General features: G+C 39.9%; 1 protein-coding gene across 2 annotated transcripts; it reads left to right on the forward strand.

Moving 5' to 3' along the window:
• Window positions 1-49,503: 49,503 nt before the first annotated feature.
• On the forward strand, window positions 49,504-118,464 carry znrf2b (zinc and ring finger 2b). 2 transcript variants are annotated; one of them, XR_005992162.1, is made up of 6 exons: window positions 49,504-50,790; window positions 93,607-93,702; window positions 110,228-110,333; window positions 115,794-115,866; window positions 116,229-116,267; window positions 117,068-118,464. XR_005992162.1 is itself a non-coding variant. In XM_041792427.1 (5 exons), the coding sequence occupies exons 1-4, from the start codon at window positions 50,391-50,393 to the stop codon at window positions 115,849-115,851; spliced, it is 660 nt and encodes a 219-aa protein (XP_041648361.1). In that variant the 5' UTR covers window positions 49,504-50,390; the 3' UTR covers window positions 115,852-115,866; window positions 117,068-118,464. The 2 variants fall into 2 exon arrangements, 1 of the variants encoding a protein (XP_041648361.1); XM_041792427.1 differs by lacking the exon at window positions 116,229-116,267.
• Window positions 118,465-121,896: the final 3,432 nt, after the last annotated feature.

Here is a 121,896-nt window from a genome sequence, read left to right on the forward strand (position 1 = left end):
TAGGCATATCAAATTGTGAAATGTGGCTTAAAAAGTGGTAAGAGGGGTTAATAGTGGCGATAATGTGCCAACAATAGGCAGAGAGTTGCAAGATTTGTTTTAGAAGTGGCAAAAAGAGGCAGAAAGAAACTGGTGCAAGGGTTTAAAACTGACAAAAAAAGGGTTTTAAGTTGCAAAAGTAAGTTAAAATTGGATGGAAACTGGTTAAGATAAGGCAAAACTGGTGTAAAGTGGCAACAGTTTACTTCAAAATGTTCTTAGTTTTTTAAGGCATCTGGAGACCCCCTCTCAGTGTCTCGCAACCCCAAATGGGGTCCCGACCCCAACGTTGAGAACCACTGGTCTCTATTATGTTGTATCAGATAGAGTTTGAAGCCTCAGCACATGAAGCTGAAGCCGTTCATAGACAAGACAAGGAAGCAGAAATGCGATCTGGTGACTCTCCCACCCAGTAATCTAAGATGTCCGCCTCCCTCTGGGCGGTTCTCAGACAAAGACACACTTTCAGCTTTGGTTTTTGTGTAACTCTGAACCTGCAGCCATGCAACACAAACCAGCTTTGGTTTGCACTGAGAGCAGAAAGTTGAGTTTTTCTTTATCTGCCTGGGGTAAACAAAGAATGGTCGCTCCATGTCACAAATATACGCAGAATGAATCTCAGTCGACCGCTCTGTAAGTTGTGGGAAATCTGATATTGTCTTCATCCATTTGAATACACTGCAATTATTCCTTGTGTTTGTGCAGAGCAGTTCTCACAAGCCCTAACACAATGAAATGTAATCTGCAGGAACACGGAGACATATGTAGGGCTCCATTTAAGAATCCCAAATTGGTCTTTTGTGGTTTAGAGATGTCTCAAATGGTCCTCAGACCTTCCAGCTCACGTTGCCCACATGGACAGACTTTCAGAGTCAGCAGTAAACTGAGCAGGGTGTTCTCTGATGGAGCCTACTTTTCTTGTTTTCTTGCTGCAGGGAAACAAAGTTATTCATATAATTAGTTTAAAAAATCGACCGTATTAACGTGATCTTGTTTAGGATTTAGATTTCCAATGATATTCACGGTCTATTAACAGGAAATCAGATGGAAGTGAAAGCAGGCAGCCTTCAACAGGCTTGCCTATTATAAAAATCAGACTAGATGGCCCCAACACAGTTCTAAAACCAGACTAAGGTCTTCAGGTCCATCGTCATTTCTTTACATGGTATCTGTGTTTTCCATATTTTATTAAATCACTTCCAGATAAGTGACAGGTTGTACATCAGGGGTCCTCAAATGGCGGCCCGCGGGCCACTTCTGGCCCGCCAGCAGGTGTCATCTGGCCTGCCAGACATTTGGGAAAAAAGATTGAAATTTTAAAAATATATTATTTTTTAAAATTTTTTACCCTCTTAGGTGTTTAAAATACACTCATTTATCATGATCTTTCTATAGTTATAGCAAGGAAAGGTTGTAATACTATGCAATCATCACCTCAACTCTGCAACCATGCTGCCCAAAAAGAGGCTGATACAGACTGCATGAATTTTTAGACTGGAGGAGAAGTATTTATTGTCTAATTTAATATTGAATGTTTTGTTGAAGATGAAGAATTTAACCACCGTGCACAGCTGCACAGACTCTCACTGAGTCCAGCCCTTTCCGAACCTCTGATAGGTTTTCTACATCTCAGGCCTTAACAAATGTCAGAGGTTTTTGCCTTGTAAAACCAAACTTCTATCCCTGTGGGGAATTAAGACAGCTGCTCTCAGGATAGCAAACACTTTCCCTGCATAATTGTCCATCGGCTCCAAACGCAGACATCTTATCTCGCTTTGGCAATTTAGTTCAACGTCAGCCTGATTTAATCCCTCATTATAAAGAATCTGTAATTTCAAACTAATACTAACTACATTTATTTACATCCAGTTTAATTTTATGTCAACAAGACATGCAATTATGGTCTTGATCATTAATGTTCAAACAGGACATAGTTTATAAATCCTACATGTATTTGACTCCAGGTCTCATCAAAAAAATGGTAAAAATGACCCTCATAATGATAAAACAAATTGTTTATAACTGAAATTGTATGCCTAACCTGGACACAGGCTATCCTATGATGACAGATCGGCATTTTTGGTCTCATGCAGCCTCAAAGACATAATTACGCACAGAGATGCGCCACTTCATGACGCGCAGGGATGTCAGGGGGACTCGGAGAGAACGGACATGCAGAAGAACGACTGTTGTGGCTCAGACGTGAACTTATAAGTCAAGTTTTACTCAGTAGGTGAGGTGAGGACTCTCTTTCTGGACTCTGCACTCATCCTAGGTCGGGTGAAATAATCACTCAGTAGGTGAGGGTTTATAGCTCTCTGAGCAGTAATAGCGCAGCAGTCAGGGAAACATCTCAGCAGGATCCTACTCTCACTCTCTTTGTAGCATCCCTCCTGACTGAATGATGGTTGACTCTCATACTGATGGTTTTCGTGGTTTATTTTAACTTGACAAAGTCAACAAATTGTAGTTGCAGAAGTCCCAAAAGCATAAAAAATTCACCGTAAGAGCTTAATGCCTGCACAGAGGGTGCCAGGTTTTCACTTTCTACCATAGCTCTCTTTATTTACGTTGCTCCGCTAACTTTTCTCCCCGTACTTCTTGTGTTACTTCAATCACTTCCTTTCTGGCGCTTTCAAAGTAAAAGTCTGCTACTGTTAAACAGGAAGTAAAGTTACCTCAGCTTAAATCAATACAAAACTTACAAAATAAACCATTACAAAAGGCTATATCTGTAGAAATGCTTAAGGCTCAACATTTACACTAAATTTGGTTACTTACACTGTTTCTGGGCTATGCACTGATCCCAGGTTGGCTGAAATATTCTCAGGGTCTGATCGGATATTGTGGACAACAGGATGCCATTTTAAAGCCATAAACAGTCATGCTGAATTAATGTTTCTAATGAATATTCCAGTCTCATAAATTTAGCATCAGTGGGTCTTAAAAAAGTTAAAAATGCGAAAAAATGCCACCTGATACAAGGACAGCATGACTGACCTGTTTAGATTACTTGCAAATAAATCCTCTGTCTGAAGTGTAGCTAATTAAGCCATACTCTGTGTGAGAGAAAAAAAAAAAAATTATATATATATATATATATATATATATATATATATAGTGAGCACCAGTGAGCAGTGTTTTATTTTGGCAGCATCTCTTGGTTGGGAACAACAAGGCCTAAAATGCCTCTAAAACTATTCACCACCCTGGATATTTGACCTTTAAATGGATTTTATAAATTAACCGCAGTCAATGTAATTTGGCTTTTATGACCAAAAAACTCTTTAATGTCAAAGTGAAAACAAATTTCTACAAAGTAATGTCAATTAAATAAATATGATTTAGTTTGGTCCCTGGTTCTTCCAGTCTCGTACTCTTCCATTTTGATCCATTCATCAAGATCCATTTTGGTCTCATCAGACTAAAGAACTTTCTTCCTCTTGACCATGGAGTCTCCCACATGCCTTTAGGTGAACCCTAGTCCAGATTGAATCTGAGTTTTCTTTAACAGTGTCTTTCTCTTTGCCACTCTCCCAAGCTGTTGTTGTCTGCAGAGTCTCTCCCATCTCAGCTGCTGAAGCTTGGAACTCCTTCAGAGTAGTCCTAGGTGTCGTGGTGGACCGCCTGATCTAGTTGGGGGGATACCTGGAGAGGCAGGGCATGTGCCTGATGCAGGCCTAGATGGTGGTCATCAGGAGGCCAGAGCAGTGCAGGACCAAGGTTAACTTGGCTTTTAAATCTTCCAAGAAGAGGAAAGAAGAAGCAGCAGCCACAGATAGCACTCAAGTGTTCCAGTGGGTTTTTCTTATTCTTATTCATATGCCATACAGCATTGGATCCCAACCTGGGGTCTGGGACCCTGCCAAAGATCTTAAGGGGGTGCGAGGCCTCGTCTGCTCTGAGGCTACCAAAATTAGGTTTGCAAATATTGACTTAACCATGATAAAGCAGTTATTTTTGATAATAAAAGCATGCATATGCTGTTCTTAGGGGTTTATGAGTGAAACAGTTCAAATCAATTTTAGTTTTTGATGCCAATGTGTCACTTTTTCCTCTCTCTAGGGTCCTGAGGGGGGGCTCCACTTTTCTTAGGTGCATGTAGGACAGCCTCCAAGGAAAAATGGTTGGGAAACACCGCCATACAGGTATTGAGTCCATCAGGCTACAGTGGAGGGTTTTTGAAAATCATTTTTTAGACACCAACAGCAACTCTCTACTAACTTCTACATCTACCATGTAACTCCTAGTATAAAATAGGTCTGTTTTGCACAGATGCAGCAGTTTTTGGGGGCAGGAGACATTCAGATTTGACTTTACAGCTGTTCTTGCTGATAAATTCTCCGTGTTTGAGCACGGTGCATATTGTGGTTCATTGTTTAGTGAATGCCAGATAAAAATCGATTAATCTGCTAAATTACCTGTTGGGTGCAATGGTTGGTTATCACTTTGGAAGCAGATGTATGTTCGAGTCCAAGACAAGTTTCCCTAAGAGGAAAATAAGGTGTGTCATATCTTGTTGTATCATATACTATTGTATCATATTTGCATGCTTGCATGATCTTTACGTGCACACATAAACTAGACACCAGATTATTAAGGAGAAAGCACATCTCCAGTTGTAGTCTCTGTTGTAATTTACAGCTTGTTGTTATTGGGCTCAGTGCATCCTGAAGACCTCCTAAGAAGGAGAAAATCCCGTCCAGAAACAGATGGGCCCTGGTCCTTTGTCTCTCATATAAACAATAAAGCACACACCCATCATCTTAAATGCAGCTTTAATTCCTTAAAGATCATGAACTCATGGTTTCCCTCCCCACAGGCCGACCACAGCCGGACCTTCGTCTCCCGGCTAATCGTAAACATGTGTGACAGTGAGAGGCTGAACCCCGGCACGAGAATCAGTATTATCTGTTCCTCATCTATCTGCTATAGCTCTACACAGCAATGGAGACCAAATACCCTACTGTTTATTTTATTCACGTTTCTATCGGGGACAGGCTGGAGGAGGAATTTAGTGATGGTTAATTCTCAGACACACATTGTTTTAATGGATGTCGTGTTGACTGACATAAATCTGGACAATAAATATTTTGGGCTTATCACTTACTCATACTTTTCTTCACTGTTTTGTGTTTAAAGGATAAAGTTCAAGACCAGTGGTTGACAACATGCTGTGTTTAGTTCAAGGCTACAAATAAAGAAATAATAAATCAAAGACAAACACTCAAAAATAATACCATGCATTGCTCTCAATGGGTTTGCTTTAGCATCCAGGGTGCCTCAAGACTTGTTCACTCTCAATACAATCTTTAACTGTTCATTGAAGTCATATTTTCCCACCGAGAAAGGTAGTATCTCAGGGTCTTTATCCCCAGTGAGGCTAGAACGGACCGTGAGATTGTTGGTGGGTTGTTAGTGAACGGTGTATCTGCAGTCTCGTAGGCATCAGTCACAGGACTGTAGAACTAGGACCCTGCTTGTGTGCGTGCATGTTGTTTATGAGCATTTTTTAAATACAGATTGCTAGCTGTTGCTATGGCTATCATTCACAACAGAACAAAGTTGGAAAAAACTGGCTTATCATGCATAAAAGAGTTCTACAAAATGAAAGGAAAACACTTATAACTTCACAAAAAATTATTCAACTTAACTTAAAATTCCTGCCAATCAAAATCTTGTCAACTCAAGCAACTTGTTTAATTGGACGTACTGATGGGGTTTAGTGCAGCAGCCGTAGTGCTCCAGACCAAAAGAATGAGATACAGTCAGTCATCAGGAGGGTCAGGGGACTCAACCTTACCTTCAATTTCCACATACAACAGCTGAGCTACGATCTTCAGTGAAAAACATTCAGAAAATTAAACACTGGCTGAATATGCTGATCTTGTCTCACTAAATGTCCATGTGTGATTTGTTTTCCTCTCCACTCATGGCGGAGTGCATGCCCTGCTGTTCTCTCTGTCTCTCCCGTGGGTGCAGGCTGGATAGCAGGATACATTAATGAATTATTTACTAAATATTCTTGTAATGTTCTTATTTTAAATAATTAAACCACAGCGTGTGATAACAAGGATCTATATTCAGGAATTATCAGTCTATTATTATCCGATTGATAATTATCAGATATAAAACATGATATAAGTCATGCATTCATAAATCCCGCAGAGAGGAGAGAGGCAGCCAGGTAGCCTAAAGATCATGGCAGTTATTGATTTTAGTTATTTGTTGGATAATTCATAATTCCTTTGGGATTCAGGGAGAAAAGAGCTGCAAATTCTCTGTTTCTATGATTTGGTTTATTCATGAGTTACATTAACAAGGTGGGAGGAACAGATCAGTAATAATAAATGTTTCTATGTAGAGAATTAAGATTCATAGAAAAACTAGAAATAGTTACGGGTTTTTTTGTTTAATTTAGGATTAAAATGATAAAAGAATATTATAAATAAATAATATAATAAATGGTAGACTAAAACAGTAGGCTAGGTAAAGGGTGTGACATTTTTGCAGAGATGGTCATGTCACCTGGTTCGCTTTTGAAGATTTTTTTTAGATAAAAATTAGGGCTGTTAACATTAACGCATTAACGCTTGTGATTAAACAACGCATTAGAAAATAACAATTTAAAGGCAATTTAAAAATCTGACTGGGGGGAGGGGGGGTTAGAGCCTACATGGGGCGAAAGGCGGGTACATCCTGGACTTGTCTCTAGTCAATCACAGGGCTGATATATAGAGACAGACAACCAAGGCGCGCTCACACTCAAACCTACGGGCAATTTAGTGTCACCTATTAACCTAATGAGCATGTCTTCAGTGGTGGGTGAGAACAAGGAACCTTCTTGCTGTGAGGCAACAGCACTAACCCCTGCTCTACCATGCAGCCCAAAATTTCAGTCATTTGTTTTAAAATTATACAGATATTTAGAGCCTAAACCAAGTATGGGGTGGAATAATCATTCATTAATCATAACTGAGGTAAAATGCCATATTTGCCCAGCCCTATTCAGCCTAAAGTTACAGCATTTTCCATCCATTTTCTTTACTGATGGAGGGCTGGAGCCTATCCCAGCTGTCATTGGGCGAGAGGTGGGGTACGCCCTGGACTGGTTGCCAGTCAGGCACACTCACAGTCACATCTATGGGCAATTTAGAGTCACTAATTAACCTAACGAGCATGTTTTTGGTGGTGGGAGGAAGCCGAAGTACCTGGAGACAGCCCGTACATGCACGGGGAGAACATGCAAACTCCACACAGAAAGACCCTAACCGGGAAGTGAACCAGGGACCTTCTTGCTGTGAAGCAACAGTGCTAACCCCTGCGCTGCCGTGCAGCCCAGTTACAGCATTATCATGATGATAAAGAAGCAGAAAACACTGTAATGTACAGTACTGTGTTCTTGTAAAGACAGCTGGATTACACAGTAACTTAAAGAATAAATTATGATGAGTGTGTAAGTTGTCATTGTGGAAATGGCGCATCATCTCCCCTCAGTTGCAGGAATGTGACACCGGTAATCTTTCTGCACATTATTCAAAATTTTAAATTTGATTTTAAAATGATCATTTCATACCTTAATTTACTTTAACATCCCTGATATGAAGCCTAATTATGATCACATTCTTGAACACATTTTAAATATTTTGTCTCCCAGAGAGCAGAAGAACAGGCACAGAGAATAAACTGCAGAATTGTTAAGCAGCTTCTCTCACTCTGATGCTGTTGAGCCTCTGGCCATCAAAATAGTGAACATTAATTGTGCCATGAGCTTGCTCTTGCCTCGCTCCCAGTTTCATTAAAACTAAGCCGTGAGTCTGAATACCACTCCATTTATTTTCTCTCCTGTCTTTTGTTCCAGTATTCCCTTTCTAGGTCAGTTTGATGTTGCCTTGGGGTGATGGTGTGTAAATAGGAGCGCTTGTCTGTTTTGATATTGACCTGCAGCCCTGTGGGAGCGTCTCTCTCTGTTCTTCTCGGAGATCCCAGGTGACTCAATCATCTCTCTGCTCCGCAGAGCTGCAGGGCCTCTCCTTGTTGTTCGGATGGAGACGGAGGAGATGCTGCATGTGACTCGGCCCAGAAGAGTTGATTCTGACTTACCCCACAGCATCGCTGGATGTTGAAAGAGACCACCCCGCTGCTCGGAGTCTTCTCATGTAGCCACACCTCCATCTCCAACAACCATGAGAGCTTTTGTTGGCATAATTGGGCTGCCTGATGGAGTCTTACATCAAAATTAGACTGAGTCAATACATGGCCTTCGGCAGAGCAATGCTGCATGATCTAACTGTTGTATTTAAAGACAGATGTAGCTTTGTGAGCTGAGGGTTGAATTTTAATCTTTAAGAGGTGAAAGGTTCATATCTGCAAGGTTTAATGATGGGAGGGAAGTTGATAGCCTCGTCAGCAAAAAGTCTCAGAATAAAAAAGCTTCAGGAGGGTCAGAGTCAGCTGCAACACGATTATTTTTCTCTAGAGGAAAAAAGGAACCATTAGCATCAAACTGATAAAAATCTGCACTTTATGACTTAATGAGCTCAAATGGACATCTGCTTTGAAAAATCTTTTCTGAAGAGGTTTGGCTTATTTGAGAAACCTACCAACTTTTCCATTCAGAGACCACTCCCATCCTCTCCTGCACCTGCGCTGCCTCGGCTCTGAGACCTCCAGCTTTAGTAACGGCAAAGTAAGTAGCGTTAGTAAGCAGCAACCTCCGGTCCTGAAAAATGAAGCCAATGCGGAAGTGCTATACCGCGAGTGTCCACTTGAGGCTGGCTGCAGGAACACCTGATCCCACCTGCACACATGTTAAACAGCCGGTTTTGCCACTAGAAATAAACTGGTTTACAGCCTGGTTCAAAACACCAAACATGTCTCATTAGCTAGTGTCTTATTGTGCTCCCACTGTACGAGGGATGAATTTTTTTGTACCACGATCGTTTGGATTATATTTAGGATGAAAGCTGATTTGTGCGTCTCGTTTGATTGACAGATAGCTCGGCAGGCAGAGGCTCCGTTTCTGTCAACCAGAATGCTAGCTAGCAGGCTGACAGGAAGTCACACTTAGTGGGAGGGCCATTAGGTTGATCCAAAGTTCGGTTGAGACCGCGATTTTATTATGGAAGCCTCCACGGATTGGCTCAAGAGCCGTTTGAGTCCACCTATTGTAAGCAGACGGCTGACGTCACACAGAGTTTGTCCAGTTCTTTCTACAGTCTATGGTGGAAATGCTAACTATTATGGTGTTTAGCGTATGGAACCATACCAAACTGTACTCAATCAAACCAGATCCCCTGATGGACTTTTGTCTCACAACTAGTGAAATAGGGATCACCAGTGAATGTTTTTCAAGTCACTGCTAATCAGTATTCATGGCAACCATTACACCATGAGGGCATAAGAACACTCTAAGCAACTCAGAAAGGAAAGGCTATTGAGAAGTGTAAGTCAGGGGATGAATACAAAGTAAATCTGAGGCTCTGAACATCCCCCAGAGTTCAGTTACATCTATGAAAGAGAAATGGACTGAATATGGCACGTGTAAATCTGCCTAGATCAGGCTGTCCTCACAGACTGAGTGAGAGTGCAATAAGGAGACTAGTGAGAGAGGCCACCACGACACCTAGGACTACTCTGAAGGAGTTCCAAGCTTCAGCAGCTGAGATGGGAGAGACTCTGCAGACAACAACTGTTGGCCGGGTTCTTCACCAGACAAAGCTTTATGGGAGAGTGGCAAAGAGAAAGACACTGTTGAAGAAAACTCAGATCAAATCTGGACTGGAGTTCAGATATTAGGTGGCTTTCACTCTAGGGGGCCCGCTCCCAGATCAGAGTGCACCTGAGCCCGAAGTCCGGTTCATTTTGGTTAGTGGGAATGAGGGACAGAGCATCGAATCAGCTTTATGACGTCATCATAAGAGCTTAACTTTCCACAGTGCGGTAATTTGTTCACATTTTTCCTTAATAAAGGGCGGAAATCATCAGAATCCAGTCAATAAACAATCTGTTGTAACTCACCTTACAGATGAACACAAGTTGAGAGGAGGCGCAAAGGCAATAAAGTCTCCTGTCACCTCAAAAACTGCTGTTTCTGCGCAGCGAAAGCCCATTTAATCCTCTGAGCTGCACATAGATGTGCAGATACGAAGACTGATGTTGCATCTTAAGAAGTGATTTTAAATCATCCATGGCTGCAGAATTGAGTTTTTGCAGGGTTTAAACAAAAAAAAATCTTAGCTCATGTCCAGCCTGAGTGGTTACCATGGTACCTTCTTCTTCTTTCTCCTCCTTGGCGGGGTTGTAAACCAGCTACGTGCACATGGCCACCGGCTGTTCCAGACGGAGTACATACGCAAGTGGGCCCAGGCATGGATCAATGTTGCTAGTGTGAAAGCAAGCCAGCACGGGAAAGGGGATGGGGGAGGAATCGTGCCGCTGCGCAGTTCGAAACAACTGGGTCTAATGTGAAAACGCCCGTAGAGTTAAAGACAACAAGGTGAATGTTCTGGAGTGGCCGAGTCAGAACCCAGACCTCAATCCAACAGAGAATTTGTGGCTGGACTTGTGAGGGGTTGCTCATACCTGATCCCTGTGCAACCTGACAGAGCTTGAGAACTTTTGCAAAGAAGAATGGAGTAAAATTGCAGAATCCAGATGTGTGAGGTATCCCTCCTACTGCTCAATTGGTTGACCCAAAACTGACATAACACTAGCAGATCCATACATCTGCATCTTCTTTTGCTGCATTTGTAAATACATGTTCAAGTTGTGTAACACACTTTGAAAGAAGCCCCTCTGTTGATATCACTGTGATGCTTTTGTTCCAAATACAGAACCATGTATCAAGCAGGCATCTTTTACTCATCCTTAGAAGTTTGATAGGTGCTCTTCTCATTTGTTATGGGTCAGTGTAACTTGTCTGGACTCCACTGCTCATCTCGATCAATATACCAGCTGAGCTACTGAGCAAACACAAAGCTCCTGAAAATAGTTAAACCACTAATGCTGCTATTTGCAGTGCCATTACTGCCCAGTGCTGTCAGTTAGCCTCTTCCAGGTCTCTAACCTGCCCTTTTAGTCAGCAAATGAAAAGCTTATTTACATTCCTCCATCCTGCATGAGGAGCTGCAGAGGCAGACAGTGGAGAGGATCCTAGCTGTCTCTGTCCCTGTCCTCATTAGTGCAGAGCTGGTCTGTTTCCTCTCCCTCTCTCTCTCTCACACACACACACACACACAGCTATCTGCAGCTCTAAACAGGCTGACAGTTTGAAGATAGGCCCACTGTGCCGAGCAGAGCAGAGCAGAGGGCTGTGAGATGAGAAAGCCCCAGAGTAAAGGAGAATGCAGGCGAACGCTTGTAATTGGGCCCTGAGTATCAGCTGCCAAATATCTCCTGTTAGTTCTCGGTGCTTTTTTCCCCTCTATTACTATGCTAATGCTATGCCATCCATGCATGCAAATGAGACAGGGCGCACTTGGCAGAGATCCTGCCCTCAGCTGGTCTCTGTCGCAGGGAAAGCAGCGCTCACTTTTCTCCCCCTGACACAAAAACACACAAACAAACAGACGTTACCTTTAGCAGGTGTTCTCGCTGTAGCGCTCACATGTTAAACTGTCACTCATGCATGATTTTCAGCCTCAAACCAAACATGTTGGTGCTGTGTTGTGTTACAGCCTTGTTGTGTTCAACAGGCACACTACTAAGTGCCTGTTTACACATTAAAAAACATATTTGTATAAGTATCAGGCTCTTTGAATATTTTTAGAACATTGATGCAATCTACTATCAGTCTTTTATCATGCTCTGCAGCGACAGAGCAGCTCTTAATCTCGCTATATTCCTGTTTTTCTTGGATTGTTTTGTAGCCGCCAACTGTCATCTGATATTTTACAGCTTTTACTGACTGTGGGAGACCGAAACATCAGTTTTAGACTTTGTTAGGCTTTTTCTTTTCAAAGTTTATCATGCCACTGGTAAAAATCAAAGTCTGCCAGAATTACTTTGACATGTTTAAGTTTTGTACCGTTACAAACAACTTTTCCATTATCAGTTTAGTTTCACAACAAACATGAACTGCTTTCACCATGCCTCAGACCGGCTACACTCAAGTCTATTTTCTAATCTTTGCTGATATTGAAATTCAGAATGAACCACAGACAACAGGGCAGTTTTACCAACCTCAAAATTCTTAGTTTGAGTGCGCCCTTAACATGCACGGACTCCGCGGAGGTCCGCGTGGACTCAAAGCAGACATCCGCAAGGCCCGTGTGCACAAAGCTCAAATTTTATGACTGCGCGGACTCTGCTCCACGTACTGGTGTCACACAAATCACTGCTCAGCATGTATTTTTCACATTGACCCACATTAAATGTGACACCAAACTGCATTTTGTTCCTCTGTGTACTGTTGACGGGTGAGCGGTGATTCCCAGAATGGAGAAGGAGTGTGGCTAGGCGCCTAACTACATCATCAAACTTTTCACGTGTCATTTGGAAGTACTGAAAATGTTTTTCCACGTCAATACTTTGCATGTCCTTCACCAAGATGGCATACTCCCCTTCCTTGTCTCTTGAGGCATTTAATGGCCGTACATACCACCGTCTCTTAATTTTATTGCTTTGCAAAGCCAGCAGGCTTCGTCAGTGTAGGACACCATGACAGAAAAATGTAAACAACGTGCAAGGATTGTGGGAAATGTAGGATTTCATGGAAATTTCACATGAAACTACTACACGGCAGTGCGCTCGACTATGGAACCTTTGATGACTGCGGACATTCTGTGCTGAGTCCGCTCCGCTCAGTACGCTCAAGTATGTTCGGGCCTTGACTTGGTGCCAGTGTTTGCATTCCCGTATATCATTGCAGTAAGCGTGAACTCCTCAGCAATGGGCATGTGATTCTCAGGATGCTTTTCTGAGCACAACACCTGCACCAGGTTACGCAAATATATTGCAATTAAATTGACTGCGTACAGCTGTTTTTTCATATTCTCTGATCTCAACATAAATAGCAAAAGTCAAAAAGACGGATCATTTCCTGTTTAATTGATTTCATTTCAGAAATGAAAGTTAGAAAACTGAACAGTTGTTTCATTATTCGATTTGGTTTCTAAAACAGAAAAGTGAACCATAAGCCATTTTTCATTTTTTTGTTAATCAATTATCAATCAAATATTAAAGAGGGGGTATTATACTTTTCTGATTTTTAAAACAGAAATATAAAGTCACAATGTTGGGTGTCCATACTTCACGTGTGCAAATTTTCAAACTGCAAGATAAACGTATGAGGCAGTAATCTTGGAATTAGAGTGTAAACTGATGAAAATGGTTCATTGGGAATCTCTCCGAGATCTTCCCGAGACGAGATTTTGATGGAGCGAACTGATGAGGTCATCGCAATAGGATGTCCTGACTGGTTTGTCCGTGCTGCCAGCAAAGTGGAACAGACTGCCCCCACAAGATAAACAGAGATGAATAAATACATAGCTCAAAATGTGGTGAGGGATAAGTCCACCATTATCAAAGCCATTTGGTAACACAGTAATTAAACACTTACCAAACAGATACGTCCTGCTCTGTCCTTCGCTGCTGCTGGTTTTCTTCCCCCTCTCTCTCCAAACTATCGGGATCAGACTTTGGGTCTAACATGTACGGATGTATATCAAAATTCGCCATACTTTACTCAGTCGGACCGGTTCAGTCAAAGTTTACAAGTACATAAACGTAGCCATATAGGAGGGGGCGGGCACAAAACATTGAGTCCTGCCCGTGGCCAGCCTCCCGAAAATCGGCCAATCAGAGGAAAGCAGGTCCATGGAGGGGGTGTTAAAGAGACAGCAGCGAAGTGTTTCAGGCAGAGGTTAAAAGGGATTTTCAAGACGCCAGTGTGAGAAACATGAGGAGCTTTTTGCGCTGTAAACCATGTTAAGCCACTATGTGGATATCAGAGAGATGGTGTAAAGCCTTGAAAAAAGGCATAATACCCCCACTTTAAATAAATGAATGAAAATGGTTAAAATAAATAAAGACAAAGTATATTTTAAGTTGAGTTACTAAAAAAAAAGGCTGATGATAACACTGAAGCAGAGACAGTGAGGAAGAGAAAGAAGCAGAATGGATGAGCTGCAGTGTGAAAGGGAAAGTGAGGGGTGCAGGAGTGATGGGGGTCAAGGGGGCAAGATCAGCTGGTTTATACTAGTTTTATTTGAAAACAGATAGCTAATACAGTGGGGTTAATGTTATGTGGAAATTAAAAACATTATTTTTATTACTGCAACAAGAAATGTGATCATTAAAAGCATTTTTGTTTCTTTTTCAGATAAAAGTTAGCTCTGCTGAAAGATACAGGTGTTAGCCTTGATGACTCAATTACAACAAAGAACGATGCCTTTCATATGCATCTAACTCAGGCTAAATTGCAAAAGCTTTATGTTAATTGTTATTGTAATAATATTTCTTTTAGTTATTTTAAGATCATTTTTAATGTTGATACAATCATAGTCAAAGGTTGGTGTTGGGGGGCCTCATATCAAAATCTGCTTAGGGCCTCACTTTGGCCAGGGGCGGCCCTGCATCCAACCCTCACCCTGTCCTAAAGGTGTGGAGGTGTAACCTGACACACCAGATGGATTTCTTTCACTTGTCGGTCTTAAAAAACTTCCATAGACAGCGTTTGGGAAACGGCAGTGCCTTTGAAAAAACACTTGGAGGGTGATTGGATGAATGTTCTGTCTGTCACATCTTTACAGGCCAATCAGAGCAACAAAACACGTGACGTAGCCGCTACTGAGGAGTAAAATCCATAGAGAACTGTGATTGTAGACTTTTGTGGTTTTTGAAAAGAAAACAACTCACTGCTGTTCTTTGATCTTCTTTAAATGAAGAAATGTTGTCAAGTTCTGATAAAACTTGCGTTTTAGCAGCATCCACGCTAAGCTCTTCCGCCATAATTGCACCAGTCTCTTCTGCTGTTTTCTTGCGTCATGACTCTGCCGTGCCCAAAAGTATTGCCCCTCGTCGCTGATTGGTCCTGTCACCTTCTAACCAGGTCCAAACAGTTCACACGGGAGCTTTGCAAAATGGATTCCTCAATGTGAGAAACACGGAAACGGGCAAATCCATCTGCTTTGCAAGGTTAGTGGAGAAGTGTTTTTGGCCCAAACATGCCTTAAAGTTCTGCATATCACTGTACATGTGATCTTTCTCACTGACATGCAAACAAAAGGGGATTGAACACAAGGGTTTATTGTTTTTTTATGCAAAGAAACTGCCGAGTTGTATTCATGTGGCCATATTGTGCATGTAGAACCATCTTCAGTTGTTAACCCTAAAGCGGTCCATTGTTCATACGGTCACCAGGGTGTAGAGCAACAAAGGATCCGTGCTGCTCTTCCTTATGTTTCACACAAACATAAAGGCTCTTTAACAGCAGGGTGTAGCGTCCGATCATGTCTCTGGTGTTACGTTCTCTGTGAACCTCCTGAGGATGAACCCTCCGTCTTTGTCTCAGTGTGTTTTTACATACAGGTGGTGAAGCTGAGCTGGGATACCTCTCCTCTGCAGAGGTTGGGCCAGCTGCTGTCTCTGACTCTCTTGTCTTAAGTAAATTATGACATGAAGTGTTGACAGAGCAAACAAAGGTAAAGAGACATTCCCATGGTGTAGGATGCCGAGCCTCCAGGCTGAACACGCTACATGCTGTGTGTTCCCATACTGACAAGCCACAGCTAATTGCAAGTTAGCCGGGTTAGGATTACATAATGAAAGTAAAGGCTGTTTACTTTGGCTCACTGTGAGAGTTCATCTTACCTCTAATTTGTTCTCATAAATACATGCTGTAATGTAGCAGTGTAATAAGTTTAATTATGTATTTATAGGCAAACAAATTGTTATGGATGCTTATCATGCAAATATTATAACTATCACAACTTTTGTGGGAGGGAGTGTGTACACAAACAATATCTAGATGTGTTCACACTGACTGTTTAGACCAGGAACAGGCTCATGGGAGGGAAGAAGGAATAGCCAGAGCTCCCCCTGCTGGCTGGATGCAGTACAGGTCATAAACTCCACCTACTCAATGGAAACAGATGGGACATGGGTCAAACTATAAAGTTTGGATACACTTTAAATTATTTTTTCTCTAACTCATCCTGTCTGTCAGGTATTATAATTCTGATTTATATCTACATACTCAATTTTGGAGGTAGTTTGGTTGTATTGTTTTGTTTTACGCTAAAACAACAGGTTGCAAGGAGTCAGATTTTTTAACAAAGAGAAAATACAACGTAAGCAAAGATCTAGACAGGACAGGACAACATTGGTAAGTGCCACTAACTGCTTCAAGTCTAATTGGACGCCCGTGCTGCGAGGTGCAAGGTGAGTTTTCAATGACGTGTAATGCTGTTTGCATGTGTACAAAAGGCCAAAACACACAGATAAGCCTCAATCATACCTGCCCATGTGTGGATTCTGCAACTCTGCTACACAGCACTGAACATTTTAAAAGTGATCCCAGTTATTTTAAAAGAGATGTAAATGATGATTGTAGGAAAAGCATCTGCAACTACAGTGCAAAGTAAAACAAAGTATTTAGTAGATGCACCTTGCACATTTGGATTCTGCAATTTTACTCCATTCTTCTTTGCAGAAGTTCTCAAGTTCTGTCAGGTTACACAGGCATCAGGCGTGAACATCCCTTTTCAAGTCCAGCCACAAATTCTCTGTTGGATTGAGATCTTGGCTTTGACTCGGACAATCCAGAACATTCTCCTTGTTGTCTTTGAACCAGTTCTGTGTAGCTTTTGCAGTAAGCTTCAGGTCAGAATCTTGCTGGAAAATAAATCTTTGCCCAAGCCGTAGTTCTCTGTTGAACTGAATAAGATTGTACTCCAGGATTTTCTGATAGTTTGCTGCATTCATTTTACCTTTATAAGCCTTCCAGGGCCGGCTGCTGAGAAGCATCCCCACAGCATGACGCTGCCACCACCATGTTCCACAGTGGGGATGGTGTGTTTGTGGAGATGTGCAGTGTTTGGCGTCTTGTCTGATGGTCAAAAAGCTTCATTCTGGTCTCATCAGACCAAAGAACTTTCTTTCCTCTTACCATGGAGTCTCCCACATGCCTTTTGGTGAACTCTAGTCCAGATTGAATCTGAGTTTTCTTCAACAGTGTCTTTCTCTTTGCCACTCTCCCATAAAGCTTTGTCTGTTGAAGAACCCGGCCAACAGTTGTCTGCAGAGTCTCTCCCATCTCAGCTGCTGAAGCTTGGAACTCCTTCAGAGTAGTCATAGGTGTCTTGGTGGCCTCTCTCACTAGTCTCCTTCTTGCGTGCTCTCTCAGTTTGTGAGGACGGTCTGATCTAGGCATTTTTTGACGATGAATTTAACTGAACCTCAGAGGATGTTCAGCTCCTTGGAAATGTTATTGTCTCCATCCCCTGACTTACACTTTTTAATAACCTTTTCTCTGAGTAGCTTGGAGTGTTCTTTTGTCTTCATGGTGTAATGGTAGCCAGGAATACTTCTAACCGGGGACTTGAGACACATTCACTGCACTCAGATGATCCCCATTTCACTAATTGTGAGACTACTAGCACTAATTGTCTCTGCTGAATTAGGTTAGTCATTTTAATATAATATTCATGTAGTCACTGATTTTACATTACATATTTTTATTTCATCTACAGTGCCTTGTAGAAATCTGTTTTGCAAAGAGGGATTTTTTTATTGGTTAAAATAAGAAAATAATATTTTTTTTGACCATGATTGATCTATAAAATTTTACAACATCCAAGGGGGTGAATACAGATTAATTATAAGAAACAAACATTTCTGACTGATCTCTAAGGTGTTTTTTTTTTATCATCTTGTAATTCAGGAACTACAAAATAAAAGCAATGACACCGTGCTTATAGCTGGTATTCACATCACATCTATGTCCAATTTATTTGATTTATTTCCAAAGATTTTTGACAGTTTTCTCCTCCTCATCAGAACAGAAAACAGTTGTCTGCTGTGATTTCTGTAATATGAATCCACTGAGGCTCTCTGACCTTCAGAGAGATTCTGGTGCAATAGTGCAGCAACGGATGAAGACGTGAAAAGAAGATAAAAGTATGAGAAAGAAAGACATACTGCTCTTTCTTATCATTTGTGTGAAGTGGTGAAAAGCTCTGCATAAATGTCATTTCTGGTTTACTAAAGACACAGCTCTCATCTTCATGTCGTGAACCTCGTTCTGTGTTAGTATTGCAAACATGGGCAACCAGGAAACAGTGTGTGAGGTAGCCTGGCGAGAAACCCCACATGCACGGGGAAAACATGCAACTCCACATAGAACGGCCCTGTCTGATGGGGATTAGCCACTGCACCACCATGCAGCTCCACACTGTATCTAAAGCATTCAAACCACACTGATGAGAGGAAGAGGAGTGGGAGACAGCGTGCTTTTGTTCCCTCTTCATCCTGGCATCATAATGATGTGTTGCTTTTAGCCCCCTGCTGCTATACTGGGGAAGCCAAAAGGCAAATAAACAATCAGTCAGTGTAACAAACTTGAATCCAAGCAGGAGTTTTTGTTGAATATTTAACCAAACATGTCAAACTATGCTTTTTAAGTCCACATAAAGAAACAAGCCTGACCTGTTCGATGTGATCATTCATTTAGATAGGACTCTCACTTTAAGACTCTCAACAAATACAATTTGGTTGCTCCACGTGGCTCATTTTTGGTTAAAAGAAGAAATCCAGGCTTTTTTCTGCTTCTTATATCTCAGGGTTGTTCATCTTGAAATATCAGTTGAATGCCCAAGAGTTCCTGGTTGCAGACGAGGACTTCAACTACATACAGAGAGGCAAACGAGCGCTGTCGTACCTCATCCTCTCATACAGGAAGTCACTTGAACATCTTCTTTGTTGATTGCTTCGTGTGTCGCTGCTATATTGATGGAGGCAGGCCTGTCACATTAGAAAATATTATTAGACAGTTTTTGGAATAATAAGCCAAATTTTAATGAATCGATTTATGATCCATTTTCACATAACACAGAGCACAGACATGATATGTGATGCCAGATTGACTGGCTGGCCATACGTCAGCGCCGCGGCCATATCGCTAGAGGCAGGCCCACTGTGTAAGGCAGGTTGTTCCCAACCTTTGTTCCCTTTGTTCCTTAGCCCCCCCCCCCCAATTCCTAACTTTGATTTTTAATCCCATATTTCAACCTTTTAAACTCACTATTTTGGATTTTATCTCATATTTTCAATTTAAACACATGGTTTTGGATTTTATCTCATACTTTGACCTTTAAACTCATGATTTTTACTTTCTATCTCATATATTTGCCTTTTGAAAAAATTATTTTGATCCCTGTTTTGTGTTTTGAACTAACATTTTACGTTTTATCTCAGATTTTGAGCCTTTAAACTTATCATTTTGACTCTAAAAAATAACTCAAATTCATTTTTCATCAGTTTTTCCCCCTTAGTTAGTTACCTGTGAAAATAACATTTACAGTTTATGGTTAAAATTTAAATAACAAAAATGTTTTTGTTGTTGGGCCCTCAGGTTAGACGTAAATTCAGATGCCGGCCCTCGCTGTGATTGAGTGTGACTACCTTGGTGTAAGACAATACACGTAGATGAGTTTATGTGAATTTCTGGGAATAAAAAGCAGCAATGACCACATTAAATTGGTTTTTATGAATTGTTTAACACTCAGTGATCCATAGTCATGTAAGAACCAGTGCTGAAACACGAAAGAAGCATCCTCTTTCTTTTATTTTCCCAGTAAAATGAATTGAGAATGTACTCCATGATTAAAATATATTATGTATACTTAATACAACATCACTGCAGCCCACCACTGATCTAGGCTGTATGGCAGAGTGGTCAGACAGAAGCCTCTCAGTGCAAAACTTGTGAAACCCCACTTGGAGTTTATTAAACACTCCATGTGAAAGCCAAGTGGGTGAGGGATTTGTGTTTAATATGTACAATAAGTTTCAGGTCTATTAGCGGGTGTGGCCAAGGTTTGGAATTATTATTTACAGTCTTCATTTAAAGAACTATGTTAATCAAATATAATTTCCTGTATAGATTTTATCAAACTTTTAACAAGAAAAAAAACCCATCTAGCCATGTCTTAAACCCATTTTTGTGACAATAATGTAAGATAATTGCACTGAGGAAAAACTTATTTAACCTACAGGCCATGAATGAAAGTCCAGATATACAGCACCTTTAGCCTGGAATACAAGCAGGGTTGGAGGGTGGTTGCTCATTAGGGACCTGGGGCTGGATCCAAGTACACCTGACCCTAAAGTCCGACTAATTTGAGTGTGAATGCAAGCATTCGAGGCACCATCTTCAGAAACTGTTGTATCTGCGCAGCATGAAGTCAGTTCATCCTCTGAACTGTGTGGTGCCTGTAAAGGCAGTAAGAGGGTTGTTGCAGGGGTCTCAAATATAATAAAATCCTCTTTTATGGTAGGATGGACTCTTTTGTCTGCAAGGAGCATCAGCAAATGTCTGCAGAAGTGGCTGCCTCAGCCGCTTCTTTCTTCTACTTTGGTGGAATTAGTCTTCATTATTATTGTTTGTCAGGATTTACCCTGAACCTGCAGCGGTTATTTTGATTATTCACAGCAATGGTAAAACCACTTGCTCCTGAGATCTGTACTGCACTGAAGCTCTCCAATTCAAAGTTCAAAACAAAATTTTAAAAGAAGAGGAGAGAATCTGCAAAAAGGTCCAACAGAGAAGAAAACGCCCCTTTCATATGGGCGTCTAAGGACCGGGAGTGTCACATGATCTTTTATAATAGATCAAGTATCCCTTCTTTAACCCTATGTGTAAATGTTATATGATGACTCTTTAAATGTTATACACTGTTTCAGCCTTTAGGTCTGGCAGCCTTTAAAAACTGAGGCTCCTATATTAGCTGGAGATAAAGACTGGACTCTTTTACTACTGGACTTTATCTCTGTGTAACTTTGAATGTCTCAAACCAGCAGGGCTACAGAGAGTTCAGCAGACACTTTGTCCTGAGCTCTGGAGAAATTAAATTAAGTTATATAACACAATCTGAGCAGAGACAAAACATCAGTGACTGTGTACAGCCGTCCTACTCTGACGTTTATGACATTTAAACAGTTTTACATTTATTTGATTATCCTGTTTGTTTTCTCTATTTTTGGTTCATGTCTGAACTGTAGTTTTTTAACAGCTTCTTTTTTTACTGACATTGCTGTTACTCCTTCAAGAAGGAGAAGTGCACTGTGTTGGATTAACTGTAAAAGAAGAATATCACTCATGAAAAATATTTAAAGGATACTTAAGCTTTACTGTATTTTTCCATACATTTCAGGCCTGTAAATTCCATTCCAACTCTTTAAAAATCATGAAATACAGGCCATGTTTACATAACTGCAATTTTGTCAAAAACCGGCGACTTTTTGGTCTTTGAAAGTTCTTGAAATGGATTCCAGAGACTCTCTGGTTTATGCATCATGGTTCATATCCATGTGTGAGCAGTTGAACTAAACAAACAACGGCTGACTCATGACTTCTGTTTTTGCTGCTCACTCCCAGTTGACATTGTCCTCAAATTTCCTTGGATCATCCTTCCACACAAACATTTTTGTGTTAGCTAATTTTGGCAGACCACTGAGGGCAGCCCTACACATGGCAACATCTGTGTCTGAGTTTGTCTGTCGGTAAGTAACTGAGTGAGTGACACTTTTGTATGAGCCATATACTACAGAGTTGCGTTTGCTTGGACTGAATGCTGTCACTAATGGCTGCCTCCACTGTGTTAGCAAGGCTCCAGTTAACATCATTTATGTATGGCTCATACATACAGAGTTGCGCTATGGGCGGGGTTTACTCATGCTGAAAGTCCTCTAATGGCTGCCTCCACTGCTCTAAATACTCAGATATAGCTTTAGCCTCTGTTTCACCTGAACTGGACCACATTGCTGTATGACAAAGAATAAAACAACCCTATAAGCTTTTCATGTTGGGAAAGATGTTTTTACCTCTCCTCGGAGTGTGATTGGATGAACGTTCTGTCTGTCACATCTCTACAGGCCAATCAGAGCAACAAAACACGTGACGTAGCTGCTATGGAGCTGCACGTGCACAGCTACCGAGGAATAACACGAAACATGGCGACTATAGACATGTAAGTACTCGACTTTTGTTGTTTTTGAAAAGAAAACAACTCACTGCTGTTCTTTGTTCTTCTTTTAATGAAGAAATGTCGTAAAGCTCTGATAAAACTGGCGCTTTAGCAGCATCCACGCTAAGCTCTTCTGCCATAATTGCACCGGCCTCTTGCTGCTGTTTGTTTACGTCACGACTTTTGCTGGGCCAGAAAGTACTGCCTCTCGTCGCTGATTGGTCCTCTCACTTTCTAACCGGGCCCAAACAGTTCAGACGGGAGCTTTGCAAGATGGATACGTCAGTGAAAAACAAGGAAACGGGCGTATCCATCTGCTTTGCAAGGTTAATAACACAAGGTAAGTCCCTGACATTTTAGGATTTTATTGAAAATCGGTACATATTTATAATTTTTTTATGGGACTATTTTCAAACCAGAACACCCACGAAGTCTTCTGAGAGATATCAGGGACAATCGGAGCGATGATGTGGCATGCAAATCGACACAGACATACAGACATACAGACACACACATACAAGCTGCCAATTATAAAGGTATGATGTGTGGTTTACTCTGTGTTATCATACCTTGATTAAAAAAATCAGACAAACACCAGTCTGATGAGAAGGGGGAGGAAATCCTACAAAGAGAAGCCCCCTAAAATAATGAGGCATATGCACTGCACATGATCTGCAGAAAGGACACAGCGAATCTAACTGCAGCATTTTGGTGGTTCTGCCCATCTAGAACAGCGGTTGTTATTAAGATTGTTTTTTTGTGGGAAAGCTGAACTTTTTTGAAAATGAACATAAAAAGCGCTTCTGTTTTGTGGCCACACATTTATCCAAATTTAGGCAGAATAATGACATGGTTTATTTTAGAATTATTAACTATTTCTGCTGCTGCTTTCTGAAAACTGTAAGTCCTTATCTGACTTTGGAAACGTGGCAGAGAGGAAGCAGAAATGGGAGAAAATCCATGCATGTTTTATCCGAGTCGTACAAAGGATGTTTCCACGCACAATAAGAGCAGTGAATGTGGCGGGTTGGGGGTGCTGCTCTGATATCTGGCTCATTTGAAGTGTTGATAGGCGAGCAGCCACAAAAAGCCGAGTTAATAAGCAATTTAGAGCTTTAAACCCGGGCCGTGATGAAAGTTTAATGATATCAACACAAATTTGCTGTCACATAATCTCCCCTTTTAATCATTTCCCACTGTCAGCACAGAGCTAACAGAAAAACAGGCCTAATCCACCTGATTGACACCGAGCACTAAATACGCTGGGAGAGGGACGGCAGAATATGTCAGGCAATTAATTAAGTGCTTTTTTCTCCTTTTCATGTTTTTGTCTGGAATGCAGATTGGCTCAGGCAGCGTCTGGATGCACGGAGGCCGCGTTGGAGCATTACCGAGGTCAGTCGATGGTCACTTGTGTAATCGGATAATATGTGGCCGTAAACTGGAGCTACACATGATCAGAATTCACATTAACCCTGGAGGAAAGAGTTCATGTTTCTGCATGAATCTGGAGAGGGATAATTTATAGTCTTTATAGGATTTTAATCCTAGCACAACTCAATTATAAATCATAACTTTGCTTCATCTGATTCATTTTAAAGACCATGTTTATGGATGCAGCCAATCCCTCAGAAGATTGGGTCAATTTGGGAGCATTGTGGGTAAAGTTGCAGGGTGACTTAAGGACCAACTTTTTTTTTTTTTTTTTTTTCACCATGTGGATCAGGGCCGTTTCTAGCCATTTTGGTGCCCTAGGCGAACTTACAATTTGCTGCCCTGCCGCCAAGTGTGTGGTTACAGCTGCATATTTCTTTTAAAAAGCAGCAATATTAATAGTAAGGTTTTTATTCATTATGTAGCGTGTGCTTTTAGCTTTTCAAACTTAAAAAAAAAAACGTCTGATTTGTTTTGTTGTTTTTTTTCAGTTTGGCAACAATAATGAAATTTTCATGTTCTGATCAGCAGGGTCAATCTGTTTATCAAAATACAAGATTGTTCTTTTTACATTCATCAGTCAGAGATAACGTACTTTTACCAAAGTTAAAGACTTAATGTTTTGAGAAAACATTAGGGGTATAGACCCCACAATCCACCCCATGGCTCCACCTCTGACTGATTAACTTATCCACCACACAAGATTTACATATCATAATGCCAAAACAGTGTAAGAAACATAGGGTTATTAACACACTGTGACATAATTAATTACAGACATATTTCAAGAGCACCTGCAGCAGTTTTTAAAGATAATTATTCTGTTAGCTCTACTAAAAGAAAAAAGTGAGCACTGGGATCAGGTCTGAATTTAATTTTTGCTTGCACTGAAACTGTTTAAGTTTGTAAACAGGGCACAGTCTAATTCCTTTGAATGCACACAGAAGCTTTAACGCTCCTCAAAGCGCTGCAGACATTCATTATAAGCGTCTCCACTGCTCTGATGCACCTCATGATGCACAGGAAGAGATTGGCACAGAGATACTGAGCCAACATGCTGTTATTTAAGTGGAAATCCCTTCTATTTATAAAAACTCATCTCCCCATAAAGTGTTTAATTTATAGACAAGGACAGGGACAGAGAGGGGCAAACAGAGTAAAAACAGACTCCCTGTAGAAGCTGACTGACATACGCTGAGCTTTTTGGCACTCGCGAACAATGATCAGGAAAATAATTCCACCTACAGCTTAAAAAACAAACAATGTGTACATAAAGTCTGCAAATATAACCCTGACATTACTCTTATTAATATAACCAGGGTTAAATTAGTCCAGGCTGTCAGCTGATGTTTTTGGAGCGTTATGGCTGATGAGGATGTGAGTGTTTTCTTTCATACTCCATTCAGTGAGAAAACTTAGACGAGAACAGTGAAAAACAAGGGCAGTGCTTAAGTGAACGCAATATTATAATTTCTTAACCTGAACACAGCTTCTATCATTCCGTGTTTTACGTGGAGGGTCAGACCGTAGGAGGAATTGGACGCGCATGTTGCAGGTACAGGTAGGAGGGAGAGATGACACTGCACAGGCAGGGGTTAATGATCAGGAAATCAGGGGAAATGGCAGGTAGGGTGTTAGCTGTCCGACACAGGACTCTATCTCAACATCCTGTCCATTAAGCGCTGTGTGAACGAGGAAAAAGAAAGCTTTTTTTTCTCTAAACGTCTTGCTGGGCTCCCAGTGTGCGTGTGCCGGGGGTGCGCATGGAGAGAAAGAGAGAGCAGCAAGATGAGCCTGGACTGTTTCACGAACAAGGGGCGCAGAGGTTAGAGGAGTGGAGTTGATGCTCTGTTACATTGGTGGAACTATTAAAAAAGTTCAGGGCTCGTGACAGCGCCCCCCCTCAGCGTGGCGCCCTAGGCAACCACCTATATTGCCTATGCCCAGAAACAGCCCTGGGAACCACAGTTTGAATTGTTTGATGACAACTTTTCCATGGAAGACAGTCTCAACAACAAAACTCTTATATTTGAATGTATGTAAATATCTCCATGTTGCCATGGTGACAAGAGTTCTAAACCATGAGTTCTAGAGTCTAGTCTGTTCTCCACTGTGACATCGAATTCTAAGACTCTATAAATTCTGTTCTCTGAGTCTACTCTCAACTTTGTCGAGTTACATTTGAACCGTTTGGAAGTTTTCTTGTTAGTGTATCGTGCGATCTTTTTCTGTGTTTGGCATACAGAAACTGCTTTATGATGGAGTTCAGTGAAGGAATTTACAAGCCTGTGCGAGTGTTGTTCGACACACCCATCTTCGAACGTGCCATGCAAACTTGCTGGCACATTCAATCCTTCAAAGTGAAGGTTGCAGTTGTGACTGAACTGTTGCAGCTTCAACTGACGAACAAACTCTCGTCAAAGATCACGGTGGAGGATATGACTAACTTTTTGGTGGAGGAGAGCAAAAGGACCTTACGAGTACAGCTGTGGGAGTTTGAGCTGGAGGACTACGAGGACGAGGACGTGAAGGCTCTACTCAAGCTCGTGTGGGAAGTAAACACCAGGATGCTTAACAGGGACGTGGAGTTTCAGGCAAAACGTCTGCTTGACTCTCCAAACAATATCCCTCCCTTCTTCAAGCACCCAAAAGTCCTCAGCCAGGCTCATGACTATGCTAGAGTCCTGGTGGAGCAACTAGAGCAACCTCCCATCTCCAAGAAGCTAAGTCCCCAAGAGGTGGTTCTGGATTTCGTCCCAAAAGTACTGCAGGCCTTTTGGGTTCCTAAAAGAACAACTTCAAGAGACATGCCCTCAGAACAGCTCTCTGAGGTGGCTGTCAGCGTGAGCAAAGCAGTTATGGATGGAGTATCGTCCTCTCTGTCTACCTCACTCCATCAGGTCTTCTTCCCCCGCAAAGTGAGGGACCTCATGGTCCGCTCCATGGAGGAAAAAGTGAGACAGAGGTACTCTCCTGATACTCTGCGGAGGATGCTCAACACCTTTGAAGCAGAGCTGTTAAAAACCATCACCAAGACTGCTGTGTTTTACGTCTGTTTCCTGTTTCAGCGTCAGACTCGATCAGGTATCAACGCTGACAAACCCTCAGGGCTCACTGCTGAGACTCTGAATATGAGCCAGCAAACAAAAAACCACACTCCGCATGTAGTCCCACCAGCCCCTGTTGAGAAGACCACACCTCTGAACAAGGCTGAACTTCCTGCCACCATCAGCATGGATGAACAAACAAAGTTTTCCATCAGTCAGGCTAGACCAGAGGAGCCTTTAACTGGTCCAGGACCATACTCTGCTCTGACGCAGACACCACTTGCTGATTATACCCCGCCAGCTGAACCTTCAGTCTTGGTTTCAGTCCTGGGAGGTGGGGTCGTGGATGAGCAGATCAACCAAGACTCAGAGGAAAATGTAGACCCTTCTCCACCACTTCCTCCAGCGAATGCTGATGAAGCTGCTTCTGTCAGTCCGGTTCATGAGGAGGAGTCTTTATCAAGCCAAGACCCAGACCCTGCTGCTGTGATGCTGTCACCTCTTCTTCATGTGACCCCACCAGCTGAACCCTCTGCCACAGTTTCAGTCCTGGAGGGTGAGGGGAAAAGCAGATCACCATCAGGTCAGGTCTCCACTGATGGGGCACAGGATGAGGTCCCAGAGACTGGATTCCGGAGGTTCTTAAGGTGGCTTAGAAACACCTTCCTCTGCTGCCTCCGGCCTGAGGAGGAAGACTGAGAATCCTTCAGTCTGATTATTCCTGTAAATAAATTGTAAATAAATGTTCATGACAAAATAATGAATTCATGATTCCACTGAAGTCCGTTTCTATCAGCCTGTCTCATCTGAGTTATTTCGTGTTATTGTGGATCGTTGATCTCCAGCTGAGGAAGAACAGTGAAATCAGATGGTGAAACTGATAAACTTTGATAAATGTGTTTTTTAATCAGTTTCAGATCTCATTGGCTTTTAATGCCACTTTTTAAATGAAGAATAGTTGTTGACAATATCAGCCTAGAATCTGCAAACATGAGCATCACCAGCTCTGTTACAAAGTAAAGTTATTTTATTATTATTTTAACCATGTCCTCATCATATCTTCTTAACATCGAGGAGTCAAGTAAAATAAAGATATGGAGAAGCATGAGGAGTTCCTGGTTGCTTTCTACAATAATGAATCAGCACAGATCCATATCATACAGGAACAGAGAGGTTAACCAAGGCCTCCACCTGATCACACTTTTCTAGACAGCAGATTGTCCTGTTGGTGGAATTGAAAACTTCCTTAAATGATTGGATTGGATTAGATTTTTTTTTAACTGTTCCAATTATGTTGTGTCTGATATTTTGATGTGACTAATGATGCAGATACAAATTATTCACAGCACTGGTTTTTATCCACACTAGTAGCTTTTATCTTACAAGTTTCAGTGATGGACTTCTACTGTGCAGAGTGAGGCTGGAAGGCGTTAGCACTTTTTAATGTCTTTTCTTTTTCTCTTACTTTGCAACATTCATCCATGAAAATGAAATGTTTACTGTTTTAGTACCTGTACCTAATGGAGTCCAGTTTCCAATAAAAAGACTCTGTATCATGACTCTGTGTTATGCATGCAGCATCCCAGTCATCAAAGTTGTCATATTCATCAAATAAATTTAATGAAATAATGTAATCGCTCATTGTTGTTTTAAATTTGCTATTTTGTATCCTCAGAGAACTTAAGCTATAATTCTTAAAATATGACTGCATCAGGTTGCTATGGTTACTCCTATCATCTAACAGCTGCCGAGCATGAATTTGGAACAGTGTAAAGATTTAGAACTACTTGAAAAGTTCCTTAAGTGTCCATATATCAGAAGTTAATGTACACCAATAGGACTTCCAGAGCCAATCAGAATTGAGTATTCAACTAGACCATGGTAAAAATATGGATATCTCAGAGGCATAATTCAACACATCCCATCTTTAGGTACTGTTAAGTGAAAAAATGATCATCTTACCACCATATGAGCTCTCACATGCGCATACTCACTGGTGATCTTAGATTGTGTTCTTTGCCAAGAATAAATCCCAGATAAGGAAACTGGTAAATGTCAGAACCTTCTGGAAAAACTGTGTGAGTGGGTTTAAATCACATTTCTTCCTAAGAATGGTTGGTAAATGAGGCCCCTGGCATCCATGACTAAAGTCTCACCTTTCTAACAGACACAGATTCACCCACTGGTCTGACTTCAAAATGGGTCCTATTTAACAATGCATCCCTGAAGTCACAAAGTCTTCCCAAGGATAAGGGCCATGGTTATGGACACAAAAGAGATCGACTGTAACAGAATTGTTTATCAGATAACAACATGCCAAAAACACCTTTATTTTTTTTAAACAACTCCTGTGCACATAGATTAGCAAAACAATGAAAACTGCTTTAATATAAATCCCACATATGGGCATCTCTTACTTCAGCAGAGAGGTGAGGTTTATAGATACATCAACAGCTAACACAAAAATGTTTGTACACATGGAAATGACACATGGCTGCTACTCAGTGATTCTCAACGTGGGGGTCAGCACCCCCTTTGGGGGTTGCAAGACACTGAGAGGTCGACTCCAGATGCTCTGAAAAAACTAAGAATATTTTTTGTGATTACACATTTGCCACTTTACACCAATTTTGCCAAATTTTACCCTGCTGTGTGAACGAGGAAAAAGAATTTGTTTTCTCTAAACGTCTTGCTGGGCTCCCAGTGTGCGTGTACCAGGGGCGCGTTTGGAGAGCGAGACAGAGAGCGGCGAGGTGAACCTGGACTGTTTCACGAACGAGGGGCACAGAGGTTAGAGGAGTGGAGTTGATGCTCTGTTACATTGGTGGAACTATTAAAAATGTTCAGGACTCATGACGGTGCCCCCCTCAGCGTGGTGCCCTAGGCAACCACCCATATCGCCGATGCCCAGAAACAGCCCTGATGTAGATTAAAAGTTCAAGTCAGTCACATAGAAGATGCTTAACATAGCAGTCAACATACTCTATGAAAGGGGTTCTCAACCTTTTCAGCCCTTGACCTCAAAAATAAAGGTGCCGGAGGCCGGGGACCCCCACTGCACCTGAAGGTGGTTGAACACAACTTGATTATTTAAAGATAAGCTGGTATAACCATGTTTTGTCTCTTTACCTGAATAATAACCACTCTTATCAAAGCAACAAATAGCGTTTTTATTCATTTGGGCCTTAGTTTATAGCCCTCCTAAAAATGTAAATCTCTTTTCTTAAACACAGATGTAAAATGGGTTAAATATGGCTGAAATGGAGTAAAAATTGTAAAAACTTGCAGAGAAATGGTGGTAAAATAAGATTTTAAAAGTAGCAGAAATGGGTAAAAAGTGGCAAAAATTAGATACAACTGGCAAAAATTGGTTTGTATTACAAATAGCCTACTGGCAAAACAAAAAGGAAAAGGTAGTAAAACAGCAGCAATAATGGCTTTAAAGTGGCTTAAAAGGGGGTAAAATTGGATTGAAAACTGGGGGAAATGGTTTAAACTGGCAAAAACGTGCATTAACAAATTGGCAAATGTGAATAAAATGAGCAAAAATAGGTGTAAAAACTGGTGAAAAAATGGTTATTAATGGCAAAAATGTGTCAACAGAGGCAGCAATAGGCAGTTTATGGAAATTCTTAGTTAAGAAGTGGCAAAAGTTGGCAGAAAAGTGGTGGACAGGGTTTAAATGTGAAAAAATGGGTTAAGTATTGCTGAAATGGTCAAAAGTGGCAAAAAAAAAAGTCAGAAAAAAGTGGTGAAATAAGATTTTAAAGGTAACAAGTGGCAAAATAAATACTCAAAATTTAAAATTTAAGTCATATTTTAGCTTTTAAACACAATTTCAAATTTGAGCCCATATTTTGACGTCTCAAATTTATGAGTTCAATTTTCTCCTCATATATTTGCTCTTTAAAAACATTAATTTTTTGTTTTTAATATTGTGTTTTGATCTTTTGAACAATAAGTTGGCATTTTTATCTCTGATTTGATCCTTTAAATTTATCATTTTTATTTTTTCAAATTACCAAATGATTTATCATCAGTTTTTTGTTTTGTTTTTTTCATATTTAAAGACTGGTGAAAATGAGGTTGACAGTTATGGTTAAATGTTGATCCTTTCAGGCCCTTAGGTTAGACCTAAATCCAGAATCCGGCCCCTGCTGTGATTGAGTTGGACACCACTGCTCTATGGAGACTGAAGAATAATTAGATACCCTGGACTACACCTCTGAGTCTGCTTTAGTTTTTACAAACCTGTGACATCATCTACCTGCACTACACTACAGTACTTTTATCCTTCATCAGGGGTGTCCAAACTTTTTCCACTGAGGGCCACATACAGAAATATATGAGAATGTTGGGGCCACCTTCATATTTCTCGCCTTCAGACTATTTAAGTAAAACCAATCCAGTGTAATTTCATACATGCTGAGTGATTGAATACATCTAGATGGCTTATTAATGGTTGACAAGGTCATTTTCAGGATTTAAGGGAGCCAGTAAGATTTCAGGGGGCCCTATTTGGCCCTGGTTACCGCTGGCTCTGCCTCTGAAATGCCATTGGGACTGCTGCGTGCAGCAATGATCTATAAGGACATTACTAACCAATATATCTTTGAGTCAAAATGTTTGTTTACAGAATCAACATGGTGGCACTGCTCAGGGCTGAAACTATGCTTAGCATAAGCTTCATCATCTCATGTGGGCCATATTTCATTTTATTTCTAGGATTTGCTGTGGGCCAATCACAAAATGGACTGCAGACCACATTTGGCCCCTGGTCCATAGTTTGGGCACCCCTGTCCTACATTATAACGAGTTATTTTTTTAAGAAAATACCCTCAGTATTTTTCTGGATGAAATGTTTTAATACAGACACGATTTTACGCCCATAGAGTTGTGTGTAATCAAATATGGTGGTTCCTTTTTTCATACTAAAATTACAGCAATTATTTAAAATCCGACTTAAACAAAAACTATCATGACATTTAGCAGCAAGAGTTACAGGAGAGAGAGCTGTAGCGTGGGTCTGTATACAACAGGAGCTGGTGGCGCGGTTATCTCGGCTGTAGCATTGGTATATCAGCAGTTCAATCAGAACTAGACCACATATTTTATTAAAACAAGAGCAAAGAGCCACACTTTAAGCTGCTCTCGGCAGAGAAGAGGTTTTCACTCTTCTCTTGACCGGCTGCAGCGTTTAATCCACGTTATTGTCCTAACTATGATGGCATTTACATGTTTTGTCGCTCTGATTGGCCCGTGACAGACAGAACATTCTTCAAACCAGCTTCTGAGAATTTTTGCCTTCCCAAATGCCTCAATTGCGAGCTTTCACCCGATGACTCTGAAATGACCATGCAATGGATATTTTAAAAAAACAGTCCATCTGGCGTGTAAATTGATGTGATTTGAAAGGCATTTTTCCACATCTGGAGGAAACAGGAAGTTTGAGAAACTCTGGGCCATTGCTGATTGGTCAGATGCTGGGATGTCCCTTTCTCTGATGTTGATTGATCTCCACTGATTGGCTGAGAAAAATCATTCTGATTCTACTAAATCACAGAGAGTTGGGAAAAGGCCACAGAGAAATTCGACAGATGGTATCTTGCTCGTTCAAGGGATAAACCCTTATTTTATTTCTAATTCTACTGTAGGTCATCTGACAGAGACAGAGCTGACCCCCAACTGAACTGCAATCACACATGCAGAAAAACAGTCTTCTTTAAATGTTTTAGAAGAACTCACCTGCACTCACTGTGACATATTCACTTATGCTTATACTGTCAGAAAAACCTGAGCTGATTTTTATTAATGCAACACTGCCACCCAGTGGTGTACAGGAGTCTAACATGCACATTTACTCTGCTTCTGAGACAGTACTTTTCATTATGTGTCCTTGGGGGACTGTTGCTACCCTTCTGCATGGAGTATCGCTCCGTTTCATTTGAGCGGTGCTCTCTGTGAGATTATTGATGGAACGGTTTGATGGATGTTTGTCTCAGCTGTTTGTTTTCTGTCTCAGACTTCACCCTCAGGCTCCATGAAGAGGAGACAGCTGGCTGGAGTCAAGAGGAGCAGAGGGCTGAAGCACAGAGGGAAAATATGTGCAGACTTCTAAATATAACAAAGCTTTGAATGCTTTGTGTTTATCACTCTGCATACTTCTGCTTAAGTAAGACCACTTAGTCTCAACAGTCTATTACTTCAGACTGTAGGCTGACCCTCATGGGCGTCTTAGTGAGGGGTAAAAGTGGGACCATCTACTCAGGGTCTGTAGGAGCTCCTCTTATCTTCTTTTAAAAAATTTATTCAGATACACACCACCAAAGACGTGCTCCTTTGGTTAACTGGTGACTCTAAATTGCCCGTAGGTGTGAATGTGAGTGTGCCTGACTGTCTGTCTCTATATGCCAGCCCTGTGATTGATTGGTGAAGCTTTTGATAGGTAAATTGGCAACATTTTATTTAATTGGAGGGAAACCTGTGGATGAATTTAAAGGCATACCTCAAACACACTGCTTCCTTATGTGACATCATGGGAAATTCCAAAGAAATCAGCCGAGACATTAGGAAGAGAATTGAGGACCTTCACAAGTCTGGTTCATCCTTGGGTACAGATTATAAACACCATGGGAATGTCCAGCCATCATACAGGAAAGCGAGGGGTTCTGTGTCTCAGAGATGGAGGTGCTTTGCTGGGGAATGAGTGTATCAACTCTAGAACAAAAGCCAGAGAGCTTGTGAAGATGCTGCTGAAACTGGTGAAAGAGGTTCATTATCCACAGTGAAACCAGTCCTGGACCCACATGGGCTGAAAGGCCATTCAGCAAGGAAGAAGACGTTACTCCAAAAGCAGCCAGATTACAGTTTGTAAATGCACACAGGGACAAAGAGCTTCATTTCTGTAGACATGTGGTGTGGTCTGATGAAACTAAAATTCAACTGTTGGGCCATCATGACCATCGTTACATTTGGAGGAAAAGGGGGAAGCTTGCAAGCCTGAGAACAAACACCATCCCAACAATGAGATGTGGGGGTGGCAGCATCATGTTGTGGGGGTGTTTTGCTGCAGGAGGGACTGGTGCACTTCACAAGTATAGATGGCATCATAAGGAAAGAACATTATGTAGAAATATTGAAGCGACATTTCAAGACATCAGTCAGGAAGTTAAAGCTTGGGCGACAATGACCCTAAGCATACCACCAAATTAGTTTCAAAGTGGCTTAAGGATGACAAAATCAGTGAGTGGCGAGCTCAACTTAACAAAAATGTAGGATTATTGGTGCTGGCTCAAAAAACACTGATAAGCAGTATTTTTTCAGGTTCAAACTTTTGACCCTGTTCTGGCGTAGGGGGCGTGGTCTCGACTGAGAAAGGTGTAGAACTGTGAGCATAGCATAGCAAAGAAGGCTCAGCGCCTCCCCCAATTATGTTGACTTCAGGAAACGTGGGTGCTTTAAGATATATGACTCAACACTTCCTGTACACTGTAACACTGAAAATGATTGTAGATGTGAACCTCATATCAGTGCATTCAGAAAGTATTCAGACCACCTTCACTATTTTAAAATTTTGTTATGTTGCATCCTGATGCTACAGTTGAAAAATGGCTATCCCTCTAGAACTCTGTCCCATCTCCACACAGGATCTCTGGAACTCAGTCAAAGTGACTCTCTTACTCCTGATTGCTCAGTTTTGCTAGGAGACCAGCTCTTTGGAGAGTCTTGGTTGAGCCAAACTTCTTCCATTTGAGAATATGGAGGCTGCTGTGCTCCTGGGAACCTTCAGTGCAGCAGAAAATGTTTTGTAGCCTTCCCCAGATCTGTGCCTGTCAACAACTCCGTCTTTGAGCTCAGAGACAGAAACCTTTGACCCCATGGCTTGGTTTTGGCTCTGATATGCATTTTCAGCTGAGACCCTCTGTAGCAGGGGTGTCAAACTCAATCAGGGGCCGGATTCTGAACTTGGGTCTAACCTGAGGGCCTAACAGGGTCGATATTTAACCATAAATGTCAATTTTATTTTCACCAGAAATGAATTAGGGTGGAAAAAACTTGGCACGAATGGTAAATAATTTTGTGATTGAAAGGTGAAAATTATAAGTTAAAATCTCAAAATCTGAGATAAAAAGTCAAACTTGTAAGTTTAAGAGGTAAAAACATGATATTTTAAGTCAAAATAATATTTTTAAAAGGCAAAATATGAGATAAAATACTGAAACCATGAATTTTAAAAGTCAAAAACTGAGATAAAATTCGAAATTGTGATTTTGAACAGCCAAAATATGATGTAAACATCGAAATCATGAGTTTAGAATGTCAAAATATGAATTAAGATTAAAACATTGTGAGTTTTTAAGGTTAAAAAGATTAGACAGAAGTTAAAGTTATGAGTTGAAAAAAGGTCAAAATCCTGAGTTTGAACAGTCAAAATATGAGATAAAAGTCAAAATCATGAGTTTTAACTCTCAAAATATGAGATAAAATCAAAATCATGAGTTTTAACTCTCAAAATATGAGATAAAAGTCAAAATCATGAATTTTAACTGTCAAAATATGAGATAAAAGTCAAAATCATGATATTCAAATATCAAAATATGAGATAAAAGTCAAGGTGTGATCAGGACAAATGTGAAGAAAGTAAGAAAATCCTGGTCGAAAAAAAAACTTTTTGCGTAAAATCCTTGTATTTTTACTGCAAACTATGGTGTTTTATATAAAGCAGAATAAAGAAACTGAGCTTATATTACAGACTGTATGTATTTAGGTCTGTTTAATCCCATTATAGTGTTTTAAATAGTTGCTGTGACCTAAATACCTGCACTTTGATTGCAAATGAGCTTTGCACTGTCTAAATTATTGCTTGTTTTAACTTGATGTTGTAATCTGTCAGTTAAATGTGTGTTATTTATCATGATGTGTGCTTCTGATCTCTGACCAGCTCATTCTTGGTAAAGAGATCTTGATCTCATAAGGTTATCATGTGGTTAAATAAAGGTTAAATACATTTGCAGTGTAGAAACTGTAGTTACCTCTGTCAGCCAGCAGATGGAGTCAGTGTTCTATTTTTACCTCAAAGAATTTTGGGAGGACCTTTCCCTTCAAAAATCTAAATTTCCTGCCTAAATTTCACCATTCATGGGGATATAATGTAAAAAACATTCAGGAGAAACAGAAAGAAAAAATAAGAATGCATACATATATGATGAATTTGTGGATCTTGACCTCATGATAGAAACCAAACCAAAGCCGAGGCAGCGATGATCATAATTCTGATGTCTGAATGATGAAACGTGGGGCTGTGTCTCAGCCTGTGCAGGCCGTCCATGATGTAACCTGAAGTCTTCCTCAGAGTGAAGCTGTGATCTATGGCTAATGAGGAGTATGAGGGAGTCAATGCTGGATTTATGGACTACACCTTGAAGTATCACGGCTCAGAGTGGTCAAAGAGAGAGGATCAGCGTGGATCCACAAAGACCTGACTCCACATCCCCACACATGATGAAATGTTGTAGTTTTTTTCTCTACCTGGTGCTTTGATGCCGTACTCCTCATTCCCATGTTCATACTATAAAGAGAAACAGAGACTGAATAAGAGCAAACTCAGTATTTCTGTGCATTATGAGGCAGTGTGCTCAGGGCAGCATGGAGCAATGTCTGAAATGTGTAAATCCAAGAACTGTCAGCTTAATCCCACTCACCCCTTGACCTTTGACTTTGCCCTACCCTTATATTTTTCACATTCATGTCTAGGATTCTGGTTCTGGTTGGAATGGAGCAGTAAGGTGAACTTTTAGCACTACATGGCCCTTCAGAGTCAGATTTTCTAGAGCAGGGGTGTCAAACTCGAGGCCAGGGGGCCAAATCTGGCCTGTGGTACAGTTATACCCGGCCCACCAGATCATATGATATTTTTATTATAACTGGCCCACCAGTATGAGGTCTGCAGATTTCCTCCAGTATAATAATGTAAAGTTAACCTTGATGATTTATAAAATCCTTGTTGAGTCACAAAAATGAGAAGAAAGTAAATGACCTGATAAAAAAAAAGTCAGGAAGGGAGGAGGAATTTGTGTTTTCTTGATATTTTCAATTTTGTAGCTCACACTAAAAGTTATGGATGTGACTGTTTATTTCATTTTTTAACCTTTACATCTCATAACTTTGACTTTTTCTCTCATATTTTTACCTCTTAGATTCATAATTTTACATTTTAAATCCTATTTTGACCTTTTAAAGTCATGATTTTGACTTTTGTCTCATGTTTTGACCCTTTTCAACTCCTAATTTTGACTATTATCTAATTTTTTTAACTCTAAAACTTTAATGTTGTTTCATATTTTGACTTTTAAAAATCATGAATTTGAAATTTAATCTCATGTTTTGACATTTTAAACTCATGATTTCGATGTTTAGCTCACATTTTGAATTTCTCAATTTTGCTGACCATTTCAACTCCTAACTTTGACTTTTAGCTCATTTTTTTACCTTTTAAATTAATGATTTTGACTCTTATCTCATTTTTTGACTGTTAAAACTCATGATTTTGACTTTTATCTCATGTTTTGACATTTAAATATCATGATTTTGACTTTTATCTCATTTTCTTACATTTTAAATTCATGATTTTGACTTTTATCTCATATTTTGACTGTTAAAAATCATTATTTTGACTCTTATCTTATGTTTTGACTGTAAAAAATTATGATTTTGTTAAAACTCATGATTTTGACTCTTATCTCATATTTCGAATGCTAAAAATCATGATTTTGACTTTCATTTCATATTTTGATTGTTTAAACTCATGACTTTGACTTTTATCCCATATCTTTACTGTTAAAACTCATGATTTTGACTTTTATCTCATTATATTTAACTCTATTTAACTTCCAGTTAAGTAGAAGAACACGGGAAAACAGGTTTCCTCACTGGCGGTCACTTAAACAGGGGTCTGAAAATGAATCACTTTGTGAATACATGTTCTTAAAACAATCAGAAATGCACAGTATTTCTATTCTCATTCGAAGGTTTTCCAGACATTTAAGTTGTTTTCTCCAGATCTGAGTGATTTACTTCATTATCTTTGGGTAATAACATTGATTTCCAAAGAATAAAACTTCATTTTGGCTGCTTTCTTCAGACCTCGAGAAATGAAGCAATTATCAAGAGAAAAATGTTGTTATCCTGAGATAATGACGTACATTTGTCAAGATCTCAATCTGAAACTGACAGTATTTGTTAACACAAATAAACAGAAGACAACAAACTGTGTGGATGTCATATAATTAAACACCAGTTTTACATTTGTTACACTAAAAGTTGAAAGATAAAAAGCTATCAGATTAGTCAGAAGTGGGGCCAATGAAGGCAGTTTTGTTTTAATGGCTACACTTTCTTGCACTTTATTTCTGCTTAAGGCTTCTGCTAATAATTTGACTCATTAGTACAAATACACAACTGAATTTTATTAAGTACCTCTAATAAAATGCTGTTTGGCTGCAGAGTGTTAGTTTGTATATTGACTGTTTAAATGCAATAGCGGTAACTTCCCCCGCTGGAGAGGAGTCCTGCCATCCAGCATGTAAATAACACTGACAGTTCATTCAAACAAAGCCATTAGGGCTAATGTAATTGTGGTTTTGCAGTGTGGCCGTGTGTCTCCCCCTTCATTATGTAGCCAGTGATGGATGTTGCGGTCATCGATCGACAGATAACCCGGGCTATTTCCAGACAGAGGAGATTAGAAGGATTACAGCAGTCGAGGGTGAGAAAACCACTCACCTTCCACACAGACGCTCTGTGAGCTCGGCTGTCTGCACAATGTGCCTGCTGTCGCTGACACAAAGCCATCCTGCTCTTGAAAGAAACACTCAAGTCTTCTGTGAACTTACCTCAATAAAAGGAGAGCTTTAAAAGCTCAGGTGAACTGTTATTTTCTTTCAGTATTTCCCTGTTTCAGAGGGAGTAAACAGGACTTTGGTCCTGTTGTGTTTCCTGTAAATATAACCACCTCTATCTGAGCCGTGTCCTTACTACTTACCAAAAGGAGCATCACAGCAGGTGCTCACATCTGGGAACTATTTTCAGAGTTATATGTCTGAGTGCTCTGTCTGAGTTTCACTACCAGTCAGGTTTCCACTCTTTCAGTTTTCATGTGCAGCATTTACAAATGTTCAACTAAGGTAAAAGTATGCTCTGTTGCAGGAGTGTCCAAACTTTTTCCACTGAGGGCCACATACAGAAATATATAAGGACATTAGGGCCACTTTAACATCCACAGGACGAGGTATGACATTAATTAAGTCAGAAGCAGAAAAAAGGAGGAGCTGGGGTGGAGGAGGGTTTGTCAGAGCAGCATGCAGAGAGTAGCATGACCAAGAGCAGTTTAGATAAGGCAGCACAACTGGCCAGTAGTGTGCTTAGAGCAAATCAGCTGGTCATTAACTGACAAGATCTTGCATTAGATCAGCTGACAGGGGCAGAGCTTGACTCTGTGGCCTGCCTGAACTAAAGCTAAACGCCTGATATAATAGCTGATAAGGAAAATAGACAATCATTTCCAGGTTTCTGGGGCTACCAATCAGAATTCAGGGGGTGCTGTTTTGCCCTACCTGCCACTGGCTCATTATTGGGACTGAGCTTCTATTTGCTGCCTAAACTCATCAAGGAGTTAAAAAACAAGATATTACTGTTTTGACAGCCAATATTTTTACCACCTCTCCCAGCTGAGATGTTTGTTTACAGAACTAGCATGCTAGCAGTGTCTTGTGCTGAAACTTTGAAGCACAGCAGAGTCAAGCACAAGCTTCATGTTCACTTGAGGCCGTATCTCATTTTATTTCTAGAATTTGCTGCGGACCAATCAAAATTGGACCATGGGCTGCATTTGGCCCCCGGGCCATAGTTTGGACATCCCTGCTCTATTGACATGCATATGTAGTAATTCATTTTGTCCCTAATTCTGCACTCAACGTTTGCAGATACAGACAAAACATAAAACCCCAATTCCAGAAAAGTCAGGGCGCTGTGTAAAATGTAAATAGAAACAGAATGCAGTGATTTACGAATCTCATAAACCCATATTTTATTCACAATAGAAGATAACCAACATATCAGATATTTTACCATTTCAGTAAAAATATTGGCTCATTTTGAATTTGATGGCAGCAACACATCTCAAAAAAGAAGGGTCGGGGCAGCCAAAGGCTGGAAGAGTATAAGGTATGATAAAGGTATAATGAAGAACAGTGGAGAGAGTATTTGGAAACAGGTTAGTAACATGGCTGGATATACTGGGAGCATTTTAGAGACAAACTGGTTCTAAAACTTGCAGGAAAATGTTTCTGCGTGTAAATTTGCAAAAACTTTGAATACCCCTTAATGACTTCACTTGCAATCTGTAGCCGCAATTTGCTCTCATCAATTAACAAATGAACTCAAAATCAAACCGACCACTGCGGCCCGGGGATAGTAGAATTTACACAGGATCAAAAATGTCAATGATGCAAAAAGTGTAGCTTGTTAGGTGTTAACTCACAAAGATTTCTCACAAACAATTTGCCTTCTCCTGGGCGCTCCTAGCTCATGCCTTCCTGGTAAAAAACATTCACCTTCCCCGGTGCCTGCCCATCCTATCCTACCTGAGCCATAATATAGATGTCACCTTGTGCCAAACTACCAAATATATCAAAACAAAAGCCCCAATCAATACTTCAATACTCTTTACAACAACATCAGCGATATCAACATGAATCCTTAAGTTCTTCCCAAGCAAATAATAAATAAATGTAAAATTATCAAACAAAACTAAATAATGTGAACAGCCCCAACACCATCATTTCTCATCATTTGCTACAACATGTATTTCATGTTAATTGTGTAAATAAGGCTCATAAGGTGATCTTTAAAAGTTTCCACTGTGATTTTGTAGAACATCAGCGCCCTCTGCAGGATTCTCTGCAGACTTCAGCTGTGCAGCCTGCGTACTGTTGTCTACCTGAGCTGTTCTGTCTGTCTGTTAGGTTGATTTGTGTTAAACACTGTTAAAATATTTCATTTTAGCTTTAATTTTCTTGGTAAAAGTCATATTTATCAACTCTTTTTATGACTATCTCCAAAACTAATGTCAGACATTTCTGTGATGACTCTGATTTGTTGTTATTGAGTGCTTTAGGCTCACTGCTATGTTCTGCTAGCTAAAACCGCAGCTCCACTGTTGATCTCTGCAGTGTGGCTTGTTTAACTGAAGTTTACTCATTTAGTTGTTGTGTTTTAGTATTATGGGGGCTCTAAGAGCGGCTGTGAGATCTGGTATGTTTCTGCTGTTATCAGTATAAACAGTACGCTGGTGCCAAAAGTGAAAGCTTATACCAGGTTCATCACACAATGCTGGAGCTGTGCTTCCCTAAGTGTAGAATTAAAATCAGCATTTTAATGAGCATATATAACCTGATTACATGTTTACGTATTTTTTCAACAGCCTCGAAACTAACAAAACAGTCCAGAGATTTACATCACTATTAGATTTAACTAATGTTAGAACCGGTGTCATGGTTCAACTGGTGTTAGATTAACTTGTGACACCTCATTAGATGTTCTGCTGAGCCGCTCACCTCCTTAATTAGAATCTATGGAGCCACAATTTATGTTTAACAATATGAATGTAAGAAAAGAAAATTCAGGTGATTGCAGATTTCTGATCGAATAAAAATAAACGGTAAAATTGATGTCTCTGAAAAACACGTGTTTGCATTGAACTTCTCTGTTAATGACAGTGTTACTCAACCCTGCTCAACCAAAGAGCCAAATTATTGAAAAATACTTTTGCAAGAGCCACAATCTAAGCAGTGAAAAGTGGCGAAAACGGCTTGAAGTAGTAATAAAAATAAGTTAAAGGTGGCAAAAATGATCAAAAAGCTGCAAAAATGGATGAAAAGTGGTGAAAGTGGGGGGAAAAAGGGGGAAAGGAGTCAGAAAGCTGCAGAAGTTTGGTGAGAAATTACCAAAAAATGAGTTACAGCTGGCAAAAAATTGTCCAAAGGTGGTAAAGACATGGCAAAAAAAGGGGCAAACAATAGGAAACAAGTGGTATTTAATGGCAAAAGGATGCTTAAATGGGCAAAATGGAATAAAGCGGCTAAAAGAAGAGGCAAAAATGGGCAAAAAAATTGGAAACTAGTGGTATGTAATGACAAAAGGAGGTTTTAATGGGCAAAAAGTGGCAAAAAACAAGTGAAAAAGGGCAAAAATGGGATAAAAGTGGCAAATAGTGGGGAAAAAAGTGGCAAAAGAAGTTTCAAAAATAGGGAAAAATGGGAAAAAAAGGAGTATTTAATGACAAATGGAAGCTTAAATGGGCGAAAAGTGGAAAAAAATGGTGAAAGGGGACAAACCTGGAAAAAAAATTGACAAAAATTGGAAAAAAGTGGTGAAAAGAAGTGGCAAAAAGTAGGAAAAAATGTTATTTAATGACAAAAGTTAGCTTAAATGGGTGAAATGTGGCAAAAAAATTGTAAAAAGCAGCAAAAAAAATGCTATTTTTTTAAGGTTTTCTTGGGGAATAATACGTTAAATTAAGACATTAAAGAGAAAAACATTGAGTATCACTGATTTATAATGTTAATATATGGAGGTAAATATTCAGAGTCTCAGGTTATGGTTGTGCAACAGTTTTGGTAGCCCTCAGGAGATTTTCAGATTTGGACCATGGTGTACTAAAGTTTGGGATCAACCACTGTGGGGGCAAGACCAACTTGTTTTGGCTTATTTTACAAGTTACAATGCTTGTTCATTCATTGAGTTGCTTTATTCCTTAAAGAGAGATAATCTCTCCTGCTTAAAGTTTAAATTAATATTGAAAATAAAAATCTACTTTGACATCAGATGTCATCATATCTTTGTTCTCAGTTCCCTTTTATTTCTTTTTTTTTCAATTCCTGTTCATAGAACGTTCCCACATCCCTGCCCAGGTGTTCATACTTAAAATCAGTGTTTATAATTCTCTTATTTCCTCTAGTTAATGTTGTTAATGTAAGTGTGGAATTTCTGGTGGCTAAAATCTATCACCCTCAATGTTGACTTAAAAAATAAACTCTTAGCAGAGTTACAATATTTCCTAAAATGCTGTAAGAAAAAATAAGAAGTAAACAGATGATGAAAATGTAGACTATATTTCACATTTGTGGCATGAGGTTCTTTACTTCCGTGACCATAAAAGCGTCTCCTCAGAGGACGACAACTTTAGTGACTTACCTTTAACATCAGGTTCAGATTTGTGTAAATGTGAAAATGAATTGAGGAATCCTAAACTTTTTTGGGGGGTCTGAACATATTTCAAACAAATAGATGACAACAACACCAAGAACATAAACTTCCAGCTCAAAAGTACAGAAATAATGTTGCTGTTTGTGCTGTAAGAACTGCTGATTGGATCTTTATTAAGGGAGAATAAAAGTCTGTGGACAAACACCAGCATCTATAACCGGCTTATTCGGTGTCTTATCTCTGTTATAAGAGCCTCTAAACTGACCTTAATCAACCTGAGTTTAAACGATATGAAGAAAAGTAAACAAGCTGTAACACATTTATGTCATCTGATGTTTCAGTGTCTCCTAAAAGCGGCTCAGTGACTCGGTCCGCCGTCTCACATAAACTTCTGCATGTTTGTTTAGTCGGCAGAAAAACAAGAGAAGAAGAAGAAGAAGTTCATGGGAAGAATAGGAAAGAAGCGTGAGACTCTTCGGTTGTTGTTGACGTCTCTGCGCTGCTGCTGACGTCACGCGACGTGGAGGCCAAAGTCTTATCAAGTTTCCATAAATAAACACCACGCGACCAAAATAAATCCCACTGGGTTTCAAAATAAGAGCGCTACTTCCGTTCTGAACTGTATGTAAATAAACCATATCTTTCTATTCTATTAAAATTGCTTTAACATAAAGTTTTATCCTAATTTGACAGTTGTTGATAATGTTTTAATATTTGATTTTCTAATTTTGTCTAATTTCAATGTTTTAATTATTGACTAAAATTTATTTCATTTCCAAATATTTCCTTCATTTCTTTATTATTTTAGTATTTTTTTTTTTCATCGGTTGATTTTTTTTTTTTTTGTTTCATGTCTGTCATTTTTTGTGAAGCACTTTGGGCTGCATGCTCTAATTCTTGAAAAGTCGGATATACTATAGATACAGTATTAGTATAGTATATATTGATATAGCCTATCAAGCCCTCCATTGATCATTTGTCATTTAAAAATAGTTGCAATATCTTGCGGTGCAAATTTGATGTAGATTTTAAAAGTTCATGCTACAAGACATAGACCATGTCTTTATTAAAGATATCATTTCACAGTTTAGATAAACAGAATAATATATTAGCTACACTTATCTGTAGAGAAAAGTGTGCTGTATGTTGCTTTTTACACTGAATAAAGCTTTTAAAGCAAATGTACATTAAATATTGGTGTCTGTAACTGTGACAAATCTGCAGATTTGTTTCATTTCCACTCATCTCTTGTAAGGGCAAATATTTGAATATTTTAGATATTTAATATTTAATATTTTAAGCTGTATTTTAGGCTTTTTGTGCTTTTATTTGCTAGAGGAGGACAGTGGATAGAGAGGAAAACAGGGATGAGAGGGTTGGGGAGAAACATGAGGGTAAGAGAACACGCACTCATATACACAGCTGTATTTTGTGGTCATTTTAAAGACGTGTGCTTCAAACATAACAAAATGTATTTTTTTTAAGTCCAAGATTTTTAAGTTTTATTGTTGTTTACACAGTTATTGAGGACAAAACCCAGTAAAATATTTATGCACCTGATGGTTTTATACACAACACAATAAACACAATAACAACAAAGTAAACAATACATTAAACATGTCGCAGTACTGAGAGTGAATAAGTGAATGGGTTGGTTTTGGGAGCCTTAGGCTGGATTCTTGTTGTATTAGAAGTGCTGCATGGCAGCAGTTTGCACATTTTGTAGAGGCACTGAGTATTAAAGGGGACACATTGTGCAAAAATCACTTTTTCAGGCTTTTCTAACAGAAATACGTGCCACTGGTCTGTCTAAACTCTCACATTCACGGCACAACCAGGGGCTTGTGGCAACCCTACTGCCTACCCTGGGCCATGCTTACTCACCACACTAACTGTGCCCTAAAGGTGTGGACCTTGCTATTTTTTTCGACTGATTGTTTTGTTTCTGGTAATGTACGAGGACATCCAGAGCACAACAGGGTTGTGTCAATCCTCCTTCCTGCTTAATGGTGCCCTCAGGCAGCTTATCTGCCACATCAACAAAGAACAGAGAATATGCTTAAATCCCACAATTACAGAGCCCAGACAGAACATGCATCTATGTGTTTTATTTTATTTCATTTCCCTGTGATAGCATGCAAATGTTCAGGGTTTTCTGTGAGTTTAACTTGTTATCATGAGAAAATCAGCAGTGTAAATACTGAAAAATCATTGAAAATTTGCTTGTTATCACAGCAAATAAGTGTAAGGTAAGATGTATGGATGTTCTCCTGCTTAGGGCTTCTATATATCAAAGACATTTTGACACTCTGCAGCTCTATGAATACATGTTTCATAGAAGATTTTCCAGATAATCCTAAAGATGGTGGCTGAGTATAATCTGAGTGGTCAGAGAACCAGGGATGTGTTGTTGGAGCTTTGGAGACTCCCAGGATCACCTGAGAGCTTCTCCATGGGATACAGTACCAAGGCGGTTTACTCCGAGGTTTTATATCCCATAGCAACCCCGGGCTCTTCCTGCTGCCATCCTGAGAGTCAGAACTCTGGTTGAACTCGCTGTAAAGTCCTTGCAATGTTACGGTAACTTTAATTAATCCTGTTTCCAGACTCTGGTTTTCCCACTGATATATTCCCTGCCTCAGGTCTTAATCTGACATGCGTAGACATTTTCACATGGAATAAGATATGTTTCACATCCATCTGGGCAACACACGATAGATACGGTGTTTGAGGAGCTAAAACATCTTTTTCACTATGAAAAGCTTCCAGTGTTGTCCTTTGCTCTTCTGTCCAATCCTAACAGAAAAGACACAAGAGATGCCACTGCAGTGTTCCAATAAACTAAGCCTTTACAAACTATTGCAAAGCTGCATATTCCTTTAACAGCAGAACTAAATAGCATATTCTGACTTTTCTCCCAGGCTTTGCAGATAAAATCTGCCACAAAAGAAGTTCCTTTTTAAAAACACAATTCAAGTTTTTCACAATTTTACAACCAGAAAAAGAAAAAAACATTAATGGGAGACACTTTCCTACAAAGTGCATCCTTCAAAATGTAACTAATGGGACATTAAAACAGAAAATGACACTCAGATAAGCAAGATTGGAGTTAACAGTATCAAAACCTGGACCAAACCAGACTCCTTGGTGGAAACACAGCTTAAGTTATGCAGCGGTAACACACAGTTTGTGTGCAGACATCAATTAAAAGCGTGCATGTAATTTACCCGTCCCACAACACATCTCTAAAAATAATTTCTGCTTCAAGCACTTGATATACACTCACCGGCCACTTTATTAGGTACGCCTGTTCAATTGCTTGTAAACACAAATTACATGGCAGCGTACACATGGTCAGAATGACTTGCTGAAGTCCAAACTAAGCATCAGAAAACGAGGAAGAAAACGGATTCAAGTCACTTTGAATGTGGCATGGTTGGTGGTGCCAAACAGGCTGGAGTATTTCAAAAACTGCTGATCTACTGGGATTTTCCCACAAAACCATCACTAGGTTTTACAGAGAATAGCCCAAAAAGGGGAGGAATCCAGTGAGTGGCAGTTTTGCAAAATAAAAAATGCCTTGTTGATGTCAGAGAGGAATGGGCATACTGGTTTGAGATGACAGAAAGGCAACGGTAACTCAGATAACAACTGGTTACAACAAAGGTATGCAGAATACCATCTCTGACTGCACAACATGTGAACTTTGAAGCAGATGGACTACAGCAGCAGAAAACCAACACCGGGTGCTACTCCTGTCAGCTAAGAACAGGAAACTGAGGCTACAGTTCACACTGGCTCACCAACACTGAACAACAGAAGACTGGAAAAGCGTTGACTGATCTGATGAGTCTTGATTTCAGCTCTGACATTCAGATAGTAGGGTCAGAATTTGATGTAAACAACATGAATCATGGATCCATCCTGCCTTGTATCAACAGTTCAGGCTGGTGGTGGTGTAATGGTGTGGGGGAGATTTTCTTGGCACGCTCTGGGGCCCTTAGTTTCAATTTAGCATTATTTAAATACCACAGCCTACCTGAGTATTGTTGCTGACCATGTCCATCCTTTGATGACCACTGTGTTCCCATCTTCTGATGGCTACTTCCAGCAGAAAAATGCACCAAGTCACAAAGCTCAAATCATCTCAAACTGGTTTCTTGAGCATGACAGTGAGTTCACAGATGACCTCCACAGTCACCAGATCTCAATTTAATAGAGCATCTTTGGGATGTGGGCTGCCTGGTGGCTCAGGGGTTAGCACTGTTGCCTCACAGCAAGAAGGTCGCGGGTTCGCTTCGTCAGGGCCTTTCTGTGTGGAGTTTGCATGCGTGGGTTCTCTCTGGGTACTCTGGCTTCCTCCTGCCACCAAAGACAAGCTCATGGTTAACTGGTGACTCTAAATTGGCCGTAGGTGTGAATGTGAGCGTGCCTGGTCATTTGTCTCTACATGTCAGCCCTGCGACCAGTCCAGGGTGTACCGCGCCTCTTGCCCCCTGTGACCCCCAACAGGATTAGCGGTATAGAAAATGGATGGATGAATCTTTGGGATGTGGTGGGACAGGAGTTCCAATCTGCAGCATCTGCATGATGCTATCATGTCAATATGGACCAAAATCTCTGAGGAGTGTTTGCCACAGAGAATTAAGACAGTTTTGAGGACGAAACTGCCTTAACTATCAACCTGGTCCTAGCAGGGTGTACCTAATAAAGTGGCTGGTAAGTTTAAGGTTTTCTTCCTGGTACAGCGCTGACTTCAAGGCATCACCCACTGTAGGGGCTTGGTTATCTTTCAGACCAGCTTTGTTTAGTCATCTTTTGTATTTCAGTGCTTAAAAAAATAGTACAATATTGACTTTTCTAAAACCTTTTTGAGTTTTGGTAAAACGTTTCAGATACTTCAAAAAATAACAAAAGTAACAATTAACTAATAAAAACTTCACCTAATCTAGCAAAGCAGCGTTAATTATATTTGGAGCAGTGACAATTTCGTCAACTAAAACTATGACTAAAAGATTATTAAACTATCATTTTCCAAGAGGAGGACGAGACTAAGACTAGAAAAAGTGATAAAACTGATGAAAAAGGAGCAAAGTTGATTTTTGTCAAGAAATCTGAAACCAGACTTAAAATATCAAGAGAGGGACCCAACTGCAGTCAAGATGGCCGACATGGGCGTCGCTTTACATCCAATCCATGCCGGAAGTCCCGAGCGGAAGTTTCTTCTTCGTGTTGGACTCAGCTACCAGTGTTTGTCAGTCTTTTTCGCGCCTAAGCCTAACCCCTGGTGCTGGATCTCAAATATATCTCCTTCCCCACTGCCTTACCCTGAACCTAACCACTCTGGTTTGAATGCCTAAGCCTAACCTTAGACGTACGGACTTCCGGTTGAGACTTCCGGTATGGTTGGATGTATGTCGGCCATCTCGTCTTTGGCAAGGTATTCTTGAATATCAATGGGTGCACATTTAAGGCATGCATGTATTTTCACCAGTGTATTTTAAATTAATTAAAGTATTAAAAATGCATTAATATGAGTGTTTTACATTTTGAGTAATTTTACTATTTGGCTGATTAAATTAGTTTAAGGGAAATAAATGACTTGACTTCAAGTAAAGGCTGAAGTGGGACTTTTTCTGGACTAAATCTGGAATAAAGCGTTTTTGTTGTAAGATGATTAAATTAGACTAAAACTATAAAGGTTAAAAATAATCAAGATTTGACAAATGCTGGAAAAAAGAGATTTCTATCAAAATTAACACTAATTTTTAAATATACTAGATATATACAGTGCTTTGAAAATTTATTAAACCACCACCCAAAGTAAAGTTTACACCACAGCTGCATCATGAAGTGCTTTAATGCGGACTCCTTTATCTTCAGTGAGCTTTCCAGGTTTTACCATTTTGAACCGGAATGAGGAATTTCAAACTGAAATCACCTTTTATACCCAAATTTGAGCCGGCTCACTGGGCTTCTCTGAGAAGTCAGAAATGAATCAAGCATAACATTCAACCACTAAAACTCATTTTTCTCTTCAGGAATGCAAGTAAATAACTATAATTTGACACATTAATCAAGAAATAATAATGTGCTTTGCTATTTTTTTTTTAGTTTTTTTGTAAATCAGTAAATTTGAAAATTCATGGACAACATTAATAATTATATTTTAGCATGAAAAATATTATTTGAGTTAAAGAGCTTTTACATATTGGTGTATTAACCATTGCAGAAACATGGAAATTTATTTTGGTAATCACAATGCTGTTAATTTGGGGCAGCTGTGGCATAAACCTTACTTTGGGAGGTGGTCTAATAAATTTAAGCACTGTGTGTACTAGACTAAATTTAGGTTTAGACTAAACCTAAATCAAAAACGCAAAAATCCCAAACTTTTAAAATCTTTGAGACGTTTCGTTAAAAGCGTCAACAGCTTTATTTTGAAACTCCCGAGCGGAAACACTCGTTAGCTCCGTTAGCTTGTTAGCTAGCCTGTGCGGTCTCCTTGTTGCCTCTGATTAAACGGTTTTGTACTGGGCTTTCTCCTCCATCACTTCCTTCTGTTGGGTAACGTGTAGTGAGGCAGGGAGGCGTGAGGAGCCGGGCTCTTCACTCCTTCGCGCCGCTCTGAGGACATGGAGGAGCGGACACTGAGGAGGGCAGACACCGAGGGACAGCGGCTCTACAGCGGCCAGGACGGGGACGTTACCTGCAGCACGAACACAACTCCAACTGACGGGATAACATGGTGACTGCTGCTAAACTTTTACTCTCATCTTCAGCTCCTGTCGCGGATGGCTGCTTTAACTTTTCACTGATTGGCGTTTTGGTCATGTGGATGTTATCGTAGTTAGTTGTGCTTTCTTTTCTTCACTGTGGGTCCAGAGGAGCTCTGCCTCAGGCGTAAATCTGGCGCACTGTCCCGCATAGATCGCCTCTTTAATATTTCAGAGCAGTCAGTGGAGGTTAACATAGGGCTGCTCAATAATGGCATAAATCGTAATCACGATTATTTTGATTTATGTCTAGATGACGGTTATTATACCTACCACTCTGTGCGTAAATGTCAGCTCATTAAATTAACTCGTGAAGGGCAGACATGAACACATTTATATTTTGTTCCAGGTAAGACTCTTACAAACCTAGAGTAGTTTCCATATGGCTAAGATTGGAATCCATTGGCTGCCTTTCTGTCATCTTCTGCAGCTCTCTTGCTTTTTAAATCAACCATAGTACACTCTGTGGCTTTCTCTGCTCCTCACTCAAATTAAAGAGAGAGCTGTCAGTGGAAGGAGGAACCGCACAGAGACGGCATGCTCCACAGTGACAGTAGAAACTCCTTTATGTTGTTTTCATGATTGTGGGAAGCTAAATCATCATTGAATTTGACTCTTGATTAGTCGTCCAGCACTAGGTTAACATGGGGGCAAAGCAGAGCAGCCCTACCGCTAACCCAGCTGCTAACGGACGGACCAGAGCCTACTCCGGCTCGGACTTGCCCTCCAGCACAGCCAGCAGTAACGGCAGTAACGTTAGCAGGACTACCGCTGGGGGGATGAGGTACCATGCTACCTCTGGGGCCAGCACCAGCCAGCACCTTGGAGCCAGAGCCAGGTCTGTTGGAGGCTCAGGAGGCTCTGGGACCAGACCTCAGTCAGGGATTAATATCCCAAACAGCAGTGGAGCCTACAGCTCTCCGGAGTCTGGAGGCAGCAGTCCGGAAGAGGGAGAGGACAGAGAACACCCAGGTGGAGGGAATGAAGGTCCCCGGCTGATGATAGGATCATTACCAGCACATCTTTCACCTCACCTGTTTGGAGGTAAGAGGACGGAGCGGCTGTGTGGTCTCAGATCACTGACTCCATGACCTGTAGTTACACTGACACTTGTTTGTTTATAGCAGGGATGGTCCAGGGTCATAGGGGCACGTGTTAACAAAATGTCATGAGCTGAAACCAGAAGAGAAGGTCACTAGTTTGAACTTTCTGGATCAACAGTAAACAGTTAAATAAATAATTTTATCCAATAAATATCTCATATCAGCCTGTAGTGAAGAAAGCCTCAAGCTGAAATCAGCACCCAGGTTTTCAGTCACATGTAAGCTGTTAGTCAATTGTTGTAATAATAGAGCCCCAAGAAAGGAAAGTAAGCAAAGCAAAGTCAAATGTTTACACAATTTTTCGATTTAATAATTGGTCGTCAGCAGAAATCTGTTGACAACAACTCTGATCATCATTTATTTATTTCATGTCTGTAACTCTGGTCATTGTGCTGCTGCCCTTCTTGTCCAGGACACTCTTGTAAATGAGATTTTTGATCTCAGTGAGGTTTTCCTGTGAGTTATGTTTCATAATTTCAACCCTGTAAATGCCAATTTCTTTACATAAGGCCCCATTTTCTGACACAAAAAGAATTATTTTCTATCTGAAAAATGCAAAGCAGATTTTTTTTGTGCAGGGATTATCAGTCTTGGATATGTCAATGATAAGCAGCAACACTGATTTTGACGTACTATTAAGTTTTGTGTAATAAAAAAAAAAAAATAGATAAAAATCACACTCTCCCTCTTAAAGCCCTTTTAGGACATTGGATATATTTAGAAATATTAAACATGAATTATTTTTTTTAAATTTTTGGTCCTTAACTCCATTCCTCATCATGTATATCAAATGGGAATTCATTTTCATAATTTTGGTTTTTCACCAGACTCTGGTGTCCATAGAAAATGCCTAAAATAGATATCTATATCTGATATATCCTATCAGTTCAAACAAGGTTATTATCTCCCACAATGCCTCTCTGCAAATATTGAAAATGGCAAAATTTGGCTGCATTTTTTTGGTGTGCAAATGTTTTTACCTCTGAAGGACTGAATTAAAGAGGAATTAACTCACTGAGTGCCAACCCTTTTATAAAATGGAAAGTGGCTTGTGTTAGTGTTTTTGGCCATTTTGAGTCATCTTTCAAGACCCACAGAATATTTTGTACTATGACTCTGAAAACACTGAATAGCTCAAATGAAAGAAGAAACTCTATTTCATCATGGAAAAAAACGTTTGTTTGCACCTTGTTCAGTTCTTGATTTATCTGAATTTGAATAGAGGCTAGTTTCACCAAAAGACCACTTGTTTTCTAGAAAGCTGAGAAAAATGCATTTTTGTGAAAGAGAGTCTGTCAAGCAAAACAGTGATTTGAATGTTATAATTTTGCCTTCAATGACATAAAAGACATCTGAAAATTGTATTACAAATTTTATTTATTGTAAAATAAATAACAATGCTTCCAGTCACTGTCGTGCCATTCACACTCTGGAACTGGACGACCTCCACGTGACCCTCTCCACCTCTGATCTCTGTGGCTTTGATCTACGGTCTCTTCCGACTGTAGTTTTCCGACTATGAATCCCAGAAGCCCCAAAATTACTCACAGGAAGCATGAGAGCGCCCCCTTGTGGCAGCCGCCGAAAAACACTTTGATGTATATGTACGTCAATGGCACTCAAGCGTTGATTTTTAAATGATGTCTATATACGTCAGTGGCACTCAGTGAGTCAACAGGATTTCTTATTTCTGTATTGCATTGGCAGTAGAATGAAAACAACTGGTTTTAATGGTAGTCAATGAGGCCTAAAAGGGCTTTAGGAGAGGGAGGGTGAGTTTTTTGTCCACACAGTGTAAAATTCTATCAACATAATGTGGATAATGAAATTTCAAAAATTCATTAAAAATGAACATCTTTGTCAAATATCATCATCTTAGCATGATAACTGCCAAAGTAAGGTCAAAAAAATACAATCAAAAAGCCCTAAAAGGGCTCTAGGAGGGCCTAAAGGGTTAATAAAAGCATCAGTACTGCATGGCTTCAGTCAGGTTAGCTGGCTAAACAACTCTGAATGCTTGAATGCTTTGGGTTGTGTAGGCTACTGGAAGACATTTCTTCAGGCGCTTGAGAAATTATTTAGCAACCTTTCAAAAAATATTTTTTGACTTTCAAAAACACGTGATTCACTTCTCCATACATAACTGAAAGTATATGAGGGTATCTGTACTTTAAGGCAGAGGTTCCCACTAGGGCTGAGCGATATGGGAAAATAATCGGATTGCATTTTTTTCCCCAGGATTACGATTTAATATGCAGTTCCTCGCCTTGTGTATTTTTCACCAAACACAAGTAATAAATAATTCTAGATGATAACAAATCCAGTATTAGACAGATCAAACAGAAACTGTTCTCTCTTGTATGTTTGTATGAAATCGCTGATACTTGAATCAATATGAGTTACAGATTTTCATATATCTGCTTTAATCACAGATAATAAATTTACTGTTTTGTTACATTTACAACCCCCAAAGATTTTTTATGACAACATAACAAAGCCCTGCCAATTAAGTGTGGTGTTGACATCAGAATGAAAGTCCAAAACAAATCACAACTAAAGCAGTGGTTCTCAAACTGGAGTCCGGGGACCCCTGGGGGTCCATGAGATACAAGTTGGGGTGTCTGAGAAATAATTTAAGTCAAATATCAATATTGTGGATGCTCAGCATCCCCACTAATTATTAACGTAAAGTCATGTCATTAGAAAGCAAATAAATACATATAGAGAGCACAGCACCATAAAACAACCATACTAAAGCAACGACTCCCCCATATGTCAGCTTTGGGCCGATAAAAACTCAGATATGATTGTGACATAAATCTATCACTCATCATGCATCAGTCACTTTGCTCAGGATGCATTTGGTGTGCAGGTAAATATTTAAGCAGCTCACTTCATCAAGTGATGTTAGGCCCAAACCAGCTAAACTGAGAAAATATGATGACAGCTACACTATATTGCCAAAAGTATTCACTCACCCATCCAAATAATTGAAATCAGGTGTTCCAATCACTTCCATGGCCACAGGTGTATAAAATCAAGCACCTAGGCATGCAGAGTGTTTCTACAAACATTTGTGAAAGAATGGATGGATGAATTCCAGCGTGGTACTGTGATAGGATGCCACCTGTGCAACAAGTCCAATGGTGAGATTTTCTCACCCCTAAATATTCCACAGTCAACTGTCAGTGGTATTATAACAAAGTGGAAGTGATTGGGAACGACAGCAACTCAGCCATGAAGTGGTAGGCCACGTAAATGACCAAGCGGGGTCAGCGGATGCTGAGGCACATAGTGCACTGAGGTCGCCAACTTTCTGCAGAGTCAACAGCTGCAGACCTTTATGTGGCCTTCAGATCAGCTCAAGAACAGTGCGTAGAGAGCTTCATGGAATGGGTTTCCATGGCCGAGCAGCTGCATCCAAGCCATACATCACCAAGTGCAATGCAAAGCGTCGGATGCAGTGGTGTAAAGCACGCCGCCACTGAACTCTAGAGCAGTGGAGATGTGTTCTCTGGAGTGACAAATCGCACTTCTCCATCTCGCATTCTGATGGACGAATCTGGGTTTGGAGGTTGCCAGGAGAACGGTACTTGTCTGACTGCATTGTGTAAAGTGTAAAGTTTGGTGGAGGGAGGATTATGGTGTGGGCTTGTTTTTCAGGAGCTGGGCTTGGCCCCTTAGTTCCAGTGAAAGGAACTCTGAATGCTTCAGCATACCAAGAGATTTTGGACAATTCCATGCTCCCAACTTTGTGGGAACAGTTTGGGGATGGCCCCTTCCTGACCCCAACATGACTGTGCACCAGTGCACAAAGCAAGGTCCATAAAGACATGGATGAGAGAGTTTGGTGTGGATGAACTTGACTGGCCTGCACAGAGTCCTGACCTCAACCCGATAGAACACCTTTGGGATGAATTAGAGCAGAGACTGAGAGCGAGGCCTTCTCGTCCAACATCAGTTTGTGATGTAAGCCTTGTGGAAAGCCTTCCCAGAAGAGCTGAAGCTGTTATCGCTGCAAAGGGTAGACCGACGTCATATAAAACCCTATGGATTAGGAATGGGATGTCATTTAAATTCATATGTGAGTCAAGGCAGGTGAGCATATACATTTGGCAATATAGTGTATTTCGAGTCTGGTTTTATTGAGAACAGCAACGGAGGACCAAAATGTGTTGTGTGCTTTCATGTGTTAACAAATAAAGGCATGAAGCCTGCCAAGCTAAAGCGTCATCTGATAACAAAGCATGCAGTTTAAGGACAAAAAAAAAAGATTTTTTCTGATGAAAGGGTGAGGAATAAATCCACCAGAAAACACGATGGTGAACCAGACCACAACCTCAGAAAAGCACAGAGGGATTCTTATTTAGCTGCTCAAAGGATCGCAAAAAGTGAGAAGCCACACTCAATTATACAAGAGCTTGTATTTAGGTTAAAGAGTTTAAAATACAGCATCTAGAAGTAAAAATGGCAGTTAACATGTTTAATCACCATGAGGGTTATCTGGGGGTCCTTCAAAAATGTTCTGCCATGTAAGGGGTCCCTAGCCCTGAAAAGTTTGAGAATCCCTGAACTTAAGTACTGATTGCACGAAGATTTACCCCTTCTTTAGGTCTAACAATCCAACTATGGCAAGATTTTCTGTTTTATTTGGCATAAAAACAGCTCAGAATTTGCATGTCTTTAGTCACTGTTTAACAGCTGACTGCCTAAGAAAATATCTCTGATTTGATTCTGCGATTAAATAAACTCTTCCCTAACATAAAATTGATTTGACACAACAGATAGACTACTGATATCTGTTCGTACCGCATTATTTGATAATAGCTGATGTTTGCCCGTAGCACAGATACTGCTGTTTTAAAGGTGCATCAGGAATCCCAAGTCTCCATTGATAAAATCTCAATAGAAAGAAATTTGAGAATTTCAACACAAAAAGGGTAATTTTCTATCATTATTTTAGTGAACAGGTGCCTATAGGATTTTGGCCTTCTGAGTTCTGACTTATACTTATGCATCAAGCCTTGGCACATAGCCGGACATGACCTCCTCGAAAAGACGCTACATGTTGAAATGACAGACCGCAAGCCTTGTTATTGGGCTGCTGGGTTGCATCAGGTCACTGCCAGTCTCTAAGTAATGTCCACAGGCATGTCTTGTGTACTCCAGTGTGAAAGAAATGGCTGCAGACAAAAAACAATTCATCAAACATACTTGCCAGCAACCAAAAATACTCAAAGGGCATTTCAGCATCCACCTCTCAGTGGTGGAAAAAAAAAACTCCCCCATCCTCTGCCAGCGGATTTTTCTGCCGGTTATTCCATCTCCTCTTAAGTTTCCCCTCTTTGCAATGCAGTTTTATTAGCTGCTGCCAAATGTTTATCAGCTCCAACATGATAGTGTTGGTTTTAGTTGCCATGGTTTCCTGTATATGTTGTAGAACTGCAGTAAAAATCATGCTGCCGACTTGTGTTTTAGCCAAGTATTGCAGAGCTAGACGGACATCTGAGTGTGCAGGTATGTAGCTTTCATGATGGCATAGGCCACCACACCTTAGCCATGGCATAGACTTTATACGGAGTATTAACCACACTGTAGAGCAGAGAAAGCCTGGTTGTCTTTGGCGCCCCCTAGGGAAGCACAGATCATAGGTTGGGATCCGACTTTTTACATTATGTAAAAAAAAAAAAAAAAAGTCCTTGATTAAAATAATATTAACAAGTCTTATAATCTTATACAGCCACTAATGCATGGTTTTAAGCCAAGATACTAATAATTACATTGAACTGTTGTGTTATTTGTAGAAAATTATCTTTTGTATTTAGAAACAATAAAAACAAGGCACCTGATAAAACTGTAATGGCAGCTTTTGGTTGAATTTTCTTTTTTCTTTCTTTTTTCTTTAAATAACTTTTTGGACTATTAAATGTAAAAGTAATAGAATTTTTATCCTTTAACATTTGTGGTCTCAAGAAAGTACAACCCCAATACCAAAAAAGTTGGGTTGCTGTCTAAAATGTAAACAAAAACAAAATGCAAATATTTTCAATGTTGTCAAACATCATAAACATGTGTTTCATTAACAATAGAGCCTAAATGACATATTAGATTTTAAACGGAGACATTTGAGCTTTTTTTTAAATATTTAATACATTTCAATATTTAATACATTTCAATACATGGTTTTCAATTTCAGAAAAGAGTGACAAAAAATACTGAACTCTCTCATGATATTCTAATTTTTTGAGATGCACTAATATATGTGTATATATATATATATATTCGCTCATTTTGAATTTGATGTCAGTTTTGCGAGAGGAATGTTGTCTCATTCTTGGCTGATGTAGGGTTCTAGCTGCTCAACAGTCCTGGGTCTTCTGTACTGGATTTGTAACTTGGATTTGTGGATGGCACAGTCAACTGACAGACGATGAGGTGTTCCTGAGCCCATGTAGTGATCTCCATTGCAGAATCATGCTCTGTTTTTAATGCAGTGCCGCCTCAGGACCTCATCCCTTGTGTGCAGAAAATTCTCTACACTCTCTGAGTCTTAGATGATATCATGGGCTGCAGATGGTGGATATTCGTCTTTGCAATTTTATGCTGGGGAGAATTTTTCTGAAATCTTCCCATGATTTTTAGATGCAGTCTTTGGCAGAGTGGTGGACCTGTGCCCATCTCTGCCTCTCTAAAGTTCTCCTAGTCATGTAACTGACTTGTGTCCAATTAACTTGATTTCATAGCAAAATGCTCCTCCAGGTGTTTCTCATTAGTACCACATACTTTTCCAGCCTTTTGTTGACCTGTCCTGACTCTTCTGAGATGTGTTGCTGCCATCGTATTCAAATGAGCTCATATTTTTTAATGAAATGATAAAATGTCCTTTTACACAGCACTCCAACTTACGTTAAAATATTGAGCATATTGACAACCTTACTATCTGCATGAATTGTGCAAAATCTGTATGTTATTACTATGAACTCAGACTGCTGTCGGCTGCTATCTAAAGCAAATATTGACTATGGTGAACAGTTTTGATGACTTATACTAGTGCAGACCAATGGTTGCTCAGTTAGGATGCTTTGCAATGGTTCAATCTGTCTGCAGACTGCAGACTGTTGAGACCACTGTAACTACACGCTGGTACAAATATCTCACACATCTCTCTAACCTTGTGCATTTTATGTTTATAAAAAAAGGTTTTATACCACCAAAAATACAGATATATTTGTGTTGAACCTGTGATTGGCCTGCTTCCACAGTGTAATTAAACTGGGGTCCACTAATCAGGAAGCACAGTTGTGTTGATTTAGGTCCACAGACAGTGAAGGAGAGGCTGCCGGCAGAGTGATTGGCTCCTGCTGGCTTTAATAGCATTCATGTGTGAGGGTGATGACTCACATGTGTGAGCTGGAGCAAACAGTGTTAAGATAAACAGTGTGAAGCTGCCTGTGCATGTCGTTGATTTCATTGATTAAACACGTCTGTATCTGAGTAAGTGAATGTTAAGTGATCAGATGAGTCACTGCAGCTAAGATTGATCAATATTTTAATGATCAGCTGCTCTGATGTCACTATAAACAGCATTCACAGCTCCTCTCTGTCTCAAGCTTAGCTCATACAGTTAAAAGACAGGATGGTTTTTAAGGCGTCCCATCATTTATGGACAATACTGCAGGTGCTTTTCTGTCTGCTTGTTTGTTTTGTTAAACCGCTCAAATTGTGGAAAGCTTTTATCTGCAGAGGGAAGACAAAGCTCTATAGATTTTGAAAGCCTGTGCAGGAGACAATAGGCTTGTTTGAGATGAATTTTCATTGCCTGGAGAGCGTTTGAGAGCAGGTGGCTGCTGCAGGAGAAGTGACAAAAAGCTGCAGACAGTTTGGACAGTTTCCAGCAGATTAAAAAAACAGGAAGTTCTATTAACATTTACCAGATCATGAGCTGATAGAAGGTTATTTTTTCAAAATAATCTCTTTATTGTTTGCCAGAGTACCTGCATTTTTGCAACTAACTTTTCTCCTGACTTTTGGTTTTATTTATTTACTGTCTGTGGGTTCACATAACATTTTTAATCAATTATTTCTTTGAAATGGTGAGTTATCTTTGTGTGTCGTCTGAGTTAATATTCCAGTCTAACTGATATTTATTGTGCCATGTGAGGCGGCTTCAGCTGACAGGGGTGTGATCAAAAAGCCATTCAACTGCATGCAGCATGCAAATATATCTGCTGTATTTTGAGTTGATGCTAAATACTTTATTTCTAGATACCCTAACTGAAAGTAATTATGATGGAGCTGCTGTGAGTGTGAGATTAGTCCTGCTAAAGTAGAGACTTATCCAGAGTAAAGAAGAAGGCAGGGGTAAACAGAAGACAGACAGATCCCTACAATATGAGAAAAAAACAACCTGTATGCCTTGAGTTTTTCTAAAGTAGAGAAGTATATAGTATGTATATAGTATGCATAGGCAGGCCTGGGCGATATGGCCTAAAATCATACCACATTTTTTTTCTTGCCATTGACGGTAACTGTGAAAAGAATGCTACGCAGGATAGTTGGAATGGTGGATGAACATCCTCAGTCAACTTCCACACAAATTCAGGCTGTCCTGCAGACTCAGGGTGCAAAAGTGTCGGCTCAGACCATACGTTGTAATCTGAATGAGATGAAGCACTATGGTGGGAGACCGAGGAGAACCCCACTGCTGACAAAAAGACATAAAAAGCCAGACTGGAGTTTGTAAAAATGTACCTGAGTAGGCCTCAATCCTTCTGGGAGAACATTTTGTGGACAGATGAGACTGAGGTAGAGCTTTATGGACAAGCACGTCATTCTATTGTTTACAGAAAACAGAATGAGGCCTACAAAGAAAAGAACACAGTACCTACAGTCAAACATGGTGGAGGTTCAAGGATGTTTTGGGGTTGTTTTGTTGCCTCTGGCTCTGGGTGCCTTGACTGTGTGCAAGGAATCATGAAATCTGGAGACTGTCAAAAGATTTTGGGCCGCAATGTAGGGCCTAGTGTCGGAAAGCTGGGTCTGTGTCAGAAGTCATGGTTGTTCCAGCAGGACAATGACCCCAAACATACCTCAAAAAGCACCACAAAATGGTTGGAGACAAAGCGCTGGAGAGTTCTGAAGTGGCCAGCAATGAGTCTGGATCTAAATCCCATTGAACACCTATGGAGAGATCTCAAAACTGCTGTTACAAGAAGCACCCTTCAAATCTGAGAGACCTGGAGCAGTTTGCAAAAGAAGAGTGGTCCAAAAATCCATTTGAGAGGTGTAAGAAGCTTGTTGATAGTTATAGGAGTATTGGTTTCAGTTATTTTTTTCCAAGGGTGTGCAACCAAATATTAAGTTGAAGGTGCCAATAATTTTGTCTGGCCCATTTTTTGAGTTTTGTGTAAAATTATGTCAATTTTGTCTTTTTTCTTCAGATTTTTTTGTGTTGTTCCAATGCACATAAAGGAAATGAACGTGTGTATACCAAAAAAATTTGTGATTGCAACAATTTCTGGGAGAAATGGTGTATTTTCTGGAAAAATTCCAGGGGTGCCAATATTTTTGTCCATGACTATATATCGTGGTATTACAAAATTAAAAAGAGATTATGCTTTTAAATCCAAATTCAAGTGTTATTAACTCAATTCATGTCTAAGCATAGGAGCACAGAAAAAATGCTTTTTTAAGTCTCTCCAGGTTTACTTCTGTCTGACTGCACTCAGTTCACATTTCATCTCTTTCCTGATGATGCGTGTTATGCTGCTAATGACTTGAGCACGTTTCTTGGTGAAGGCGTTTGTAACAAAAGCGTTTCAGGAAATTAAGAGCTGCAGACTTTTATTGTGAAGTGCTGCTTGATGGACATGGTGTGTTTAGCATTGATTTAGCTAAGCTTTGGCTGCCGAGTTTTTACATCGAGTTTACAACAGCTTTTCAGACCTCATCCTGAATCTTTGACTCACCATGGACTTAGGAAAGGAAGTCACAAGTTAAAAACATACCTTTTAATGCTTGTTTAAGCCATTGTAAGATGAAAAGCTGCAGCGCTGGGCTCTACACAAACCGAGGCCAGCCAAAGCAGCGCCTAGCTTGAGTTAAAGCCCCAAGCAGGCGGTTGCGGTAGAGCTTAGAACTTTGAGAGGAAAGAGCATGCATTTTGTCTGTTAACTGTGCTTAATTACAGTGGCAAGAGTGTGTGATGTTCAGTTTGTTACCTGACCATGTAATGCTGGCGCTTAACGTGCTAGTGACTGGACTCAGCCGTCACAAATCACTTGCTTGGCCAGCTGTGGGAGCGGATATGCCTCGAGCATGCATCACAGCACAACGTAGGCATTTAAACCAGTGATGACGGTGTTAGAAAAAAAAAAAATCCATTCCATGGCAGAAATTTTTACTGGTGACAGTATTATTACTGGTTTACCACCCACCACTAATGGGCACTGTAGTTTTGCTCGAACTTGCATTGTGCTGTCTGGCACACTGGGTTGGTTCCTCAAGCTTAGTGCTGCTCAGTTCTTCCCAGAGCAGAGAGATCACAAGAACAGTGAAGAGATAAGAGTTCATGCAGGAATTTCAGGATCCTGCAATAACAGCTGAGTCCAAAGTGAGAGTAGTATGTAAACAGATCTCTTTGCCTTTTTTAAGGGTTGATTTGCATTCACTTCTGTATTATTCCATGAACTTTAGGCTTCTACCATGGATGAGTACATTGGAATGTCTATGTTTTCTTTAAAGAACGTGTAGCATCATTAACAGGGGTGTAACGGTACAGAAAATTTCGGTTTGGTACGTACCTCGGTTTTGAAGTCATGGTTCGGTACATTTTTGGTACGGTAATTAAAGCAAATAAAAAACAGAATTTATTATTGTTTTTTTTTAATTGTATTAAAATAAATAGGCTGAATGAATTACATTTAAATCATCAATAATGATGCAACTTTCTTCCACAATATAATCAATTAATACAAATATTTATAAATGAATATGATTTTGAATTTAGGGTTTAAGCATCAATGTTGATTTTTTTCCTTCTCTTTTGGGTCCTGGGGGGGCACCGCTTTTCTTAGATACATTTAGGGGGAGTGGCAAGGAAAAATGGCTCAGAAACACTGCTCTAGAGTGCATGGACAGAGTATGTGGAATATAAGGGTAAAAGTTAGTTTGTCTTTATAACGCTACATGTCCTGTTACAAACTTTTGAAACGGTTTTAAAAGTGTCCCGGTGATCCAGAACTTATGGACTTAATTGACTGCAAGCTACTAGCTAACTTCTTGCTACCAGTTGGGCTTTCCTCACAAACCACGTCATCACTGTGTACACACACAAGAATGGTTTAATGCATCTGAACAAGGACTATTTAGACTGATGATCATCCGCAGGCATTACAGTCCTATTAGTGATATTATATGTCATTATTTAATGGAACAGCAGTGGGTTATTCATGCTGGTGTTGATGCAGGTGAGTGTATTTTCTAAAGCAAACACACATGAATGGGCAGAGCACACACACACATGCAGAGGGTTGTGTACACAGGTTGTTAATGTGAGGGTGAGTCAGCAGTCAGGTGCCTAATAATTAACTTAGCTCATCAAGTTTCCTTCCCCTATAAGGCTGCACAGAGGGATCAATAGCACATGCACACGTATGTCTGCGTCTGAGAGCAGGTGGTGAGGTGTTTATTTAAAGACAGATTGAGCAGCCTGATGAAGAGCAGCTTTACCATGAAACATTCACAACATTCAACCTGACAAATAACAGAACGGGCAGTTTATTTCTTTCTCACTGCTGAACGCTTATGGAGCATGAATGCCTGAGATAAATACAGAATTAAGGGCAATCTGCAGCTAATCGATCCTACAGAACAATCTGATGAACGGCCAAACAAAGGCTTTATTCACTGTGTGTGTTTGAGGGAGACAGATAAGGCAGCACTATAAATCAAAACGTTATCGCGATCACATTACGGTCAAGTGAAAATATCCAATTCACAGAGCCTGCAGTCTTGGTAGAAGTTATGTGAAACAAAAGAACATGATAAAAAGTTCTGTAGAGCTGCAGAGATGCCCTGACCTTAAAGTTGATCTACAAACAAACAAGGCTGTTACACATTTTAATAACCGTAAATTGCACTAAACAGTGGATGTACAGTAGGGACTGGTTTTGAAGGAAAAGCAAAAGCATTAGTACAGTGGTGCCAACAGGCCAGCAGCAACTATTCAGTTATTAACAAAATAAACAAACATAATAAAAGTGACACAAATCTTCCCTGGAATCTAAATCCAGTTATATATTTAGTCTAAAATTAGGATTTTATCCATAAAGATCCATGGGCAGGTGTTAAATAATTTCAAATTTGCTGTTTCTCCTCAATAGTCCACTGTATTTGCTGTAAAGATGTAATTATTCCCAGGCGTTATTAGCATAGTTTTATAGCTTGACATCTCAGTTGGCCAGTTGTAGCCTTCCTTATTCTGCTCAGAGCAAGGGTGTCCAAACTTTTTACCACATACAGAAATATATAAGAACGGTGGGGCCACTTTCATATTCCTTGCTTTGAGGGTGTTTAAGTAAGACCAATCCAGTGTAAGTTGATACATGTTTAGTGGTTGAATACACCTAAATGGCTTGTTAATGGCTGACAAGGCAAATAGTTATTTTCAGGATTTGGGGCAGCTAATCAGATTTCAGGGGGCCTTGTTTGGCCCTGGCTACCCCTCCCCCCCACCTAAAATGCTACTAGGACTGCTATTTGCTGCAATGATCTATCAGGACTTTAACAATCAATATATCTTCTCATCAAAATGTTTGTTTACAGAATCAACACAGTAGCACTGCTCAGTCCTGACACTAACAAGTACAACATAGTTGAGCACAAGCTTCATCATCTCATGTGGGCCATATTTCATTTTATTTCTAGAATTTGCTGCAAAATGGACTGCGGGCAGCATTTGGCCCCCTTGCCATAGTTTGGACACCCTTGGCCTAGAGCAGTGGTTCCCAACCTGGGGTCCAGGACCTCAGATCTCAGGGAGGGCGCAAGGCTTTGTCTGCTCCGAGGTGGTCAAAATTAGATTTGCAAACGTTAAGTTAAATGATGAAAAAGCACTTAATAAACAGTTAACGCAATAGTCTTTTGGTAAGAAAAACCTGTGAAGAGCCACTTCCTCAGGGTTTTATCAATGGAATAATTAAAGGGATGTTGATTTTTGGCAACATATGACGCTAAAAGTTTTTTGTAAAAGGTCTTGGGGGGGCTCGCTTTGACTTTGAAACAAGTAGCGAGGGCTCCAAGGGAAAATAGTTGGAAACCACTGGTCTAGAGCCTACAATAGCCAGTTGGGGCCTGGGTTGTAGGGAAGAGCCCGCCTCTGTTGTGATGTCACAAGCCCCAGCAGTATAATGACTAGCATGCTGCCAGTATGGGCTCAGTGCACCGTCTTAGCAAATGTTTGGTGCATGTCTGATCCCACTCCCTCTCCCCACGCTTCCTGTCTCTGTCACCTGTCCTGTCAATTGAAGGCGAAAAAATCCTCAAAAAAACAAACAAAAAAAACGTATGCTGTGAGTGACATAAAATAGTCAAATGTGTTTATGTCTCTAGTTATGTAAATATGAGTGCAGGATGGTATGTAAATGTTATATTCATTTTTCTATTTCTTCACTGTAAAACTTGTTAGTTTAATTATTTTCAAGCTCAATTTTTATGCAGTTGCAAAAATGCACAAAGAGATATAAGGATGCATGTATGTTGAAGCATTCAGGAATAGTAGCTCTTTAATTGTAGGTGTATGGCCATGGCTAACATGGTTACTGAATATCCTTTTAGGAGTCTCAAGTTTAAAAACGCCTGGACTTTTCCTCATAAAACAAGTATAAAATACTCTTTTCTGTTCTTTTCTTAACAGCTTTGAATCTCTACTAAGTAAGGCTTCATACTTTGGTCTTGTTAATTTTTTCAGCTAATACCTCCCAGCTGCAGTCATCTACAGACCCCTGATTCACTGTAGAAATTCAGAAAAACACTGTTTTTTTGTTGTAATACTCGATACCAGTAGCACCTACAGTGAGTCTGACAGTTTGGGAAAAGACTTCAAAAGACACCTTGCATGTGCTCTTACACCAGATGGTTCAAACACAGCATTGAACTTATTTTGGGTATGCCTGGGTAGGCGTTTTTGACTAATTTAACTGGATTTCTGCCTTAAATCTTCATGTTTTCTAAACTATCATGGTGTAACTGCACTGATATCTAAAACAGGTCAATTGTAAATGGCTTACGTCTTAAAGAAAATAATCCTTCTTTTCATTTACACCCAAGTATGGATGCAAGGCATTAGCATGAATATTGTTGTCTGCAGATAATGGATCTCTGTTGGCTTATTTTAAAATCTGTGCTGTTTTTTGGGCATATATGTCAGTTGTTTGAATCAGTAGCCTACCATAAGGCATCAGTTTTACACTTTAGAGTGTGTTTTGTGTTATTTCAAGCCCTTTGTAAGGATAGTCTCAGTGAACCTCACTGCAATCCTGTTTAATCAGGAGAGTTAATTTTACTCTTAAAGAGTTAGCTCCATAAAAATATGTATCAAACTTTTATTTAGTGCTTGTCTCATGTCTCTTTTCACTCTCCAACCCCACAGACAGCTTAGTGGGCAATTTAACACCTTGTGATAGCACACATTTTCCTTTTACCACGGTTCCATCTGACTAGTTTCATTTATAGGGAAGTTTTTTCAAGTTCAGTGTAATTTGAAAAGAAAGGCTGCTGTCAATCCAAGACAAACTTGGTCGACTGAAATTACACCCACACACCAACCAATCAATAGGTTGTTGGGTTAAAAAACAAGAACGGTGTCTTGGATCAATCAGTGACTGTGTCCTCAGTGAACCCTCCTGGTAGTCAAGTTTACTTAGAAATTAACATAGTGGCTTTTTGAAACCTAACATTTTATTTTTATCCCATTATGTTACACTGAAATTATTGACTTTGAGATGGCCAGCCTGCCTATAGTCATGATTTCTGTGATCACAGCACAATGGTATACAAAATTAACAAGATAATTTTCTTATACTGCAATGAAAATCAACAGGACCCACTTCTTTCAGGCCACACTAATTACTGAATTTGAATACAGTCCAGACACAATGCAATATGTTTTTACCAAGGTGAACAGAAAATAAGTCAGCAGGTCGGTATGTAGATGAAGACTTTCTGGCAGCTATTTTTAATTTTAGTCTTAGTTTTAGTCTTCAAATGAAACACATTTTAGTTTTAGTCATCAAATTTTAGTCATTTCTGTCATTTTAGTTGACAAAAACTCAAAAACACTGTAGTCTAGTTTTAGTCCAAGCACTTATTCTTTTGCCTAAATCTGGTACCAGAAATATCACGGATTTTGAACGTCAGATAAAAACTACATCACATTTTAGTCTAGTTTTAGTCATCTTGATGAAAAATAAACTTAGTTTTTGTCAGTTTTAGTCATCACAGATCTATTTTTGTTAGTCTTAGTCTAGTTTTCGTCATGAAAAAGAAGGCTGTGAACAAACATTTTTAGTCAACATATTTTCTGACCGCTGAATAGAACAGGCAGTAGCAATAGAGGCTGTGACAGAGGGCAGCAGGGAGACACAGTGCCACCCTAATACAAACAACATTTTGGTTCTTTTAGTATAGGTCTCTATCAAATTGTTCATAGAAAGGATGCACACAGTTAGCTTGCTAAACAGTTAAAGTCAGATATCAAATTAGCCAGCAGAAAATTTACAAGTTTGTTAAATGATTAAACTTTAATTCTTTAAACACAGGCCTGACATTCTGGTCAGAATGCTCTTTTAAAACTGGAAGAGCTAGATGCTATCTTTAGCCACACTCTACTCTGCACATTAGCCTCACATTATGTACTCCACTGACCATGTGATGACTTCAACTATTTTGTGAGCATTTTGTCCACTTTAGACTGTATTCTTCAACGCTATTTAAATTAGGGCTGGGCAAATAATGGCAAATTAGATTAAATTGCAATATGGCCCACTGCAATTTTCAAATCGCAACCTGTAAGATTTTGCTCAGATGAAAAGTGATTTACCAACTAGCTGGAGAGTGTCAGCCCTGTCAAAAAGTAAAAACATTACAAAACCAGTTTATAAAAACGTCTTTTTAGCTTAACTTTACCTGACCTTCTAGCACAAAGAAAGTAAATTAAAATTAAACTGCTGGAAAGTGTAAATGCTGTCACTTTAATAAGGGATCAGTGGATGTCAGTGAGTCATTTTGTACATGCACTCCTGCATATTTCTTCATTATTAACAGTGAAAAGCAGTGTATTCAACAAATTAAGCACTTTTAAACTACCTCCTAGCTGTAAGGCAGGGTTTTGGACCTCTGTGGATTAGCAGTGCAGCTCCAATTTAAATAATCAACCTGAAAGTCAGTATCATAAAACATATCTCTGACGTCAGTGATTCTTTAATCAATACACTGGAAAGAGTTGATTCACTGAAATTCAGTAATTGTTTGGCAGTCCGACTCCTAACTCAGTAAAATTTCATTACTGGGTAGTTTTTGAACTATAGCTTGGTGACTCATGGGTATTTGACCACTCTATACTCCTTAAAGACATAGCAGGTGGACTTTGATTCTCTTAACACAGGTCACCTGATTTTAATGGCACATAATAAACAATAAGGTAGATGTTGGCTTTCCAAATAGAGCTGAAGGGGTACATAAAGAGTCATTTTGTAGGAGACAAAGGTTGGGCTGCTTTCTATAAAGACAGAGCTACAATGGGAAAAGACAATGGCTGTTAACATTTATCTACATATAGGCAGTCCACTGCACCATCTATTTGTCACTCAGGATCTCTGTTAACTTCAGCCTGTAATCTTTGGATCTAACCTATCCCAATACTCAAAAATCTCAGGAAAAGTTCTGTACTGGGCTAACCATGGTCTCCACTTCCTTCTCCGCTGGTTTGTGCACACAGGAAGATAATGTCATGGTCCAAAGTCTAAAGCCATTATGTTCTGAGTAGTCTGGAAATTTCCATCCCTGCAGACTGCATGCTGTAAGCTCATGATGGAAAAGCTTTCCTGTTGTCAGTGTGAGTGGCTGAATGGATATCGTTTCCCCTCCTGGTGTGTGATAACAGCTCAGCAGTAAATGGATGCAGTTCTAAATTGAAGAAAACTTTTTATTTCATGGATGTTCTGGGACTAAACTGAGCCTCGACGGACAAATTGGATTTGAGGACCTCATTTGATGCATCCTGTTTACCTGCAAAAAGTAATTATAGCTGGGTCAAAAGTTTAATAAATCAGTTTTAAAAGTTGGATTCTCCAAAGCCTGCTCTTTAATTGTCTCTAAAATAACACGGCTCTGCAACACAAACAACACCAGAGCTAATTCTCCTTCGTAATGTGCATTTTAATCACAAAAAACAGTTTCCAGCCCATAGAAAGACTTCAGAGAAGTACATTCTTCACTAAAACAGTGTATAGAAGCCCAATATCAGTCAGTCACTTCTTATGATGAATACTTGATGATTAGATCAGCTTTCAGACTCTCTGAGATGTGGTACATCCATGGTGATACAGATCATGATTCATGTTTATTTTGGTTAAATAACATGTCCTTCACTGAATGCACTACAGAAGCTGTCCTTTATTATAGAGGAAGTTTTAATCTTAATAATCCTATGACTCCAAATAATTAGATTCCAGGTCCTCAGAGATCCTTCAGGTAAACAAAAATATTCCCAGAGTTATCAACAAAGGCAAACACATTTGTCTTATTATTAATTTAAACTTGAAGAGGCCCTCTTGTGTTTTCTATGCTTGTAAAAAAATTATCTATCTATTGTACTTGACTGTAGGGGTATAATGGCCCACAATTTCCACATAGGACGACTGCCTAGCGCACTGAAGCACTGCAGTCTTGCTCTGACCAAAGGAAAGCGACAGGTCGGGAGAACCGCAAGTTCATGCAGAAATAGTATGTCAACAGCAGACTATTTTACTATAAGTCCATGATATTATTGCTTCCGCCATTGGTTAAAAGGTTAATGTTTGCTTAAAGGATCTGTGGTTTTCTGTAAAATTCCTTTGCTAAATATCCCCAAAATTTAACTTTTCCTCATCAACGGCACCGTTGTAGCTCTGTGATCCACTGAACTCTTGGTGACCCTTCGCTCTCGCTGCAGGATGAGACGTAATAGTGGTGATTTATGACCAGGAGCCCGTGCATTGTGTTGTATTTTGAGAGAACTGGATATTTTACTCTTGTGACTTCCTTTTTTTGTGTTTTCTGATCAATATTGACGCGGTTTGGCAACGGCCGGCACTAAAAATAGACCTGCAGTGTATCTCGAACGAAGCGGTGCAAAGTGGCGCTCCAGGGACGCGTGGCTGCCAGTCTGGAGCGCCGGCTGTAGAAATGCTCTGATAGACTGGAGCTGTGGTTTCCAAAGTGGGAGTCAGAACCCCCAGGGATGTCGTGAGACAGTGAAGGGGGGGTTGCGTCCTACAAACCACCTAAAAGGCAAGTTTTGTACATGATGCTTTGTGCAACATCATTCGCTTTAATAGCCCTCAAGGGAAGGTGGGGGTCCCTGATCACTGTTATTTTGGGGGTCACAGGCTAAAAAGTTTGGGAACCCCTGGAATAGAGAATGAGCAATTTGCTCTGCAGTAAGATTTGCTGGCGGATTGTGGCTCGGCTATATGTAGAAATTGGAGGTATCTCGAACGAAGTGTAGCGGAGTGGCACTCCAGGCACGCACCGCTGCCAGTCTGGAGCGCCGGCTGTGGAAATGCTCTGATAGACTAGAGAGGGAGAGATGTGCTCCACAGTAGGGTTCGCTGGCACAGTTACTGTATGTGGAAGTGTAGCTGATCTGGTCCAAATCGTGGACCAGTTTGTCACATTAACTGTAGGCTAAAAATGGATCTTTGAAAATGAAATGTCAACGAGACCTATGTTTTTCCCTTTCACAGGATGCTATGGGTCCAAAATGTTGGAAGCAGTCTGTTGGACGTTAAAAATCCTTCATATTTCTCTGCTGTACCTCTGATATTTCTGTATGAGAAAGTAGAGCTGTATGAGCTGCAAGAGAGGAGACAGAGCAGAAGCATTGTGCATGTGTGTCAGTAAAGCAGGGCAACAGAGGACACAAGCGGACAGATAACAAGAATTAAAGAGCTAATGGGAGCCTGACCAGCAGAGAAAGACCTAGGTCTGTGTTGAATCATAATATTTGTAAAGTCTGTTCTCTACTTTTCCTCAGCATCACAGTTTTTTTTTAGGAAAACAACTTAACGGTCTCTCTGGGCCTTTCTTGAATATTCTCTCAAACAGATTTGCAACACTATGAGCTCATGCAGACTATGCACCCAGTACTGTTTGTGCACAGGTGTGGAGTATTTGGTCAAATTAGAGGTGTCTACAAACCTGCAGTGGCACCTGCAGAGCCACTCTAGTGATGGGAATTCTGGCTCTTTTCAGTGATCCGTACATTTGGCTCGGTTCAGCAAAAACAGACGGCGCTTTCTTTAATATAATAATAACATCAAAATAACAAAAATTAAAACTTTTATAGTAAAACTATGACAACAAACACTGAAACAATTAATCATAACTAAAATAATGAACATAATGAGCTTCACAAAGCATAGTGATTGCTAAATCTTCATTTTCTTGTTTTCATGATTGTGGGAACGTTAAATTCTGTTTGAAAGTGAAATTTGTTGAATTTCCCAGCAGTCTTAATCACTCACACAGTCCTAAAAGGAGCTCCAGTCAGGTGAAATAATTATTAAATTTACCTATGAAATTAGAAATTCCAATAAACAGATATTAAACATTACAACAGTTCGTTTACTTTGTGTCATTTTTAAGGAAATGTTGTAGCTACTGAATCCAGAGCTATGCTTTAGTTGTGTTGCCTATCTTGTGCACACAAATGTGAACAGCATCTTTGCTGAGCTGAATATTTAAGCGCTACAGACAAAGGTATATTATTACACCAAGGCCAGACTGCAGACAGCATATGCAGCATTTGTCCTGGGTTGACCTGTGGTTAAACAGTCCCAGCTGTCTGCTCCTGTAGAATACTGAAACCCACCTCAGACAAGGTCGGATGGTTTGCTGCGACTTCAATGAATATCAATGAACACTAGGATTAGGGCTGGCTCAATCTGTTTAATCGTTTGTAAAGAGCTTAATTAAGTTTCATTTTTGATTACAGTGTTGTATGGTAATGAGAAATCAGACAATATGTTTAAAGCAACATGCAGGTGACTGGATGGCAGTTTGTGAAATGTTTCCTGATTCCTTCTAAAATTTAATTTAATAAAAATAAATGGTTACAACTGTAGTTTAGTAAATGAATAACAAGAATGAGTACCAGCTTGACACTTTGCTTGAGTTAGCTTGAAGACGTGTTCCTAATCATGATTCATGCACACTTGAACACAAGCAGCAGTGATGTGGTCGAGTGTGGGATAGGGAGGGAGAAGTAATTATCCTTGGACATGGTACAAAACCACCTCCAAGGATATCGCCACATAGGTTTGGATTTTTTTCCCCTTAATAAATAAAATCATCAATTATGAACAGCATTTTGTATTTACTTGGGTTGTCTTTGTGAGAAATTACATTTTATTGATGATCTAAAACATTTGTGTGATAAAAATGCACAAAAATCAGGAATCAGAAAGGAGGCAAATACTTTTTTCATGGCACTGTACCTGGATAACCCACACAAGTATTGTCAGTTTGTGGGAACCCTATACTTTACTCATTAATAGTGCGTACCAGTACTCAAACATGTATACTTGATTTGATTTGGAAATATTTGCCATGATGAAAGAAATCTCAACAGTGTTTTTGTTTGCCCTGTATAAATGCTGTTTTAACTGTACAGTGGCAAAGCTGAATATGTAAGTAGTCTTCTTTAACAAGTGGAGTTTGTCTATGGCAACATCTCCTGGTAAAAATACACATTACTCATTTTCATATCATTTACATCAAGAAACAATTTGCATGTCTTTCCGTGAGTGCTTTTACATGGACTCGAGTATCCAGTTCAGAAGCCATGTCCTGGTTTGATCATGGTCATGATATGGCGTTGTAAGAAAAAAGTCTACACGCACATCCAAACCTAAGTGGTCAGGTGCTGAAAGAACAGAAAAAACGTCTCGCACACTACAGGGCTCCAAAAAATGAGCAGTCCTGCTCGAAACGTCACTACTTTGGTGCAATAAATAATTGCATTTTTTGGAGCCCTGCAGTGTGCGAGACATGATATGGCGTTTACATGCACACAGACAAACCTGATTATTCATACAGGTTTTTCTGTATTCATGATGAGTACTAGTATCCCGTAACCTTGCAAAGCAGATGGATACGCCCGTTTCCGTGTTTCTCACTGGCGAATCTACTTGCAAAGCTCCCGTCAACACTGTTTGGGCCCAGTTAGAAAGTGACAGGATCAATCAGTGACAAGGGTCAGGACTTTCAGGCGCGGCAGAGTCGTGATGTATGCAAGCAGCAACAAGAGGTTGGTGCAATTATGGTGGAAAAGATTAGTATGGATGCTGCTAAAGCGCCAGTTTTATCAGAACTTGACGATATTTCTTCGCTAAAAGAAGAACAAAGAACAGCGTTTTTTTCTTTTCAAAAACGACAAAAGTCATGTACTGACATGTCTACAGTCGCCATGGTTCACGTTATGCAGTTCTATATTGAGTTTACTCCTTGGATAGGGGCGCAGCTCGATAGCAGCTACATCATGTGTTTTGTTGCTGTGAAAGATGTGACAGAAGTTCATCCAATCACACTCCGAGTTTTATTTTCAAAGGCTATGCCCTTTCCCAGACGCTTTCTATGAGAGGTTTACCAGATGGATGTGTGTAACGCATCATCTGGCATGCCAGGTTAGGCATGATGCGTTTCTTTCTGAGATCCTGTAGCCTACTTCACTTTGTCCGACAGCTTCTATTTAAATGATTTCTTGATTCAACAAATCTGGCTGTAATCAGGCCTGGGTGTGGCCAGTGAAACTGAACTCAGCTTTCTTTCTCACAGTTAACTCATGATTTATCAAGGGGGCCAGGTAGGTTTGGATTTTTTTCCCCTTAATAAACAAAATCATCATTTAGAAACTGCCTTTTCTATTTACTTGGGTTGTCTTTGTGAGATATTAAAAATAGTTTGATGATCCGAAACATTTAAGTGTGATAAATATGCACAAAAATCAGGAATCAGCTAGCATAGACGGGTTTCTCAAAACTGTTTACTGAAACTGGGGTATGATGTTTGCATGCCTAAACACAAAAAACCCTAATCAAAACCACTCAAGTCCATGGGAACACATTGAAAAAGTGAAATGCTCTAAGCTTTGGAATCTGCATGTTAAAGGTAGCTGCAGTATTTCTGTAGTAATGATGTGAAGAGCAGGCTGTCTGCTCCATATGAAGCTCTTTGATTCAGCTCCTCTGAAAGCCAGGACCAGTTTGTTGTTCGTCTGCTTCTGCTAAGAGCTGCAGCCAGATTGGCACACTGGTAATGAGACACAGAACTGTCTGACAGTTTTCTTCTGCTGCTGTCATTAACAAGGAGGTAATAATCTGCACACTGATACTGGGAACAATATTATTGTGTCTCCTCTGAGGAATGCCCACAGGTCAGGGCAAGTTTCAGGAGATCATGCAGCACCGTGCTGAGCCGTGCTGCTGTTAGTGGCTGAGTCAGTCCAGGTTAGATCAAATCTACCTTGATGAGATAAGCCCATGGCTACCTTACCTGGCTGCCTAATCTCTACTGAGTCCCTTCATCTGAATCGTGTTGCTCTGCATGGACTTATCTCCCGTGAGGTTCTTGAAGCAATGTTTCGAAGCTTTGCTTTGGTTCTTATGCCCAGCTATTTTTGAGCCATTTCACTGGAAACATGCTGCCTGTTTTAGCTGGATAAGGCTACTCAAAGCACTAAAATTGGCCTGAAGGCAAAGGTAATGAGCTGAAAGATGCTAAAATGCACAAGATAGAAAAGGGAAATGGTGTTTCACCATGAAAATTCACATATTGAAGAGAAATAAAACCCTTTTTATGGACTGTTTTCAAAGCAGTTATCCTCTGAAAAGCTTTGGAATACATTTACAATATGACATACAGCACTGTGCAGAACTTTTAGGCATGTTTGGGCCAAATATTGAGGCTAAAGTAAGGTATGTAATGGTGAGATTCTGACTAAGGCTGGCCACACACTGCGGGGTTTTAAGCCCGATTCAAGGCTGATTGTGGGGGCGTATCCTGAATGAAGGCTTGCTGTAAACAATTACTTGTCTTAATAATCCTCAAGTGTGTGGTGTCAACCCTGGCCAATATCACATCATTGCCTCCCAGACCCCGAAGCATAAATATCAATCACGTTTGATATTTATGATTCTAGGTCATAACGCCTCCAACTGAATGCCCAAAACAACCAATGAGAGCAAGCAGACTGGGCAATGTCACCAGCCGTTTTTTAAGCAGGCGTACTTTCATGGCACATAAACACAACTGTACCCTTTATTCCAGCCAGGATTTCATCCTGATTCTTTTCCCTGTTTTATGTTTTTCCTGCAACTGTAACACATACCAGGACAGCTTACTGTGGAGGGACAAGCCAGGTGTGACGATAGACATCCATGTTTGCTTTTTATTCTGAAGTCACATGCTTGCACGAGGTCGCTTGCAGGTCAGCCGGTGTATGATCTCCAATGATCATCTAGTGCATTGATTCTCAACAGGTGGGTCGGGACCCAAAGGTTGGTCGCAAAGCCATTTTCAGTGGGTTGCGAAAGTGTGCCTGGAAAAAAAATATGAGTAAAAAGAACTTGTGATGTGCTTTTATTTTGAAGGACATGTCTCAGCCCCTTTGTTTTATTACATCTTTTGTTCTATTTCTAATCCATGCTGCGTGATTTTTCCATTAAAAGCATTTAGATATGATTGCAAACATAGGAACTTTGGGTCCCAGTTTGCCTTTAAGGATATGGTGTTGGGTCCTGATGCTAGACCAGTTGAGAACCACTGGTCTAGTGCAGTGTTTCCCAGCCATTTTTCCTTGGAGCCCTCCCATATACCTAACAAAAGCAGAGACTCCCCAGGAACCAATAGAGAAGAAAAAGTGGCACGTTGCCATCAAAAATCAACATTGATTTCAATTGTTTCACAGATAAAACCCTAAAAAAGGGCTTATGAATGCTTTTCTTATCAAAAGACCTTTGTATAAACTACTTCATAACTGCTTTATCATGGTTTTAGTCAATATTTGCAAATCTAATTCTGGCAGCCTCAGAGCAGACAAAGCCTCAGATCTTTGTTGTCCTCCACTGCAGGGTCCCAGACCACAGGTTGGGAATTAATGAACTATTGTGTGCGCTTGGAAGATTTAGGATTAAGTTGTTTTCAATTGTCCCTATATCTGTGGTTTCTCCCACTTTTTAAAGATCTTTTAAGATTTGACAAAGGTCTGGTGTGTGGCGGGCCTAAGGGCACCATCAGGCGGAAAGGAAGACTGACAAAATCCAGGTAGAGCTCTGGGTGTCCTTGCATTTCATCAGGGGCATGGCAATCAAATCTGTTGAGAAAATAACAATGTCCAAATCTTTAGGGTGGAGTAAAGAGTGGATGTGGCAAGTAAGCACGGCCGAGGGCAGTGGTTCTGAACTGGTTTAGCCTCAGGACCTACCAATATCTTTGATGACAAAATGCAACCCAAATTTCCAAAAATGTCCAACAATGCACGTTTAAAAAAATAAAAATGTTGCACTGAAGATCTTGGATGAAACAGAATTTATGACAGGGATAAGAGACAGGGCAAGACTCACGTTTTCCCCCATGATAACGATTTTTACAAGATCTTGAAAAATTACTTCATTAACATGCTAAAAGCAGCGGTTTATTGCAATAGAAGGAGATAAATATGTTGAAATTTCAATAAAACATTCAAATTTACCCAGTATCACTTTAAAAAGAGTAAAATAAACGGTGTGATTGCATGTTCTTCTTAGACTTTTGACACAATTTTTTTCCAGACACACATCCGCGACCCATTGAAAACTGCTCCGCTACCCACTTTTGGGTCCCAGCCCACCAGCTGAGAAACACTGGCCTAGGGCCAGGCGTGTAGTAGGGTTGCCATAGGTCCCTGGTCCTGCTGTGGATGTCCCAAGGGCCTGAAAACCTCTGGTGGTGTCCTGGCATATTATCAACGGTAAAAAAGCCTGGACAAAAGAGTTGCCATCAAACCTGGGCTATGTTGAGCTTGACCCCCCAACCCCCACCACCATATATAATATATGCAGATGCACTCAGCTCTTTGTCAATTGATGTTTTAGTACAGCACAATGAGGTTAGAGATAAATTCTCATGCCACACAAAGCTTTCTATGTTGATAGTTAAGTTCTTTGGACTACCAGAGGGATAAATGAGGACGCTGTCACTGGTGAGATTGATCTGGAGCAGTAGTTCTTAAAAGGTTTAACCTCAGTACCTAGGGCCAACACCTCAGCAAGACATGGTGTCCTAAATTTCCAATATTTTACAACCAGTCAGATTTACTTAATGAAAAATGGTAAAATTTGGACTTGAGACAATACAAAACACAACAGCACAAAGAGACAGGGCAAATTAAACGTATAAAAGGACCTTGTAGACTTTAACTCATGTTTAGCCTGTTATAAAGAACCACAGATCGAAAGGTAACCTGCAGGTCTAGTCTGGTTGACTAGACTACACACACACACACCCACACCCACACACACACACACACACACACACACACAGAGTAAAAAGAGTGTATTTTCATACTAACTATCCTGGGTTCACTTCGTGGGTGTACTCAGTGCTTGTTGTGGCAACACTTCCCTAGCCGAGCCTTGTCCTTGTGTTCATGAAGAGTCGGTCAGCGGGCTGTGAGAGCCTGTGCTTTGTTTGCTAGCCACTTTTTTTCTAACTGCCCCTCGCTGTTTTTTCTTAAGTGTTGTCCATCTGCTGAGACTCTCAGATGGCAGATGATTAACAGAACACACCACCTGGTGGAACCTTTACTTTCACTTAAAACGACCAGACATGTGAAGAGGGAGAAGAAGCGACCGCTTTGACTGCACAGCTTCCTCTGGTGATGGCTTTTCAGATGTGTTTTTGACTTTATTGTGTAAGGCTACCTACTTAAAGTCTAAACCTTGAGCAAACAGTGGAGAAGAGACTAAGCTCTCTCACAGTGCATTTAAAAGCTATTCACCCACTTAGATGTTTTACTCTTTTATTGATTTTATAAATCAATCATGGTCAGTACATTTTTGGCTCCTTTGACCAAAATAAATACAGAAAAACTGCTTAGTTTAAAAGTGAAACATATTTTTCTACAAAGCAATGTTAAGTAATAAAAATATGTAATGTAAAAAGGTGACTGCATAAATAGTAACCCCCTTTAAGTCAGTATTTAGTAGATGCAGCTTTGGCTGCAATCACAGCACTGAGTCTGTGTGGAGAGGTCTCAATCAAGCTCAAACATCTGGACACTACAGTTTTACTCTATTCTTCTTTGCAAAACTGCTCAAGCTGTGTCAGGTTACAGCAGGACCGGGCATGAACAGCCCTTTTCACGTCCAGCAACTAATTCTCTGTTGGATTGAGGTCAGGGCTTTCACTTGACCACTCCAGAAAATTCACCTTGTTGTCTTTAAACCATTTCTCTGTAGCTTTTGCTGTATGCTTCAGTTTATTGTCTTACTGGTAGTTCTCTTGCAGACTGAGTAAGATTGTCCTCCAGAATTTTTCTGTGATTTGCTGCATTCATTTTACAAGCTTTCAAGGGCCAGCTGCCGAGAATTATCCCCACGACATGATGCTGCCACCACCATGCTTCACAGTGGGTATGGTGTTGTAATAAAGGGTAAACCTTTGGATGTTCATTATTGGGTTGGCAAATATAGATGACTTCTGGTCAGAGAATGAAGGCCAGGAGAGAGGATTCAGGGTTCTAATGTTTTAATTTGAGCTGTAGGTATTATGTGAGTGGTTCTACAGGAACAAGAAAATAAATAATACACATGCAACAACATGAAAGTGCATCATGAGAATACAACTGCATGATGCCCTTTTTAATATTCACTACACATTTGAGAAAATAAATCTCAATGAAATTAGCTCTACAATAATACATTCTAAATATTCACAAAGCAAGCTTCAGTAAAAAACCTTTAAAACACCTCACTCTGTCTCTGTGAACAAGAAACTCCAGCCTGCTCCTGTGGTTCCTGCTCTGCTCTAGTGAGCTCTGCTGCAGAAACTCTGGCACCTGATACTTTACAAGCTCAGAGCATATGAAAGTTTCTCACACTGAGCCCTACTGTAGGGCATATGAAAGTTTCTGTATGGGCCTGCTTTTTCACAGCTGTGTTTGTGGTGACGTGCAGTGTTAGGTGTCCAACTGGTTTGTTTTGTCTGGTGAAGAACCCGGCCAACAGTTGTTGTCTGCAGTGTCTCTCCCATCTCAGCTGCTGAAGCTTGGAACTCCTTCAGAGTAGTCATAGGTGTCTTGGTGGTCTCTCTCACTAGTCTCCTTCTTGCACGCTCACTCAGTTTGTGAGGACGTCCTGATCTAGGCAGATCTACACATGTGCCATAATTCTTCCATTTCTTGATGATGGATTTAACTGAACTCTGGGGGATGTTCACATCCTTGGAAATGTTTTTGTATCCATCCCTTGATTTGTAAATTTCAATAACTATCTCTCTGAGTTGCTTGCATTGTTCTTTTGTCCTCGTGGTGCAATGGCAGCCAGGAATGCTGGTTAACCAGTGACTGGACCTTCCAGACACAGGTGCAGGGTACTGGGCTACATTTACATACTGCCACAAGTGGATTTTTTTTGTCCTTAGGTTGAGCTGACCCAATTTTGATGTCCTGTCTATGTGTATTTAATATCCAAAGCAGAATAAACTACTTTATTTACCCTCAAATACAACTAAAGCAACCAGTAGAGAAGCAAGAAAACAGAGAAGATGGCACACAACCAAAGATCTGCTGTGCAAACCTGGTGCACACACATGCACACGCCACACACAGACGCAGCACACAAACAATATATGTGGCGTGGAAGAGGTTTTACTGGCTTATGCTGTATTTCAGTGTTGGACTTAGTTTTGGGCTAGGTTTATCGGCCACTGGGCTGGATCTTTTCCCCAGATCTGGCACAGGTTTCTTTACTACAACCACTGAGACACATTCACTGCACTCTGGTGATCCCCATTTCAGTATCTGTGAGACTACCAGTAATTTTGGCAGCCCATTTTAGATTTAGTCTTATTAAGACAAAAATAGCTTTAGTTTTAGTCACATTTTAGTCCTGTTCACCCTTCATAGTTTAGTCTAGTTTTAGTCGATGAAAGCTCTGAGAACATTTTAGTTCAGTTTTAATTAACAAAAAGTCCTTACATTTTAGTCTTTACTTTTAGTCGAATCAGATTTTCTGTCTTAAAAAAATAGACAAATTGTAAATAATTAAACACTCATTTTGTATAATCAATAGCCTACATGTAGTAATCTGAAATAAACCGATGAAAATACTAACAAACATTAGATAACATTTTTACTTGTAATGGTACCCTTACTACAGCTCCTTAATGATCAAACTCTTTATAGATAATATTAGTAATATTGATAGGAATATGGGTGCCTTTGGGGTGGAAAGTGAGACAATGGCTGTGTCTGAAACCACTCACTCATTCCCTACTCCCTATCCACTCTATAGTGAGCAGCATATAGTGGACTATATAGTGGACTCAACTGCAGAACTCAAAAATGATATCAGACACTACTCCAGCCGCTGGAAATAGCATTATCGCCGTCTCGCAATTAAAACGTTTATCAGCAACGCCTCATAGATTTCCATCACAACAGCTAAGGATCGAAATTAACGGCAGAATTTCACTGAAAACTGATACTAAACATATTTCACAAAAAAAATAAAAATGCTAATAGATTAAAAAGCTTGTGTCTTTAGTGGCAAATAGTTGACATTTTTGTGTAATGTAACTTATTTTTGCATAAAGATGATGGTCTCATGTCTTGTAATCTTTAGAGTAACTCTGTTTTAAATCCTTAACATTTTCTTACAGATTTGGTTAAAACCAACAAACAAAAAGTGTTAAATTAAGTTTTTATATGTTCCTATGCTTCTTTTGTTCATCCGTCATGTTTGAGAGCAGCAACCGCTATGCATGATGGTAAATATTGCTGGGCCTTTGAGCATTGGTTGTTCACTACTTTTCAAAATGCATTGTGGGATAGAATAAGTGCACTATATGGTGAATAACAATGCTCACTCAGAATTCGGACACCACTGCAAAATGACGTATTCACTACATAGTGCACCATTGAGTGAATAGGGAGTGATTTCAGACACCCTCAATATGTTTTAAATGAACTCATGCGTTATATCCATTTTATATTACTAATTTAAAAAACATTTCCCCTTTTAAGAATCACATTTATTCAGATTTCCCGCTAAGAAATAAAATTCCAATTTCTCCATTTGACTTTGAAAACATCACAATAAGTTATTTTTATTTTCCTTGAATTGCCAAAAGTCTGAGCCTCTTTGAACACATCATAATGTAATGTACGTGGCTTTCTTTGACTTGCTAATTAGCATTTGTCTCACCAATTTTAAAGCCAATTTCAACTTTGGATGGATATTTTTAACTAAAGAGACCTAGTACGAGGTTTTAGAGGGTTTTTTTAACCACTACAGCTCTGATCAAGACTGAGGAGGATTACTGTACAGCAGCAATAGAAGCTAATGTTAGGAATCTATAGGCTACTACTCAGCAACTGATGGAGTTTTTCAACGATTCAAAGGTAGGATGGCTGCATTTTAGTTTAGTTTTTTGTAAAGACTACCACTAGAATACAGAGCAGAGTTACATGTTTAATCTACCTATCAGCTCCTCTCTCTGTCACACTGCTTCACACACTCAGGCTCACCATTCCTCCTCCTCTCTCTCCTCTGGTTGTTTTCACAGACAGCAGGTTAAACAAAGAGGAGAAATATCACAGAATCTGAATGTCTATCAGTCCGGCACGCACATTTTAGTCTCGTCTCGTCTTTGTAACAAAAATCTAGTTTTTATCATCAGTTATCTAGTTTTAGCCCGTTATCGGCCCGTCTTCCTGATTGAAAAAGGTCATTAACGAACAGTTTTCGTCACAGTTTTTGTTAACAAAATTAACACTGGAGACTACTAGCACCACTTGGCTGGACCTCTGTTGAATTAGTTCAGTCACTTTAAAGGGGTTGAATATTTATGCAATCATTTATTTAATATTACATATTTCTATTCCATTGATATATTCTGTAGAAATCTGTTTTCGCTCTGACACTGCAGAGGTTTTTTGTAATTCTTTATGTCAAAAAAGCAAAATCATTTGGACCATGATTGATTTATAAAATCAATAAAATGGTAAAAAAAATACTTTTTAAAGGCATAGTATGACTGAAACATGGCACTTAAAAAAATCAGCATCATTATTCACTAGGGCTGGACAATTAATCGCAAATTAGATCAAATTACAATATGGCCTGCAGCAATTTTCAAATTGCAGAAGTTGCAATATTTCTTTAACTTGAAAAGTGTGGAAATACCAGTTTAATAAATCAATTTTTTGCAGCGGCAGAGATTTTATGCACATTATGCAAACATTCAAGTGTTAATTTTTTATAATTCTTTACAAAAATCCTCCTTTTTGTGTTAAATGTTATATAAATAAAAATGTAAAATACGAGCTAAAATAGTTATCTCATTCTATCTAAAACTGATGAAGCCTAGCGTTACTTCACAAAAGTCATACAGCTGGTAGCCTGCTTCACCTCCTCCACCCCAGCCACCTCCTTTATAGCTTAAAGTTTGTTGCACCCTCTTATTCAGATTCATGCTACTATGGACTAATGCTTTGGAAATAATTTCAATTTTTTCAGTACACATGGTCTTATTTATGGAATTATTTATTGCTTGAATTTTTTCGAAAAATACATAAGATTATATTAAGAATAATTGCATATTAAATCGAAATATTTGGGGGAAAAAAATGCAATTAGATTAATTTTGCAAATCTGTCAGCCCTATTATACACAGAGACATGATGAGAACAATCCTTTGTTTATTGTTCAGACTGCTAATGTCTCCAGAAGTCCCCACTTCTTATCAGTCTGATCCATTGATTAATGCTACCCATACATCAGAAGACTTTTAAAAAGATTTGGAAAAGACTCTTGGAAAACTATCAGCTCACACCTGCTTACATCTAAAGACAAGTTTTTAGAGTTTTTAGTCACAGCCTAGTCTCAGACTGAGATTTTACAAAGACTGTGAATCTTGCAGGGTCACTATTTACAAGACTACTACTAGATTCTTTTACCAATTTTTTCCCACCATTGAACAGGCTGGGCTGATCTGCCCACAGCTTCACCAGCCGCTCCTCTTTCTGGACGGTCCATATTGGTCAGGACCTTTGACGTTTCACTGCCGGTGTTTCTTGTTCATCCATGCCGCTCTGCTGCTTTTGTGGTTGTTTTGACCGGCAGGTTTCCTGTTTCCAGTTTTGTCAGAGCTCATCTATTGGTTCTTGATAGTGGTACGTCACTATGAAACACGTTTGATATGATCACAAGTCCAAGACTAGGAAAAAACTGATAAAAAACAGCACAGATTACTGCCTTAAACTTAAGGATAAAGATTAGGGGAGCACGCTGTGACTCCAGTAAGACTCATAAAATTTACTAATGACTTTCAGTTTTTAGTCTGTGACAGTGAAAATCTTTTGGTGTAAGCCCAGCATAGGACAGTAAGAAAAAAGATCTGTGGCATTTTGATGTTTAAAGTAAGTGCTCCTTTGACAGGGATGTGGGCCAGAACAGCCTCTGCATTACACATTATTCCATCACACTGACATTTAATCCAACTTTAAGAGTTCAAACTGATACCCTGTAAAATCCAGTGTTTGAATTCTCCTACATAAACGTCAGTATAACAAGTTAACATGTATGTATAGGTGTGTGTGGTTCTTTTACAGCAGAGGTGTGTCCTGCTTGTAATTCAGTAAAGGTATGTATGGTATGGCAGCGTGTAACTGCACCGTTCTCTGGTGCAGCACTTCACATTTATCAGCTCGGTGCTATCTATGTTCCAGATGGCTGCAGGGATTTACCTCAACCTATTCAGAGTGTTTCTGTCTTTTATGGTGAAATACTCTCTGTCCTTCATTGCTGATATGTTCTTCCTTCTTTCACTGAGGGATCTGAATAATTCGTTCATCTTCCTGCATTTTTTAGAGGAGACACTTCAGAGAGACGAGTTGTTTATTGGTCAGCCGTGATTGTAAAGACCTACAGTATCTAGCTGCTACACCAAGCACTTTCCAGCTCAAGAATTAGCCTGGCTTTGTTCAAACAAAGTTGGAATGAGTGCTTGTGTGTGTGTCCTTGTGTGTAACCTTTGTAGGTGTTTGTGTGTGATCCTCAGGACTGGAGGTTTGTTGTGCAGCCAGGCTTGTCAATGAATACTGAAGCGATCAATAAAATGATGATTATAAATCCTGTTTAATAGCGTGGAGTGCAGGATGTGCTGATTCAGAGGGTGGAGGAGAGCTGAGTTAAGGACTGAGGGTAATGAACATGGCTCACTGGGAGGCTGTCCAAACAGCAGATTAGATGGAGCACTGATATGGTGCTTATTCAGTCAAAACTGTGAAGAACTCGGGTTAACAGTGTGTGAAGTTTTTAAGCTGCGGCCAAGTGGACGATGGCTGGCTTTAACTGAGCGTCTCATTGGTCTTTGTCAGCAGAGAGAAGATTATTGATTGTAGAAGGACTCCAGGGACGGACAGTTAGTGGTAAACTTTCAGCAGTTCTCAGCTATGTGAAAATAGATAAATGAACAAAGCCACAGTAACGTCATCCATTGTTCTTTTTAACTTTAGTTTTACAAAGAATTCTCCATATAAAGACATTATAACCTCATAAAATTAACAATAGTCTATTTTATTTGTAGTGATAAATAGAAAAAAAATAGATTTCTGCATTTTAGAAATGCATGAAGGCTGCTGTTGTTGTGCAGTGCTCTCTGGTTAGTGACGTTAAATGGTTGCATTGTTCTTCTTCCCACACACGTTTCTATGGAAGGAATGTCGTCCTTGAACCTTTTAAATTTAAACCAGAGTGCAGTTTTAGTTTGGACACTGTTAACAGAGAAGTTACTAGAATGTGGGGATACGTGGGATTTGAACAGTTAAAGTCAGATCCCTCAGTAATAAGCACCAGGATTACAAATTAGTTAACCTCATTTTTAATATTTTTATCAGATCAGGCCCTCAGTCCTGGTCAGATCCCAGAGGAAAACTTTATTGCTTATGGCTTTCTCTTCTACATCTAATGAGACAAAGTCTTGATTCTCATCCCAGCCTCTTTAAAGCTTCAGATTCTTCTCATTATTATTATTATTATTTTGTTTCTCCTAAAATTCACTTGTAGCGATGGTTGAGACTATAGCCTAAGAAGTCTTATTTGAGACCTAAAGCAAATCTCTTGGTAATATTTTATTGTCATCTCCAAAGGAGAAAATAATGAGACATAGAGAGACTGTGAGGAGCCTATAAACCTCTAATAAAATTCACACCATCAATCTATTTTCTATACTGTTTATCTTGTTGGGGGTCGCGGGGGCTGGAGCCTATCCCAGCTGTCATTGGGTGAGAAGAGGAGTCCTAGAGAGAGCCCACGCATGCACAGGGAGAACATGCAAACTCCACACAGAAAGGCCCTGACTGGGAAGTGAACCAGGGACCTTCTTGCTGTGAGGCAACAGCGCTAACCCCTGCTCCACCATGCAGCCCATACAGCTTAACATGTCATTAAAAAAGCTCCCTTTATTTAAACAGCAGATTAGAAAGCAATACTGCATCATTTTTTAAACTGGCCACTAATCAGACATTAATTGATGGTTGTTTAATGGGCAGTTTAAAAAATGATGCACATGAAATATTTTTACAGAGACATTTAAAGCCAATTATATATTGTTCTTGCTAAAATCTACCAGCAATCAAAGATAATTGTGAAAATGTTTCTATTTTTTCATGTTTTTTATGGCAGGTTTCTTTTATCATGGCTTCCTTGTTTTACAATTTGATGAACCAGCCTAAGGGCCACATTTAGTGGGCTGTATGCGGCCGCCAGGCCATCAGTTGCCCGTCACTGGTACAAACTTTAGCAAAGCTCCCCTACCAATAGTACCACTAGTAGCCAAAGTAGCTAAATGCTACTACCATGCCATGCTGCCATAATGCTCTTTAACCCAGAGTATATAACAGTGACCTAATAGCACTGATAGCATGCTGCAGGAACTGTAGGGTTTTGATCTAGAAAATGGGGATAAAGTGATATGAAGGCTGTGTCCAGTTTTACGCTCGTATAACCGAAGCATTGAGTAGCAACATTCAGCTCAGGAACATGGATGTGAACCTGGAACAGGGATTGAAGGCCAGTGGCGCTGGCTAACGTTTGCCACATTCTGCAAGCCAAATTTGTATCATTTATCCCACCAGCTTCATGTCAAATTTGATTTTTTTCTTAAAGTTTTATTGACTTTGAATTGGTCACTTAAACAACATGATGGTAAATAGGGTTGTGAATCTCTCCTCAAGACGATTCAATTCACTGACGATTCAGTAAAACACAGAATGATATAGTCCGATTTGATCCAGGACAATCTGATTATAGAATCAAAGTAACTTTTTGTTTGAACAAAAATGAGCAAAAAGGGGAAAACAAGATAACTTCATAACAATCTAAGTTTATCTGATCTTATTTATAAAACCGACTAAATGCCTCCTGTGCTAGCATTCTGAAATTATGTTTAACAAAGGTTTCATCATGCCCAGGTGTCTCACTTTGACATTACATTGGGACATAAATATTAGAATGAGTTTTTACTGGTACATGTTTGTCCTTCTGTACTTCCTCCTTAGCATTATTAATCCCAATACCAGTACAAACTAAGTATCAAATTTTCCCAAGAAGCACAAATTACAATGAATGAAAAGTCACAAGGAGATTTGGATAGAAAGAAGCTCTGTGTGTCTGCTAGTACAGGAGAACAAGGGGTTAAAATAATATTGAAAACAGTCAAATAAACAGCTTTCCTTTCATAATTCCTCCTACTGTGAGTATTCAGTCTACATGTAGCAGAAACATGGTTATTTCCTTTCTCTGTGTATCTGACCATTTTTGATTGTTTTCATTCTTGAATGAATTCACTGAAGAACAGCTGATCTCCAGCTCAGTGAAGTCTTCTCTGTTTAATATCATATCAGTGGGCTCAGATGTATTGATTATGTCACCAAATCAACACTCACACAAACCCCTGTTTTAACCCCTGCCCTTTTGCTTCTTTGCTTCTTGAGTGCCGTTGTGCCCATACTTGGAAAAGAGTTGGGAAATGCACCGCCTTGTTTCCGATGGTGAAGCAACCAGCTGAGATGAATCGGAGCTTTGTGAGGTTTATCATTTTCAGTTGTTGTTAACGCTGTCACACAGCTTTGATCTAAGTCGTTGGGGGTTTTAGAGGTATGAACAGCTAATCATAGACAGCGGCTCTTCCCTCCACCAGCTTGGGATACCCGGGCTCCCACAGGTATGCTTAGTGACTGAATGCATCTACTGTGACCTTGGGAGACTCATGGAGATTTGTCTTGGCTTTAATGGAAGGACAAAAATATCAGCAACCAACAACTTGGTAGATTTATGGCGGGTGGTGAGCGGATATTTTGACCAGAGTGATAAACCATCTCCAAGAAGAACTGTGAGGGAAATGTTGGGATTAAAGAGGCAGTAGCTACAGGCATGGCTTAGTCTAAGTGACTGCAAGTCTGAAAACCATGGCTACCAATGAAGGGATTAGCGTAGATGCAGCTGAAACTGCAGTTACTCAGAGCTTGTCTTTTTCAAAAAAAAAAAAATAAAAAATTACTACAAGTTTTTTGGTGTGAAAGATGTTTTCTAGACATTAATTATTGATTTTTTGAATATCTTTACACCAGTGCCTCCCAAGTGTGGGCCCAATGAATATCCCAGTTGGTATATTAACAGTAAACCATAAAAAAACATTAGTACAAACATAATTCTAAAACATAGATGTGACTTATATATTGTTATAAAATACTTGGATAGATGTTTACAACCCCAATTCCAAAAAAGTTGATGCACTGTGTAAAATAACAACTGCTTTCATTTCAAATCTCATAAACCCAAAATAGAACATAAACAACATTTCAGATGTTAAAACTGAGACATTTTACCATTTCATGAAAAAATTTTGGCTCGTTCTGAGTTTGACAGCAGCAACACATCTCAAAAAAGTAGGGATGAGAAACAAAAGGCTGGAAAAGTAAGAGGCACTAATGAAAAAAAGCTGGAGAAGCAGTCTGCAACTAATAAGTTTAATTGGACACAGGTGAGTAACATGACTGGTTATAAAAGGAGCATTTTAGAGAGGCGGAGTCTCTCAGAAGTAAAGATTGGCAGAGGTTCACTAATCTGGAAAAAAAACTTCATCTAAACACTGGAACAATTTCAGAAAATTGTTCCTCAACATAAAATGGTGCAGACTTTGACTCTCCCACCATCCAAAGTCCATGAAATCATTGTTAACACAGTTGGCCATACCCTCCACAAATAACAGTTAAAGCTGGATCATGCAAAGACGAATCTATATGTGAACACGATCCAGAAACACCGCCATCTTCTCTGGGAAGAAGTTCATTTAAAATGGACTGAGGTAAAATGGAAAACTGTTCTGTGGTCAGATAAATCATAATTTGATATTCATTTTGAAAATCATGGACAGAGTGTCCTGCAGACTAAAGAGAAGAAGGATCCCCCTGCTTGTAATCAGTGCTCAGTTCTAAAGCCTGCATCTCTTTTTTTTTTTTTTTTTTTTTTTTTTTTAAGATTTATTTTTGGCCTTTATTTGATAGGACAGTGGATAGAGTCGGAAACAGGGAAGAGAGCGGGGAGAGACATGCAGGAAATAGTGCCACGGGCCGGATTCGAACCTGGGTCGCCTGTGTATATGGCATGTGCCTTAACCACTCGACTACCGGCGCGCCTACAGCCTGCATCTCTGATAGTATGGGGTTGCATTAGTGCCTATGGCGTTGGCAGCTCTAACATCTGGAAAGGAACTATCAATTCTGAAAAGTAGAGAGAGTTTTTAGAGCAACATATGCTACCATCCAGACAACTTCTCTGTCAGGGAAGGCCTTGACTCTTTCAGCAAGACAATGCTGAAACCACATACCACATCCATCACCACAGCATGGCTTCACAGGAAAAGAGTCTGGGTGCTGAACTGGCCTGCCTGCAATCCAGACCTTTTACTAATAGGAAACATTTGGAGCATCATAAAATAAACAATCCAGCAAAGAAGACCCAGTACGGATGAGTGATGACTGATGAATGGGACAACATTCCTCTCCCAAAAGTCCAGCAGCTGGTCTCCTCACATCTCAGATATTTACAGACTGTAAGAGAAGAGGGCATGCTACACATGGGTAAACACAACACTGTCCCTTGTTTTTTGTTGTGATGATGTGTTGCTGCCATCAAATTCAAAATGAGCTAATATTTTCCTGAAAGGTAAAATGTCGTAGTTTCAACATCAGATATGTTGTTTATGGTGTAAGGTTAGACAGTCAATGCTATGTTTTTATTTACATTTGCACTACACCCCAACTTTTTTGTAATTGGGGTTGTGTATTATTTTGAAGGGCCCAGACCTAACTAGGGCCGAATGATTTGCAAAAATAATCTGATTTTTTTTCCCACAGTATTGTGATTGTGATTTGATATGTGATAATAATTAGGTTCCTCATCTCATGTACTTTTGAAGAAGTTCAAGCAATTAGTCATTCTATATTACAACCTACATTTGGTCAGGAACACTCTCATCATTCATTTAAAAATTTTATTGCAAAATGGATCTACTACAGTTTCACTTGGCAGCGAAAGTGCTGCTCTAGAGATGCTCCCTGGGATCGTCAAGCAGCATGCCTTTCCAGGGAGTGCTTGACTAGAAGCCCAGTTGGCACACAGATGGTCTTAAGTTTTCCCGCAAAATGTCTTGATAGACTTGGGAATTTATTTTTCCGTCAGTGACAGCAATCCGTTCAGGCCGTGAGGCAGCAAAGCGGCCCAAAAGCATGATGGCCCCTCCACCATAGTTCACAGTTGGGATGAGGTTTTGATGTTGGTGTGCTGTGCCTTTTTTTCTCCACACATAGCGTTTTGTGCTCCTTCCAAACAACTCAATTTTGGTTTCATCTGTTTACAGAATATTTTGCCAGTAGTGCTGTGGAACGTCCAGGTGCTCTTTTGCAGACTTCAAACATACAGCAATGGTTTTTTTTGGACAGCAGTGGCTTCCTCCATGGTGTCCTCCCATGAACTCATTCTTGTTTAATGTTTTAATTATTGTAGATTTGTCAACACAAATGTTGGCATGTGCCAGAGATTTCCGTAAGTCTTTAGCTGACACTCTAGGATTCTTCTTCACCTCATTGAGCATTCTGCGCTGTGCTCTTGCAGTCATCTTTACAGGACAACAACGCCTAGGGAGAGTAGCAACAGTGCTGAACTTTCTCCATTTGTAGACAGTCTGTCTTACCGTAGACACATGAACATCAAGGCTTTTAGAGATACTTTTGTAACCCTTTCCAGCTTCATGCAATTCAACAATTCTTGATCGTAGGTCTTCTGAGAGCTCTTTTGTGCCAGGCACGGTTCACATCAGGCAATGCTTCTTGAGAACAGCAAACTCAAAACTAGTGTGTGTTTTTTATAGGGCAGGGCAGCTTTAACTAACACATCTAGTCTCATCACATTGATTAGACTCCAGGTTGGCTGACTCTTGGCTCCAAGTAGCTCTTGGAGAAGTCATTATCCGAGGAGTTGACATACTTTTTCCACTCTGCACTGTGGATGTTAACATGCTTTGTTCAATAAAAACATGGAAACATATCATTTCTGTGCTGTATTAGTTTAAGCAGACTGTGTTTGTCTATTGTTGTGACTTAGATGAAGATCAGAACAGATTTTACGACCGATTTATGCAGAAATACAAGAAATCCATAAGGGTTCACATACTTTTTCTTGCAACTGTAATCACCCAGCCCTTGACCTCATACAGCCAGAACATTTAGCTTATATTGTCACCTTTTTACCATTTAACTTTGTCTGGTGCAGAGAGTTGGTGTCTTAGTTTAACTGGTGTTAAATTAACTGGTAACACTCCAGTGAACATTCTCCAGTGCTGCCCTCCATTAAGAGAAGTTCAAGACTTCTCATGATGTGGTTGTGTGAGGGGTTTGGTAGGCACAAGAAAAATTTCAGGTTTCAATAATGGGCCATAGTATTTTTAAGTTTTGGAAAGGCTGGTGTTCACATTAATGTTTTGTACAATTTAGAGCAGTGGTGTAGGTTTAGCACATGCACAGTACCTGGAAGGCCTCTGTCAAAGTCCTCCCCTACCTGTCTGTGAGCGGCTTTCTGATTTACGAGTGTTTGCACCGTTACAGGAAACTGCAACCACAGAAAAGTGTTCTTATAGTGTCAAACAATATTGCACAGTGTGAAAGAAGATGAGCTGCAAATTGTTGCTGCTGAGCCAAACGTGTTTGCAGCCAAAAGTAGAAAAAATGTGAAATAAAACCATCCAAACCATTCTGAGGATTTTCTTATTATAAAAGCGTCTTACTTTTAGCTCATCCTCCTCTTTTTCCTCTTCTCACTTTTAGACAAAACCAGCAAGATGTTTTTATTTCCTCCTCTTAAGGGAAAGGCGGATTATGTGCATCACAGAATTTTACATATTTTTATCAGACCATAATTATGATTAGAATTTTAATAGCTTCATCACATCTGGTGATTTGTTTGTTTGCATGACAAGAATGAATAAATGAAATATGTTTTTGTTGTTGCTTCATCAGCTGGCGTTTCCACCTCTTTTCAGCGTTGTTTTTCGAGTTTAAATTTTCTGATGATTGTGTCTGGAGGCAGCAGATGTTTCAGCTCGGGCTGCTTTGTTGTCTTGAATTTGTTTGGGTTGGTTTTGTGTATATCAGTCCCAGCAGAGCAGCAGAGTTTACCGTTGTGAACAAAATTCAGCTGAAGCTACAAGATATACATTGCTGCGGGGTTATAAACAACACTTTGTCATCTATTTCATGTTTACATCTTTGAGAGTGATTCAGGAGAAATATACAGAGTAATATCTTCAAGCTTCCAAGGGCAGGAGTGACCTCAGACAGGCCGACACGCACGCACGTAGCAGTTTAATTTCCTGGAAAGAGCGCAGCGCGGTGTTTACTGGATGAGTCATCACAACCTCTCAGGTAGTGCTGAGCTTTGACTTTCAATATTTTTCAGAATGACTGGAGATGCAGAGCCTGGAATTCGCCCTTATCCATCTCTGACTGGAGACACCTCGAGTACACATTCCTAATTGTCAGCAGATGGCGGGGAGATCTTGAGAGATGTCATCCTGCGTGTGTGTGCATGTGTGTTGTGATTCACTAAGTAGGTCAGACAAGCATCGGACAGCCTGCTTCTGGCTGCACTAATCTATTTATCCCATCAGTATTACAGCATGTGGACGGATTTCGCTGTCGTAGAAGCTCCACATACGTAACAAAGCACACATTTTGTCTCCTCTGTGTGATGTCTGTCACCTGTCACAGATGTGTGACTTCTGCCCCCCGCCGCAGAGCTGCGTGGGTACTGATGATGTCTGATGGATGAGGGTTATTATGAAGGTAATCTGTCACAAAGGACGCCGTGATGTTGGTGGTAAACTGTCAGATTTGCTGCCATGTTTGACATTGTGATGACTTAACAGAAACAGACACAAAAGAGATTATTATGTATGACCTTATGGGTCATACACCCACTCTATGGGTGTTTCTAGAAATGCATAGATTGGGGAAATCAGGGGTAACATCAGAGTGAAATATTATAATTTAGCTAATGTCTTTTTATTACTTCCTTTGGTGTAATGCCTGTTTTCAACTAGATTATATCCAATAAAGGCACAAATTGACCAAAAATAAATCTTACAAAAAGAAAAGAAAAGACTGAAAAAGTGCATTTTGCATAATATGTGCCCTTTAACATAAAAGCTTTCTGTACAAAAAAAGCACCTTTTTCCAAAGAAATGCTTAACTGGGCTTGAATTTTCAAAGCACACACCAGAAGCGTACTCAAACTACTGTTTAGCTTTCCTGCAATATATTCTACAGGTGTAGAACAGAACGCTTCACTTATAGTGGAGGTTTAGAGAACATTATTAAAGGGGACAGCATAAAATAGCAACAGGCTAATTCACAGTGGTTATACATGAAGAGTATGTAATTTAAAAAATGTTGGTACATTGTGTAGAATGTGAATGAAAACAGAAAACGATGACCCTCAAATCCTTTTCAACTCATACTGAATTAAATCTAGCACAAAGGCAAGATAATTAAGTATCAAAATGATAAACTTGAATGATTTTTGGAAATTATGTATATGTATTCCAATTTAGAGGCCTGCAACAAGTAACATCCCTCCGTAAGCGTCTGGGGACTAAAGAACTGTTGAATCACTGAAAGGGGGATTGTTTACCATTCTTGCTTGATGTGCATCTTTTTAAGTTGCCATACATTTACAACAGGAGACAGATCTGGAAATGCTGACCAGTCTTATGCCCTTGCTCTTTTAATGTGAAGCCATGCTGTTGTAACTTGTGCATAATGTGGCTTAGTATGTCTTGCATGGACAACCCTGCAAAAGACTTTGTCTGGATGGAAGCATTTGTTGCTCCAAAACATGAATGTACCTCTTGGTATTAATGGTGCTTTCACAGATGTGCAAGTTACCCATACCAGTGGCACTGATATACCCCAAACAATCAGTGATGCATTTCATTGATAACAGTCTGGATGGTTCTTTTCCTTTTAGTCCAGAGGAGTAAAATCTGAATTTATAGAGTATTTTATTGTGTCTTATTAAATGAATGTGTAGCTTTTATAAGTGTTGAGGAGAGAGAGAGTCATGCTCATTCTGATGCAGCGTTTCCGACCAGTCTGTCCTGTCCGCCATCAGGCTTAGCTCTTGGGTAGTGGTAGAGAAAGCCTCCAAATCTGGATTTTCCACAAGTATGATTAATCATGGAGGGCTATGATGAAGTACCAATGTACTTCATCATAGCCTAAAAAACTAAAAACCTGAAGTCCCATCTGTAAAATTTGACACTGGGAATCTTTTGTGAACTTTATCTTTTTTAATATTATTTAGTTCGTTTTACTCATTCTTATCATGTTGTAATCTTTACAATTGTAACTATTCTTGTCAGTTTCTGATTTTATTTCCCATTGGTTGTTCTTCTTTGAAGCATGTTTGAATGCGTGCTTTTGTTCTATGAAAGGTTCTGCTACAATAAAGTTGAGTGCAATTAGGGGCAGCTTCTGTCAAGGTGAACTGATTTTTAATTGATTTTAATCTTGTTAGGAGTAGGAGAGAAGCGTTGAATGTAAATTTAAATGCTTTTCTCTAAACCCTAGGTGTATTATTCTCTCATTTATTCATTGTTTGTTTTGTCTCCTTTTGTCCAGGCTTCAAGTGCCCTGTCTGCTCCAAGTTCGTGTCCTCGGATGAGATGGATCTGCACCTGGTGTTGTGTTTAACCAAGCCCAGAGTGACGTATAATGGTAGGGCAGACACTTACAATCACAGACTCGATATAATATATGAGCAAAGCCTCTGTGGAACAGATGTTGAGTTGTGAACTGATGTTTTTAAGTCTCAACCCTGTCGGCAGGAAACAGCCAACCTGACGACTGTTTCATAAATCCATTGCATTGATATATATTTCAGATTCATCGGGGTAGCTCCGATAAAAAGTGTTTGGAAAGGACAGGAAATGGAAGAACGTTCTATCTGTCACATTCATGACTGGCCAATCGGAGCGACTCATGACATAGACTCATGACTCTGTGAACTAAATTGACGCCTAGGCTAGGACGTGATAAAACATCTTCTCTGCCAAGACAAGCTTTGGCTGTGACTATGCTTTTGTTTTAAAAAGAAATGTTGTCCAGTTCTGATTAAACAGCCGCTTTCCTACAGCTACATCTGAGCTAACGGCTATCGTGGGAGCAGCCCTTGGATACATCAGCAGACTCCACCCATAACAATTGCAAACCCATGCCGAAGCAGACCAGGAGAAGAACAAACACATCTTTTCTGTCATGAAAAGCTTTCAGTGTTGCTCTCTGACCTTGTTTTAAAAAAGACACACGGCCCAGTTCAGACAAAACTGCTGCTGTGGCTAAGTAAGAGCTAATCACTCCACTAGCAGCCATTGAACACAACCAGTCAGACAACAACTAACCTTTTCACCACAGCTGTCACATATTTATCTCGAAGCAGGTCTATAGAGGAGCAAAAAGATCCTTCACATCATGAAAAGCTTTTCGGGTTGTTTTTTATTTTTTCTGTCATACAGAAACGTGGTCCAGTTCTTGTAAAACGAATGCACTGCTAAGTAATCACTGCACTGGAGGCAGCCTTAACCGACGGCTTTGAGTACAATTAAACTTCGCCCATAGCGCAACTCTGTATATACAGCTCTGAAAATGTCGTCAGTCATTCAGTCACATACAGACCCATGTGTAGGGCTGAGCTCGGCGGTCAGCCGAAAACTAGAGTCAGTTTGTGGATTTAAATACTTGGAGTGAGGTAGGGTTGAACATTCATGTACCGACAGGCTTTGGTGAGCTAAAAACAGACGTAGCGAGATCAGCTGTAGTGGTGTCTTGGCTCCCATCTGAAGATGATTTTTATATCTGTTATCAGCTGAAATCTGCATAAATCTTCAGTTAACGGTCAGGTATTTTAATTGTGATCAGATTTTTTTAATTCCTGGATTGCAGTAGAAATAATCGACACAGCCTTAATCAACAGTTTAAGAGTTTTCTTCTCTTCTTGAGGACAAATCTGGTAAAGTTTTACTGTTAATGTGTCACAAATTGTGTTGTTTATTGGATTTATAATGAGCAGAAATACATTTAAATGTTCTAAAACATATTGTCTATTCAATAATTACAGTGTCAGGGATGGTTAGAAGACAAAATCAGTGCTACATTACTGAAAGAAATGTCTCAGGACTTACAATATGCAGAGTGTAATGTGTTTAAAAATGCCACCCTCCGTCCCCTAACAGTCTTGTAATGACGTTTTAAATGTTCACGTCTTTTGCATTTAAAAAATGACTAACACTCATGAAAGCAGACAATCACAGCTTTCTGGTTATGTAATGTGAGCCTCTGTTTGCAGTCTGCTTCCCTGTGAAATCTTGTGTAATCTTCCTGTAATGTTTCCAAAACTGAAGACTAACACCGAAGCCGCCTGCAGGCAGCTTCTTCTTTTATTCATCGCTGATCTGTTTTACTCACATGGACTTCATGTGGACACAACAATGACTTATGTAAGGAATGTTTAAATATCATTTAGCCCATTATTTGCCCTTTGCCTCTAAGACTCGGCCTAAATATGACCGCCGTGTCGGCCTTAGGAAGGTCACTGAAATAATCCTCACTTTGAAGCCACAGCAGCAGGATGTGATCAGGTTTTACTGAACATTTTACAGACTGCTGAGTTTGAATGTGCCGGTCACTTATTAAAGGTAATAAAGTAAATCGCTCCTTGGTCTGTCATTGCTTTTATGACGAGTCTCAGTCTGGCAGTGATATGAAAGTTCAGTCAGTATGTTTTATAGAGTAAAAGTTAATTTAACCCTTTTGATAAGTCTGTTTCTGGAATATTATAGTTCAGATTTTCTAGTATTCTGTCCCAGTTTAATGAGTGAGACAACTTGCTGTGTGTGGCAGACAGTCAGAAGGCTGGTGGTCCGACCTCCGGCTCCTACGGTCTACCTGTCCAAGGGTGCTTGTGTTAGACAGCCATATTCAAACTACCATGATTTGTGTAAATATGATTGGTGATATACTATGACATAGATCTGTTTGATGCATTTCCTCCCCTCACTCTCTTTCCCCAGATTTCCTGTCTCTCTTTAGCCTCCTACTAGGAGTGTGCGTTAGGACAATCTTAGATTGTGAAGAAATAGTGTGTATTGGCGATCTGCTAAAGCTGAGAGATCAGGAGAATCACATTCTTCACATTCCCCCCTCCCTTTCTGCTATGGCAGAGCAGGGAATGATAGCTAAAAATGAAACAGAAACTTAAGCTTTTATCCTTACAAAGAGCTCTGACTAGCCCTTATGGAACTGCCTCTGGTTTTTCTAAGTCGTCAGGGTGAGAGGAACAGTTATCTTAACAATCTGCAAAAGTTTCCAAACTTTTTTCAGGATCTCAAGAGACAGAATCCCGGGAGTCACGCAGGTGAGAGACATAGACGCAGCAGTCTTCATTACATGACCATGTATCACAGAGAGTGTGGCAGAGACAGATCTATTCCTGCTGTTTTAATTGTTACAGCTGGTATTATTCTGCTCCCTCAGTGTTTTACAAAGCTATTAACAAGTCACTCCACCTCTCCACACAAGGCTTAACCTGTGGAGATAATAGAATCAGGAGTGAAACTTTGTAAACCAGTCTTTTCTTATGGAGGGATGCAGGGATGTCCACGACGTCTGTACCTCGGTCATTATTTGTAAAGTTTTAGACAGTATAATCTTTGATTTACATGCATGCAACTTTAAGTGATCCTGTAGCTCTCTGTCTCTTCTTCAGAGCACAGCAGGCAGGTGTGTGAAACTAAATTCACCGCTCTGTGTCAATTAATAAACAATTCCCCGACCCCTTTATGCAAAAAAAATCTAACCTGACACGCCAGATGGATTTGTTCACACATCCAGATGGATGTAAACCGCTCATATACAGCGTTTGGGAAAGGGGAGAGCCTTTGGGAAAAAAAAAAAAAAAAAAAAAAACACTTGGGGGGGGGTGATTGGATGAACATTCTGTCTGTCACATCCTTACCAATCAGAGCAACAAAACACGTGATGTTGTAGCCCCAAACCAAGGTGTGCCGCTACCAACTGTACCATGAACCACGGACCATTGCGATAGTAGACATGTCAGTACACGACTTTTGTCAGTTTTGAAAAGAGAACAACTCACTGCTGTTCGTTGTTTTTCTTTTAACGAAGAAATGTCGTCAAGTTCTGATAAAACTGACGCTTTTAGCAGCATCCGCGCTAATCTCTTCCACCATAATTGCACTGGCCTCTTGCTGCTTACGTCACGACTCTGCCATGACCAAAAGTACTGCCCTTCGATGCTGATTGGTCCTGTCACTTTCTGGATGGATTTGCCAGTAAGAAACATGGAAATGGGCAAATCCATCTGCTTTGCAAGGTTAAAAAAAATCATGATTATAATAGAATAAAACGAAGGAACTTCTGCATGACCATGTATCACAGAAATAAATCTTGTCTAAAGCTACAGCTGTATGAATTCTCCTTATAGCCCATGATTGAAAATGAACACCACTGTGTAAAATTGTGCCTAATGAATGCTAAAACAGAATTAAAAACACAAAGTGGGCACGTAACAAAATCCTAATTTTATTGTGATGAAGGCAGGGAGATAAAAAAAAAAAAACATGTTAGGTACGTAGAAGACCTTTAGACCCCCTTTACCTGGTGGTGCACAGCAAAATCATTAGTATTGATTTAACTCCCACAGTGTTGAACACTTTCTCTGAGTTTATATCATTCTCACTGGTTCTGAGCTCTTACACTTTGAAAAGTTTTAATTGTTAACTCTCAGTGTTTCTGTTTTTTTACACATTAAAGTGTCTTTGACCACAACAGTTTGTCATTTCCTGTAAATGTTAGTTTTTAAGAAATGCATCCTTGTATTCAAAAGTCCTCCGCTGTTGGACCAAAACCTCATATTTTCAAGATCATCACGTTTCCATGGAATGAAAAAAACTATTTGTTTTTCTTTTTTTTACTAATAACTAAATACTAAATGGTCGTAGTTGGCAACTTTTTGATATTTTTTATTGGCATAAAATTTTTAAAGAAGGACAGATGTGAAGAGTGACCAATAGCACTGATTGAAAGAGTATGAATAAGTAATGAAAAAAATACGGTTTTGGCCTTACCCCTAAGGAAACACTTCTGATAAACTGTCTTGATAATATCTGATAAATATTGGCCTGTCTCTACCGGAGAATCAACACCTGCAGGGCGTGGACAGTTCTGTTTCACCTCTGTGACCTCGTAGTGCAGAAGGGGGTATGTAGTGCCATGAAAAAGTGTTTGCAGCAATAACTGAAATCAAGCATTTGTGATAACTGGTGATGAGTCTTTCTCATCACTGTGGAGGAATTTTGTCCCCCCCTTTTTGCAGAATTGTTTTAACTCAGCCATATTGGAGGGTTTTCCAGCATGAACTGCCTATTTAAGGTCACACCACAGCATCTCAGTTGGATTTAGGTCCAGACTTTGACTTGGCCTCTCCAAAACCTTAATGTTGTTTATTCTGAGTCATTCAGAGATGGACTTGCTGGTATGTTTCAGGTCGTTGTCCTGCTGCATAACCCAAGAGTGCTCGATCTTGAGGTCATGAACTGAGGGCTGGACGTTGGCCTTCAGGGTTTTCTGGTAGACAGCAGAATTCATTGTTCCATCAATCACAGCAAGTGGTCCAGGTCCTGAAGCAGCAAAGCAGACCCAGACCATCACACTGCCACCATCATGTTTGACTTTGGCATGATGTTCTTTTTATCAAACTTCCAGAAAGTTCAACTTTTGTCTCATCAGTCCACAGAATATTTCTCCAAAAGTCTTGGGGATCATCAGGATGTTTCTTGGCAAATGTGAGACGAGCCTTGGTGGTTTTTTTTCTTTTTTTTTTTTTTTGTCAGCAGTGGTTTTGGCCTTGGAACTCTTGCATGATGTCATTGTTGCCCAGTGTCTTTCTGATTGTTCAGTCATGAACTCTGACCTTAACTAAGGCCAGTGAGGCCTGCAGGTCTTTGGATGTGGTTCTGGGTTCTTTTGTGACCTCCTGGATGAGTCGTCATTGGAGTAATCTGGTTGGCCGACCACTCCTGGGAAGGTTCAGCACTGTTCCCAGTTTTCTTCATTTGTGGATAATGGCTCTGACTGTGGTTTGCTGGAGTCCCAAAGCCTTGGAAATGGCATTGTAACCTTTTTACAGACTGATAGATTCCAATCACTTTGTTTCTCATTTGTTCTTGAATATCTTTGGATCGTGGCTTGTCTTTCTGGGATCTTGTAGCCTACTTCACTTTGTCTGACAGCTTCTATTTAAGTGATTTCTTCATTCAACAAATCTGGCGGTAATCAGGCCTGGGTGTGGCCAGTGAAACTGAACTCAGCTTTCCAAGAACTGTGGTTAACCACAGTTAACTCATTATTTAACAAGGGAGGCAATTACTTTTTCACACAGGGAAAGATAGGTTTGAACCCCCCCCCCCCCCCCCCCCACACCTTAAAAAAATTAAATAATCATTAAGCACTGTTTATTTTGTATTTATTTGGGTTGTCTGTGTGAAATATAAAAATTGGTTTGCTGATCTGAAACATTTAAGCGTGATAAATATGCAAGAACATCAGGAATCAGAAAGGGGGCAAATACTTTTAAACGGCACTGTAATTCTGTTTATTCAAACAGCTGGTCTGATAAAACAAAGCTTTCTATCAGATGACTGTCCATGTTATCTTACAGGTTCATAGGATGATCAGATGGATCTGTGTCATCCTCATTTTAATGCTTTTCCACTGATTAAACTGTTAAGAAAGTGCTGAGCAGACTAGTTTTTGTTGTTCTGGTGCGACAAGACTGTTCCAGTTATTAGTCAAGCCCTTCAGCATTGCTAGGGAAAAGGAATTGGTGCTTTAGTCAAACTTTATATTTTGATCGCAAAACATATGAAATGATAAATTAGTGGTTTTATTAATTTTACGATTATTTCTTTTCTTTGGCTACTGACCATGGTATAAGTAGGTTAATGGACTTTGTAGAGGCCTGAACTGTCCGACGCGTCTCCACGTCGTTCATTAATCTGTGATAATTGGACACCTCGTCAGGCATTAACCCTTACATACTTAAAGGTAGGAGGTCAGGTCTCTGTCCTGAGCTTTGGTGCGCACGCAGCTGCAGGTTTGTAAAATTGGGCCCATTTAGGAGACGAAATGTAAAAATGTGTTTAGGCCAGAAGGTTGGAAAACCCATAAAGAAATAATATATTAATTACACACAAGCAGAACATTGAACAGTTCCATTATCAGTAGGCAAAATCAAATTGAAAATCAATACAAAGACAGACCACAATGAACAATCTGCAGCAGTTCAGCCGTCACACTGCTCTGTCGCCTGAGTATCCCTGGTGGAAGACTGTAAATTTATTTCTGAGACCAGACTGCTGGCCGTGTTGATGCATTGTGGGTAAAGTGGCTGCCAGGTTTTGACAGGACATAAGAACATTTGAAATGAAAAAGATTGTATCTTTGGTTCCTCAGCAGTGATTAGAATCTCTTTCTTTTAAACTTATTCTGTTCTATTTAAGTCTTTAGAATCATCTCTTCCTGGGTTTTCCTCTCAGCATGGATGGCCTACTTTTACTCCCCATGTCTGAATAGAAAAGGGACAGCAGTCAAACTTTTTATTGACTGGAATCCATCAAGGAAGATGAGCACAGAGAAAAAGATAACTGCACCTAATGAGCTAATGTCAAGTTTGTAGTTCAGCCTATAGAAACACACAAACCTAATCAAATACAAAGAGGTGTTCGTGTGCAATTGTAGATTTTCTGGATTTGCTGAATGTGCTGGAGCAGTTTTAGTTCCTCTGAGAGCGGCTGACTTCCTGTTCAGTAGGTCCTGTTTCCTCTTTGATTTACCGTCGACTAGTCATTTGATGTCCATTGTCAAGTCAGTTCCCTACAGTATGAGAACAACAGTCAGTGAAAGGCTAAAGACAAAAACACTTACTGAAAGGGGGAACATCAGTTTAACTCAGGAAAGGGAAGCAGCAAATAAAAATAGGCTTTAGATCCTTGCTAATTACAAACAGCTTCTTCTCCTTACCATGGTTGTTAAATGCATGTTTAGTCTACCCGACTCCATCCCTCCTCCATTTTTAGTCTCTCTTTTGTTACCTTAACTATAAAGGACAAGAATCTCCAAAATATCCATCCATAAAAAAAGGTAGGGAGATGTACACTTTAAACTAAAACGAAAGAAAAGAAGTAGTAAAAGAAGTAGAGGGAATGTATACTAGACAGGTTGTCAGCCAGGCCTTGCATACCTGGGAGACTGGCCAGGTCTGCCAAGGTCTGGCAAACTACACCCACCAGGACAAACGCACCGATATTTAGGGCCAAATAAGCAGCCATACGCATGCTAAAACCTACCTTTAAAATTAGAGCCACCAGTTAGGTAGGTCCACGATTTTTTTAACCCTCAAATGCCACAAAGTCAGTCTGTGCAGTGTTCCTACTGTGCTACATAGTCGCCACAGATTACTGATGGAGTTTGGCCAGCGTATTCTAATGATTCGTCTGAGGCAGGTGTTTATAAATGTCTGAATTCATCTCATGGTGGTGACTGCTGTTCTTCAGGCCTCTGCTCTGTAAAGTAATACAGACTTCACCGTGGTATTGAAAATCCATTTTGATATTTCACATGCAATGGATAAATGAAACCGTCTATTTGGGGAGTCAGGTTAACTTCCAGCATGGATAAACCCAGGTGGGGCAGATAGACCAAAACGGGAACAAGAATGTGTAATGTATATGTTAAATTTCAAAATAAAACACAATGCACAGAGTCCTGATTTTAAATCTAATCACTCTATCAACATTATATACAACAGGTGGGAGAAGCCACAGGTCATATGTCTCTTAGAAGGTCACAGAGCTAATATGACACCATGGATTTAAAAAAAAAGTTTATTTTGGAGGTTAAAAACAGGATTTATGTAGCAAAACCTTTTGAAATATTGAAATAAACAGCAAATCAACCCTAGAAAGGCAAAGTTATTTGTTTTTTACATGCTATTCTCAAATTGGACTCGGTTGAAGATCTTGCAATCGATCTTACAGTTCCCACATGAACTTGCAGTGTTCCTGTGAGCTTGTGATCTCTCCTCTCCAGCTGCTCAGCAGTGTTCATTTTGGCAGCTATTTGTAATTTTAGTCTTAGTCTTTAGATGAATTATATTTTAGTTTTAGTCCCATTTTAGTCATTTCTACTCTTTTTAGTTTTAGTCTAGTTTCAGTCGACGAAAACAAAGACATTTTAGTCTAGTTTTAATCCATAAAAAGTCCTCACATTTCAGTCTTTACTTTATGTCCAAGCATTTATTTTCTAGCCTAAATCTGGTACCAAATCATGGTAGTGTGTTCTCTGCACTCTGCCAAACCTGGGGTCCCTGCTTTCTACACCTGAGGCAGAATAGCTGCAGATGCCTTGATTATAGACAGATTTACCCACAGTGGAGAAATATCACAGCTTTTGAATGTCCAACAAAAAAACTATATTACATTTCTAGTCATCTTGACAAAAACTAAACTTACTTTTTGTCAGTTTTAGTCATCACAGATCTATTTTTGTTAGTCTTAATCTAGTTTTTGTCATGGAAAAAAAGGCTGTCGATGAAAATTTTTAGTCATTGTTTTAGTCAACAAAATTAACACTGTTGCTCAGAGCAGTGCTGGGCTGAGTTTAGGAAACTGATCTGGTTTGCATGGTGATTGGTTGAAGCATTGCTCTGCTGTTGGTCAGCCCATCAGTTCCCAGTGTAGCTACTTAAGTCGGGATCAGACAGATATTCAATGCCTGGATCATACTGGTAAAAAAAATTTTCTTGATCACTTTGTGTCCAGGAAAAGTCTTTTGTTCAGGCTATGTCAGAGCTAAGTAATATCTTAACAATATCTCAACAACTGAAATACTATAGCATGCACTTGCAAGTTAATCATCAGACTTGACATGACTTGATTACTGGCTCTACTAAATAAAAGTCAGTGCTGATAACCGGCATGTGCAGAAACAGGAAACGTTGGAGGTGAAAATTCCCCAGATTGTCACATCAGTAACTGTCGTGGCCTGGCCTTCCTTTATGGTGTCTGTTTTCACACTCAAACACACACTCATAAACCTCTGGCCTCTAAATATATCCCTCACTGGGTGATGACACAGACACACACACAGCAGCTGTTCAGAGTGCATGACATCACGGCTCTCCCTGCATGTGTGGCGTCCTACAGCTGCATTAAAGAGCGGGAGATTTTTCATGACCTCGTTTCTGATTTACAACCAGCAGTCAAACAGACTGATGACTCTGTCAGAGCAAAGTTGTTTGTTCTGCGTTCAACAAGCCTGGACGTGATAAGAAACTCGGCTCAGAGGTCGACCTGCAGTAAACGCTACTTCCTGCTGCCTGATGCACGATCACTCAGCTGGAGTCATTACAGAGGTCGATGGCCAGTGAGGCCGACGTCTGGTTGTTTTCAGTGCAGGCAGAATGGTTTCAAAAAGGAATCACAACCATTATTTTTAGACTAAACACTCAGTCTGTGACAGAATAGTTTGACCCTACAATAGGGGTGTGAATGTCTTCTTCTTTTAGGACGATTGAAAGGTGTTGTTTTGGCGATGACCGGTGCTACACATCCAGCTACCTAGCTAGCACCTACAGCGAACGGCATCTCGCTTAATTGGTTAACTGATCTTCATGTCTAAGGTGCGAGTGCATCAGTGCGCAGAGCTCTGGATGACAAAACGGACTATCAAAACAAGCTGCAGAGCCTCAGTGAACCGACCTCTAATGTCAAAACTGGTTCACAGACCGATTCGTGCCTCCTTTTTACCCATCCAGGGCTCTGTATACCGATGCACTCGTACCTTAGACATGAAGATCAGTTAACCAATCCATATCGGATTGTCTTTACATCACAACCCTGCAGTTAATAATACATTGAAATATGTATGAATCTGACCCATAGTTGATTTTGTATATAAAAGTCTCAACACTAGAACTGCCATGGTTCTCTATATACCTAAAATAGCCAATGGGTCAAATTTACCAGTCATTAAAGTGCCTTGATTTTCATAAATAGCACTGATCAAAGACTGTTAGTTAACGTCTGACATTGAACAGCTTATTAACCACAGATAGCAATCTAAATCTCCGTTGGAAGATGATCTGTCACATAGGAAATCATCTTTGGACTGATTGCTGATCCTGAAACTTCCTCATCACCAGATTCCTCTTTTTTAAAAGCATTGAGATTACCTTTAGACATTTAACAATGGTAAATGCCCTTTTTCCCTGTTGTATCCATGTTGAAGGTTGATCTGTTGCTTCTGATGAGGCATTGCTGCAATAGAGAGAAGGTATTTCCATTGTGCCATCTATTTATTGCTAGTGTAATATAATAGAGTGGGAAAATCAAAGCTTTGTATGAGGTAAATTTGACCTGCATGGTGGTTCTATGTATAAATGCCCATTAACAAAATGTGGGTTTAGGCAAAGATTTTTTTTATGACTTCAGGTGCTGTAAAACAAACTTTTAGGAAAAGTCAAAGACTGTCAGTCTATAAGATTGTATACACATCAAGTAAGATACAATTAAAGAACAGCCTTGGGTAAATTTGACCAATCAGAAGGTCTAGTGTTAAGGGTGGGCATCTCAAGTCATATTACTTTTCAAAAGTTACTGTCAGCAGCTGACTCCTTTTCTCACAGATGGACCAGGATGCTCTTCTTAGTTTTTTGGTTTGATGCTAATTTTTTTAACGTTATAAATGCTAAGCTAGTTCCTTAGCCATCTGTTTCTATAATCCTTTATTCCACAGCTGTGTTGCCTGACATTAAAGCCTGATTTGTACTTCTGTGTCAAATAACACCAAAATTGACTATGGTGTTGGCCACTACTTACTTTTGATATGTCAACATTCCACCCAATCGCTACTTGACAGTCTGATTGTCATGCCAATTCCCTATTGCCACGTTTCCTGCTTGTTTGTGCATTAGAAACTATTATGCTGAACTGAAAGGATATTCTACTGGGAGGTGGAACTGATAAATGTTGATCCCCAGGTGCAAATACAGCAGCCATTGCAAGAAGAAAAGAGAGGAGACATCAGAGGAGATGGAAAGTACTCCAAGTGAACCAGCTAAGGCAGAGAGCTGGTATGTTATGGCACTCACTCAGCCACAGAAAGAGGCGTGTGAAAGAGGAAATGCACTTCTGATATTTTTTAAATGCAGGCAAGTGGATTTGACTAGTTGTGTTGAAGTCCAGTGTTTCCAGTCAGTGATGGTTTTGGGTGCCATGTCATTTGCTGCTGTTGGTCCACTGGTCTTTATCAAATCCGGGGTCAACGCTATCAGCCATCTATCAGGAGATTTAAGAGCACTTCATGATTCTATCTGCTGAGAAGCTTCATGGAGATTCTGATTTCCTTTTCCAGCAGGACTTGGCACTTGCCCACAGTGAAGCCAAAACTACCAGAAACTGGTCTGCTGTGTATGATTGGCCAACCAACTGGTCTGACCTGAACCATTTAGAGAATCTCTGAGGTATTGTCTAGAACAGTTGTTCTCAACCTTGGGCTCAGGACCACCTTGGGGGCCATGAGACACTGAGAGGGGGTCACCAGATGCCTTAAAAAAAAAAAAAAATCTAAGAATGCTTTTTAAATTACACTGCTGCCACTTAACAGCAATTTTACCAAATGTTAACCCTTTTTCATCACTTTAACACCAATTTTAGCACATTTTTGATACTTGAAACCCATTTGTGTCCGTTTTAAACCATCTTCACCACTTTTTTCTGCCTGTTTTTGTCACTTCTAAACCAGTTCTTGCCACTTTCTGCCTATTGTTGCCCTCGTTGAACCATTATTGCCACTATTAACCACTTTTTAAACCCCCTTTTGCCCGTTTTAACCACAGTTATCCCATTTTTGCCAGTTTATATCAATTTCTCGTCACATCCCACCTAATTTCCACCCATTTTTTTGCACTTTAAAGCCATTTCAACTACTTCTTAATCCCCTTTACTACTTTTTGTGTCCATTTTTGCCAATTTAATCAATTTTTGGTTATTTTTTGCCAGTTTTATCAAATTTTTGCCACTTTCAACCAATATATGTTCTTTAAAAATTCAACACCTTTTCCACCATTTTTTAACTAATTTGGGCATCTTTTTTTTTACCCATTTTAAATATGTTTTTGACAAAAGTTCTTTTCATTTTAAGAATGCTGAACTTTACTACACAAATGAATAGAGAGGGATATTTGTTTCCTTGATAAGGGTAGTTATTATTCAGATCAAATATAGAATATGGATATCACAACTTCACAATGGACCTCCATGGGCCCCCAGTTAGGTCTGAACCCCAGAATGCTTGCCTATTTACCCCCCTTATGGGCGACCTTGTCTGCACATAACTATTCTAGAATGTGCATGGCTGTCAAACCACCTTCAGGTACAGGGGTCCCGGTCTCTGGCACCTTTATTTTGGGGGTTGCGGGCTGAAAAGGTTGAGAACCACTGGTCTAGAGGAAGATTAGGGACACCGGACTCAACAATCCAGATGAGCTGAAGGCCGCTATTAGAGCAACCTGGGCTTCATAACACCCCAGCAGTACCACGAACTGATTACTGCAACTATGTAACGTGGCGCCATGCCACGTTACATAGTTGCAGTAATTGATGCAAAAAGAGCTCCGACCAAGTACTGTCTGCATAAACAATTATGTTTTACAGAAAGTCAACATTTCTGTGTTTGAAGTCTGTTTTTGACAGGTGGTTTGTAATAGTCTAATATTTATGAGAAAGTGGATTTTGAGTGAATCACCGGAAAAAAATATTTTTTCATGATATTCAAATATTTTTAGATGCACTGGCACATATGTGTGTGTTTGTAAGAGAAATTTTAAAGTGGTAGGGTCATCATCTACGGTATTATCCAGTTCAACATCAGACGCCAGCATGATAACAAATTTAAATGAATTTAAATTTCATTAACCCTCAATCAGGTTAGAGGCAGGAGAATTAGACTTCTTTGCAAGAAAACAAAACAACATTGAAAAATGCTAATCAAAGATTTCATCAGAGCAGATATGTGCAGCATAAATCAGTGTTATTATTCCCCGTCTGACTATGAATGAGCGGCTGAACTGCTCTGTCAGTCCACTAAAGATGTTTTCCTCTCAGCTGAGCTGCATGTCATGTGCTGCAGCCCATAATAACTGGCTTTTCCAGGCCTATGTGGGTTAATCCACTGTTACGTAAGGCCAGCTCTAATGACTCTGTGTGTTTTGCTGCAGGTGATGGGTTTAATGGTTCGCATGCTGATTTCCACTCTGACTCTGCCCAATAGTATGCAGGACAGGAAAGCATTAAAACCAGGGGGGGTGTAGCTCTAAAATACACCCTCTTTAGACACAGACGGTCAGAGGTTGGCCAAGGTAAATGGTTCCTGTTGGCCATCCAACCCAGACAGACGTTTAGACCCCTAACAACAACACTGTCCTACAGAGGCACTGCAGAAAGTTAACAAGAGGTCAAGATACTGAAAAGCTTTTCATGTTTGAAAAGGCGGTTTGAAGGTAGAAAGATAATTCACATGCATTTATCAGAAAAATTAAATGCTATATATCTGGTAGATTTTGGGCCTTGTTGTAAACCCTGTAAAAAGGATCTTGTTAGTCCACAACTTGACGCATTGTCAGCGCTCACTTCAGCTGCTATTTCATACATCTGTTCCACTCATGTAGCTGTTGTTAGCCAACATGGTGGCCTTTTCTCTGGTTCAACAAATGCTATCAGCTCTCTGAAGCCTTCTTCCAAAAAACGTATTATTTGAGTCTCCAGTCATCAGTTTGATTGTGGTTTTTGTCATCACAGTTAGGGCTGATTTTCAAAAATAATCTTTGCAATTTTTTCCCCCAGTTGTGATTTAATATGCGATTATTATTACGTTCCTCATCTTGTGTATTTTTTAGCAAATTCAAGCAATAAATCATTCTCTACACTCCTGATCAAAATTTTGAGACCACTTGAAAAATTGCAAAAAATTACATTTTGCATTGTTGGATCTTAAGAGGGTTCTAAGTTGAGCTTTAAAATGCAAAAAGAAGAAATGGAAGTGAGACAAAAATAGAATTTGAGTAAGCAATTTATTGAAAACAACAATGAAACAGAAATTGGCTGTTCAAAAGTTTAAGACCACAGCCTTTAAAAGCCAAAATCTGCACAAAATTGTGGTTTCAATGTAATTTTCTGTCAGGTATTCACAGTGTCATGACCTTTCTGATGGCAAGGGCAAAATAGCTTTTTGTCTTTGAAAGTGGTCGAATTGTTGAGCAGTATAAGCAAGACCTCTCGCAACAAACCATTGCTTCTGAGGTTGGATGCAGTAAGACAGTTATTTTGAATTTCTTAAAAGATCCTGAGGGTTATGGAACAAAAAAGTCAAGTGGTAGACCCAAAAAATTTCCCCGGCGCTGAGCCGGAGGATCCGATTGGCTGTGAGTCAAGACACGGGACGATCCTCACCCCAAATGAAGGCCATTGCTGGTGCCGACTGCAGCCCAATGACCGTCAGACGACATCTGTGAGGGAAGGGCTTAGAAAAACCAAAACGTCTTCAAAGGCCTCATCTCCTTCAATGCCACTAAACTGCCCGTTTGGACTTTGTAAGGGAGCACCAAACATGGGACACTGAAAGGTGGAACTGAGAACATTTGGGGATGGATGGCAAGGGAAGTTTACAAAAATGGACATCAGTTCCAGACAGTGGATGCCCTTCATGAAGCCATCTTCACCACTTGGAGCAACATTCCCACTAGCCTCCTGGAAACACTCGCATCAAGCATGCCCAAACAAATTTTTTAAGTGATCAACAAGAACGGTGGAACTACTCATTACTGAGTCCTTTTTTGAAACTTTTATTTCTATTTTGAGGGGGTTTTGGGGATTTTTTGACCTACATGCAGTCAGAAACACTCTCATCATACATTTAATCAGGTTATTGCAAAAGACATCTACAGTTTTACTTGGCAGAGGAGGCTCTGCTAAAAGATACTCCCTGAGTTAGTCAAACAGCTGCTTTGACTTTCAAAAGAGAACATAGCTAGAAACCCTCATAGTGATAGATATGTTTATGACAATGTATATTGACAACAAGAAAATATTTCAGAAGCAATTAATCCATAGTAGCATGGATCTGAATACGAGGGTGCAACAAGCTTTAAGCTATAAAGGAGGCAGCTGGGGTGGAGGAGGTGAAGCTATTCCAGCAGTATTATGGTGCATCAGCATTAATGCAGGAGGGGATTAGTGAGAAGTACGTTATATTTAAATACACCACTGTGTTGAGAGAAAGAGCTGTGATTGGCTGTGGGAGCTGGGAGGCAATAATTGGGATCAGCTGGCTACCAGTCGATCATGGCAAGGAGTATGACTTCCTTGATCTAACTAGGGCAGAATGATTATAACATTTAATTGCAATTATTTTTATTCATATTGCAGATTTGTTATCAATTGTGTTATTGATGGGGTTATCATTTTTGTCACTTGTCATAAAACATAAAAAGAGGACTTTCGTAAACTGTTCTGAAAAAATATTGACACTTGAATGTTTGCATAAGGTGCATAAATCTCTGCTGCTGCAGAAATGAATGTATTGAACTGGTATTTTCACACATTTCAAGTTAAAGAAGTATCATTGCGATTAATAGCTCAGCCCTAATCACAGGCCTTGTTGCTAACCAGTGCTTACAGGTCTCTTTTGAGTGAAATGTCTCTTGAGAGCTACCATAGCTGTTTTAAGGTAGTTCTTATTGCTGTAATCTGGACTACTGGACTTGTAAAGTTACCCCTCTGTGTACGGTTTAATTATTTTATTTCTTATCAAGTATATTCAGTTAGATGGACTCAGAAAGTTCAGTCATACTAATGCTGTGTACAGGAGTTCAGCTGTTTTTAACAATCCTCATTCTCTGGTCTTGTGTTGAGTCATGACTAACTTTTTTTTTTTAGATCTTAAAGTGTTGTGATTTTTGTTTTTGTTTTTTTTTTTTCTTCAGCAATCATTTACATTGCCATTTATCTTGACACCCATGGGATGGGGAATAGATCAGTTTCTGTTTTACACTGATATGACTGAAACTGTAATCTCTAGCAATAACCGTGGTGTGTTTGTTTTCTGACAGAGGACGTCCTGACGAAGGATGCCGGAGAATGTGCAATCTGCCTGGAGGATCTGGCACAGGGAGACACCATCGCTCGCCTGCCTTGCCTCTGCATCTATCACAAAGGGTATGAAGCTGTGTTTAGGTCATGTCCTTATTTATTCTCTTAGTATGAGAGATAATGAAGTATCATTCCTGGAGTTTTAAACTCAAGATAGGTTTGTTTATTGATGCTCATGTTGTTATGTTTGCATGTTCAGTGAAAAACAGAATTCCAAAGTGCAGTTTTACGGGTTAGGTGAAAACACCAGAGTGATGTAGAGTTCAGTACTAAAAAAGCATTTTTTTCCTACCACTGTGCTTTAAAATACTGGTCGATACATATTTAAGGGCTGGGTATTTTCCACAACTGCACAACATGATAAGAGGTAAGACTCTCTTCACTGACCCAGGTCGGGCTAGGATTCCCACCCCACCCTTGGGCTAGGTCAAGGCAAGGGCATAGGAATGAGTTTAACATTGGGGGGGGGGCACATATTGGAAACCTGACCAATCCGTAAATAGTTTGAGCGGAAATATGTCATAAATTAAATTAACTACACCGCAAAACATTCACAAAATGCTATGGGATCTTTTACTCTTTCTCCTTTTTTAAATGTTTCTTGGAAAAATAGTGCTGTGCACACCTCTATAAATGCATGTATAAAATCTGTATGTGTATGTTTTATGATCTTAAGATTTGGGCAAACCACCCAGAAAAACCACTTCTCCCTCTTCCTCTTGAGTCTTTAATCAAAGCATAATGATTATGAGCTGTCATGGACAGCACAAAGGTGGCTCATTTTAAAACTAAACAGGAAAAAATCCACTTATGTGTCACTGTGGAGTAGCATTTCACCATATAAATGTGCAGAACACTAGTGGGGTGTTCCAGTGCAGCTGATAACCTAATCATAACCTAACCCAAACCTTATAGTACTGTGGAAATAATGAAATAATTATTGAAAATTGATCTTTAAAAAATCAACTAGACATCAGTCCTCACCTGTTCTCCTTTCTGAATCTATTATTACCAATAATATAATTTTTAACCCTTACCTCACACCCTGAAGCTCCATCTGCCTCTCCTGTCTCTTCCCTGAATGTATTACAGTTCTTCTCTTGATAAAATTGTTTATGTTTAAAAAGTACTAATGGGCTTATACATATTTCACTAATCAGTTTAAGACCTCACCTGAGCTTCCTCAGTCTCTCCACCTTTCATCGCTTCAACTGCCTCACTACTCTGTATTCTCCTGATAAGACATTATTGCACATTATATCTAATATAATGTCATACTTGTTGATAAATGGTCGAGTATGATCAGCGGCGCCGGGCATGAATGACACCTCTAGGACAAGAGCGCACCTACAAACAGGTGCACAGAGAGAGAGAGAGAGAAAGAGAGAGAGAGACTAACGCTGCAAGTACTGCACCAAAACTTAGATTAACCACATGCAGCCAGAAAACTGCCCCTAAAAACATCAGACAGCTTTAAGAGCAGCAAAGAGAAGAGCAGCTAGAGTTACAAGAGAAATCCCACCACTTATGAGTAATTAAAAAAAGCCAGAAGATGGAAAATTCAGAGAACCGGGCTATGCTACATGTAGGTCTCATGTTTTATGAACATTGCTGTGCGTTTCCCACTCTTACTATAGTTACTTTGGATGTTTTAAACTTACGCCAGCTCACATGGCATAAAATGTTACACCATGTCATAACATAAGAGCAGCTTAAGTCCAGCTGGTGCACAGGATTTAACTTCAGTCATAACTTCTAACTCTCTTCAGAAATAACCCTAAAATCAGCAGCTGTGCTCGGCTCAGGACAGGATGAGATTATGTGCCTAAGTGTCAACCAACACATTTCCTCTGTTTGGATTCAATACTACGGACACACTCTGCGCCAACACACACGCAAATGGGCCCACAAACACACACAGCTAAATGATGTAGACTGCTTCCACAGTTCACAGCACACACGCCCACGTTAGTAGCTGTGGGACAGCTCACATGTCAGAATTCACACACTTGAATCACTGAATGATCTGCTGACAGCTTGTTTTTATCTCATAATAAAGCTAGAAATGCATCCAAACATAATTACGGGAAGCGAAAATAAAGAGCTCATGTTAAGGCACGGCGGCCAAATTTATAATTAAAACATGGTCTCACCTTAATATAGCAATATGTGACACTTTGACATGGATGAAGTGCTGCCTCTTTCTCTAAGGTCTGTCCCGTTAGTCATAATTCAGGTACCCAGTGATAGCAGCCTGCTAGCGGATGTTGCTAACTCTTCATCTCAGCTCTCAGCTGCCTGTACAGGTGACGGTAACTCAGTGTCGGCATGCAGGTGCATCAGCTGTTGTTTCAGCGTCGCGACTGCTACTGATGACTCCTGAGTCACAGCTGTTTTTATTTTTTGCCTTCAAAAATGTCCGTTTGTCCATTTTGTGAGCTGAAATTAACTCTCACTGCTAGTGTTAACTTTGAAAATAGCGCATGATTGTCTGTGATTGGTGGGGTGTTTAACGATGTGATGCTATTGCGCACAAGTCAGGATGTGATAGGCTATGTGGAAATGACGATTTTTGTTTAGCCTGCCTACCAATAGCTGCAACATACAGTCACAGTCAGTAGCCTATTACTCTACACAGTAGACACAAGGGTTTCTGTCAGTAGACAGCCTGCTGTTTCAGAGTGGTGAGAAAGGGGGCGTGCCAGTGACAGGACGCTGTGTTGCGCTTTCAAAATAAAAGCACGTGAGTTAAAAAATTCAAAATCAAATATTTTTCTCCTGCGCGATATAATTTTTGGGGTGGACAAATGCACCTGTCTCCAATACCCCCCCTCCAGTTCCTACGCCTGTGGGTCAAGGTAAAAGGAGTCAAGGTCATCCTGTCAGACATGCTAGCGTAAATATGCTGTACCCTAGTTTTTGGAGTTTTCTTATTTATCTTATTTTTCAGAGTAAGGTGCAAAACATTTTTGCCACTGTGCAGCTCAGCACAGAAACAAATTCAGGAGAAAAGAGACAAAAAAAAAATCACTTTTAACTTTGCTTACAGTTAATAGGGATTAAAGCAGGTATAAATTTATCAGTTTGTTGTACAACTGCAGTGACCACCCTTTACTACTGGGTGGCACCATACACTTATGAATAAGCAGTCTGATGCTTTTTGAGCTTTTTACACTGTTATATGACAGTGAGGTCTACAAACTCACTTTAAAAAGCACTGCTTAGTAGGGATGTAAGGATTACCCTTGATTCAATTTGAATCCTGATATTAGGTCCACAGTACGAACCAATACTGATTTTTCTATAAAGGAAACATTTTTCAAAACAAAGTAGTCTTTTTTCCCAATATTTTACTTTATCTTCTGATTCAAAACCCCCAAAATCTAACCTGACATGAAAACCTTTAATCCTAAGTGTTTGGGAAAGGGCAGAGGCTTTGAAAAATGGTTGTGATTGGATGAACATGTCACCTGTCACATCTTTACGGGCCAATCAGAGTGACAAAACATGTGATGTAGCTGCTACTGAGGAATAACACAAGCCATGGCGACTATAGACATGTCAGTATTGTCATGTTTGTAAAGAAAACAACTCACTGCTGTTCTTTGTTCTTCTTTTAATGAAGAAATGTCGTCAAGTTCTGATAAAACTGGCCCTTTAGCAGCATCCACGCTAAGCTCTTCCACCATTATTGCACCAGCCTCTTGTTGCTGCTTGCTTACGTCACGACTTTGCTGCACCTAAAAGTACTGCCCTTCGTTGCTGCTTGGTCCTGTCACTTTCAGACCGGGCCTAAACAGTTCAGATGGGAGCTTTGCAAGATGGATTTACCAGTGAAAAATGAGGAAACAGGCATATCCAACTGCTTTGCTGCTTTGCAAGGTTACCCAAAATCTGCATATTTTTCATATTTGTGGCCTTAAAAAAAAACTTACGAGACGAGAAATTTCTGTTTTGGAATTAACTATAAAGTTGAAAAATGTCACTTGAACAACCCCCATCCCCTCACCCCAGAACGAAATAAAAAATTAAGCAAAATATAAATTCCCAAATATAAAGAATTAAGCAAAATATAACAACCCCCCCAACACGATATTAAGCAAAATATAATTTCCAAATTTAAAGAATTAAGCAAAATGTAACCCCCCCCCAAAAAAAAGCAATTATAATTATTATATAAATTTTCAAATAAAAAAAGCAAAATATAAAGTAATGTTATTCCCTTTTAATTCCCAATAAATAGCAACTGATCGATTGATTACTTGAAATTTATACTGACTGCCATTTGCATTAGTATTTAGGAAAATCAGAGAAAAATGTCCTTTGCATAATTATTTGGAACGGGGTGTATTTTCCTGGCTTGGACTTTACATGTTCTTCTAAAGGAATATCAGCATATGTGTATTCTCAGGCAGAGGTTGAGACCTCTGAACAGTCACCTACTTTGATGATTAGCTTGTGCTGGAGCAGTTACAGTAGTTTCTGTTGAGACGTGAGTGCAGCCATGGCTGCTAAATTCTGTTGGAAGACAGATACAACTCTCCCCACCCGTCCCAGTAAAGGACTGATAAGGGGTTCACACAGACCGCCTTGGGTGGCCAAATTAAGTGCTTGGGCAAAGCACTTGATGCGTGTCAACTACCTGATGCAGTAAAAGTTTAAACTTTTACTGTGCGTTAGCGATGACTACAGTAATCCAGTGATTTTCCATGTTAAGTTCCCAGTCAGTAATAGCAGACTACAGAACCTCAGCATTATTTTCTCCCGGTATGTATCGAAGAGAGGACGAGTTCAAACTTACTGGGTAGTGGATTGGTTGTGTTCATCAGAGGTCCAGCTGCCTGTTTTTGAAACACTGTCTGCATCTCTGACTATTTGACTTAACCTGAAGAGAGTTTAACACGTTGAATAAGCGGCGTTAAAGGCAGGCAGCACCCTCTACTGTTCAAACAGAGTATCGATACACAAGCTGGGCTGTATCAATTTAAGTCTCCCTTTATAGAGTGGTGAAGGAATGAGTCCTAAAACGTGGAAGTAAGATAGCATTTTAGCACTTCCGGTTCCCTTGTCTGAAAGTCTACGGCAACTGAGCCATTCAGTTGTACCCTCGTGTGATGATGTAAATTCAGTCGACCATGTTGTAGTTCAATATAGCATGATGTTAGCTTTTTACTTTTGACAGTTAGATTAACGAACCAGATACATTTTTTTATATTACAAGTTTTTTAAGATTATCTTTATGAACAAAATGTGTAAGTTTTATAAACTTTTAATGGACACAAAGCTTATTTTCAGCAATAATCCAAAACCCATTGAAAAATCCCATAGGCTTGACAACGAGGGAACCCATGCTACGCGAACTTCTGGGTTTGCCTACAAAATTACGTCACAACTGCACCACTCTATTTGTAATCCGATTCTAGCTGTTCAGGATATATTATTACATCCCTGTTGCTTAGAGGATATTTTTCTGTCACATTTTGCTGATATACGTACGTCTTTTCTTTGTTGTTGTTTTTTTTTCAGCTGCATCGATGAGTGGTTTGAAGTGAACAGATCATGTCCAGAGCATCCATCAGATTAAAACTTTTTTGCACAGGTAAAGTGTTTCAGAATCTTTACACAAATACGTAAATACAGTCTGTCAAAACAGCAAACACCACTAATGCAACCACATAAATTAAACAAATTTCGATGCAGGCCAGCTGCTAATGTTGCTAATGTTCTTGGCTTGTTCTTAAAGTCATGGCAGTATATTTTCCACAGGACAGGTGGTACCAGCCGTCTTTCAAGAGGAGTTTGACGAACAGTGCTGGTTTGCACTGCCCAGAGCAGTTAGGTGTAAAATAGCTAGCATAAAGGAAAATTTTATTTTCATTACAGATACAGTCCAGCTGCTCCCCACTGAGACTACATTGTGATGTAAATAATAATAATAATAATAATGCATTTTATTTATAGGCACCTTTCAAGACACTCAAGGTCACCTTACAAGAAAAGGTTAAAAAAAAAGGAAAAAAAAAAAACAAAACACATTGGTCTCTGCAACCAACAGTAGAGCAGCTTCTATGCTAGGTTCCTCTGGTCCACATTATCCTAGCAGCTACTATAAATGTGAGAAAAAAAACTTGTATAAAAAAGTCCTTTAGAGTTATTTTATTGTTGGGCTTGGCATGCAAAGGTCACAGCAAATGCATTACGACCTATGGCCTTCCTCATTGTTCACTGTGGAAATTTGTATTGCAAAGCCCAGCACTTAAATAACTCTGAAGGACATTTTCAAGTGCTGACTTTTCAGTTTTTGCATACTTTTTTTGTTTTTTTTTTTTTGGTCACCTTCTCAGGTAAAAATGTTTGCATGCGCTTCTTCCTTGTCTTTGTGGGTAACAAAATTATAGACCTTTGCATTAATGTAGCTTGGAGGCCACAGATGGCGATACTGAGGGAGAGTTAGGTTTTACTAAAATGATTCACTGTGACATTAGGAGAGCAGATTCTAAACTGACAGTAGGATTTTGTTTTTCCAGACAGGAAACCATGAACAAATCAGTTCTGGTGTATTTTTGTGGGTGGATAGATACTCTAAATACCAAAATATATGTGCAGAACTAGTGAAAAGTGTTTGTTATGGTATTTCACATTTATGTGTACCAGCATAAAACACATTAAAGTTCAAATATCGAATGCAGCGTTTGTAGAAAGCTGTAAAAACCTACCAAGAGGACTGAAAATTTAAATCTGGATAAGTCTGAATACACAATAAGGAACATGTATGACTCATTGTGTTGTTTTGTGTGCAGGTACTCTGGAGTGAGAGCGATCTACAATCCTCAGCGTGGATCCATGAGACTGCTGGACACTGTGAGCACTGTGATCAGTTTAACCCAATAATGTAGAACCACAGTGTGCCAAATCTCATTAAGCAATCTTCAGGGAAACAGACTCGTGTGTTTTTGTTTGAGTTGCACATTCACGCTCACTCTGAGCCTGGACGGACTGAATCTCCACGAGGCCACTGGACAGCAGATATCAGCTGATTGTACACCGGGACACCGGAGGAGGTGTAGGTGGTCCTGGAGGGGTGGAGGGGGTGATGTACAGGTGACCCCTTTCCCTCTGACTCTGCCCCGCCTCCTTCTTCAGCATCAGTGTCTACCAGTGCCTTGTTGTCGTTGTTGTTTTGATTACTGGGGGTTGTACCATGAAGCGAGATTAGACGGTAATCCTGGTCAGTTCAGTGGTAAGATTTCAGTGTCATGAAGCTGGCTGTCTTTTAACTAGGCTAGATTACCAAACGGACCCTGAACCCATCGCCTTGTCAGTACCAGCTTATATCTAGAGTTCGCTGAAATCTGCTGTTAAACATTGTCATTTTTATTTATAAGGGACTGTTCTCAGTGAGCATTATTCAGCTGAAGGAATGAGTTCATTAAAACGTCTGAAATTATAACACTGAGTTTGTAATGTCCCAAATCAAAGCCACAAAATAACATACTGGATAAATCACATAACAGAGCCCACATTGCTTTTACCAGGCTGCATTCATACTTTAACTCTCACCAGACCACCCTCACCATAGAGGAGGAGGTCCAGCATCTTAATGGCTGTGTCCGATGAGGTACGTGCATGCATCGGCCATGTCAGAGCTGTGTCACAGGTTGATTTTCATTCAGCTGTGCATTTTAACAAGTAACGGATATCAGCCTACCAGCATGAGCACCTCATCTGACACACTGAGGCTCGGCTATTTTTACCACAAGCTTCTCCTGTCTCTTGGCCATGAAAGAGAGTCATGTTTACCGTGTTTTAGCAAATACACGATAACAGTGTTACTCTACCCTGCTCAACTAAAGAGTCAAATTGTTGAAAATGGCCTTTGCAAGAGCCACAATCTAAATGGTGAAAAGTGGCAAAAATGGGTTAAAGTGGCAATAAAAATATGTGAAAGGAGAAAAAATGGTCAAAAAGTGGCAAAAAAAATGGGTGAAACAGGGGCAAAAGTTACAGGTGCTCAAAAAGCAGAAAAATGCAGCAAAAAGTGAGTTAAAGTGACTAAAATTGGCAAAAAAGCTGGGCACATGGGGGTAAAGTGGCACTTAATGGCTGTAGGCAGCTAAAATGGGCAAAAAGTGGTAAAAAAAAAAGGGGGAAAATTGCAAGAGAAGCAGGATAAAAGTGGCAAAAATTGGCAAGACGTGGCAGAGACATGGTAAAAATGGGATGAATGCTGCAGAAATTGATTAAAAATGGCAAAAAGGGGCAATATTTTGCAAATTGGAGCAATGAAATTATACAGACAAAAATAAGGTTGAAAATTAAAGCCAACTAGTTTTCATTTTTAAGGTTTTCTGGGGAATAATATTTCAAATTAAGACAAGAGCCACAAATCATCACAAAAGAGCTACATGTGGCTTAAGAGCCACACAATCAGTATCACTGCACCATAAGGACAAAAGGATCACCTTTCCATTTAACCAACAGGGACTTAAATGACATTTATTCAACCATATGTGCTTTAGTATGGAGTAGGCCTCTTTTTGCAGCTTCAACAGCCTCCACTCTTCTTGGAAGGCTTCCCACAATATTGTAGAGAGTTTCTGTTGGAATTTGTGCCCATCCATTCTGTACAGCATTTATGAGGTCAGGCTCTGATGTTGGACGAGAACGCCTGGCACTCAATCTCGGTTCTGGTTCATCCCAAAGGTGCTTGGTAGTGTTGAGTTTAGGGCTTTGTCAAGTCAAGTTCTTCCCCACCAAACCCATCAAACCATGTCTTTATAGTCCTTTGTGCACTGGGGCGCAGTCATGCTGGAATAGAAAAGGGCCTTTGTCAAAGTGTTGCCACAATGTTGAAAGCACAGCATTCACCAAAATGTTAGTATGCTGAAGCATTAAGATCGGCCTTTAGTGGAGATAAGGGGTCCAGCCCAAACCCCGAAAAACAGCCCCATACCATTATCCCTCCTGCACCAAACTTCACAGTTTGCACAGTGTTGTCAGGAAGGTAGCGTTCACCAAACATCTGCAAAACACAGACTCACCCATCTGACAGCCAAACAGAGAAGCAGGATTTGTCACGTTTCCACTGCTCCATAGTCCAGTGTTATTCGTCACACCACTCCCTGTGATGCTTGACATTAAACTTTGTGATGGGAGGCTTGCATGTAGCTGCTCGGCCATGGAAACCCATTCCATGAAGCTGCTACCACACAGTTTTAGTCCAGAACTCTTCAGCTATGGAATCAACAGCGTTGATGACTTTACACACCATGCGCCTTAGCAGTTGTTGACCCTGTTCTGTGATTTTACTTGGTCTTCTGCTTCATGGCTGAATTGCTGTTGCTTATAACCGCTTGCACTTTTAATAATTGACATTAAAATATACAGAAGGGATAAAATTTAATGAACCATCTTATTGCAAAGGTGGCATCCATCACAGTACCCCGAAGTCTCTGAGCTCTTCAAAATGACCCATTTAGGATCACAGATGTTTGCGATGAAGACTGCATGGCTAGTTGATGATTGTATAAACCCCTGAATTTAGTAATGAGCAGACGTGGCCAAATACTTTTTTCCATATATGATTTGTAGGTAGAATACAAGACAGGGAAGACAGACACAGCACAAGTCTTCTTTTTCGCCTTTTTCAAATTAAAAACCCTATTTGACTTCTTTTTTTTTTTTAATATGATGAGTCATGTTTCTTGTCAGATTAGAGATAAATGACCCAAGCCTCCTCTTTGTCAAATAGTAGAAAATCTTATTGATTAATTGACAAATTTTAACATGCATTTCTCCATTGTCTCTCTGCTTCAGGCCTGAAGCAGTGTGTTTTTTTTCTTTGTATTATTTTAATTTTGCATTACTTGACATTATAGTGATCTGACAGAAGCAGACAGCCAGTAATTGTTCCTCTTTGTGCCAGGAAGCATCAGTTGACATGCTAAATGCCAGCTTCTGTGTGAGAACGCTCAGAGCTTGAAGCAGAAAGCTGAGTGATCACTCAAAGTCCATAACAAGCTTCATGACACCTGATATCTCTATCTAGAGCTTAAAGCTTTGTCCAGCCCTCAGAAAGAAAAGAAAACCCGACTATGCTGAGCTCGCTTCATGGTACACCCCTACGACTTCAGCAGGGCAGAACAGAGGAGTCCAGACTGTGGGCCGGTCCACTGAGCCGACCTGCAGGACCATCAAACCACCACTGCCATTCTTCAAGTGCAGGAGAAACAAGCCAGAGACAGACTGCTGCAGCTCGGACGTTTAAAGAACTGAAGCTGCTGCAAAAACGGTGCCAATCAACTGTGAAAATCATCGTACACACAAACACACAGATCATGAGTGCTTTTTAATCATACTCCATGGAGCGATGGTCCTCAGGTACAATAACCTGTCTACAGTGAGTGTGTTTACATGGACTGGGGTATCACGGTTTTGATTGGGTTTCTTATGTTTTATGTTTGGGTATGCACACATCATGACCTGATGTCAAAAACCAGTATACGCCCTTATTCCAATTATGATAAGACAGATTTTGCTACTTGGAGATAACCTTGTTAAGTCAGTGGATTGACCAGATTCTGTCCGTCATCAAGCAGATCTACCCTGCAAAGTTTCAAGCTAGAACGCTTGCTCTCAGTCAGAGAATTACCGGACCTATGGGTGTTATCATGGGCGTACCACAGGGGGGAAGAAGGGTACTGATTACCTGGGCCCACAGTAGGGAGGGGCCCTCCAGAAACCTGCAATGAAAAGTGTGTTTGTATTAATTTTTTTCTCAGTAATAAGTGTCATTATTGAATCAAACTAAATGACAATACTAAATGAGTCGCTCAACAGACGGAAAATTCTATTGAATAGAGTAAAATACAATACTGGGGGACCCCTGCTCCTCCCTTAAAAATGTCCAAATGGTATAGTCCAGCACTACAAAGTAATGCAAGTAAATTTGATTTGTCCATATTAAAAATATTGTTCATAAATGGAGAAATTGTGGTTCAAAAGTACATCAAAATGCAGATATTTGTTAAAATAAACATTTGATGCTTGGCTAGCCGATTAAGGGGGGCCCTGTGTAATATTTTCTTTCTGAGGGCCCAAATCTCTAGCTACGCCCCTGGGTTTCATGTAGTAAGAGGCGGTAGCTACAGTTGTGGTTTAGCTGTACTCCAAGCATGTCCGGTGAAGAGATTAGGGTGGATGCAGCGGTAGACATCATTTCTATGTTAAAGGAAGAGCACAGAAACACTCTGAAAACTTTTTAGTGGTTAAAAATGTTTTTTACCCTTCTCACAACCAACTTCTCCAAAGATAGTGAAGATTGTACTTAATAGCTACCTGCTGAGCTCATGCTATGAAGCTTACTCCTTGGCAGTGGCAGTTGTCTGCTACATCATATGTTTGGTTGTTCTGTTTGACCTTTAATTAATGTGAGAGAGGGAAAATTTGGCCAATCTACCTGCAAGGTTTTCCTTTCGGAAATCACCCTTCCCTTCCCAAATGTCATCTATGGCATTGGCAGGGAAGGGTCCATCCTCAACTGGTCGCCAGTCAATTGCAGGGCTAATACTACAGCCACTTAGATTTATTTCATATCTTTTGGTAAAATGGGATGAAAAATTGATACAAA

The sequence above is a fragment of the Cheilinus undulatus genome, linkage group 8 (genome assembly GCF_018320785.1).
Source record: "Cheilinus undulatus linkage group 8, ASM1832078v1, whole genome shotgun sequence".
In the NCBI taxonomy this organism is placed as follows: Eukaryota; Metazoa; Chordata; class Actinopteri; order Labriformes; family Labridae; genus Cheilinus; species Cheilinus undulatus.

Excerpts from the sequence above, each read along its gene's own strand:
- znrf2b (XM_041792427.1), top strand. The coding sequence starts at position 50,391 with ATGGGGGCAAAGCAGAGCAGCCCTACCGCTAACCCAGCTGCTAACGGA. Across the intron at positions 50,791-93,606 it reads TTCACCTCACCTGTTTGGAG|GCTTCAAGTGCCCTGTCTGC; the intron begins GTAAGAGGACGG and ends CCTTTTGTCCAG. Across the intron at positions 110,334-115,793 it reads CTCTGCATCTATCACAAAGG|CTGCATCGATGAGTGGTTTG; the intron begins GTATGAAGCTGT and ends TTTTTTTTTCAG.